Here is a 117,267-nt window from a genome sequence, read left to right on the forward strand (position 1 = left end):
CAGAGTACCATTGACCTCGGCTGACTCCAATAACACAGTTAGAAGAGAAGTGGTCTACTCCAGCATGTTCTTAACCGTGAATACAGAGGTGAAGACTTTCAGAAAAAAAGGACATCAAAGGGAAAGAATGAAAAGGCAAGGGGTCCCACCCAACCTCACTGGATGAGCTGGGCTTAACATCTTTTTCCCACAGACTGACCAGACCAGCCACTTTGACCCGGAGTGTGAATTTTCCCCAAGGCTGGCAGAGAAGCCTGTGAGAGGAGTTAGGGTGGTATCTGGGATCCAGGTGCATGTTGAAATTAGAGATGGACCTTTCATTCCCTTGTCTCTTGAGTGGTGCCTGCCTGAGATCCTTGAGTTGGACTTGTATGAATAAAGCCCCTCTCAGACTTGCAAACTCCCCTGGAGGCTTTTGACATCACTTGCAAAATACTCACTTTCCTATGAGCTGCCTCCTGTTGCCCTCTGACCTAATGGAAAGATCTAGTTCCTGAGAGAGTTCTGAAATAGCCATTCATTTACAAGAAAGTTAAAACACACATCTGTGGACCTAGGAAATCATTTTGAAGTAATCATTAATTCTGGAAATTTATTTTTTTAAGGTTTTATTTATTTATTCATGAGACACACAGAGAGAGGAAGAGACACAGGCAGAGGGAGAAGCAGGTTCCCCACAGGGAGCCTGATGTGGGACTCAATCCGAGGACTCCAGGATCACGCCCTGAGCCAAAGGCAGGCGCTCAACCACTAAACCATCAAGGCGCACCTAATTCTGGAAATTTAAAATGTGAATGGGTAATTTTTTAATGCTTCTTGATTTCTAATTTACTAAATGGCTATTTAATATCAACTCTCAAAAGAAATGGAGTAAAGTGTATATAGCAAGAAAAAAGGGCCCTAAATATTTTAATTTATTATCTATACATTCATCAAGAAAAGGATAGGGAAGGACGCCTGGGTGGCTCAGCAGCTGAGCATCTGCCTTCGGCTCAGAGCATGATCCCCAGGTCCAGGGATTGAGTCCCACATCGGGCTCCCTGCATGGAGCCTGCTTCTCCCTCTGCTTGTGTCTCTGCCTCTCTGTGTGTGTGTCTCTCATGAATAAATAAATAAATCTTTTTTAAAAGAGAAAGAAAGAAAACGATAGGGATTTTCTTTGAGATCAGAAGAAATGTAATTTCTGTGTGGCAGAGAATGGTGGCTCTGACAATACTGTGTCGCTCTTGAGATACATCAATCCTCTTACCTATGACCCACCACCAGTCTTGCCCTAAATGTCCCTATTTCTGAGCATGAAATCTTTCCAATTATTTTTTTAAGATTTTATTTATTTATTCATGAGAGACACACAGAGAGAGGCAGAGACACAGGCAGAGGGAGAAGCAGGTTCCATGCAGGGAGCCCATTGTGGGACTCGATCCCAGGACCCCAGGATAATGATCTGAGGCAAAGGCAGATGCTCAAAAATTTAGTCACCTAGGTGTCCCATTCAATTAATTAATTTAAATTATGGAAACTTTCTGGTATACAAAATGACATAAAGAATAATAGAGCACATTTCCAAATAAAGATGATCAACTGAACACTTGATTTACCTGGACTCCTTCCTTCCTGAAACCCAATAACACAATTTTTCAAAGCCCTAAATCCACAAAGAAAAAGAGAATGTAAAGGGAGAAAAGAGCAGCAAAATTTGAAAGCCATAAAACACCTAGATCAATGGTAAATGACTTAGCAAACCTGAGAAAACTAAAGCCTAACCTGGCAATAGAGAAAGTCCAGGAAAAAAAGTTACTCTTAAATCCTAGAATCTCCAGATGACCCAGCCCTGAGGACTCCAGATACCCCTGCAAGTGGAGCTGATGGATGGGGAAGACAGAAAAAATATGAAGGATGTTTGGAAATGTAGGAAGCTGGAAGCAACCATATCCTCTCTCTTCCACTCAGCTATGCCTCATGACCCCTCTTCTGCTCCAGCCCCACAATGAAGGTTTACTCTCCAGAAAGTGTAACAGAGCAACTCTAAATGGGGCAGAGGGTGAGGGGATTAGGCAGTGCTGAGGGAAGGAGTTCTGGAAGGAAAGAAGGAGAATAAGTGAAGTATGGAGTGTCAAATTATAGTCCTTCTTTCTCTGCTAGCTTCTAGAACCCTGAGAGAGGATTTAATCCCTCTAGACAGAAGGTTCACTGCCTAATAAAACTGTCCAGTCAGCTCACCCCACCATGAAGACCATGGTATACAAGTCCTGCTAGATTCTAGAACTTTTCCTTGAACTCCCCAGCTTTCAGTGTGAATGAGCTACAAAGGATCACAGAGTATTTGAGAAAATTCTCTACTATTCTAAAATGAAAGAGAGAGACTAAGGGAAGAAAAACAAAGACCCAAATCATCAAAACAATGCAACTTGAGGAATTTGAAACTATTCCAAAGAAAACAAAATACAACAAAAATCTATCATTAATATTCTCAGAGAGCTAAGAAATAATATAGCATCTATGAAATAATAGTAGGATGCCATTAAGAAGAAACAATCAGATACAAAAGGGAGTCTGGAAGATTCAAAATAAAATACCACAAAATAAAATCTCAAAAAAAGACTTGAAAGATAATCTTGAAAATAAAAACCTAGAAAAAAATTTTAAAAGAGAGAGAGGGAAACAGAAATGAAAATAAGATGCTAAATAACAATTTTTAATAACACTAAATCAGCAAAGAAGTTCTCATCCAAAGAATAGAAGTTCCAGATTTAGAAAGCAATTTGGAGAGCAGAGGAGTTGTCAAGTCAGTCAAGAAAATCTCCTAGGGGCACTGGGCTGCCTCAGTCAGTGTAATATAGGACTTTTTATCTCAGGGTTGTGAGTTCAGCCTCACATTGGGTGTAGAGATAACTTAAAAATAAAATTTAAAAGAAAGAAAGAAAGAAAGAAAGAAAGAAAGAAAGAAAGAAAGAAAAGAAAGAGAGAGAGAAAGAAAGAGAGAAAGAAAGAAAAAAGGAAAGGAAAGGAAAAGAAGAAAAGAAAAGAAGAAAGGAAAAGAAAAGAAAAAAAGAAAGGAAAAGAAAAGAAAAGAAAAGAAAAAAGAAAAAAGAAAAGAAAAGAAAAGAAGAAAGGAAAAGAAAAGAAAAGAAAAGAAAAGAAAAGAAAAGAAAAGAAAAGAAAAAAGAAAAGGAAAGGAAAGGAAAAGAAGAAAAGAAAAGAAGAAAGGAAAAGAAAAGAAAAAAAGAAAAGAAAAGAAAAGAAAAGAAAAGAAAAGAAGAAAGGAAAAGAAAAGAAAAGAAAAAAGAAAAAAAAAGAAAAGAAAAAAGAAAGGAAAAGAAGAAAAGAAGAAAGGAAAAGAAAAGAAAAAAGAAAAGAAAAGAAAAGAAGGAAAAGAAAAGAAAAGAAAAGAAAAAAGAAAAAAAGAAAGAAAGAAAGAAAGAAAGAAAGAAAGAAAAGAAAGAGAGAAAGAAAGAAAAGGAAAGGAAAGGAAAAGAAGAAAAGAAAAGAAGAAAGGAAAAGAAAAGAAAAGAAAAGAAAAGAAGAAAGGAAAAGAAAAGAAAAGAAAAAAGAAAAAAAAAGAAAAGAAAAGAATAAAAGAAAAAAATTCTCCCAGGACTATAGACATGGATCCACTGGACTAAGGATGAAAATAAAACTACAGCAAAGAACATCATCATGAAACCACTAAACATGGGGTGAAAACAATATGAAGATTGCCAGAGAAAGGGAATCAGATTAGCTTAAACTTCCCACTAGCTGACTGGAAGCCTGATGTCATTAGAGCTCTAATGCAAAGCCATCAAATTTCTTACAGAAGATTATTTCCCACCTAAACATTGAGACCCAGCAAATGAATAGTCAAGGACAAGGGTACCAATAAAGAATCTCCAGACTTGCAAAATCTCAGAAATTTGTCTCCTTTATATCCTTTCACAGAAATATTTTTTATGGATGAAAGCAAGAGATGGGATGGTTATGGAGCCATGAATCAGAGGGAGAGCCCCCCCAAGAATCTGATGGAGAGAGATCCAGAGATGACAACTCTGTCATAGAAAGAAATCAAGCCTCATTGGCACAGAATAGAAGGTTCCTGAATAACTTCCAAAACTCCATAATTGACAGAGTATCTGATGTGTTCGAGGTATTGAGGGAATTTATACTTCTGGGAGAATATAATGGTAGATATATGCCAAACAGAGAGGGCTACCCCACGACTCAGCAATTGCACCACTAGGTATTTACCCCAAAGATACAGATGCAATGAAACCCCGGACACCTGCACCCGCAATGTTCACAGCAGCAATGTCAACGATAACCAAGCTGTGGAAGGAGCCTCTCAATGTCCCTCGACAGAGGAATGGATAAAGAAGATGTGGTCTATATAGACAATGGAATATGACTTAGCCATCAGATATGACGAATACCCACCATCTGCTTTGACATGGAGGGAACTGTAGGGTATTATGCTGAGTGAAGTAAGTCAGTCAGAGAAGAACAAATCATCAGATGGTTTCCCTCATATGGGGAATGTAAGAAATAGTGAAAGAGATCATAGGGGAAGGAGGGAAAACTGAAAGGGGAAGAAATCAAAGAGAAAGACAAACCATGAGAGACTCTTCAATCTGGGAAACAAACTGAGGGTCGCTGAAGGTGAAGTGGGTGGGGGGAATGGAGTAACTGGGTGATGGGTGTTAAGGAGGGCACATGGTATGATGAGCATTGGGAGTTTTACTATATGTAGGGAAATTGAATTTAAATTTAAAAATATAAAAACCCTAAGCAAACAACATCCATAAGTCAAAAATTAAAAATTTTGGCTTTTACACTTAGGTCTGTGATCTATTTTTTTATTGAAGTTCGATTATTCAAATTATAGTATAACACCCACTGCTCATCCCATCAAGTGTCCTCCTCAGTGCCTATCACCCAGTTACCCCAACCCTGTGCCACCTCCCCTTCCTCAACCCTTTGTTTGTTTCCCAGAGTCAGGAGTCTCTTATGGTGTGTCTCCCTCTATAAATTTTGCCATTCATTTCCCCTCCTTTCCCCTATAATCCCTTTCACTATTTCTAATATTCCCTTATGAGTGAAACATAATAATTGTCCTTCTCCGATTAACTTACTTCACTCAGCATAATACCCTCCAGTTCCATCCACGTTGAAGCAAATGGTGGGTATTTGTCATTTCTAATAGCTGAGTAATATTCCATTGTATACATAGACCACATCTTCTTTATCCATTCATCTTTTGATGGACACCAAGGCTCCTTCCACAGTTTGGCTATTGTGGACATTGCTGCTATGAATATCGGGGTGCAGGTGTCCGGCATTTCACTGTATCTGTATCTTTGGGGTAATCCCCAGCAGCGCAATTGCTGGGTCATAGGGTAGCTGTATTTTATAACTCTTTGAGGAACCTCCACACAGATTTTCAGAGTAGCTGCACCAGTTCGCATTCCCACCAACAATGCAAGATGGTTCTCCTTTCTCCACATCCTTTCCAACAATTGTTATTTCCCGTCTTGTTAATTTTCACCATTTCCACTGGTGTGAGGTGGTATCTCATTGTGGTTTTGATTTGTATTTCCCTGGTAGCCAGTGATGCGGAGCATTTTTCATGCGCTTGTTGGCCATGTGTATGTCTTCTTTGGTGAAATTTCTGTTCATGTCTTCTGACCATTCCAAGATTGGATTGTTTATTACTTTGCTGTTGAGTCTGATAAACTCTTTATAGATCTTGGATACTAGCCCTTTATCTGATATGTCATTTTTAAATATCTTCTCCCATTCTGTAGGTTATCTTTTAGTTTTGTTGACTATTTCTTTTGCTGTGCAGAAGATTTGATCTTGATGAAGTCCCAATAGTTCATTTTTGCTTTTGTTTCCCTTGCCTTCATAGAGGTATCTTGTAAGAAGTTGCTGTGGCCAAGTTGAAAAAGGTTGTTGCCTGTATTCTCCTCTAGGATTTTGATGGATTCTCACATTTAGATCTTCATCTACTCTGAGTTCATCTTTGTGTCTGGTGTAAGAGAATACTCTAGTTTCATTCTTCTGCATGTGGCTGGCCAATATTCCCAGCACCATTTATTGAAGAGACTGTCCTTATTCCAGTGGACAGTCTTTCCTGCTTTGTTGAATATTAGTTGACCATAGAGTTGAGGGCCCATTTCTGGGTTCTCTCTTCTGTTCCATTGATCTATGGGTCTGTTCTTGTGCCAGTACCACACTGTCTTGATGATCACAGCTCTGTAGTACAAGTTGAAATCCAGCATTGTGATGCCCCCAGCTCTGGTTTTCGTTTTCAATATTCCCCTGGCTATTTGGGGTCTTTTCTGATTCCACACAAATCTTAAGATTATTGTTCCAACTCTCTGAAGAAAGTCCATGGTATTTTAATAGGGATTGCATTGAACGTGTACATTGTCCTGGGTAGCATTGACATTTCACAGTATTGACTCCTTCAATCCATGAGCATGGAATATTTTTCCATCTTTTTGTGTCTTCCTCAATTTCTTTCAGAAGCATTCTGTAGTTTTTAGGGTACAGATCCTTTGCCTCTTTGGTTAGGTGTATTCCTAGGTATCTTATGCTTTTGGGTGCAATTGTAAACGGGACTGATTCTTAATTTCTCTTTCTTCAGTCTCATTGTCAGTGTATAGAAATGCCACTGATTTCTGGGCACTGATCCTGCCCACTGTCGAATTACTGTATGAGTTCTAGCAATCTTGGGGTGGAGTCTTTTGGGTTTTTTACCACGTCATCTGTGAAGAGGCAGAGTTTGACTTCTTCTTTGACAATTTGAAAGCCTTTTATTTCTTTTTGTCATCTGATTGCTGAGGCTAGGACTTCTAGTACTATGTTGAATAGCAGTGGTGAGAGCGGACATCCCTGTCATGTTCCTGATCTTAGGGGAAAGGCTCCCAGTGTTTCCCCATTGAGAATGATATTTGCTATGGGCTTTTCATAGATGGTTTTTAAGATGCTGAAGAATGTTTCCTCTATCCCTACACTCTGAAGAGTTTTGATCAGGAATGGATGCTGTATTTTGTCAAATGCTTTCTCTCCATCTATTGAGAGGATCATATGGTTCTTATTTTTTCTCTTGTTGATGTGATCTATCACACTGATTGTTTTATGAGTGTTGAACCAACCTTGCATCCTGGGGATAAATCTTACCTGGACAAGGTGAATAATCTTCTTAATGTACTGTTGTATCCTATTGGCTAGTACTTGGTGAGAAGTTTTTCATCTGTGTTTATCAGGGATATTGGTTTATAATCCTCCTTTTTGGTGGGGTCTTTGTCTGGTTTTGGGATCAAGGTGACGTTGACTTCATAAACCGAGTTTGGAAGTATTCCATCCCTTTCTATCCTTTGGAACAGCTTTAGTAGAATAGATATTATTTCTTCTTTAAACGTTTGATAGAATTCCCCTGGGAAGCCATCTGGCCCTGGACTTTTGTGTCTTGGGAGGTATTTGATGACTGCTTCAATTTCCTCACTGGTTATTGGCTTGTTCAGATTTTCTATTTCTTTCTGCTCCAGTTTTGGTATTTGTGGGTTTCCAGAAATGCATCCATTTCTACTAGATTGCCTAGTTTGTTGGCAATATAGCTGCTCATAATACGTTTTTAAAGTTGTTTGTATTTCCTGGTTATTGGCTGTGACCTCTCCTCTTTCATTTGTGATTTTATTAATTTGAGACTTTTTTCTTTTTAATATGGTTGACTAAGGGTTTATCTATCTTATTAATTCTTTCAAAGAAACAACTCCTGGTTTTATTTATCTGTTCTACAGTTCTTGTGGTCTCTATTTCATTGTATTCTACTTGAATCTTTATTATATATCTTCTTCTGTTTGGTGTAGGCTTTACTTGTTCTTTCTCCAATTCCTTTAGGTGAATGGTAAGCTTGTGTGTTTAAGTTTTTTCCTTTTTTTTTTTTGAGGGAGGCTTGTATTGTGATGTATTTCCCTCTTAGGACCACTTTTTGCTCTATCCCAAATATTTTGAATGGTTGTGTCTTCATTTTCATTAGTTTCCATGAATCTTTTTAAATCCTCTCTAATTTCCTGGTTGACCCATTCATCTTTTAGCAGGATGCTCTTTAACCTCCACGTGTTTGAGTTCCTTCCAATTTCTTCCTGTCCTTGAGTTCTAGTTTCAAAGCATTGTGGTCTGAAAATATGCAGGGGACAATTCCAGTCTTTTGGTAGTTATTGAGACCTGATTTGTGACCCAGTACGTGGTCTATTCTGGAGAAAGTTCTATGTGCACCTCAGAAGAATGTGTATTCAGTTGTGTTCAGATGGAAAGTTCTGTATATACCTGTGAAATCCATCTGGTCCAGTGTATCATTTAAGGCTCTTGTTTCTTTGGTGATGTTGTGCTTAGATGAGCTGTCATTTGCAAAAAGTGTCGTATTGAAGTCTCCTACTATTACTGTATTATTATCTAAGTATATCTTTACTTTGGTTATTAATTGATTGATATACTTAGCAGCTCCCACATTAGGGACATAAATATTCATGATTGTTAGGTCTTCTTGTTGGATAAACCCTTTAAGTATGATATAGTATCCTACTTCATCTCTTACTACAGTCTTTGGGATAAACTTTAATATGAGGATTGCTACCCCAGCTTTCTTTTGAGGACCATTTGAATGGTAAATGGTTCTCCACCCCATCATTTTCAGGCTAGAGGTGTAATTAGGTCTCAAATGAGTCTCTTGTAGGCAGCAAATAGATGGGTCTTGCTTTTTATCCAGTCGGGTACCCTGTCTTTTGAAGGGATCCTTTAGCCCATTCATGTTCAGAGTAACTATTGAAAGATATGAATTTAGTGTCATTGTATTACCTATACAGTACCTGTTTTTGTGAATTGTTTCTCTGTGCTCCTTCTTTTACAGGGTCCCCTTAATATTTCTTGCAGAGCAGGTTTGGTGGTCACATATTCTTTCAGTTTCTGTCTATCTTGGAATCTCTTTATCTCTCCTTCTATTCTGAATGAGAGCCTTGCTGTATAAAGTATTCTTGGCTGCATGTTCTTCTCATTTAGTGCCATGGATATATCCTGCCAGCTCTTTCTGGCCTGCCAGGTCTCTGTAGAGAGGTCTACTGTTAATCTGATATTTCTCCCCATATAAGTTAAGAATATCTTGTCTCGAGTTACTTTAAGGATTTTCTCTTTATCTTTGGAATTCGCAAGTTTCACTATTAAATGTCGAGGTGTTGGACAGTTTTTATTGATTTTAGGGGGGCATCCTGTCTATCTCTTGGATCTGAATGCCTGTTTCCCTCCCCAAATTAGGGAAGTTCTCAGCTATGATCTGTTCAAATACACTTTCCTATTCTGGAAACCCAATTATATGTTAATTCTTCCTTCTCAGGCAATCATTTATTTCCCTAAGCCTTTCCTCATAGGGTCTTACTTGTTTTTCACTTTTTTCCTCAGCTTCTTTCTTTACCATCAACTTGTCTTCTACGTCACTCACTCTCTCTTCCACCTCAAGCAGTTTGGACATCCAGTTTGGATTTCATCTCAGTTCATCTATTTTTAATTTCAACTGATTAGATCTCAATTCTGCAGTAACAAAGTCCTTTATGCTTTTTTTTTCCCAGAGCCACTAGTAGCTTTATAATTGTACTTCTGATTTGACTTTCTGACATCGAATTGTAATCCATATTCTGTAACTCTGTGGCAGATAGTACTGTTTCCAGTTTTTTCTTTTGTGGTGAATTCTTCCTTCTAGTCATTTTGTCTAGTGCAGAGAGTGGCTGCATAAGTGTGCTGAGTCAAAAATATCATGCACAACCTAAGTAAAATACACCCTAGATGATTCCAAAGAGGTCAGAGACCAGAAAATGAAAAAGTTCAGAACAAAATAAAAGAACCACTAAAGTGAAAAACAAATTTTAAATCAAAGTAGTAAAAATAAAAGGCCAAAAACCACAAAGAAGAAAAAAAAATTAAAAGGAAAAAGAAAAAAAAAGTAAAGAAAAGAGGAAAAAGAGGGGGAAAAGGGGTGGCTGGGGGATGGTGGTGTTGATGAAATTTTAGTGAAAGGAGAATGTATTCTACCTGAGGGGTCCTAGAGGGTGATCCTCCTGGTCCTGAGTGTATTATGCTCTGTATGTTAGAAGATGCTCAATCCCAAATTTATATAAATCAGCAATACTTGTAGAGAGCCCCACCATTGACCACCAACACATAAACAAGATAAAAAAAAAAAAGGGGGCAGAATGGGAAGGAAGAGAGAATATAATCTCACAGAATGAACCAGTACTGTGTTCCACTTGGTTCTGGGTGCATGCTGGTCATGATTTAGAAGGTATTAACTTTTTTTTTTTTTTTTTTTTTATGATAGTTACAGAGAGAGAGAGAGAGGGAGGCAGAGACACAGGCAGAGGGAGAAGCAGGCTCCATGCACCGGGAGCCCGATGTGGGACTCGATCCTGGGTCTCCAGGATCACGCCCTGGGCCAAAGGCAGGCGCCAAACCGCTGCGCCACCCAGGGATCCCAGAAGATATTAACTCAAAAAAAAAAAAAAAAAGAAGAAGAAGAAGAAGAAGAAGAAGAAGAAGGTATTAACTTCCACCATTGTAAAACAAAACGAGGCAGAAAAAACAAAGAGCACAAAACAAAAACCCATATCTTGTATATCTCCCAAAATTAAATTGAATACGTTGAAGGGAATGCAGAAGTGAAAAAAATATCTAAGATGTAATTCTACAAATATGAAAGTCAAAAAGGGAAAAACTTAAAAATGAAGAGCAGGTAAAATATTGTAGTTAAGGTGGGAAAAGAGAAAAAATATTGGGCATTTTTAGTCTGATAAAAAATGAGTCATAATGGAAAAAGGAAAAAAAGAAAAAAGGACCCTCTAATTCTGTATACTATTTCCCCTCAATTTTCCCTCGGTCCTGGAGCTTTCCAGCGCTGCTCTGTCAAGAACTTGCTCTTCCCCTGTCCTTCCAGCTGGTCTTCTGGGGGAGGGGCTGTTGTGCTGATTCTCAGGTGTGTGCACCTGGGGGAGCTGCCTCCATGGGGCAGTGGGAGCTGTTTACCCCATGAGGCCTCTGTCCCCTGGGGCCCCACCCCTCCCAGGCATGGGGTGACACCAGGAGGAACAATAACACTGGTGGGGGCCAGCTCTCCAACTCTGGAGTCAGCTCTGGAGTCAGCTCCCGGCAGTAACTACCACAGTCTCCCAGTCCGCAGGGGCCTGGATGCTTCCTGGGGGTGCTGATCTGCACAGCTTGGGGGCGCCCGCGGCAGGAGAGTCCTCACTGTCCAGTGCCCTCCCCGCCTCCGCCTGTGGGTGGGGGGAGGAACGCAGGATCCCCAGCTGTGTCCACTTGACGCCCTGGGATCGGGGCCTGTGCTGCTGGACCTGCGCTGCCGGGGCCGCCCTCCCGTGGGGATCTGGGGCTCAGCCATCTCCATTCGGAGCCCCCGCCCAACCCCTGGCATCTCCCCGATGCTCCGGGGGCTGTGGGCTCCAGCCCATCACCCGGATCCGCGGGGTCTGCGGTGCGCTTTCACCTGGGCGCCCCTCCTCTAAGTGACCCCAGGGATCTGGAGGCTTCCCTGCCCGTCCTGCGGTTCTGCCCGATTTCCGTGCTGAGCGCTTTTCCCTCTGGGAAGAATCCGGTGCGGAGTTTTAAAGTCCCCGCTTCTCCGGGTCTGGGCTTACTGATCATTTTTATGTTTGTTTCATTTTAAAATTTCCTTTACCATTTTAAAAATAGTTACATTATATTTTTATCTTCATAATTTTTAAATCTGAAATCCCGAGTGTTCAGTTATGTAGTTTACTGTTTCTTTTGAGTCTCATCCATAAAGCCTTATCTCTTTGTGTGCTTTATAATTTTGTAATGTATAATCATATCTATTAACTAAGTACTACATGAGAATCAGAGAAGTTATGGTTTGAAAATGTGTATCTCTAGAGAGGATTTAATAATTGATTTTGCCCAATACCTCATGGCTACCAACCTAGGACTACTTTTTGTCAATTTTCTTTAATCTGGGATTCTTGCTGCCTGCGGAAAGTGTAAATCCAAACCTGAAGCCACGTGAGGGTCTGACTGTGGCTATAAATTCTTAGAGAACAATTTTTTTCCACTGCACTCAGCCCAGTAAAAATGGTACTTATTGTTTTCCTTTCTCTGTGGTCAGATTTTTCTAGTTCCCCTTTTAGTAAGTGTGTAACACTTTCAGGATTCCAGTTGTATTCTAAGATTCTTATTCCAAATCCTTATCTTTCTGAATGTAAGCCTTAATTATTAAGAACTACTGTGGTTAGATTATGCTTCAGATCCAGGAGGATGGAGACTGATTGTCAAATCCTTTGGGAGTAACTATTAATTTAGTGTTGTTTAGCACTAAGGTTTTTAGCTTCTTCTACTATTTTTTCTTATTTCTTGAGTGCACACCTATATATCGGGTGATGTTTCCAGGATGGCCTTCAATGATCTTTCTGATATTCACGTTCTTGTGTCATTCCTTCCCACATGGAATTGTGGTTGTTAACACCATGTGTCCATTGGGGTAATGTGGAAATGACAATGTATGTCTTCCAAGGATAGGTCCTAAAAATGTTGCAGCTGCTATCTTTGCGTCTCTCAGGGATGGCTTGCTCTAGGGTAAACCTGCATCATGTCGTAAGGACATTCAAGCAGCCAATGGAGAGGCCCACATGGGGATGAACTAAGGCTTCCCACCAACAATGAGCATGAAGTTGCCAACTATGTGAGGGAGCCACTTGAAAGTAGATGCCAGCTACTGTTCCTGAATCTTGAATTACAAAAGCTGTAAGAAACAATGAATGCTTACTGTTATTTTTAGCCATTAGGTAATTTGTTACAGAGATATAGAAATCTAATACAAGTTGCATTATTGTATCATATCCAGAATTTTAAGATGTTTCTAAAGGGAGTGTTCATAATTTTTTAGTCCATTATATTTCTAGGAACAGAAGTATTAGTTATAAATGCACACAGGTAGCCTCCTGCTTTAAGATTTTTTCACTTGCTAGTCTCTTCCCTAGTCACCTTATCTAAAACTTCAGACCCTCTCTTATACTTCCTGTCCTCCTTCTCTTTTTTCTTTTTTCTTTTCTCCTTTTTCCCCTCCTTAACACTTAGCATCATTGAACATACTAATGACTTTATTTTTTTTTAATTGCCTATATTCCAATGGGAACATATACTCTATTAAGAACAAGGATTTTGTTCTGATTCATTTACTGTGTCCCATGATTCAAGAATAGTGCTTGGCAAATAAATAGTAAGTGTTCAATAAATATTTATAGAATTATTAAAGGAGTAGATGAAATTTTAGCTTGAACTTCAGTCACATTATCTTGATAAAACCCTCATCTATTATAGTCTGCTACCTCCCCAAAGCATTCATAATCCCCAATAGTATCAGCCATGACATCTCAGTCCTCCAGATCAGGAGGTGGAGTGTGCCATGGTCTCCCTTTCACTCATTTCTATTCTTCTTAATGTCTATAGCACTCACCTGGCTCTTTCTCATTGAAATCACTGAAAATTTTTGGCTAGTGAAATCCCTGAGTTTTCTACTTAGAGTTTGCTTTAACCCAAGTTTGTAATCTCTTATCTACTTCTTAAATCTTATTTAAATAGCAAAAACCTCCATACTGAAGCTAACACTTTTCAGATCTCTAAAATGGGAAAAGGGGTGTTAATTTCACTATATCTATTTATCCACCTTCAGCATTTCCTCCAACCTCACTTTTTAACATAGACATTGTGAACCCCATTCCTCATAATATTAAACTTTAAATACCGGATTCCTATACAAAGTAGCATTGGAAAACTCTAGAAAGAACACTGAATGCAAAGTCTTTTAAGAATTTTATTCTTCCTTGCATACTTAGCCAAAATGGTCTTTTTATGTTAGTTTAAATTCCACAAAAAGATTATGTTTATTTGGTTATTCTTCACTAAAAAAGGAAAAGTTGTGTTTGTTATTGTAAGTATTAAAGTGGAAAAGAATGCTAGAGTTTCTAAGTAAGAAGAATGTGACCCAATTAGATTTATTCCTTGCTTCTCTCTTACAGATATTTGTTATGCCAGCACACTGATGAAAGCATGCCCAGTTATTGTATAAAAAGAATACAAAAGGAACACTTGGTTGTTTAACTTAAACAATATTGTCCTAAGAAATATTACTGGGAAATATTTACTTGAGTATAAAGAAGAAGGTTATTTCTGTCCTTAGAATATATGGATGTTTAAATATGCCATAAAACTGTCATTTAGCTAACTAGACTCAGATCTCCACATGGCAGATGAACCAAACTAATTATACTAGAAAATGGTGTTAGCTTTATATTAATTCAGCTATCAGGGCAGTGGAGTGATACAACAGAGAATCAAAAATCACTTGGAATACTTTGGTAATCTGTCTACCAAAATGAAATAAATTTTTAGTTTTCAAAGGTTTTTTCATGATAAGATAAAAACTTTAAAAAGAAAATATGGATCAATTTCCCATCATATGTTCCATGATGAGGATACTATTACTGTTACTGTCAATTTAGATGGAACAGTTAATACATATTTGCAATTCATAATTTCATACAAAACATCTTGAATTCTCCTTTCTTTGAGATAGTCATGTATTGTTTTACTGAGACCAACTTTCCCCTTCTGAACAGTTTAGATCAAATCAAATCAAATCAGTTTAGAACAAATCACTAGAGAGAAATGTCTCAAGGTACGCACAGGGGCAAATGGAAGCAAGTATGTAAACATGCATGGAAAGAGGGAGAGTAGACTAACACACCTTTCATTTGTCATTCTACTTGCAACCCTGAGACAATGCTGTCGGGCTTGTGTCTTTTCAGGACATGGAACATCTTTCACTGAGTTCATATAGAACTGAAATGTATGTAATTTTCCTGGAAAAAAGTTCCCCTGTGCACCTGTGCTGCACATGGCTTTCTAGCAGGTACTCAGGCTATCGTATTCCAGGAAATCTGAGCTAAATTAATTTTATATGAGCTAATGCAAGAATTTGTATACAGATAATATATATATGTAATATATATATGTAATAAAATGAACTATAAAATATATTAAAAATACACATAATATATAAGTAAATATAGCAAAGTTGTTAAAGGGATGGAGTATTGCAATTGAAGAGGAGAAAGATTGTAAGACAACACCACAGGTATAGTAGGATGGCAAGTGCTTAACCTCAAGACATCCTAGCTTTTAAATTTTTGGACCCCTGCTTACACTAAGTTAAGTCTGAGAGAAGATCAAGATGTTTGCTCTTAGGGTAGATTCTGAAATACAAGAGAAAGAAGTTTATTTTCTCATCCATGGGATAGTAATACTTCACCTCCACTCATATTTGCATCCAACAGGAGTCAGTTAACTCTTGGCTCTGTCTCCCCTTCTAAATTGAAAGTCTGGGAACATGAGAGTTTGAGACCCTTCATTGACCAGCTCACTCAGCTGCTTTCTCTAAACTGAAAATGATAAAATATGTATCAATATGTATCAACTGACTACATACTAGTCACTCAATAATTTTTTTAAGATGAGGGGGAGGAATAAAGGGTGAAGGGTATAAATATAAACATGAAACTCCCTCTGTAACTGAACAACTTCATTCTGTTTTAAAGTTTTAAAGATCCAAGGTCAGACTAGTAAAACATGTATATCCACAATGTATTCTGTTGTGCATAAGATTTAATACCATGCTCTGTATTAGAAAGTCAATAGGTTAACTGAGTAAAATATTTCTATGTGTTTCTTTTCTCTGTATCTTCTGGATATAAATTCACTACCATCTTTTTCTCCACTGTTAACTTGTTTCCTAATTATGAACCTCCCAACTGCTTCTCTTGTTAGCCTTTCAAATCATTTGTAAATGGGGAAATGTTTTGAATTCAAGTATAATGTAAAAGAATTGTGATCGCTGCCCACTCTGGAAATATGGCTTCATTTAGAGTGTTTATAGTTATTAAACTGTAAGAAAAGACAGAACGTAAAGACTGCTAACTCTGGGAAACGAACTAGGGGTGGTAGAAGGGGAGGAGGGCGGGGGGTGGGAGTGAATGGGTGACGGGCACTGGGGGTTATTCTGTATGTTGGTAAACTGAACACCAATAAAAAATAAATTCAAAAAATAAATAAATAAATAAATAAATAAAAATTAAATAAATAAATAAATAAATGAATGAATGAATAAATAGATGTGCACCGAAAAAAAAATAAATAAATAAACTGTAAGAAAAATATAATTGATAGGAGGTAATGTGAACAGAGAATAAATTTTACTTGTTTATAAATCACTTTAAGTTCGCTAAACACAACCTATGGGTGAATTTTCTCAAATGTAAACAATGTTGATTTTCAAATGTCAAAGCTTCTCATTCAATCATGTTCTTTCTTCCAATGGAGCCAACTGATGTAGTAATCAACTGTGAAATATTATTTTCAACAAAATCTGAGACTACAAACAATGTCTTATTATTTTTATTCCCTTTAAAAATTAACCACTAAAAGTTTAGAAAACAAATTTGATATTTTCTAATATTTTATCCTTTGTGCTGTTATTCTAGATATTTGATATTTCTGTTATTTATGGTTTATAATATGCTTTTCAATACTTAGGCTATTGCCTGGAATAGTTCATTGAATTGATTTTTTTTTTCTGTGAAATCTCTTCTTTATTTGAAACCCAAAAAATGTATTAATTATGTGTCAGGCTTATTCCATTCATCTTGCATAAGCTTGATTCTTTAAACATAGATAGACTGAAGGACTATAATACCACAAAAATATCAAAACTATAAACCAGTTAAAACAAATTTTCTGATCTTTCAATGCTAAGATTATAAATGAATCTCTGTAAGTATGGCCAAATGTATCCACAGTCATGTACCTCTACAGAAGCCAAAAAGCATACCTTGAAGGGATTCAAATCTAAGGGTGCCAACATGAAATACAAGCTTGATTGAACTGAGATCATCAGGCAGGTCTTTGGATGGAAAGGAGAGTTACTTTGCTCACTGAAGCTTTTCACTGAACCAAGATTCTGTTTAATCCCTGGGAGAACTCTGTTGAAGCTGAGAAGAGAAAGTGACCCTTTCTCTGCTGGATTTATCGCAAACTCTGCTCAATTCATATTCCATAAAGGAAAGTCCTGTTTTAAGGTCTTGGAGCCCAGTTCATTCAAGTCAAAGTGTTTGATTTTCTTTAAGCTATTATTCTTTAAGTTATTATCACTATTATTATTTTTATTTGAGAGGTGATGGATTCATGAACCCCGTGAAGATTCAAACACAATCAAGCACCAACAAGGAGGGCATCGTAAAACAGCACACATCTGGACTTCAACATTCACAAAATGTGTAGCAGAGAGGGGTCCCTGGCTGGCTTAGTTGGTAGGGTATGCAACGCTTGATCTTGGGATCATGAATTCGAGCCCCATGTTGGGCATTGAGTGTACTTAAAAAAATGTGTAGTGGGAGGAATGCTCAGAGAGAATCACCTCCCTTTCTGGGGCAAGAGAAGACTAGCAGCTGCATATTCTGAGGCACTGGGACCACAAAGAAACCCCAGGAATACATGCAGGGGGAACAATCTCAATTCATCCAGGCTTGTTATCAAGTCAATTTTCTAAATGTATGAATAGAGATAAGAGAACCTAATCTTTAATTAGTCACTTATTTCTTGGGGTCAGGACTACCTTTTGGTGAAGTGAATAAAAGGCTACACTTGGATTTGGAAGTAGTGTGCATTAGAAGATGCCTGTTAACTAATATGTATTTCCTTGCCCAAGTATATAGTGTTATCTTGGTTTTCATGCTATTATTTTTATTTTCTGAAAATGTGGAAGATAAAATATAGAAAAATCAAAATGAAGGTTTTCTCTCTTTTTTATATAAAAAAGATAATTGACGGGTTTTTGTTTGTCTTTTGTTCTATTTTAGGGAGACTTTAAAAGCAAGGCCAATTTGGAATTTGTAAAACATTACTGGCATTCTCTTTTAAATAAATACTATTGTTGGATGGGTGATTCAATAGAGAATCAGGAAAGACTTTCTTTTTGAGGGTTATATGATTCTTCCTAACATTTTTGGTAAACTAAAATTTTAAAAAGATAACATTAACATTATTGTCTTATTTGTGTGTTTGTTTTTGCTTTTCTATACCTGGAAGGGTGGGAGGCACCTGGGTGGCTCAGCTGGCTAAGCATCTGCCTTCGGCTCAGATAGGTAGGTGATCCTGGGATAGAGCCCCCATGTGGGGCTCCCTGCTTAGTGGGGAATATGCTTCTCCCTCACCCTGCTCATACTTTCCCTCTCTCCCAAAGAAATAAATAAAATCTTCTATACCTGAAAGAGAGAGATGACATATTTCATGAGAGGAATATGACATAGATAATGGTGATTTTTGGCAAGGAAAGAATTGGTAAATGCTAATGATCCTCTCCATTTCCTTCTGCCTCTTTCAGTGGCAGGTGAGCTGAGAACAAGAGTGAGAGTATTAGAGGGAGAAGGGGCATGGGGTCTAGTAGCTGCACCACATAGCTGTAGAGCTATGGCAGGATGCTTCCTCCAGAAATGCCTCCTCCCCCAAAAGCTCAAGTGGTGATAGAAAGCACACAGCAGAGAAGTATAAAAAAAGGAAGGCCAAGGTCTCCTAAGGATCATGGGCTTCAGATAGCAAAGCTGAGGTGCAGAACCAGGCAAACCAGGGCCAGGGGGCAGAGGTTTCCAGAGTGCCAGTAATGCAGGAATCATAGAGGAGGTGAAGGAACAGTGATGGGAGATGATGGCATAAGGCAGTGCAGTCCTGTGGAATTTCATAAGGAGTTTCTTAAAATGTAGATTGACAGGTCCCACAGGGATTTCTAGTGAGGTAGGTTTTTCATAGGCTCAGAAATCTGTATTTTAACCAGCTTATTCCAATCCAGGGCTTATCAACTACACTTCGTGAAGCCCTGGTGCAAGGGATCAGAGGTACAGTGTCTTGTCTTTTTGGCAACAAGGCATAGGCTGGAATTTTTTCAGCTTTCAGAATGGGAATAAGTTTCCGTCCTAGTTCTACTGTATGGTCAATCTCTGTATCTTTTGAGAATTGTACAGGTCCACATATTCCAGAAGTTATGCAGGTGACACCTTGGACATTTAATAGTGGCTTTAACCATTCTTTACTACTTGAGGTAAAAACCCCTGACTCAGGGCAGCAGGGCAAGGCAGGAAGAGTAGGAGTCACAGAAGGTATATTCCTTCTTCCAGAACATAGAACTGTGGAATTTAAATTGTTGTGGGCAAAAGAAACATACAATTTTGTATCCTATTTTTTACTTACATCATATCTTTAGCATCATTTCATACTTCTATAAAATCTTCATGTTCTGCAAAACATAAAATCAAGCAGGCTTTCAATAATTCAAACAACTGCTCTGCTATGTAGGGTATAATATATCACTTCAAAGTTTTTCCTATTACATGGCAATTAACATCTCGGATGATAGAGTGTCTTTTCTTGTTTCCTAGGCTAAATTCCTACAAGTCCCAGGATACAGGTTGGGATCCTGCTCAAATGGCACATGCCTTTTTGTTCAGCTTTGATACATACTGCTAAATTGTGAGAATTGTTTAATGCAGCATAACCCTTGTTTTCAAGGAGACGCTTCCATTTGTAGTCAAAAAGAAGTGCCATAAAATCCTATTGGTTCCTAAGTCTCAAAATCCAGTTTCACAGCATCTGTGACATTACAATAGATTTCTCAAGATATTCAAGTATCTGGGATAATATGGAGGAAGCTAATATCATTCAATCTGGACCCACATTTATATTAATTCGTCTGAAATTAGAAATGCTTCTTATGCCCTATGAAAGAGGAAAAACCAAATAAGATTTGTCAGATCAGCTACAGGCATCTATCGCACTAGATAATTGCAGCTCTACTAACACTTTATGATAAATGTGTATTTGTGAAAACAAATACCCTGCCCCAATTCATGTCCAGATTCTACACTAAGCCAGCTCATTGCACAGACACAGCTCATTGTCAGTAACACTGCCAAAGATGCCTAGCACAACAATGAAGTCTTCCATGTGATATTTCTGTGGCTTCTGGGGTTTTCTCATGCTTTGTATAGATACTAATTTCTAGAGTCCTACTTTTCAGTCTAGAAAACATGAAAAAAGAGGCAACAGAGCTGAGAAAATTGAATATACACATTGATTTGTCCTCATGCCAAAGTGAGTCTTAAGGTAAAACGAAGGTTCATTCAAGCTCATTCAAGATTAGTTAAGACTAGAATAGCCATTGAAGAAAAGAGGAATTGTTCTGGAGGGAGATTGTAAGAGTAAAACAAAACAAAACAAAAAAAAAAGTTTTGAAAGGTGAAGATAAAGATGTTGGCCACAGGAAAGGCCAGAGCTTCCTGGTAGGATGCAATCTCAATGAAATGGATTTTTGTGAGAAACAGTAGTAATTACGAGGATGGGCAACATCTTTTATCATTGTGAAGGCGTGGGAGCAGAATGGCACAGTAGTTGAGAACAGTTGGCCTAGGTTCAAAACTTCTCCATATGTTAGTTAGCTGTGTGACTGGATAAGCTACCTCCCTAAACCTCAGTTTTCTCTGTCAATAATGATGGTGTTAATACCCACCTCCCAGGGTTGCTGTGAAGATAAAAAGGTAATGCATAAATGGTTCTTAGCACAAGAACCATTGTGGGGTCCCCTTTAGGCACTCTATGAATTTAGCCATTAAAGATGCTGTGGGTCCTAATGACAATTATTAATAACTGCCCATAAATAGCACAGGACCATGAACTATAACCGAGTAGAAGTTAAATGTAAAAGCATATTATGAGCACAAGGTAATTTCTGTATTTTCTCCCAAACTCCAATCCGTCAGTAAAATTTAATGTCACACAAATGTATCTATGTAACCAGGGCCTTGGAAAGTGAGGTGAGACCATGTTCAAGGTTTGAAGAAAAGAAAACCAGAGAAAAGCTGGAGCAGTCAGTAGCAGTAAAGAGGAGCCAATACAAACCAATATGCAGTCGATTTCAGAACAAGATCTGGAGGTAACAACCACCCACATATTAGTATCCTCCTCAGGAATGGCTGAAACAACTGAAGAAAATGTCAGATCCCAAAGCTACTTAAGATGGGGACTGAAGTTATCTTATTTGATTATTCATGTAAAAGGTGACCCCAATATCCTGGAAAACTTAGAAAGATTTGAGTTACATACATATAAATGTGGAATATCTATCTACATTTTAAAAATTCTGGAAGGATATAAATGGTTAAACAATATTTCCTGGGAAGGGAGATAACTGGAAGCCTTTGGTTTTCTACTTTCCATATTTTTACATTGTTTAAAAATAAACATGGACTATCTTTATAAACATGAAGATCAGTAAAGATCTTTTCATGACCATTATTTTTATGTACCCAGTGATAACTTACCTGATGGTGTTGTTTAGAAGGTCTGAGCTTTATTATTCCCACTCTCTCTGCTGACTAGCCAACAGGACCACCAAGGCATCCTTCAGCCCTGCCATATGTCTGGGAGACTCTTGTGGGAAACAGAACACTAGCATCTCCTCATCAGTCACTAGAGGCTGTTGATTGCAGAAGTAGGGCTATATTGCTGGTCATTTCTTGCTCTGAAAGCAACCAGGTGACTCTCAGTGGATGTGGCTCTTCCTGGAGAATTCTTAATGCGAAGGCAATTCAAAATAGGTCATCTGATGTTCCTCTAAGTCCCACCCACCGTAGTTTCTCATAGTTACTTCTAATCTTACATTTGATAGACGGATAGACAAATAGCTTCAGTTTATCAAGTAACAAAATCTCAGTCCTTTCCCTCTTGGGTTTGTCTAGAATTTTCTAGGAAAGAGAAAGAGTGTGTTGCATGCAGTTGGAGTCGGCTCATTGGTTGCTTCGCACCAGCTGATGTTCTGCGTTCAGGAAAGCATCTGCCCCTGGACTCCAGCACCTTAAACATATGCCCACAGGCATGCTAAGAGATTCAGCAATTATGACTTCAGTGTGATCTCCTGGGTGCCCACTTTTTCCCCTCTCCCATCACTGCCAGAACTCTTCCTTCCTGCCACTAGGTCCTTGGACTCTAAATGATGCTACCTCAGCTAAGGTATGTCCATGGATGTGCTGATCAGGACCTGGCCTGTGTAACCCTGGGAACCTGTTCATGCTCTCATGTCTGCTATCTCTTGTCCGAGACTCTCTCTGTCTGCAGTATGACTCCTGATCCCAGTACTAATTGCCCTCTCTGCCAGACAGGAAGCATTGTTCTCTCCCTGTGTCCAGCTCTTTCAAAAAAAGTCCTCATAGCAAAGAAGTAGCTTCTTAGCAATCTGCTCTATTCCCTTTCCTTTATAGTACAGCTTTATGTGGTAAAATAGACCACTTGAGCAATGGTTTATGAATCTAACTGCTAGACAATTTTATTGCTACTAAGGACCCTCATATCCCTCCTGTCTTCCTTTGCTTCCACACTCACCATTACTCTCACCCTACTCAATCTGTCTACTGGCCTATCTCCATTCAACTAAACCCAAAGTGTGAACCAATTCAATGCCTTTTGTGGGGATGTATGCTAACAAGGGCGAATTGTTTCTAATTGCCTTCTAATATTCTGTGACAGAAAAGCTTTGAAGCCTGTTTGGCCATGTACACAGATACCCTTCAGAGAGATGTTAGCTGTGGTCAGAAGTGGATTTATAGATTTACCATGTTGTTAGCAAAGCTTAATATTTAGAGTCTCTCAATTGCACCTGCTCTAAAGCTTGCAGTATTCTCTGGGTAACAAAGAAAGAAGTGGCCCTAGCCATGTGCAGGAGGCAGAAAGTGCTGCCCAGCTTGGTGGTCACCCTCTACATGCTGGAAGTGGTACTAAGACTGTAGTGGGACTTGTAGGCTGCCAGGAATACTTCCATGTCATCCTGGGCCTCGACTTATAACCCCAGTCCCTATTTTGGACTCCAAGGAGAAGGGCCAAGGAGATATTTCCCTGTCTGCAGGGCACTATGACTTTTCTGTCTGCCATCTCAGATACTTCCCCATGGGAAGAAGGGCAGCAAAGACCTAATCAAAGTGGACTGTCTTCTGTGCCAGGGGTCATCAGCATCCATGTTCAGTGAAAAAACATACTGGAATTTTGCCATGATTTTCCTGATCACTGCCTGAGCAAGAAATCCAGATGTGGTATCACCAGTAATGAATGATGAGCCAAGCAAACTTTCTCCTCTATGTTTCCACCAATCACAATAGAGGAAAGATTGAATTATATTTTTAGTTTCTAGAGGAAATATTACAATTTTTCCTATGAAGAGATAAAGTGTACGCTGCCCCAAAACAGGAAGAAAATTGTTATAGAGGTGTTGGGCAGGTCATAGTCAACATTACTACTGTTGTTATTAGAAAAATTTATTTTTCTAAATGTTGTGTTTGTAGTATTTTTCAGATTTTTTTTAAAAAATAAGGTTTAGTGATTCATTTTCTTATTCTACTCACTTTTATAATTTTTATATTCATAATTTTGTGGGTTTCTTAAAAAAGGTCCGCCCACCTGGTATGTCCAACACTAGCTGTTGTCTGGTTCCCATTCAGGCTGTTACTTAGCAAAAGCTGACCCTGCAGGGACAGATGCAGAAGGTACAAAAGTTTAATGTTGATGAACTTCAAAATAATTAAATCAATTTACCACAGTGTAAGGACTTATATATGGTCTCTCAAATCTTTTTTTTTTAATTTTTTTATTATTATTCATTTATGATGGTCACACAGAGAGAGAAAGAGGCAGAGACACAGGCAGAGGGAGAAGCAGGCTCCATGCACCGGGAGCCTGATGTGGGATTTGATCCTGGGTCTCCAGAATCGTGCCCTCAACCAAAGGCAGGCGCTAAACTGCTGCGCCACCCAGGGATCCCTCTCAAATCTCTTCTATTGATCTGTATGCCTATTCTTGTGCCAAACCACATCATCTTGACTACTGTGCCTTTACAGTATGTTCTGAAATCAAGTAATATAAATCTACCAATATTATTTTCCTTTTTCAAAATTGTTTGGCAATTCTATAACTTTTGTATTTCCATGTAACTTTAGGATTGGCTTGCCAATTTCTATAAAAATCCCTATTGGGATTTTAATAGAGATTACACTGAATTTAGAGATCAATTTAAAGATAATTGCCATCTTGCAAGATTAAGATTTCTATCAATAAACAAAGTACACCACTATTTATTAGATATCTATTTTTCTCAGCAATATTTTCTAGTTTTCAATGTATGAGTCTTGTTCTTCTTTGTTAAATTGTTAAACCTATTCCTCAGTATTTTACTTTTTTTATTTTACTCTTTTTGATGCTAATGTAAATAAAATCATATCTTAATTTCATTTGTAGAATTTTCACTGTTACTAAATAGAAATACAATTATTGATTTTTTATATTATCTTGCATCCTCCAACTTTGCATAACTCATTTATTAGTTCTAGGAGCTTTTTTGTAGATAATATCTGATTTTTTATATAAATGGTCATGTTATCTGTAAGCAATGACAGTTTTACTTCTTCAATTCCCATCTAGATGCTTTTTTTCTTTTTTCATTATTGCAATGACTATAAACACTAGTACAATGTGATATAGAAGTGATAAGAATGGGCATCTTTGTCTTATTCTCATTCAGAGGCAAAGCATTTAGTCTTTCATCACTGTGGATGGTGTTAGCTTTGTTCTTTTAAAGATGTTTTTATCAGGTTGAAGAAGTTTTATCATGAGGCGTATTGGATTTTGTTAAGCGAATTTTCTGAATCTATTAGGTTGATCATGGGTTTTTTTGCTTTGTTCTATTTATATGGTATGTTACATTAATTGCTTTTAGATGTTAAACCAACCTTGCACTCCATTTTTGATGTTTATCTTGTTAAATGTAATCTTTCCTCATCTCCTAATAAGGAGTACTCTTTCTGAGCTAATCAATGGAACAATTGGAGTTTCTCCAAAACGAAGAAGCATATGTTATGGCATTTATAGGCACACCGCAGGGTCCAGATAGGTAAATACTGTGTCGCTATAGTGATAAGTGGCAGTGATTCTTCCCAGGATGACTTAACAGTAAATATTTTATTTATTTATTTATTTATTTATTTATTTATTTATTTATTTATTTGAGAGAGAGAGAGAGAGAGCACCTGTACAGTTGGGAAAAGGGCAGAGGGAGAGAGAGAGCAAGAGAATCTCAAGCAGACTCTATGCTGAGCAGGGAGCCTAATGTGGGGCTCAATCTCACAACCCTGAGATCATAACCTGAGCAGAAATCAAGAGTTGGACACTTAACCAACTGATCTACCCAGGTGCTCCACAAACAGCTCCTCTAGAAGTATTTATCAATGATCTTAGAGTCCCCTACCCTGAAGATTTAATAGAAATACAGATGAAGTCTCTAGTGAAGTACAGAGTTTAGTCTAAACTTTCTGTAGTATGTTTGCCTGTGTATGTCTCTGTTTGTATCTCCCCAATAATTAGTTGTGTATGTTTCAATAAAAAAAAAATAATAGTCTTCTAAGTAGTAGTGTCATTTTGTAAAAGATTAAACACTATTAAATTTACATAATTTGGAAACACTCAAGCAGAGAAACAAAAATTAAATGATAGTATTTAAAGAAAAGTTAGGTATAAATAAGTATTAGGTAAGTATTGAAAGATTTTTTCATTTCTTTCAATAAGGGTAATATTTACCTTTGCCTTAAGATCTTGATATAACAAATATTTTCCAGTTAATGATTTGTCCAACAAAAAGAGTCAATTTCTCTTTGCTCTGTTCCATAGAGCTCAAGGAAGTTTTTATATTAAAAACAATGAAGAAGAATACAAATGCCCTATTGGAACCATTAAGTGGGAGCTGTTGGCCTTTTATTTATTTATTTTTTTTTTTTAAATCATTTTTTTTTAATTTTTATTATTCATGATAGTCACACACACACAGAGAGAGAGAGAGAGAGAGGCAGAGACATAGGCAGAGGGAGAAGTAGGCTCCATGCACCGGGAGCCTGACGTGGGATTCGATCCCGGGTTTCCAGGATCGCGCCCTGGGCCAGAGGCAGGCGCTAAACCGCTGCGCCACCCAGGGATCCCGCTGTTGGCCTTTTAATTTGTTCTTAATACAATGATTAAATTCCTCTCAGAGGACATTCCTCCTCTCCATCTGTATTTTAGAAATACAGAAAAATTAATAGATTTATAATGTAATCAATGTTGAATTAAGACCCATCAAGCTAATTAAGTGCTTAGGATACCAGCAAAGCAGACAAACCATAAATAACTAAGAAAAGTTTAACTGTGGTAAATTTATACAGCACTTCAAAGTAAGAAAATCTACAAGATAGTAATCTTAATTTCAATATTTTCGTGAGTTTATGACCTTATGAAAAAATTAATTCTTTTCAATTACATGTGGGGTTATCATAATCTCTTCTGTATTTGGAGCTTCTAAAATGCTCTATCCGGTTCTGGATACAAAAACTCTCAACTCTCTTAAGGCATCAAAGTTGAAAGCTAGTACACTTACAACTATTTATATTGCAAAACCTTTGCCCTTCTGGGAGAACATGCAGTTTCCCAAACACTAACCTCTCTTTACAAGGTTATGCTTATTAGCTGGGATTTGTAGCTCAATGGCAACACTGTTCATCCTTGGTTCAATTCAGATTGTAATTTCTTTTTAAACTACCTGACCCTTATAATCATATGGTGAGTAGGTCTGATCATTCATCTTCCCGAAGCCAAGTTTTTGGTCTGAACACAGAGTCACTTGTGTTTCTGAAGCCTCTCAGCATTATGATGATTGGGGTAAAAACTGAGAAAAGTTTGAAAGAAACCTTTCATACAATGTTTTCATTGTCTTGTTCTTTTTCTGGAACTAAAAATCCTGATTGAAAAAACCAAAGTCTTTCTCATTTATATTTTCTCTCTCCTTGTCTGTCTTTGATACAATATGCATTATTTCCTCAATTTACTAATGATTCCTTTAGCTGTAACTAATGCTCCTAAACTATTCATTGAGTTATATATTTCAATAATAATATTTCACAGTTCTTTAAGGTCTGTTTGGCTTTTTTTATTATCTGCCTTATCTTTTTACATACTGCTTATATCTCTTAAATTCAGTTATTTTTTTAAGAATTTCATAGCACTACATTCCTGCTAATTCTAATATCTGAATTCCTTGAATATAAAATCAGTTTCCCAGTCAAAATGGCTTATTTCTCCATGTGCTTGATTAATTAATCTGAAGCATTAATTAGGAAGGCCTTCTTTCGGAGAGGATTTTCATTCACTTCTTAGAGAAACCATCAGAGTTTATTGACCTGGGACTACTTTCATGCATTAAAGATTCCTGGTTGGGGATCCCTGGGTGGCGCAGCGGTTTAGCGCCTGCCTTTGGCCCAGGGTGCGATCCTGGAGTCCCGGGATCGAATCCCACGTCGGGCTCCCAGTGCATGGAGCTTGCTTCTCCCTCTGCCTGTGTCTCTGCTTCTCTCTCTCTCTCTCACTGTGTGCCTATCATAAATAAATAAATAAAAAAAAAAAAAAAAAAAAGATTCCTGGTTGAATGCAGGAGTCTTACGTTCAGCTTCTTTATTTACCTGTAATCCTTAACTTATCTCAGAATCACAGCCTTTTTCTCTTTCCCAACTACTTTCGGTTTGATTTGTAAGATGATTATCTTGCTTTTTAATGAGCCAAAAAACGAACCAGATATTACGTGTTTTACTTTATCCAATAACTTACTTATTTTAGTGGAAGGATAATTGAGCATATCTAGCCAACCATACTGCCAAAAGCAGAAATCATCTACTCCTTTCTTAGTCGATTTTGGCAATTGGCACTTTTCATATAACTGTTTATATGTTATCTGTTTTGTAATGTGTTTGTATAAAGTTGTTTAAAGTGCCTTCTTATTTTTTAAATCTCTCCTGTGTTTTTATTGATCTCCATCTTCATTCCTAATAATTTTGTCTCTTCTGTTTTTCCTTAATCAATTTCACCAAAGATATATATATATACACACACATATACACAAATATATATATACACACACACATTTTTTTTAAAGACCAATTTCTGACTTAGTTTAAGTGGACGCTCTCTACTGTATCAGTTTTATACTCCAGAGGTCAGCAAATTTTTTTCTGTAAAGGGCCAGAAATTTTAAAACTGAAAAATACAGTAATCAGAATAAAACACTTAACTGATGGGATCAATAATAGGATAGAAGAGACAGAGGAATAGGATGGAAGAAACAGAGGAAAGAATCAATAAACTTAAAAATAAAACAATAGAAATTAATCGATCTGAATAGCTGAAAGAAAATTATTTAATATTTGTGTCTTCAGAGTCCTAGAAGAAAGAACAAAAGCAAGATGGAAAAGAACTTGAAGAAATAATGGCTGAAAACTTCCTGTATTTGGCAAAAGATATAAATATATCGATTTAAGAAGTTGACCAAAACTTAAATAAGTTATTAATCTCCAAAAATCTACACCAAGACCCATCAGAGTCAAAGTTCTAAGACTAAAGGAAGGAAGGGAGGAAGGGAGGGAGGGAGAAGGGAGGAAGGAAGAAAGAAAGGAGGAGAGAGAGGGGAAAAAATAGAGAAATGACACCTTACTTATAATGGAAAAACAATTTAAAAAAACTGAGTTTCCCATCAGAACCACAGAGTTCAGAAGGAACTTTTGGGAAAAAAAATCTCAAAAGTTCACCAGTTTGTTAGTGTTGAAATGAAAAAGTAGAATCCTGTATTTAGTGAAAACATCCCTCCAAAATGAAGGAAAAATCAAGAGAATTTCAGGTGAAGGAAAACTAAGAGACTTTAATGACAATAGACATATAATAAGAACAATAAAAGGCCAACAAAATTTCCCTAAACAGAAAGGAAATGCTACATAAAGGAATTTTAGAAGATCAAGAAGGAGGAATGTACGTAGTAAGTAAAAATCTGGGTAAGAACAATGTACTTTTCTCCTCTTGAGTTTTCAAAATTATATTAGATGGTTGAAGCAGAAATTACAACAAATATGGTTCTAAATATATGTAGAGGTACTATTTAAGATGATGACTAATATAGAAGAGTAAAGAGACATGAAGGGAAGTAAGATTTCTACATTTGACTACAACTGGTAAAAGGATGACACCATACATGTTGTGAGCTATGTATTTATAATGTAATACTTACAGCAAACATTGTTTATGGTTTATAAATGGTTTATAAAAAGATGTGCTAAAAACATCATTGAAAAATTAAAATGGAATTCTAAAATCTATTCAACTTATTCCCAGGAAAGCAAGGGAACAAATTAATGAAGATGGCAGAAACCAATAAAATTGAAAACATTAAAACAATATAGCATATTAATGATGCAAAAAGCAGGTTTTTTTCAAAAAAAGTCAATAAAATTGACAAACTTCTAGCAAGATTTACAAAGAATAAAAGAGATAAGACATGAGTTAACAAAATCTGGAATGAAATAGTGGATATTACTGCAGACACTAGAGACATCAAAAGTATAACAAAGGAATATGACAAATAACTTTACAAACATAAACTTGACAAATTGAGATGAAATAGTCCAATTCTTTGAAAAAACACAAACTACCACAACTCAATATGAAATAGGTAACTTAAATAGCCGCACAAATATTATGGAGATTTAATTTATAACTAAAAACCCCCTCTCCAAAATTCCAATGTCTAGATGCTTTCATTGGACAATTCTACCAAGTGTAAAAATAATTAGTATCAATTCTAAACAATCTCTTAGAAAATAGAAGAGGAAGGAACATTTCCCAATTCATTTTGAAGCTATTACCTGATAGTAAAACCAGACAAAACACTACGAAGAAAAGAAAGCAACGATAAGTGCCTCTTATGAATACAATTGCAAACATCCTTAACAAAACATTAGCCGATATAATTCAGTAACATATAAAGAAAATTATACACCATGACCAAGTGGGGTTTATTTCAAGGATGCAAGGCTGGTTCAATATTTAAAACTCAACCAATGTATCTACCATATTAACAGGCTAAAGAAAAAAAATCACATGATCATATCATTGGTGTAGAAAAAACACTGGACAAAATTGAACACCAATTCATGAGAAGAAAAACTCTCAGAAGAATAGGAATAAAGGGGAAGTTCTCCAACTTGATGAAGAGCATCTACAAGAGACCTACAGCTAACAATATATTTAATGATGAAACACTAAATCCTTTCCTGAGATTGGGAATAGGGCAAGTATATCTTTCTCCACTCTTGTTCTGAAAGTTCTAGGCACTGTATTAAGTGGGAAAAAAAATAAAAGGAAATAAAAGGCATACAGATCAGAAAGAAAGAAAATATTGCTATTTTCAAATGTCATGATCATCTATGTAAAATATCCCAAGAAATCTACACAAAGCTCCTAGAACTAATAAGTGAATTAAGCATGGTATTGGCATACCAGAAAAACATACAAAAAAAAATTGTATATATACTTGCAATAAACACATGAATATGGGAATTAAAAACAGTATCATTTACAATCTCTCAAAAAAATGAAATGCTTAGGTGTAAATCTAATAAAAGCATATGTAAAACTTAATATGCTGAAAACTACACAATACTGACTAAAGAAATCAAAGAAGACCTAAATAAATGAAGAGACATCTTGTGATAATGGATTAGAAGACTTAACATAGTAAAATGTCAAATTTCCCCAAATTGGTATGTAGGTTTAACATAACTCTTATAACAAAATCTCAGTAAGATATTTCTGTACATATGGGTAAGAGTATTCTAAAACTTATATGGAAAGATAATGGACTAAAAAGTACCTAAACTGATTTTGAAAAAGGAGAATAAAGTAGAAACAAGCAGTCTATATGATTTCAAGCCTTAGTAAATAGAAAAATCAATATTGTCTAGTATTGGTGGAATTACAGACACATAGATCAATGGAATATAACAGACAACCCAGATATGGACCCACACAAATACACCCAACTGATTTTTGTCCAGCTTGTTTTTGACAGAGGAGCAAAAACCATTCAATAGAGAAAAGAGCCTTTACAACAAAAATGATACTGGAACAACTGAACATCCATAGGAAAGAAAAAAAGAAAGAACCTAGATATAGGTCTCACATTTTATGCAAAATTAACTCTAAATGGATCATTGACTTAAAAGTAAAATGTAAGACCACAGAACTTTTAGAAAAGAATGCAAGATAAAAGTGAAAATCTTTGTATCTAAGGATAGGCAAAGAGTCTGTGATACCAAAAAAAGGAAAAATTGACAAACTGGACTTCATCATCAAAATTAAAAACTTTTGCTCTGTGAAAGACCCCACTATGAGGAAGACAAGCTACAGAGTGGAAGGAAATACCCGGAAATCAGTTTAGATGTTGGACAAAGGACTAGTATCTAGAATACATTAAAAAAAAAAAAAAGGCACTGAGAACTCAACAATAAAAAAATAAACAACTCAATTAGAAAAAGAGGGAACGACATTAAGAAATACATCACTGAGGAAATACAGGTGCCAAATAAGCACTTGGAAAGGTGTTCAACATCATTAACCACTGAAGTATAAAAGAAAACCTATCACAACAGCTAAAACTAAAATTTGTGATATCACCAAATGCCGATAGGGAAGTGAAGAAACTGGATCATTCAAACTTTGCTGGTGGAAATGCAAACTGGTATAGCCACTCTGGAAAATGATTTGGCAATTTCTAAAAAACTAAACATTCAATTACCCTATGACTCTGCAATTTCACCACTGGGCATTTATTCCAAAGAAGTGAAGACTACGAAAACACAAAAACCTGTACACAAAGGAATATAGCTTTATTCATAATAGCCCAAACTGATCAGACATCCGTCAGCTGGTAAATGTTTAATTGTGATACAGCCAACACTGTGGAACACTACTCAGCCCTAAAAAAGGAAAGAACTACCAGGTACACTTGATACATGCAACAGGTGGTATGACTCTCCAGAGAATTATGCTGAATGCAAATAGCTAATCCCAAAAGAGTACATTCTGTATGATTCTGATGATATAAAATTATTGAAATAATAATTATAAAAATGGAGAACAGATTATGGTTGGAAGGAGGCTGGAGCAAAGGAACTGGAGAGGTTTTTGTGCTTGAATGCGTATATGGAAAGTTCTGCATATTGACTTTGTCAATGTCCTTATCCTAATGGTGATATTGTTGTTGTTTTGCGAGATGTTACCATTGGGATAAATTGGGTGAAAAGTACATGAAAGGGTGTTCTGTATTGGTTTTTACAATTGAATGTGAATGTCCTATTATCTCAAAATGAAAGTTTAATTTAAAATTTTAGCATTAAACACATTTCACATTTTATAAAATGGGCTTTTTATTTGAAGTGCCTGTGCCTTTCCAAAGGTAAGTATTGGTCATTTACCTCCATTTCAGGTTTGAGAAGTTTCATGTAACATAGACAACTTCTAAATTACTAAGAAAAATGAGTGTAGATAAGAAAAGACACAAGGGAAGTCTGAATTCAGAACAAATAATATCCTTTTGCATCCAAAATAGAACTAATTTAAATGATATATGATGGTTATCTTACCAAGTTGGGGTATAAACCCCACCCCAAAGTAATAATTAAATGTTAAAATATGGTAACCGTTAGGAAGATTAAAACATGAAGCCTGGCATTAGATATAGGTTAGATATGGTCACGTACACTGAAAACACCTTTAAATGAACTTAAAATGACTATAGTACTTGGGTTTAGAAGAATGAAATAAAATACAATATTCTCCACTAAATTATATATATATTTTTTAATTTCTAGAATCATTACTGACATTAGAATCTGCTTTGATCTGAAAGCTTTTTATGGTTAGGTCTTTAGTATACAGGTTACTAAAAGCTTATATCTCTGTCTTGGGTCTGTCTAGTTTTTAGAGCTATAAACTGGTTGTCTTTATCTGGTCTGACTTCAGTATTTCAGATCTGTCCTTAAATAGTGGTATGAAACTTTCAGAAGGCACTAGAAACTGAAATTAGTGTCGGGAAATCTTCATCGAGGCTAATAACTGCATTTCTAAGTTTTCCACCAAGGCTAATAGGTTTTGGAGTTAGCAACTACTGTCTAACAGTACTTACAGTAAACACTTAAAAATCTGTACTTTGGGTTTGCCAAAGTGGGAATTAGTGTCCTTTCAAGTTTATTTAAAGACACAGTGCAGTTCTAGCAGACTCCCTCTAAAACAGGTAGGGGTGTTATGCATGTAACGACTACACAGGAAATCTGGTTTTGGATTCCACCACTTACGTTTTAAGCAGAAATGCCATCACTACACAAAACCTACAGGAATCCCACTCTGAGTAATTAAGTGACCAACCTCTTAAAAACCTGCCAGGAGCAACAGTGTCTATAAAAATCTATTTAGTGTGTGTGCCAGTTATTTAGTTCTATTTCTGCACTTAAAATTACGATTATTTGGAGAAAAATAAATTATCACATAATTTTCACGCTAACCAAATAGTTGCCAAAACAAAGGATTAAGATGGACATTCTGACACCTCCGTGTGTCCATTACGAGCACATGAGTTAACAAGAGCTGCTGTCACGCATTGTCAGAGAAGTGGTACAGTGTAGCCCTTTCAGGTTCCTGCTGGTGAAATTTCCTTGCTTGAGACATCAAGCTCTTCAAATCTTAGGGTGGATTGAAGAGGCCTGGGATCCACAGGGCACTGCTTCATTTTCTTAAGTCAATCATGAAAATACACAAACTGACTCCCCCGCCCCTACCCTGGGGAAAGCAGGAAGCCTGATGATGTTCTTTACCACTAATGAGAAATTTTCATCATATTTAAATGAACCAAAAACACCATTTAATTCATAACTTGCCCGAACTCTATCTCCCTCTGAAATTTACTTTGATTGCAGTAATCTGGTCATGTGTAAACAGTAGTCAATTCTGACTTTAGAAACACAAATGCTGAGTATGTTACCCTTGTAAACTGTTCTTTACTATGAAGGTGGACGAGGACTTTTTTCTTTATACAGGTTTTATCTTTTATTGTTTTTTTTTTTCTACATGAAGAAACAAAAATTACACCAATTAGAAACACTATTCTGCACTTTCCTTGCTAAATCAGACTAATTTAGTGGGACAAAAAGTCTTCAAAAATCATTTTTCATAATAAATTCATTGAAAAACATTGATATTCAAAACACTGTTTTTCTGTACAAAATGTCACCATTTCCTAAAAAAAAAAAAAAAAAAAAAAAAAAGCAGTGAGGATGGTGAAGGACCCAGCGGCAACCTCTTCAAGGTTCAGTGTCAGACAACGCTGCCCACGCTGCTGCTGGGTGCACTGGGTACTCGGAGCCTGACTCCAGATGCTGCCTTCATGCTTTGCTGGCCTGGATCAAGCTCCATTTGTGCTCACATGTATATTTTTCTAGAACTGATTCCATGCCTACTAGAAAACAAGCTGAATTATGTTGCAATGGCACCTGTTATTCTTTTACCATCAATTGTTGTGCAAAACCAAAATATTTCCATATTTAACGACCAGTACAAGTGTCAAACACATCCTGCCACACTACCACTCAATCTCAGCACAGAGATTTCAACGTGCGCTATTCTAGAATGTCTTTGGAGCACACTAAAACGAACAGGTGTCACGTGATGAGGAAACTTCTTCAGTCTGAGACTCAGTTGGACCCAAACAGATTCAAATATACTGACTGCCATAAAAACAGCCTCAACTTTATTTTCTATAGTGTAAGCTTCACCTTTCTAAGCGATTCTAAAATTAACTAAAGGAAAACTTTGAGAACTTGAAAACTTCGGCTATTGTGCTGTTTTTCATTTTATTTTTTCAAATCAAGGCTATTCTTTTTGCTCCAAATATTTTGGGGTAAAACTTTCCCTAAATATCAATGCAAGCTACTAAATTTCTTGTTTTTAATCAGTGATCTGTGTCCCAAGTAAAATAACTGATAAAATATTACACTTTAAATGAAGATCCTAAAATCATGCAAAAAAAAAATTAAGTGCTTTTGCTATTACAGGGAACTCAACATGAAGTGAATAGAATAAATGCATTTACCTATATGAGAATAAACATTTTATCAAGTACAACTCTGGCAAAAATATTGAACTGACTTGTAGGAGCCATTGGGAGTTATGTGCAGCCATAAGATACTGGTTTATCGCATGAAACAACACACTTCTTTGTGCTCTTACAGAGAAAGACCATGTTCAAGCAGGCCTGATGGGCTTGCACTGACCTCAGAATTCCACTCCCTGTCTGGCCCATTCTGTTTCACTAAAGCAAACTGATCTGGTAAACACAGTCTCCAAGTTCCCAATCACTCCCAAGAAAATTTTCTACAGTCTCTTGTGGAAAAAAAAAAACAAAAAACAAAAAACCAGAGTTTTGCTGACACGCAGCTTCTACTAGTAGCAGCACTTAAGACTGCCAAAATAAAACACCAAATAAACCAGTACTCCAGAAAGACAGAGAGCTGCTGTGTGATCATGTCAAGTGTTGGTCCCACAGAAGCAGAATCCTCATGAAACAGAAATATCCAGACACTTTTAAAGTCATCTTTATTTTGGTTGCGAAGATACAGTTTACTTAATATTTTATTTGTTCCCATTTGAAGTCTCAATAGCTTTGCCATGTAAAACACTGACTTCACTATCAAACTGCTATATAAGAACATTATAAAATACAAACTATAAACTAAGATAATCCCCTTTACAGTATTCAGATTAGTGCATTAAAACAACATTGATTTTAAAAAAGCAAGTGAGTTAATTGGCAAACATCCAAATTGTTTTCTAATGAAGGATGGTACAAAATGGTAGGCAAGGTAAACATTAAATTTTTAAGTGTTGGTGCTCAAAAACAGTGATTCTGGGAAAGTTTCTCACCCAAAGTAATTCTGATCCAAGGATACACATGTAGCCATCATTTTAAAGGACTTAAGGGAAGGAAATTAATTTTCCACAGTGATAGCTGTGGAAGTACACAGCAAAATAACAAGTTGGGATTTTTAGATTTCTAACAATAGGTACTGATTTTTCATACTCTTCCTTCAAATTACATTAAACATTTCTAGTGACTACACATATCTCAGCAAACATCAGACTTTAGCAGGGTCTATGTAAAAACAACCTACCCTTAGTATTTTAAGAGGCAATCTACAGCAAATGCTTAACAGATACACATCAGGAGTATGAGATACTCTAGGAAATTATTCATTGATTTCATTTAGAGTAAACAAGAGTTTTAAGAGAAAACCAATAATAAAAGTTAAATCGGTAATGTGTGCTGCTATGCACCAGAAAAACAAAACAAAAAACACCACAAACAGGTCTGTTAATTATTTTAAGTTATTAAGAATATTTCCTCTGTTGGCCCAAATTGAAATTAAATTTGAGATTTTTTTATTGAAGTAACACAAATCTGGGTGCATGCCACTCTGTGACAGAGACAGATGCACATGGAACGCACACACACCTTTACATTTACTCATTCCAAGAGCTAAGTCAACAGGGTAAATAAATTATAAATGAAAGGCATATACAATGTGAACAAAACCTCACAGTTGCTAGATCGAAAAGCATGGAAGTAATGCCAGAGGTCATATGAGGAAAACTTTCAGTGTTAGAAAATATCAGATTGAATCTAAAGGAAACTCCCCTCTCCAATGAAAGTAACAAAGTTTTGGGAGCCATCCTTTACGAAGTACTTTTAAAATAATAATAATAATAATAATAAAAACCATGATTACAGGAATCCTCCTACATAATTTAGAGAATGTAGTGCAATAGTGTGCTCCTTTATAATTTAGCTTTTCACTTTCCATATGATGAGACCAAGAATTACAACTCCGATGACAATGATAAAAATGATGATGCACAGGGTTTTTCTGGATTTGCGCTGCAGATGCAAAAACAAAAAACATGTTTACTGATGTAACAGAGCATCTCTCTAGCAACTGAAAATCACTTGGTTTACTTCTGGAGTAAAATCAATAGTAATTAACCATCCTCAAATTTTGGGCTGTATTTTTTTGCTTTTCAAAAATCTCTTCAAATACAAGTGGCACTATTCTTTCAAAGAATAGTCTTCTTGAATTAATGATATAATTCAGGGGCCAGTTATTCAACTTTTGTCGGTAATTTTTCTGGGTGTGGTTAGGCTTAAAAAAGACACAAAGAAATGCAAGTTACTGACTTAGGTGACAGACTGAGCAAACCTATGTGTAATAACTAAGAACAGCTTAAAAGCTTATAGATTTTTAAACTTTCATCAAAGAGTTGCTCTGCAAAATGAGTTCTCTGAAAATATCAGCAAGTACAAATGCTTGGCAATTTTTCCTGAAGTAAATTATTAGTTTCCAAAATTCCCATTTTTTAATATTAATGGAAATTGCATTTAAAATCTCAGCATACAAATAAAAAAACAAAAAGCTAAAAAATTATAAAGTAGCAATTTAAAATAGAGAGTTAAGAGTTTTGTTCTATTCTTCATTCCTGGTCCAGCTGCAGATTTCTGTATTTCTTTAACAGCCTGCATATCTCACAGCAACATGCAAAAATCCTTTTTATTAAAGATTTTATTTATTATATTGACAAAGAGAGAGAGAGAGAGAGAGTGCACAAAAGAGAGCACAGGGAATGGGACAGAGGGAGAAGCAAACTCCCCATGAGCAAGGAACCCGATTGCTCAATCCCAAGACCCTGGGACCATGATCTGAGCCCAAGGCAGAGGCTCAACCGATTGAGTCAGCCAGGTGCCCCCGAAATCCTTTTTCTTACAAAGTTGAAAAGTTTGTAAATTTTCTTTGTCAACTAGTAGTACCATAAAATTTATGGAAAGATAGGTTTCCAACTCTGAAATTCTCCTGAAAAACTATGATGCCTTTCAGTATACCATAAATTCAGTAATTTTTTTTTCAATTGAATACTCTTCCTTATACGAAGCACAACTTCTCTAGAGTTTCAGTCATCTTGCCTACAGATTTTCCCCAGCTCCACCTGAGCATCACAGACACATGTGTGATATACCTGTAAGAACCATCACAGGCTTCCCCCTATGGGGTATCTGTGGCCCAGGGACCCTCCCTAGTGTGGTGTGGTGAGGTCCCAGGGTACTGCAACGAGAAAAGTACTAAGCAGCTTCCCTTCCACTCATGGTTCACCCAAACTATTTAGAAGTGCCATATTTTGCAGAGGCAAGAGTCTAATGTCAAGGCTTCCAAGAAGAACTACAGGGAAGCTGCTTTTTTCCTAGCACTTGTGCTGCATGGTTCTTTCCTCATCCTTTCAGGGCCTGTGGGATTCAGTATGGGGCAGCTCCAGATATGGAGGTTTGGCTTGGGAAGATGTATTTCTTTCCCCCAGGGTGGCTGTAGAGTTTTGCCCTTCCCTAAGGAAGGGGAAAAGTAAAACTTAGGAGATATATCTATATCCTTCCAAATACCAAAAGCAAAACAAAATTAACATGTAAACCTAGTTACTAATAAATCCTGTTAAACACTGTATTTGAGCAGTCAGGACTATTAGCATTTACGGATTTTTGTGTGTGTGTTTTTGACATTCATGAATGATACCTACAGTCTATGATATTAATTCTACTGAGCTGCATACCTGAATCACATGCACATAGAAGGTCAAGGTGAGTTAGAGCTACGCCATCACTGAATACAGTTGGCTGTAACTCAACAATCTCTATAAAGCTTCACTATTCCCTATGTAGCACTACGTACGCAGTGATTTGTCTAGTGTAAAATGGCACTGAAATGAAAGGGGACTTCTGAGGTTAGTGAGCAAAGTGAAAAGCAATTGGAAAACATCTAAGACTGTGACAATATCTTAGATATTTTATAAGGTGGCAACGTGGTCTAAGAAAAATAATTATGAACGACAACATGAAGTGGAGTTTTAAAAAGGAAATCAAATGCTACGGTGGTATTTAGGGCTTCCCAAAGGGCCTGGCCTCATTTTATATTGTATGATATATTCATAGTTCACAGTCCTAATATTTGTGTAGTAGTGTCATGTCTTTTATATTGGTCACATATATGGACTCCTTAATTAATTAATTAATATAAGGTCACATATATTAATCTGATCCATCTAAGAAATCAGTTCATTCCTGGTGAAGGATCTGCTGAATGCTGATTATACCTAGTGATCAAGGACACTCCAAGAGAATATAATTTCCATAGGACTTGAAGAGAACTCTCTAGAGCAAAGATCGTTGCCTTTTCTGTGCAGAGTGTCACAGACAAAAAAGAAAGAAAAGGTGGAAAGAAACAGTGAGAGAAACAGAAGAAGGGTATCAAGGAGATTTCTGGGTTGGAAGGTTGGAAGGTCACAATGGCATCAGAGACCGCCAGCTGTCAGAAACGCCTGGAGGTGTCCATCTATGGCTCCTCTCAGGACTCTATAAACACTGAACTTCCCATCCCTGGGGGCCAGAATTCTGGTTTGACCCTGAGAATAAACAGGCCAACATCAGTTTCAAACTAACTGGCAGATTTCTGATCTGTCTTCCATGGGGCTTTTACAATTTAACATCTCCTGATCAGTCTCTCTCTCTCTCTCTCTCTCTCATACACACACACACACACACACACACACACACACACAGAGTGGAAAGCCTAAATTACGAGAGAATTTACTGCAGTTAATATTACCTGATACTCTGCTGCCCTTGACAGCTGCTGGTTTGCTTGCTGAACATGCACGTCTGCACTTTCCACATTGGCTTCTATGCTGTCTTTAAAACAAAACACACACGCGCGTGCGCGCGCGCGCACACACACACACACAGCTGTTAGATGCTCCAGTAAGAGAGGTGCATAAATCACAAGATTTCATTCAACATAACACCAAACATGTTCACTATTCAAATGTTACCATCAGTTTACCATAGGGGGAAATTTGAATGTTTTTTTTTAAATGGCACTTGGTCTTCCTTATGCTATTTGTCAAATGATCCAGACAACACACAAATATTTGGAAAGAAACTGGATCATCCTCGTTATAACACAATTCCAGTTCTACCTGGTAACTCCTGAAAAGTACTATTTTGTTTGTGGGCTCTGATGGCCAAAGCAACTCTAAACATCTAACAAGTGTTCCTGAGGAAACAGAGTACTGAAAACCATCATTTGCTCTGCGGTCATCACCAACCTACTTCTGTGCTAAAACCTAGTCCTCCCTGAGGGCTCATGCAGCCTCCTGAAGTGGCGCCAGCTTTCCTCTGGCCTAGACATAGAACCAGCAGCACCCTGCAGCCTGAGACCTCTGTGTCTCGCTTCTCCCTGCCAACTCTCACTTATTCTCTGTCGCAGACATTTACAGAACTCCGGTCTTGCCTTTATTCTTGGAGTATTTCTGCTCTGGATTCACTGATGGACCCTTCGATGCTTCTATTACCCAAAACTGGCAATTTCACAAGCCAACTGCTGACCTAATACCTTGCCTTTTCAAAGCCTCGACCATACTTTTTCAACGACTTTGCCTGTTTCCCTCTCCCAGCCACCCATCTCCAAGACCATATACCAGCCCTTGTCATTACACTATTGCAACCTCTCTATAAACTCATTCAAACCTCACTCCCTGAGTATCACCTGCTACCTACATAGCACACTCCTTCCAACACCCGACTTCACTGACCCTACTACTGTTTCACCATCTCTCAACACACTTCGTGCCCTTACGTTCCTCCTTACCCAGCTTAGGTCCCCTGGGCCACCAGTGAACCACACTTTCTTGCATTCACCCTCGGCTCCCTTGCCACCTACTTTAGCCAGACTTACGTGACGAAACTCCAACCTGCACCTTTGTAGCTGAATATGGGTACAAAAAAAAAAAAGACTGATGCTGATTTATTTCCCTTGTAATTTGTGACTGCCTAGCAAGCTAACTTCATTTCAACTTGTACCTCACACTTAACACATCTAAAAATTGTTGATTTCTATCCCTCTAAACCTGCTCTGGTTATAGACTGCTCCATCTCAGAAAATGGCAGCATCATCCTTTCTCTGGCCTTGCCAAAAACCTGAAGAACTGTCCTTGAATTAATTCTATCTCACACTCACATCCAGCTGGTCAGTAAATCTTTTTGCTTCTACATTTTATTCATTCATTTATTTATTTATATTTTTTATGGTTCTACATTTTAAAGCTATCCACAATTCTGCTTCTCGCTGCTTCGCTGCCTTCCATCCTGATTTGAAGCAACACACTGCTCACTCCGATTCCTGCCATCATCTTCTAAGTGCTCTCTTTGCTTCTGGTCTTGTCCCTTTATGGTCTGTTCTCAAAATGAGTAGCCAAAGGGAGTCCTTTAAACCTTGTGTCCGATAATAACATTCCTCTGCTCAAATCCTCCTGTGGCTTTCCATTTCCAACCATCAGTAGTAACACAAGTCCTCATGATGGCTCAGGGGCCCTCCACAATGCCAAAGTTTATGACCTCTGACCTCATCTCCATCTCCCTCATTTCACTCACCAAGAACACCAGACATACTTCTGCCTGAAAGGCCTTTGCACTTGCCCTTTGCTCTGCCTGGAAATTTTTCTTTCACTTGTTTCCTTAATGCCATGAAGTCTTCACTAAAATGTCACCTGTCGGTAAGGTCTTGCTTGACCACCCTAGGAAAGCAGAAACATTCCCCACTTTTAGCAGCCCCATCTCACTGCTTGCCTTATTTTCCCGATAACACTTCTCAGCATTTACTTACTTTTCTTTCCTTTTAAAAAATCGTCTCTCTCTTCCAATTAGATTGTAAGATTTATGAAGGCAGAGCCTTTAATTTCATTTACTTTCAGCTAAATCCCCAATGCCTAGACTTGTGCCTGGATATAGTAGGCACTCAATAAATACTTACTGGATGAACAAATTAATTGATTTTTGAAATTTTACCCTGTGATCTATTGTGGCTACAGAGAAGCTGTAAGAATGGGCAAATAACAGTTATAGTAAAGTACAGGTCCAAGTGTCTCAATGAACCAAATTCAGAACATTTATTAAATGTATCTTTAGACACATCCATTGAGATCTTCATATTTCGAAATGATAAAAATGGTCAGGACACTGATCAGCGCCAATGGTTATATCCTAACTGAAGAGCTATCACATTCAAAACTTAGGGGGAGTCTTAGTTGCTGACTTTTTAAAAAAAGAATTTATAAAAGAATGCTTAGCATCTAAGTAACACTACTAAATTAATCGACCAAAAAGATATTCGAATAAATGATTAGGCAAATGGATACCTATTCCCTTTAGTCTAAGAGACAAAATAGCATGCACAATCATAAACAGCACAGGTTTTCCAGGAAGTGCTTGTTGTGCTGAGAATCAGCAGGGGTTAAGATGGAAACCAGGGATCCAGCAAACAGGCGGCAGTGAGGATATGTGCTGCCTTCCACAGTCTTAGCACAGGAGGCTCTGATTAGATCTGGGGCTTCAGGAATAAATGAAGCCAGTTGATTCAATCAGTAGGAGCCAAAAATGAGATCTGTTTTAGATAATGACAAGGGTGATGCTTTGTCTGTTGTAGACACTGTGCTTTTCATTCCAGGGGACCCCCAAGAGACAGGCTACTCTTGCTTAAGAGGTTACCACAGGTAAACTGCGTAAGTAGCCTGTTCCCATCTCAGCAGGGCTTACCTATCACATCTCCTTGCTCATGAATCATCATTCCCAAATCTTTAAATATTTCATTAATATCCATAATATCAGCCTGAGAGAAAAAGGCACATGTTATTATAATCAGAATTCAGCTCCCAATCTACAAAAGAAGAAAATTAAAAAACAAAAACAAAAACAAAACAAAACCCAAACCACCACTTAGACATAAGAGAAAATGACTCTAGGCTTAATACATCAATTTTGGAAATATCAAGAAACTATTAGACAAAAGGAAGCTTAAATAAGATGACCTTGAAAAACTGTAACCAGTTCTTTAAAAGTAAGTTTGTGACATTAAAAATACCAAGTGAGGCAGCATGGAAACCAGGAATCTTTGTAACAGAGAAGGACCCTGGGTCACTGAGTTTATGTTTACGTAGTCTGATAATTTTTTTTATTACTAGCAGTATTTCCTCATAAGAGTATAAAATACCATTGATATTACACATCAACTTGACAATATAAAAGTATAAAACATTAGGTCTAAGTCTAAACTCTCATGTTAATAAATTTGATTATGCAGTGGAATAGCAATGAACAAGTTATAAATTCACTTTTCTTTAATATATCATAACTATTACTTTGCCTGATTAAAGAGTAAAGTTTAAATATTCTATATTGGGGGGCAATTTACATATTCATCCTGTGCCTTAGTTTCCCAATCTATAAAATGGTGATGATGATGACAAGGTTAACTAACTACTTCATGGTTTTTATGAGAGCTGAACAAGATAGTGCAAAGAATTTATCAAATGTGGCTTGAAAACCCTCAAAAACTGTAGCCAACCTTCTAGGGAATAGGTAGGTTCCACAAGAACTAAGGCTTTCTCCATGCTAAGGACCTGAGGTGATCTCATAGGATAAAAAACAAAAGTTGGAGACGAGGGAGGTATGCTTTCATTTTAGCGCATATTCTAATGAGATTTGTTTAAAAAAAAGAAGAGAACTATTCTCATTTATGAGAAATGCCACCACAATGATATATTTAGTTTTCTTTGTCAGCCCCTCCCCTAGCACCGTCTAAGCATCTTGAGGACAGACACACTGAAGATGCCTGAGGACAGCGCAGCCACCCAGCTGCCACGGCAAACTTACTTCAAGTTGCCTAATGGAAGATTCTCTCTCATGAATAAGGCGGAGGTCATCTTCTGTAATTTCTTCCTCCTGCACCTGTACCTGAGGTTGAGCTTGGCTAACAGAACAAAACATCGGAAAAAAAAAAGAATGGTATTAAAATAATGGAAGTAATGGGATTTCTTTTCTTATTTAAGAAGCACAAAATAGTGTGTCTTTTCTTCAACGTCAGAGAACTGCTTCAATTTCTCATTTGTATTCTTAAGTTTTAAGATTATAACAGAAATATTAATCTGAATATTTATTCATGTTTCATTTCATTGGTATTATTTTTTTAGAGTTATTAATTATTGGACTCTACATTTGGCAACCGGGTATTTCTTCTTGGTTGACCTAAATGTCACATGAGGAAATAAAAAAAATCTCCATCAAATAACAATTAAGTCAATAAAATTTACTTGTATAAACATTTACAAATTACTGCCGAATTGGAATATTTTATATATATATGCTTTATAAATGATTACTTTGAAAAATTTTTTCAAATTTATTGCTTTGTATTTATAACTTAGGATAGTCATGACATAATAAACTGAAAGCTTTCATTCTGTTCCAGGAACCATAAGGTAGAAAACACATTTGAAAAGTATCTTCTGATCTGTATGGTTTATATTTCTTACCTTTCCCAGGAAACGAGATTCCTTTCCTTTGAGCTGTCTTCAGGAAAACCACCCTGGATAATTCAGTAATAGAATGCATTGAGAAGTGGCAAAGAAAAAACACCATCACAACACTCACATTTTCTCTTATGATAATCTAAATGGGTTTATGTACACATGTGCATGTCTATGTGCAGAAAGAGAAATGTTTTTGTTCTAACTTTTTAGGTCAAGTGCTTCAAATAACAATAAAATTATTTCCCTAAGCTGACAAGGAAGGAATTCATTAAATATTCTCAAGGGCCAAATAATCAATATTATATGATTAAAATGTAATATAGTCCAGGAAACTCTACATTAAGGAATAAGGAAACAACCGGCAATGGTTTTTGAGGAAATTTAAAATGAGATAAACTCAAAATTCCACTAAAAGTTATCCCTTTGTTTATTTTCTTCAGGCTTATATTCATTTTCAGTATTCATGCAATTGATTCACTCTGTTCCTTTCCATCATCTTCATATAACCCAGGAGTAAAGCATTTCCTACATTGGCCCAGATGCAAGGTGACAGCCCCTAGTACAAACCAAAGTGGGAATATCATTCAGGATCTGAGCCCTAGTCTTTTCTGACAAAATGTTCCCATATTTTTATATAGTAATCTGTAATCTTTGGCTCCCTGACATGGACAAAATAACTACAGCAATATATAACTGTCATCCTTCTTAAAACTGAGCAGAAAAACCTGAAAATAAATATTCAAATATTGACTTCCAAGACAGTCAGTCACAGATCCTTACGACTTAAGAAAACGCTGATGCAGGCCTTCAAGGGAACAGCACATGCACTTTATTACGCCCTGTTCAATACTCACAGATACTCTAGAGCTGGCTCTCACTCGAGCAACAAACTCTTTCTCTTTTTCAGCGGCTTGCCTCTGGACCTTTTGGAAGTTTGTCAGTGACGTTGTGAATTCAGCTACTAAGCGATCCTTCTGTATTTTCCTTTGACGCTAGAGGAAACGGAGAAACCTACTAGAATCAAGGTATAAGGTTCTATAGAATTCACCAAGGTTGTTTCGCCACGAGTTGGCTCTTTATTCTGAAGTTTCCACTCACTCTCCAATTTCCTACTGTTTACATCTAAGCAACATTTTGACAATATATTAAAGTACTATGTATATGTACTATCTTGAGGCAAAAGGTCCATAATGTTGGATTTCTCACCCAAAATTTTCATCCTAAAAACTGGGTCATGATTTTGAGGTTATTTTGAAGTAGTAGTTCTTTTGTTTTCTTTTTAGGAAAATAAAACCTTGTACTCTTACCTAACTATAACTTCCACTAAATGATAAGCAAGGAAATAAACATGCGCCCCTAGGAAACCTCACATCATGAATGTGTGCGTGTCACATGGAGTCAGTCCTGGAAGGCCAGGAAACAATTACTCAGGGGGCATTTTCTGAGCACTTGCTTAATTATGGGTCAGGGCAACTGCATGGAAATAATTTTTGCTTTATTGAACCACAGGATACTACCAGGGCAATTAAATATAGTTTTGTGTTCTGTGAACTAATCTCAAATACAATTTTCCCCCTTCATTTCCTTTCTAGCATAAAAGTTCAAAGACCCTATAATGCATGTAATTTCTTTCACATTCAATACATCAACAACATGTCTTAAGGCTTGATACCTGTTCACTGGGGGTGGTGGGCAGAGATCCAAACTCTTTAATGTACTTATCTGTTTCTTTGGCAAGTTGATTAGTATACTGCTGCTTCTGTTGCCTAAAGTAAAAAAAACACACATTATAGAACCAAAGAACAAAGAGATTTCTTTAAGTTACAACTCTGCCAGTTGAATCAATCCTTATAAATAGTTTGATAAAAATCACTATTTTATAGAGTGGCTCTAAATTTTATCTATGAAAACAAAAATTTCAGGGCACCTATCTGGCTGAGTCAGTAGAGCACATGACTCTAAATCTGAGGGTTGTGAGTTCAAGCCCCACATTGGGTGTGGAGCAAGTTTAAAAAAAAAAAAATCCAGATTCTATTTTTTGATAAATACTGGTCAAATATTACATGGAAAGTTCTTTACTCACACAGGGCAACCAAGCTTTGAGAAATAAATCTCAGCAGCCATTTAGAAGGGAAGATGACTCGAATCAAAGCCAGACTATGGGATGTCTGATGTTTTAGATATGGAGGTGTTGGGTGGTGAGAGCCTTTTGTCTGCATCCCACTGTTGGGAGATCATTTTAATAAATGAAGAGGATTTGTCGCCAGACTTTGTCTTGTTCTCAGGAGTACATCTAGCCTCTCTTCTTTCTCTATCTGGACATTTATATCCTTATAGATTTTTTTAAAAAAAGGTGGGGGGAGAGGTAATCAATATACATTTACTATTGTTTTTATATTTACTATTTTTAAGTTTGCTTTGGAAAGAATAGCATTTCTCTGTAAACAGAAAGAACACAATAAGAAGTAAATCCTATCAGTATCTGTATCTATCTTTTTTAGCTAGCTTATAAAGTAAAAAGTCAGATTTTTAACTCAAGAACTTGACTCTAAAAAAAAAGCTTAATCTAATGTTATGCTTTACAAATTACAACATCAGTACTTTTCAGTATATTATCTCTCCTTTTAAACACTTATTTAGTTATACTTGGAATCCTTTAAAATAATGAGATACTGTATAGGAGTATTTTTAGATATAGATACCTGTATTTGACTGATAAGGAAGAATTACAACCTACTTCTATCTATTTTCCAAATCTTCTACCTTTATTATTCCTTTAAAATCTTTAGAAATTGTAATTTAGCTAAATTTCTGAAAAGAAGGCTTACTGATGTCTATCTATTCACAATCTCCACTACTAACCTTAGCAAAATATATCTATTAAGAATTACATGTTTCTATTCCATTTTAGTTTTTTTTTTTTTTAATTTATTAATTTATTTGAGAGAGACAGAGACTCTGTTCTGAGTGGGCAGCCTGATGCAAGGCTTGATCTCACAACCCTGAGATCATGACTGGAGTGGAAATCAAGAGTCAGACGCTCAACCAACTGAGCCACGCAGGTGCCCCTACATTCCATCTTAGTTTAACAAATGGTGGTTTGTTATTTAGACTTGGGGTATTTTTCCCACCCCAACATCTCTCCATGGCAGAAAAAGTCCATGTAAATTACACATCACTATAAATTCTTCAAACTGTACTTCATAAAAAACACGAATTCCCATCACCTATCTTTTAATTTAGTCCTTTTTGCGATTTTTCCTTCTATAGCTAACGTTTTTTGGAATATCATTTATGACATACATATTACTTGAAACATTGCTGTAACAGCACTTAATTAAGACTCAACTTCACAATGATGTTAGGCAAATCATTACGCTCCTGTGAGACATATTTTCCTTATGAGCAAAATGAAAACAGTTATTTGATCTATGTATTTTACCCCAGATGAGAAAGATTCAGATGAGAAAATGTATAAAAACACTTTAAATATGCAACACCACAAAGTATTATTGTTCTTCTAACAGCATATTAACTTACTGAAACATGTACCACATAACTTCACTAGACCTTTTTTTTTTTTCTTAACAGAGGCTAATGCTTTCTGAAATTCAAGGATTTAGGCATAAGTTTTTGGAGGGATAACAATTCATACTGAATATGTACTGAATTTAAACCAAATAAAAATCTAGTCACTGGAGAGGAGGGGCAAGATGGCAGAAGAGTAGGGTCCCCAAATCACCTGTCCCCACCAAATTACCTAGATAACCTTCAAATCATCCTGAAAATCTATGAATTCGGCCTGAGATTTAAAGAGAGAACAGCTGGAATGCTACAGTGAGAAGAGTTTGCGCTTCTATCAGGTAGGAAGACAGGGAAAAAGAAATAAAGAAACAAAAGGCCTCCAAGGGGTAGGGGCCCCGCGATGAGCCGGGCTGAGGCCGGGGCGAGTGTCCCCAGGACAGGAGAGCCCCGTCCCGGAGGAGCAGGAGCTGCACCGACCTTCCCGGGCGGAAAGGGGCTCGCAGGGAGTTGAGCAGGACCCCAGGAGGGCGGGGATGCCCTCGGGCTCCCGGGGACAGTAACAGACACCTGCGCCCCGGGAGAGTGCGCCGAGCTCCCTAAGGGCTGCAGCGCACGGCGGGACCCGGAGCAGCTCGGAGGGGCTCGGGCAGAGGAAGAGGCTCCGCGGAGGGGGCTGCGCGGCCGGAGCACAGGGCGCCGGGACACAGCCCAGGATCCGGCCTCCCCCCGGGACAGGCAGAGGCCGGGAGGGCCCAGGACAGCAAGGACGCTCCTGCCCCAGCTGAGCAGATCAGCGGCCCCGCCCGGGAGCCTCCAGGCCCTGCAGACCGAGAGCTCCGGAGTTACTGCGGGGGCTGACTCCAGGGCTCCAGAGCTGGCCCCGCCACTGGGGTTGTTCCTCCTGGGGCCTCACGGGGTAACAACCCCCACTGAGCCCTGCACCAGGCAGGGGGAGAGCAGCTCCCCCAAGTGCTAACACCTGAAAATCAGCACAACAGGCCCCTCCCCCAGAAGACCAGGAGACGGACCAGTTCCAGGGGGAGTCAAGGGACTTAAAGTATCAGAATCAGAAGATACTTCCTCGGTTTTGTTGTTGTTGTTGTTGTTGTTGTTGTTTTTGCTTTTTGATTTGTTTGCTTCCCCCACCCCTTTTTTCCCATTCTTTCTTTCTCTTTTTCTTCTTTTTTTTCTTCCTTTTTTCTTTTTTCTTTTTCTCTTTTCTTTCCTTCTTTCTCTCCTCTCTTTATCTCCTTTTCCCAATACAACTTGATTTTGGCCACTCTACACTGAGCAAAATGACTAGAAGGAAAACTTCACCTCAAAAGAAAGAATCAGAAACAGTCCTCTCTCCCACAGAGTTACAAAATCTGGATTACAATTCAATGTCAGAAAGCCAATTCAGAAGCACTATTATACAGCTACTGGTGGCTCTAGAAAAAACCATGAAGGACTCAAGAGACTTCATGACTGCAGAATTTAGATCCAATCAGGCAGAAATTAAAAATCAATTGAATGAGATACAATCCAAACTAGAAGTCCTAACGACAAGGGTTAACGAGGTGGAAGAACGAATGAGTGACATAGAAGACAAGTTGATGGCAAAGAGGGAAACTGAGGAAAAAAGACACAAACAATTAAAAGACCATGAAGATAGATTAAAGGAAATAAATGACAGCCTGAGGAAGAAAAACCTATGTTTAACTGGGGTTCCTGAAGGCACCGAAAGGGCCAGAGGGCCAGAATATGTATTTGAACAAATCCTAGCTGAAAACTTTCCTAATCTGGGAAGGGAAACAGGCATTCAGATCCAGGAAATAGAGAGATCCCCCCCTAAAATCAATAAAAACTGTTCAACACCTCGACATTTAATAGTGAAGCTTGCAAATTCCAAAGATAAAGAGAAGATCCTTAAAGCAGCAAGAGACAAGAAATCCTTGACTTTTATGGGGAAGAGTATTAGGGCAACAGCAGACCTATCCACAGAGACCTGGCAGGCCAGATATTCAGGGTCTGGCAGGATATATTCAGGGTCCTAAATGAGAAGAACATGCAACCAAGAAACTTTATCCAGCAAGGCTCTCATTCAAAATGGAAGGAGAGATAAAGAGCTTCCAAGACAGGCAGGAACTGAAAGAATATGTGACCTCCAAACCAGCTCTGCAAGAAATTTTAAGGGGGACTCTTAAAATTCCCCTTTAAGAAGAAGTTCAGTGGAACAATCTACAAAAACAAGGACTGAATAGATACCATGATGACACTAAACTCGTATCTTTCAATAGTAACTCTGAACGTGAATGGGCTTAATGACCCCATGAGGGGTTCCAGACTGGATAAAAAAGCAGGACCCATCTATTTGCTGTCTACAACAGACTCATTTTAGACAGAAGGACACCTACAGCCTGAAAATAAAAGGTTGGAGAACCATTTACCATTTGAATGGTCCTCAAAAGAAAGCAGGGGTAGCCATCCTTATATCAGATAAACTAAAATTTACCCCGAAGACTGTAGTGAGAGATGAAGAGGGACACTATATCATACTTAAAGGATCTATCCAACAAGTGGACTTAACAATTCTCAATATATATGCCCCGAATGTGGGAGCTGCCAAATATATCAATTAATAACCAAAGTGAAGAAATACTTAGATAATAATACACTTATACTTGGTGACTTCAATCTAGTGCTTTCTACCCTCGATAGGTCTTCTAAGCACAGAATCTCCAAAGAAACGAGAACTTTAAATGATACACTGGACCAGGTGGATTTCACAGATCTCTACAGAACTTTACATCCAAACTCAACTGAATACACATTCTTCTCAAATGCACACGGAACTTTCTCCAGAATAGACCACATACTGGGTCACAAATCGGGTCTGAATCGATACCAAAAGATTGGGATCGTCCCCTGCATATTCTCAGACCATAATGCCTTGATATTAGAACTACATCACAACAAGAAGTTTGGAAGGACCTCAAACACGTGGAGGTTAAGGACCATCCTGCTAAAAGATGAAAGGGTCAACCAGGAAATTAAGAAAGAAGTAAAAAGATTCATGGAAACTAATGAGAATGAAGATACAACCGTTCAAAATCTTTGGGATGCAGCAAAAGCAGTCCTAAGGGGGAAATACATCGCAATACAAGCATCCATTCAAAAACTGGAAAGAACTCAAATACAAAAGCTAACCTTACACATAAAGGAGCTAGAGAAAAAACAGCAAATAGACCCTACACCCAGCAGAAGAAGAGAGTTAATAAGGATTCGAGCAGAACTCAACAAAATCGAGACCAGAAGAACTGTGGAACAGATCAGCAAAACCAGGAGTTGGTTCTTTGAAAGAATTAATAAGATAGATAAACCATTAGCCAGACTTATTTAAAGGAAGAGAGAGAAGACTCAAATTAATAAAATCATGAAGGAGAAAGGAGAGATAACTACCAACACCAAGGAAATACAAACGATTTTAAAAACATATTATGAACAGCTATACGCCAATAAATTAGGCAATCTAGAAGAAATGGACGCATTTCTGGAAAGCCACAAACTACCAAAACTGGAACAGGAAGAAATAGAAAACCTGAACAGGCCAATAACCAGGGAGGAAATTGAAGCAGTCATCACAAACCTCCCAAGACACAAAGACCCCACCAAAAAGGAGAATTACAGACCAATATCCCTGATGAACATGGATGCATAAATTCTCAACAAGGTACTAGCCAATAAGATCCAACAGTACATTAAGAAAATTATTCACCATGACCAAGTAGGATTTATCCCCGGGACACAAGGCTGGTTCAACACTCGTAAAACAATCAATGTGATTCATCATATCAGCAAGAGAAAAACCAAGAACCATATGATCCTCTCATTAGATGCAGAGAAAGCATTTGACAAAATACAGCATCCATTCCTGATCAAAACTCTTCAGAGTGTAGGGACAGAGGGAACATTCCTCAACATCTTAAAAGTCATCTACGAAAAGCCCACAGCAAATATCATTCTCAATGGAGAAGCACTGGGAGCCTTTCCCCTAAGATCAGGAACAAGACAGGGATGTCCACTCTCACCACTGCTATTCAACATAGTACTGGAAGTCCTAGCCTCAGCAATCAGACAACAAAAAGAAATAAAAAGCATTCAAATTAGAAAAGAAGTCAAACTCTCCCCCTTCGCTGATGACATGATACTCTACATAGAAAACCCAAAAGCCTCCACCCCAAGATTGCTAGAACTCATACAGCAATTTGGCAGCGTGGCAGGATACAAAATTAATGCCCAGAAATCAGTGGCATTTCTATACACTAACAATGAGACTGAAGAAAGAGAAATTAAAGAGTCAATCCCATTTACAATTGCACCCAAAAGCATAAGATACCTAGGAATAAACCTAACCAAAGAGGTAAAGGATCTATACCCTAAAAACTATAGAACACTTCTGGGAGACATTGAGGAAGACACAAAGAGATGGAAAAATATTCCATGCTCATGGATTGGCAGAATTAATATTGTGAAAATGTCAATGTTACCCACGACAATTTACACGTTTAATGCAATCCCTATCAAAATGCCATGGACCTTCTTCAGAGACTTAGAACAAATTATTTTAAGAATTGTGTGGAATCAGAAAAGACCCTGAATAACCAGGGGAATTTTAAAAAGAAAACCATATCTGGGGGCATCACAATGCCAGATTTCAGGTTGTACTACAAAGCTGTGGTCATCAAGACAGTGTGGTACTGGCACAAAAACAGATACATAGATCAATGGAACAGAATAGAGAACCCAGAAGTGGACCCTGAACTTTATGGTCAACTAATATTCGACAAAGGAGGAAAGACTATCCATTGGAAGAAAGACAGTCTCTTCAATAAATGGTGCTGGGAAAATTGGACATCCACATGCAGAAGAATGAAACTAGACCACTCTCTTTCACCATACACAAAGATAAACTCAAAATGGATGAAAGATCTAAATGTGAGACAAGATTCCATCAAAATCCTAGAGGAGAACACAGGCAACACCCTTTTTGAACTCAGCCACAGTAACTTCTTGCAAGATACATCCACGAAGGCAAAAGAAACAAAAGCAAAAATGAACTATTGGGACTTCATCAAGATAAGAAGCTTTTGCACAGCAAAGGATACAGTCAACAAAACTAAGACAACCTACAGAATGGGAGAAGATATTTGCAAATGACGTATCAGATAAAGGGCTAGTTTCCAAGTTCTATAAAGAACTTATTAAACTCAACAAACAATCCAATCACGAAATGGGCAAAAGACATGAACAGAAATCTCAGAGGAAGACATAGACACGGCCAACATGCACAGGAGAAAATGCTCTGCATCACTTGCCATCAGGGAAATACAAATCAAAACCACAATGAGATACCACCTCACACCAGTGAGAATGGGGGAAATTAACAAGGCAGGAAACCACAAATGTTGGAGAGGATGTGGAGAAAGGGAACCCTCTTACACTGTTGGTGGGAATGTGAAATGGTGCAGCCACTCTGGAATACTGTGTGGAGGTTCCTCAAAGAGTTAAAAATAGACCTGCCCTATGACCCAGCAATTGCACTGTTGGGGATTTACCCCAAAGATACAGATGCAATGAAACGCCAGGACACCTGCACCCCGATGTTTATAGCAGCAATGTCCACAATAGCCAAACTGTGGAAGGAGCCTCGGTGTCCATCGAAAGATGAATGGGAAAAAAAAAAAAAAAAAAAGAAAGATGAATGGATAAAGAAGATGTGGTTTATGTATACAATGGAATATTACTCAGCCATTAGAAATGACAAATACCCTCCATTTGCTTTGACGTGGATGGAACTGGAGGGTATTATGCTGAGTGAAATAAGTCAATCGCAGATGGACAAACATTATAAGGGAGTAGAGGGGAAGAGAGAAGAAATGGGTAGGAAATATCAGAAAGGGAGACAGAACATGGAAGACTCCTAACTCTGGGAAACGAACTAGGGGTGGTGGAAGGGGAGGGGGGGTGGTGGGGGTGAATGGGTGACGGGCACTGAGGGGGGCACTTGACGGGTGAGCACTGGGTGTTATTCTGTATGTTGGCAAATTGAACACCAATAAAAAAAAATTTATTATAAAAAAACATTGTACACCTCAAACTTAAAAAAATCTAGTCACTGAAGAAACGGTTAGGTATGAGAAGTAAATCACATAAACAGAGAAGCTTAGAATATCATTTTTCAAAAGCCATCAAAACAACCTATTCAAAAAAGTATAAGACAACTAACTTTTTTTTGCTAGAGTAAGCCAGCTCTTTAAAATAAAGAAAAACATCTGCCTACCTTGAAAAGGGAAAAACCAATACAAAAACTTGTACAAATAAAGGAACTGAAAAATCTTACTACTTTTCCATTGTTTCTCCAGTAAACATAACACTACATCAAAGGAATATAACAGTGGGGTTTTTGGTTTTTTTTTTTTTAATTATTAAATACTTACAGCTGTTGCCTCAGTTCAGGTGAATCTTGAGGTGTTCCAAGTTGATTCAGACTCCTCTGTATTTCCACAGCTATTTTGATGGAAAGATAAATGTATAATTGTTACAAATGTTAGAGCAACAGAAATTAAGTTAGAAATCAGTACAGGCAGGGATGCCTGCCTGGGTGGCTCAGTGGTTGAGCGTCTGCCTTCAGCTCAGGGCATGATCCTGGAGTCCCGAGGTTGAGTCCTGCACTGGGCTCCCTGCATGGAGCCTGCTCTCCCTCTGCCTAAGTCTCTGCCTCTCTCATTCTCTCTCATGAATAAATAAATAAAATCTCAAAAAAAAAAAATGAAATTAATACAGGCAATTGGGCAATTAAAAAAAAAACCCAAAGAGATGAAAAGAGAACATTAACTGAGAAAAAAATGAAAAATAAGTGGTTTATTGAAATCTAATTAGCTACAATAATGAATTAATTTTCAAGAGGAAACTGTGTGGGACGATAACATGTGAAACTGCACTTATGATCCGAAAATACTATTTTCTGCTCTAGCTCCTCAAAACATTTACAACAATGGCACATGGACTTTCACTTAACTCTACTGGCATAAAAACTATGAGGAAAATAATTGTAATAGTTACATAATTCAGTGGGATACAAAGTGAATGAATGATTGCTAATAAATGAGGGAGGAATAATAGAGATGAAACAAATATTTTATAATTTTCCATGTAATAAGGGATCTAGGCAAGTGTCAAAGAATGTAGAAACCATAGGATAATCACAGATTCTGAAATTATTACCATATGGGTGACATTAATTGTAAAAGAACTAACTTCATTTTAGATAAATTAGTTGCTTAAAACAAATGATCAGGTGGCTCAGTTGGTTAGCATCTGATTCTTGATTTTTGCTCAGGTCATGATTTCAGGGTCTTGATATCCAACCCTAGGTTGGGCTCCCCACTCATTGCGGAATCTGCTTCTCTCCTTCTGCCCCGCCCCCACATTCATGTGTATGTGTGCTTTCTCTAATAAAATTTTAAAAAATTACAAATGATCAAATTTTTTTGTTTTTAATTTTAGAGAGATGGGGAGAGAAAAATAGTGGAGGGTGGGAGGGCAGAGGGAGAGAGAGAATCTTAAGTAGGTTCCATACCCAGCATGGAGCTCCACCCAGGGCTCAATCTCATAAGAGATCATTACCTGCCAAAATCAAGAGTCAGGCACTGACTGAGCCACTCAGGGGCCCCAGAACAAATAATCAAATTTAGCAGCACCAGTGAGAGAAAGTGGCATGATAAGCTTTCTGACATGATGCAGTGAAAGTCATAATATGATCTAAGTATTTTTTTTTTTTGCCAAAATGTTTAACCTGAATCTAATCATGGGGGGAAAAAAGAGCCCAGACCAATCTAGACTGCAGGATAATCTACAAAACTGGTCTGAGTTTTAAAAGATGTCAATGTCACAAAAAGAGGAAAGAAAAAAAAAAAAAAAAAAGACAAGGCCGGGGAGCTTTCTAAATTAAAGAACTAGGGCAGCCTGGGTGGCTCAGTGGTTTAGCGCCACCTTCGGCCCAGGGCATGATCCTGGAGACCCAGGATCAAGTCCCACGTCAGGCTCCCTGCATGGAGCCTGCTTCTCCCTCTGCCTGTGTCTCTGCCCCACCACCCCCAAACCCCGTCTCTCATGAATGAATAAATAAAATCTTAAAAAATAAAAAATAAATAAAAGAACTAAAGTGCCCAAATTACTAAAACACCCAAAAGGCAAAGTAGGATTTCTGAATGGATTCTAATCAGAAGGAAAAAAATGCTATAAAAATATGGGCAACTGAAAAAACTTGATTTGATTTTGAAATTCAAATTCAGAAAGAGATATTAAACAAAAGTGGAAAAATAACTGGTGAACTCAGGTAAAGGATATATGAAAAGTTCACTGCACTATATTTTTCTGTAGGTTTAAGATATTAAAAATTAAAAGAGTTAAAATTCAGGCTAAGCACACAGTCCAAAGTCTACAAACACTGCAGTTTTATAAAAAGATTATTATTCACAAATGGGAAGGTCCTATAGCTTTATGCACGTGTGCAAACAAATGTCAAATACAAGATGAAAATCCATCTCCAAAGTAAAGAATTTGCACATTTCCAAGAACTACAGAAAAATGATCCAGCCCACCATTCTTTTTATTTTAAATGAGTGGTTTATTTATATAGCTTAAATGTTTTTAAACAGTCACTACTTATTTATGGGATCAAGGGAATAACTATATCCCAAATTCAGGATAACCTTTGTTCATTGAGGATGATGTAATGACACTGCTTTCAAGTCGAAGCTGAAAAATATAAATTCTGGAAAAGAATCATATAGCATACAGCAACTATTAACCATTCACCTAGTTTCAAAAGAATTTTTTTTTTTGCCTTTTTTTTTTTTTTTTTTGCGGGGGGTAGTAGATTTTTCTTTTGTAGAGCAGAGAAATTTTGTTTGCTTTGTTTAACTTATGACTGCTTGCTATTAGTTTTATACTTCCTTTGAATCTCAATAGGTTTTCTTGGATTGCCTTATAGGAGTTTAAAGTTTTTATTTTCAAAAATAAGTATGTCAATAAGATAAACTGTAGCATGACCATTTATCTCATCTCTCGAGGGTTCTTGTCATTTAAAAAAGTCGTATTATGTGAGAAAAAAATGGAAATTTGATAAATGATAGCAGGAAAACTGATTACCATTAGAAAACTACCTTGTGTTAGCAAAATAAATCTGCAATTATTAAGCTGAAACCATTAAACTGCTACATGAAATGATAACATAAATTTATCATATGACTTTTTTATGATCTTGGAGTGAGGAATAAAATATCATTTAAGCATGATATTAAACTAAAAACCATGGAGGAAAATATGTCAAACTTGACAACATAAATAATTTTTAATGTGCTATGCAAATGTGTATTTGTATTACAGATATACATTTAAATAACGTGTATGTGTGAAAGCATCTGCAGCATATGAAGAGCAAAGGGGTTAATGTCCCTAATACAGGGGGAAAAAAACACCTCCTATGAATTGATAACAGAAAAATAGTCCAGTGCAAAAAGGATAAAAGACGTCATCATGAAACTTACAACAAGCAAATACACATAGGAAATAATTAAATGTCATGGATAATCAACTTTTCATATATCAGAATGGTACAAGTTAAGAGAAATAAGCAAGTAAAGATACAATCAAAAGCCTTAAAAACAAAATGCAGAGACATATATAAGAAGGAGCAATATCCATAATATATGAAGAACTAGAAATAACTAAGGAAAGTGAGACAAGCCAGTAAAAAAAATGGGCCAAAAACAGGGACTTAAATATTACTCACTGAATAAATGAATAGCAGTCTTGTTAAAAAGGAAACAATGGTATACCAGATAACAAAATGACTTGAGTTATCCACTAGCTGAATTAGGTGTTTTATTATCTTGTTGGTGTATTTCTTTCTATGTTATGTGAATCAGCCTGTCCCTTGCCCCAAGTCCTACAGTACTTTTTCAAAATTATAAACTAGCTGTGGTGTAGGAATAAAAGCCATTTATATAGGCTCACCAACATTAACTTCCCCTTACTCAGACTATCAGGATTATTGATAATGCCATGTACCAATCTGCAGCAATAGCAACCAAAAGTAAATATGTGATACGGTACTATTCTTGGGGTTATTAGCCAGCCACCCAGTGACATGATAATTATGCTTCTTCCATCTTGAATGAAGCAGAATTTAAATTCACTAAAATAGTGATTATGGATTTTGTTATGCTTCCTCTACTCCCTTCCTCTGTGCTTCTACCAGCTTCCTAATCTGTGCATTAGTCACAATCGTGGTTCTCCACACATCAGAGTTTCTGATTCAGATATCCACTATACAGAGAAAAGAAAAAGGACAGATCTTCCAAAGATAATGGAGTTCACTGGTTTGCCAGTACTCCATCATCTAGCAGCTGTTGGACTCCTAGAATGTTTACTGGCCTATTTTAGACTCAGTTATGGTATCACTTGGGCGACAGTATCCCAGGAAGGTAAAGCTCTGTCTTATGGAGGATCTTTATGTTCTCAAAGAACCACCACTCCAGGATGCTGTTTTACTCAGAACCAGGAAGAAAACTTAGATTTGGGAACTCTGTGGTCAAAATGAAGAAAGAGACATTTCACATTTACATCTCAATCACCCATTTGTAAATTTTCTTCCACACTTGGGAGTTTAATTTAGAGACAATATCCAAGCAAGGGATACAACTATGTTTCTACCTAAGCAGAAGCTGAGATTCCATGTAGCCATTTGGAGCCAGGATAGTATAGTAACCACTGACTTAACTGCTAAGGGGATGTAAGTGTGCCCACACCAAAGTGAGAAAGAGGAGTGGAAACACCTCCTGGGAGATTAACTGGGAAGAACCTGCTAATGCTATCATCTTTAATCATCAAGCACAAGAGCAGAAGCAACAAGGACAGGGTGACTCCAAACAGAATGGCTACCAAAGGAGACAAGATAATTAACGTGAACTGCAGCTTTGTTTCTAGCTGTAGAGCAACAGCTGTAGCACCTGTCAATGTTTTCTTCCTTTTCCGCAATGTACTCTTTAGATGTTGTAACTATTTGTCTTTGCCCTTGCCCATATCCTCAACTGTTTTATAAAGGGTGTGCTGTGGTGCTTAACACCTGCTCTCTGGTCCACAGGCTAAAGAGTACGTGATTCGTGATTCGATACTGCTGGAACAGAGTAATGGACTGGAAGTCACCCTTGAGACTTGGTACTGGATGCAGAAATTCTGAATAGATCTTGGTTTTCCCCTTTTGTGGAGATGGGAGAAGAATTCTTGTGGTAGAGAGAGCAGCACAATGTCAGGCAGGGGAATTTTTTTAAGGTAATTTACAGGAAGGAAGGAAGGAAGGAAGGAAGGAAGGAAGGAAGGAAGGAAGGAAGGAAGGAAGGAAGGAGGGAGGGAGGGAGGGAGGGAGGGAGGGAGGGAGGAAGGAAGGAGAAAAGAAAAAAGAAAAGAAAAGATGTTTGCTGTAGGAAACAAAAGGGATGAACTATAGTGAGTATTTTTTTTAAGGACTTTATTCATTCATGAGAGATCCAGAGAGAAAGAGGCAAAGACACAGGCAGAGGGAGAAGCAGGCTCCATGCAGAGAGCCTGATGTGAGACCCGATCCCGAGTCTCCAGGATCATGCTCTGGGCTGAAGGCAAGCGATAAACTGCTAAGCCACCCAGGCTGCCCTATGATGGGTATTTATTTTTGGCCACCTAATACCTAGAATTTTTACTTACATCCAGATCTTCTCCGTTATATCATGACCACTGAGAAGGATCGTCACAGATCTGTCTTAGGGGGAAAAAACCTGGTGGTTAAAGCAGCAAAGCTGTTCTAAGAGGCTCTGCATTTTGCTTACCTCCACTTTGTGTAATACAGGTGATTAACAGTAAGAGACCTACTAGCAATCACAGAGAAAAGGAGACTCTTCAACAAGCCTAAATGGAGGTGGTATTTGTAGTGATTTCAAACTACAGGGCACTTCAGCTTGGCAATTCAAATCTCTAATACCATATTAGCATATAAATTAAAATAATTAAATTATTTACTGTCTCCCTGACTTGAAAGTAAACTCCTTATAAATGTAAAAATTAGTCATATTCATTTTTGTACCTCTAGAACTCACCACGTGGTTGACAATGAATATTTGAAAAGCTGAACCAAAAAAGGGCATTAGAAAGATCAAATCTTATGTAAGAAAGGATATGTATTTCTAAAAGGATATGTATTTCTAAAATAAAAGGCACAGAAGGGAGTAAGATAGGTAAGTGTGCTCAATTATTCATCATTCATACAAACATCTGCTGAGCACCCACTATGCATCTGGCACAGTGCGAGAGGTTTTGTACATTAACACTGATTCAACTGTGTTCCTTTCATTTCTATAGCTCTAAACTTGAGGCTCATTTAAAAGTTACCTGACAAAGGGCCTATGGAAACATAAATCTGAAATTACTGAATCAAGTTTAGGAGAAATATTATATGGCATTAGTTTGATCCCATTTTATAAACAAAAACATTGAGAACCAGACAGAGTAACTGACTTGACCAAGAAGTCAGTTACTTAATAGAAGAGCTAGGATTAAAAATGTAGGTTTCTGAGTTTACAAAACACTATTTTTCAGTACACTACAAGGGCTAAAAGTAACAGATTTTTTAAAAGATTATTTCATAATATAGGGGTATGTTTGCCAAAGCAAATAAGAGACAAGTAAGCATATGCTATACTTGGAATAAAGAATTGAGCTGTAGGTTTCGTGGCCCACCTGTTGATCTCAAGGATCCTTCAGCCTGGCTGAAACTGATCAGGAAATAAATGCCTGTTCTTTCTTCAGGTCTGATGAACTGGCAAGATTCCAGAGATATCATTTTACGTGACTAGTGTTACCCTTTCATATCCGGGTCAGGAAATTATGGCCTGTCTTGTACAGCCTTCCAGCTAAAAATGGCTGTTACATTTTTAAAGAATTAAGGGGGGAATACAACAATAACAAAGAAGCAGTAGAAGCAAGGGACCAGATGTGGCCACAAAGCCTATTCACTATTTGGCCCTGGCCAACCCCTGTCCTAAATTAGGGAAAATTGCTAAAACTTTATATTTGCAAACTCTGACTCAGTATATTTGAATGTATTAAAAGTACTGTTACTAAGCCTATGTGGTACAATATTTAAGAGCTTGCAAATTGTTTTTTACCAACCAGGCATGTACACGGAGTTGAATTTCTGCAATTTTCAGGAAGAATACATAATAAGTATGTCACAGGTGCTGGTTATTTCAACTGCTGCTCTTTTCACATTATTTTAGAAACAGAATTACAGTTACTGTGTCATCTACTGGATGAACAATACTGTAGAGTAAGCACTGTATTGCTACCACTCCATTATTTTACTAATCTCTAGTTTTTCACTATCTCCTAGTTCTTATTCTTCTGGCAAATAAGAACAGTAGGATAGCGGCCTGTAGGATCTTTTGCCATACCCAAGTTGACCATATTAAAAAAATGCTTAAGAAAGATGAGCTTATAGAGAGAGAGATAAAATAAAGTCTCTAGAAAGATGACAAGCAGGCTGGTGATGTGAAAAAACTGATTACATTCTTAGTTTCTCCCAAGTCAGGCTCTTTATGGCCTCACTTCATTATCAATAGTCTCGGGTATTGTAAACGTATAGGATAGTCATATTCAATTCTAATCGGCATATGCCCAACTTTGAAGGAAAGAAAAATCTCATCAAACATGAAAATTAAGGAACAAATTCTTTACATAAACATAAACGTGTCTTGAAGAAAAATTCACCTACTACAGGGAGGTAGGATTAAATCAAAATGTACTTCTACAAGAATATAAAGACCAAATTATTTTTGCATTATCTGCAATTTTGAACTATTTCTTCCATTGCACCTCTAGAGAGGTGACTCTAAAGAATACATCACACTTTTCATAACAAAGAGAACACTATTTCCTACACCTCCAAAAGAAGGGTGCATTATTTCCTTAAAAACAAAGCAGTCCCCTTTCCGGCCGTTCCCTTTCAGTACCACAGACCTACTCTAGTCCACGAGGGTCTGCTGCCATCTAGTGGATTACTTAAGAGAAAAAAAAAATGCTTCATTGCAAAGAGTATTTTTTTTTTTGCCATGAAATGGTTGGTTGGTAGGTAGGGACCCCGGAACTGTTCCAAGCGGTCAGAGCGCGGCTGTCTGTGCAGTGAGGGTGGCTGGCATGCAAGGGTACCTGAGCCAGCCCTGACAGGCACACAGAGCCCTCAAAGAATTATCTTCCAAAACCAGAACACAACACAACTATGTTCTCTTTTAGCACCAACCATCTCTGTTGCTCAACCCCCAAAACAACTCAGAATTGTGGCCTGACCTGGAAACCTGGCTTCACTTCTTCCCCACAGCCAACCTGGGCAGTTTACCCACCCTCCCCAGGCTGTCCCTGCCTCAAGAGTTACACCGCAGAAAATCACCTCTTTCTCAGTTATCATTAATTTCAGCTGGGAACAACTTGCACTGGATATTGTAAGAAAGAGCTCAATAAATGGAAGCTCATGGTGTGAAGCGGTTTACGTCTTTCTCCTCAAAGTCAGAAATGAACAATAAAAAAAATTTTTTTTAAGAGTGAGTGAGCAGAGGGGAGGAGGGGGAAAGGGAGAGATTCTTTTTTTGTTTTTCTTAGTATTTTTTTATTCATGAGAGACAGAGACAGAGGGGCAGAGACACAGGCAGAGGGAGACGCAGGCTCCCCGCGGGGACCCTGATGCGGACCCGACCCCCAGACTGGGATCACGCCCCAAGCTGGAGGCAGACGCTCCACCGCTGAGCACCCCCCAGGTGCCCCAGGAGAGTGGATCTTAAGCAGGCTCCCCACTCATCATGGAGCCCAACACAGGGCTAGATCTCATGACCTAAGATGATTACCTGGGATGAAATCGAGAGTCGGGCACATAACCAACCCCATGTGCCACCTAGGCGCCCCAAAGAATATTCTTATTAACATATCTTAGCTAACTAATGTTAACTAATGCTTTGGGAGGAAATTTTATAATCTTTGATATAGTCACTGCAGAGATGATGATAAATATCAAACGAACTGATACAGAATAGCTATATCCTTTAATTAGAATGGAAGAATTAGCTATTGCCTGACAGTGACAACTATCTGGCAGTTACGTACAAATGATATAATTGAAACTGAACTAGAAAACAATGAAATGTTAAAAGAAACAAATTCTGTTTTAGCCTCCACTCTTTTCTTATCTATCAACCAATTCCTTTATTTGCTTTAAAGGTTGGTTTGGATTACTACAGCAGATGATATATATGAAAACATTTTGAAATGGCATAGGCTTAAGAATGAAAGATGCTATTACTGGTAGGTTTACTAGGATTCAAGTTAGAACCATGTGGTCACTTTCATTACACAGTACAAGGTGCACAGTAGATCTTTAAAAAAAAAAAAAAAGTATTGAGTTGAAGAAAAGTATCAACACAAAAAGGTTCTGAGAAAAAAAATGGAGTGAAATGGAGTGTATTTCACAGACCAAAAAAAAAAAAAAAAAAAAACGAGAAAAGTGTAGTATAATTCTAAAAAGCACAACTGGGAAATCCCCAGAGAATCTGAAAGACAACTACTTGGGCTTTTTTCCAATATGCTTTCTATCTCATGCTCTGTCTTGTGACCTGGATAGGCAGCTTATCTTCTTTGTGGATAAAGAACTGAAGCAAACTGTGGAGAAGAGAGGGAGTAAGAGGAAGATGAAGGATCTTCTAAAGGATGAGTCTTGAGCTGAGACTCCACTATGGAGTCTGTGCCTCCAGAGGCCAAGCCCACTGGTTTGCTGCACTCTCCTCTGGAATTACCCTAGCACACCTGGAAGCACAGCCTCTTCCACAAAGTAATCTCAAATTCAGAACACACTGAACACATTTAATTTTAAATTTCTCATTGGTTTTCTCCCCAAATATTTCGAAGGTAGAAAGGCATACAGATTAACAAAGTGAAAATGTAGGGTATTTTAAAGCTATTGTAGATTAATAAAGAGGTAAATCTGAGGGCATGGTTCTTAAAGTACAAAATCAAGCCATTTGAAAACTGTATGTAAACAATACTCTGGATTTCTAAGATGGCTGGAACATTATAAACTCTCTTAGCGAAGATATACAGCGTGAACATTTTATCACATGGACTTAACTAGTTTACCTACTCTGAAGAAATCTAGAATCAGAAGTCACAAAGGCCCAGAGGTGGATGCAGCCCCTAAAGAAGGTGATTTGTTTGAGCAGGAAGCCCAGGCAAGGACTTGCCAGTGGCCAAGCTCCCAGGCTTCCTGGTCCTCCTTGATGAGCTGCTTTCCTGCCATCCACTGAACGGCCCAGCCCGTTCATTCTCCTTCTGCTCCAAAAGCACCTCCAGTTTGTATGGCAATGATCTGCAAACTACTACCTCACTCTTAATTCATGATCAGTTCCATGTGCCAAGACACTGCTACTCAGATGTCATTAAAATGGATTGAGAATGGATTTCTGCTCCCTACAGGGACACAGGGTAAGTCTGTTTCTGAATCTTCCTTCTTCTCCTGTCTTGAAGCCACAGAGAACAGAGGGGGGAAGAAACAAAACTCATAAAAGTTTTGTTTGCAGAGAAATGAGGACAATAAAAACTTCTAAAATATATATACATGTGGCCAAAAGCAACAGGAAAGAACAGCTCCTGAGTGTGAAGCCATATGGGTCAGGTAGGGAGTAGGGGGCTGCAGAGCAGTGTAAGAGCGGGACAGCTCCAAGACGTCAGCAGCCAGTACTCCCTTCCAGAAGAGGATAAGCACACCCTGCGTGGGACCAGGAGAGGGCTGAGAAGGGACTGGACACCCTCCAGGGGGAGGAGGTGGAAGGAGGCTGGGCCATGCCCCAAGCCGCTGGCACTGACCTGGGAAAGTACCATCTTTCCCTGGGAGCAGGCAGCCGCCTTACAAAAACGGTAGCTGTGCATCTTGGGGTCAACACAGTGACGGCGGGGGGGGGGGGGGTATCTGGACATGGGGGAGGGCCCTCCGCACAAGACGAGGTTTCGAGAGACAGAGGGGGAGAGGAACAGTGCCCCGGGAGCCAGACATAGAGCCCCTGAGCAGAGACTGTGCACTCCTCCCCCACAGGGCTCCCCGGCCAGGAAAGCCGCTTATTCCATTCAATGACCGAAAAGAACCGACAGAGCAACCACAAAAAGGACCATAACAATTGTGGAAAAGAACAACAAAATTCCCTTTGAAGAAAACACAGCAGGAAAAAACGTGGCCACAAAATGGATAGGGTGAAGAAAAAAAAAAAAAAAAAAACACAAAGTGGATAGGGTGAAAACTGCAGCCCAAAATAGTACCACAATTTTTTTAACTCAATGAGGCAATTAATTGTACTTTTAAAGTGAGAGCACAAAAGAACTCTTACACCAGCCAGCTAGATAAAAGGGACTTGGGAAGTAGGAACCTGGGGAAGTCAGGAAAGAAAGCGAAAGGCAAATTCAGAAGGGAAGACTAAGTGACAAGGAGCACAAAAAAGAACAGACACAGAAGCCTGGACCCCGTCACCACTACCCACTGCAGCTGCGAGCACATTGCGTGCTTCGGCCACACCACCTCGCCTGCTAAGGATTTCAGCTCCAGGCTCAGGGTCACTCTCTATTCCTGCCTCAATTCTCTGTGATTTCAATACACATGTTGATGATCCTTCCACCAACCTGGCCTCAATTCTTTGCACACTCCTCCCCAAAGATCTCGTTCCCCATCCCACCTTAGTCACATACTCAAGATCATATCAAATATTTGTTCGTTGCCAGTAACCGTAACTCTCCCACCACCTTACTGTCACACATCCTATTTACCACCCACCACCTCCTGTATGTCTTGCTCACTCTCACTGGTACCCTGGCTCCAACAAGGAACCCCAGACTCAACAGGACCTTCCACCCTTTGGTCCCACCACTCGGCCACTGTACCTCACACAGACTCCCTGTACCCTCATGTCTTCAGTCACCTCCTCCCCAACTTAAACTCTATGGTCAGTCATCCTCTTTACTCTCCAGTACATATATATTATATATATATCCTCCTCCATCCCCTCTCTTCATTTATCTTAACCACCTGACAAATCTGGAACTATAGCTGGAGCCCACGAGCCTCCTCTGTCACAACAATGTGTTGCATGGAATTTAACCAAATCTCTGTGTGTTTAAAAGTTGGAGAACTTACCACTATACTGCCTCCACAAATTAATCCTTCTGAGTTCTATGTAGATCAAATAAATGTGAGGCTAGCTGCATGATAAAATTCTCATATCTATGTTTCCACACTCTACTTATGTAAATGCTCAAAACCCTTGTTCTACTTGGAATAAAAGCCCGAGTCCTTACAGTAGCCCACAAAGATTAACCCAACCCCAACCCAGCTCCTACTCTCCCTTCTCTGTGCTCTGTGCACACCGGCCTCCTCACTACATCCCTAAAACCCTAGTTCTGCTCCCACCTCAGGGCCCTTGCACTTGTTAGTCCCCATCTAGAACATACTTTCCCCAGATACAAAATATCTAGCTAAGATAACTAATGAAGGTGGCTAAACTAAACAACAGATTTTCCATGTAGATGAAACAGCCTTATACTGGAAAAAGATGCCATCTAGGAATTTCAAAGACAGAAGTCCATGCCTGGCTTCAAAGTTCCAAAGGACAGGCTGGTTCTCTTGTTATAGGCTAATGCAGTTGAGGCCAGTGCTCATTTACCATTCCAAAAATCCTAGAGCCTTTAAAAATGATGCTAAATCTACTCTTCTTTTGATTTATAGGTGAACAACGAAGACTGCATGACAGCACATCTGTTTATAATATGGTTAATTGAATATTTTAAGCCCACTATTGAGACCTACTGTTCAGAAGAAAGATTCCTTCAAAACATCACTGTTCATTGGGGCACCTAGGTGGGGCAGTCGGTTAGGCGATGGACTGTTGATTTCGGCTCAGGTCATGATCTCACAGTTGTTGAGATCAAGCCCCATATCCGGCTCTGAGCTCAGCGCAGTCTGCTTATCCATCTCCCTCTACTCCCCTCCCCCCATAATTGCACAGGCTCTCTCTCTCAAATGAATAAAATCTTTAAAAAAATATTCTTGTTGGGGATCCCTGGGTGGCACAGCGGTTTGGCGCCTGCCTTTGGCTCAGGGCGCGATCCTGGAGACCCGGGATCGAATCCCACGTCGGGCTCCCGGTGCATGGAGCCTGCTTCTCCCTCTGCCTGTGTCTCTGCCTCTCTCTCTCTGTGTGACTATCGTAAATAAATTTTTAAAAATTAAAAAAAAATATTCTTGTTCATGACAATGCACCCGGTGACCCAAGAGCTCTGATAGGGATGTGCACTGAGATTAATGCTCTTTTCATGCCTGTTAACACAACACCCCTTCTGTAGCCCATGGATCAAGGAGTCATTTCAACTTTGAAGTCTTATTTAAGAAACACACTTCATAAAGCTAGAGCTCTCACAGTGATTCCTCTGATGGATCTGAGAACAGCAAATTTAAAACCTCTGAAAACGATTCACCACTCTAGATGCTATTAAGAACATTCATGATTCATGGGAAGAGATCAAAACATCCACATTCACAGGGGTTTAGAAGAAGTCAATTCCAACCCTTATGGATGACTTGGAGAGGTTCAAGAGTCCTGGGAGGAAGAAACTGCAGATGTGGCACACATACCACAAGAACTAGACTGAAATGTGAAGCCTGAAGATGATATGACTCAATTGCTACAATTTTGTGATAAAACTTCAGTGGCTGAGGAGCTGCTTCTCGTGGGTCACCAAAGAAAGTGATTTCTTGAAATGGAATCTACTCCTGATAAAGCTGCTGTGAAGACTGTTGAAACGACAACAGAGGACTTAGAATATTACACTTAGTTGGGCAGGGTTTGAGAGGACTGATTCCAATTTTTAAAGAAATTCTATTGTAGGTAAAATGCTGTGAAACAGCATCACATGCTACAGAGAAATTTTTTATGAAGGGAAGAACCAATTGATGCAATTTCACTGTTGTCTTATTTTAAGAAATTGCCACAGCCCCCAACCTTCAGCAGTCACCACCTTGCTCTGTTAGCAGTCATCAACATCCAGGCAAGACACCCCAGGAGCAAAGAGATTATGACTCCCTGAAAGCTCAGATGTCAGCATGGTTTAGCAATAAAGCATTTTTTAGTTAAACCATGTACATTGTTTCTTTAGACATAAAGCTATTGTACATTTAATAGGCTATAGTATAATATAAATATAACTTTAGATGCTCTGGGAAACCAAAAATTTAACTTAATTTATTGGTTTGAAACCAAATCCACAATACTTCCAAGGTATGCCCATTGTTAAAAGATACTAATTCTACACCTTCTAAAGTTTTGTGAATAAAGTAGGATGTACTGGCAATACTACACAACTAAAATCACTGGATGTATCTGGGCCATCCTGTCAGCTCTCCTCTCAAGCCCCAACAGCAAGACAGTGCTCTGGGTATTCACAAATAAGAGGGCCTCAGTTGGCTTTTTAGCTAGTCCTTTTCACAGTCCTCAATAAGAAAGTAATAGTCCACAGGCTAGGAGGGAATCTTGTTGATGTTTGTGGGCATTCTCTTGGACTTTAAATGGGATAATGACCAAGCTATTACAGAGAAGTAGATGGCCATACCCAATACCAGTGACACACTACCACAACAATGGTTTCTTCAAATAATGGTCAAAGATAATGACATTCCAACAAGAAAAAAGACTGGGAAAAATAAATGTACCAAGACTTACAGAATACTATTTTGTATGACTTTAGGCTCTTCCAAATAAATTCACAGGCAAATTCTTTAAGAACTGCTTTAAAAAAAAAAAAAAAAACAGTCTGGAATGAGTATAAAAGGCAGTGACTCTTTAACGGAAAATACTGCTCACTAATTGGTGAAAAACAACAAAAAAAGAGAGAGAGGTGGACAATAATTGTCAAAACCATTATAGGAAACCAAAACTAAAAAACCTAGCCTAATATCTGCTGTCTGGCTCCCACATCAACACTGAGCCAACTAAAATGTACAGATAAGCAGCACCACGGGGCAGTTGAGAAGCCGTTACACAACCAACCACAAACTTTACTGTAGTAAAAAAGAAGCTACTTTGTGATATACAATTACTGAGCATATTGCATATGTTTATAGTGAAAAAATCTAATAATAATTATAATGTTTTTACATACGGGTATGGAAACATGCATGAAAAATTTTTATCATATAATCAGCATCACACTTTACCTACACAGAACACACAGGAGGATTCATGTGTGGAGGCAGCATAAATGGTAAGTTCCCCAACTTTTAAACACCTAATGTGAGGATAAAATGCCCCTGAATAGAGGATTGGTTAAATGATGCGTGACACATTCATATAATGGAAAATTATTCAGCCAACACAGAAGAAAGAAAAAGTAAGCAGGAAAAAAATGTATAGTATGATATCATTTTCATAAAAAAATGAAAGAATATAATAATGTGTAAATACTTTGTAGCATTAGATTCACATTCCATCATAAACAGCACTCATATTAGGTTGTGCAGGAAAAGCCACCAGAAAGAAGAAAAAGTTGTCATACTCTGTTAAAATTCTCTTGGATAAGGCATTAATTCCCATACCTATCTCTGTGCTTTGTCAACAACCTAGGCATGAAGAAAACCACAACAATGAAATCAAGGCTACTAAAGTTTTTCTCTTCAAGGGGAAAAAATCCAACCAAGTATTTTCAGATGTGTGATATCAAAAGTAGATACATCAAATCGTGTTTTAGGAGGCAAGGGGAGAAGAGAATAAGTTTTCAACTCCTTTTCCTCCATGAACTGCCTTCCCAACTACCGATATCCACCAACAGACTGCACCTCAGGAAAAAAAAAAATCTTCAATTCCAGAGTAAATATACAGTTCTAGTAAATTTATTAACTTCTCAGGACTGCAGTTCTTTTTTTAAAGAAGTTTGTTCTGGCACCAAAAAAGAGAAGTCGATGATACTGTTTCCCTTTTGTTTAGTCATGTATTGACTAAAACAAGTGTTCTCTTCACCAGATTCTAATGAACTGTATTTATTCCCCCTTTTTTTTCTGTATTCATTCTCAAAAGTAACAAAAGGACTCACAAATTTATATAGACCTTATATTTCATCTCAAAGTCCTAAGAACCTTATGAGGGCAAGAGGTAAGCACTGATCTTTTTAAATAAATAAGGAAAGTACCCATATAGAATGAGAGCTAATTACAACACAAAGAAACCAATATTTCTGCAACTCTAAACAAGTCTGTGTCGAACTAATCTAAGGAGATAAATGATAAAAATGAAACAATGAAGATTCAACATTTTCCATAAACATTTTCCAGTCACCTTCTCTTAAGCTTTACAGTATGTTCAAGTTCACACATTTTATGCCTCCCCAGAAGGTTCTGCTTTCCCAAATCTCCTGGAATGAACACACATGCACATAAGACATGCTTATACATATTTTAGCAGAAAACTTCTGCACTCATAAATTTGGCAGAGTATATTTATCATTGCTAATGGATCGAATTTGTTCATTTTCCACAAGCTAACTTTTAGCCACTCTTTCTCTTTCAGATTATTGTTTTTAAAAAATACTCAAATGCCAGCATTCTCCTTAGCTTTGGTGGTAAGACTTACTATGTGTACATACGGGAAAATTTTATTTCAATGACTATGTTTCACAGTCAGCTGTTGATATTTCTACTCATCAATTTCCTTCAATTCATACCTTAATGCAGACACAATTCACACCAGAATCCTTCATGACTGCAATTCTCCCTTCTTCTAATACTTAGAAATAATACCTAAGTCTTAGTGGAACTTTAGCTGGTCTTGTGAATTTCAAGTATGGAATTTTAAAAGTATGTGTTATGGATCCAGATATGTCAATTGGTCTCACAATAACACAGAGAATAATGCTGTGTATGTTAGAAGAGCTTTCAACATTCTTTAAAACTCTGGTTACAACTATAGCCTGTTAAAGTCAAGAGACCACAACCTAGCCCATAGGAAATATATGTAAGAAAATCACGTCCTAAGAAGTACAAGAGCTTACTTAAGGTCACACTGCTATCAGGATCCAATTTCAGGAAATGTGCAGGCACTCACATAGACCTGGCTTAATTAGAAACCTTTCCTGTTGTCTCATTGATTTTCCTAAATCAGTGATATTCTAAAAAATCTGATTCTGATCAGGGAATTGCAATACAAATCACAGTGAGATAGAACTATGGCTAAAAGGGGTAAAATTTAAGGCTGTAAATGCCAAAAATTGGCAAGGATTTGAAGCAAAAGGAACTCTGATATACTGGCTGGTGGGAGTACAACCCGGTACAATTACTTTAGGTAACCACTACAGGTAAACATACACACACCCTACATGTTAGCAACCTCTGAAGTACATACATGAGACGAACACGTAAAAATGTTCAGCATTGTTTATAATAGCAAAAAACAAACAAAAGACCCAGAGACACTCCAAATGTCCATAAACAGTAGAAAAAATAAATAGATTGTGGTCTGTTTGAATATAACATACTGCTTAATAATGAAAACAAACGACCTACAGCTATATGCAACAACATGGAATTACACAAAACATAATGCAGAAAGAAGTCTAACATAAAACATGATGCTTGACTCTATTAAAGTTAGGAAAATGGAGTATTAATCAGTGATGTTAGATATTTACTTTCAAAGAATGTGGAGTGGGTAAAATATAAGAAGAAATTCGGGGGGCTGGTAATTTTCTTTCTCTTCATATGTGTGGTGTTGTAACAGATAATTCATTGAGCTATACACTAATAACCAGTGTACTACTCTCTGTATATAATATAGTTCTACTTTTTAAAGATTAAAAAAATCTTTAATTATGTGATGGATTTCAACAGATTTATTGTTTCTTTCAAAAACATGAGTTACTTCTGTGTGATCTGTGTCCTGAATACATTTTTCTATATTTTTCTTTTTGTTTGTACAAGGATGAATGGCCTCAGGGAAAATATCCTACTCTAGTTCTATAATAGGCTCAACCATTTCAACCCATAAAAGCTTGCTTATCCTTGTACTATACCTCACAGGTAGAAGGTTGTTTCAAAAATATAGACAGATGATAAAGGGTAAATGGGTGCTTAACTCATTTCCAGGTACTACTAATAAAAATGTTACTTGTAAATATCTCAATTCAAAGCTTGAGCATTAAGTCTACCCCTTCTCTGATGCATGATGATCTTCTAGACCTGGCGTAACAAATGGTTTTATTTACATGCCAACTCCAGTCTACTGGGAGTGGTTGCCTGGAGCGCTGGGTTGAGAAAGACTGGATATTGTGGTGAGGCCATCGACAGAATATTGTCTATGCCACAGGCAACGAATGGAGTAGTTGGGTCACAAATACCTTGCTGATTCTGTGACAGACGTCAATATAACACTTTTTCTCACAGGATAAAAATATCTTCTTAATCAAGATCACATAGGGATCTAAAAACTTTCCTCATTGCTTCCACCACCACCACCACCTCACTGTCTGATGTATGATCTGTCAATAAATTCCATATTTAAGAAAATTTTCAAATAAATAGTTCCATTAAGACAAAAAAATATATTTTTTTCTTAATTATTTTAAATGTTCCACAGAGAAATCCCTAATAAAGTTCTAGTCTGTTAAACATATCAGTCATTCTTAAAAAGTTATGGTAAGTTAACCTATTTCTCCCTAATATAGTTTATATTTAAGTATTTATAACATTTAAGTATTTTATTTAATATGTTATATTATTGTAATATGGTTTAAATAATTCACTGGTAAAGCAAATTGATAAGATTACAGATTATTTTTAACAAAAAGTATCCTAAGACCCAAAAAGAGCTTAAAACATTTTGTTTCATTTCTTCTGCTCTTTGCAAAACAGAACTGCCAGAATATAATACTATTACAAAAGATTATATTCTGTTATATTCTGTTATATTGTTATTCTTTTATAATCTAGTTACAAAAGATTCTCATCATAATAAATGTTATTCTTGGGTCCCTCTAAGAATCAAAAATCCTTTTGATTGTTATTTTCTTTTTTGGTATAAACTAAACCATACAAATGACTGTTTTACAAGTTTTCACTGATCTTACTCAAAACCAGTATCAAATACCCCTTTCCCACTGCAGTACTTAAAGAGGCAGCAGCTCCAGCTGGGCAGATGCACGTATCCTAACGACAGGGGCATTATCCTTCTCAGAGTATTTTCTCTTTGGGTCTCTTCTGTACAACTAGCTCACATGCACCGACCCAAATTCAAAGGATGCAGATGTAGTGCACAGAGAAACACCTGAACGTGGTGCAAGTACCATGTCATTCGATCACAGTCAGTATTATTAGCATTACCACGTGAGAAAAAAATGAACTGAAATTTCACACTTCTGCCTTTTTACTTCCACATTTCTTCACATCCGTACTGGTGATGCTCACGGGAGGTAAGTTAGATCTTTAACAGCAACTACCTCTACCTAATCTAAATTTCCCTTTATTCAGTTGCTCAATCTCAGAATTAGAAAAAAATAGTGATAATTGGTTTCACTAAATTCATGACCCCAAATTTCCAATGAGTACTCAACCTGCCAAACATCCGTTCATTACTTCTGAGGCACGTCAAACTTCTCCACTGTCAAAACTACAACTAATCACTTTCTCTTCTTTCAGTACACTGCCTACAGCCTCCCCCATTCCTCTGTCCAATGCCCTTGCTTCCGATCTCATTTAAAGCCAGCCCCCTCTGACAAGAATGCCCCCATCTTTGTCTACCACGTTTACTGTCCACACCACACTCCACCTGGGCTCTGTCCAGGGACGAAAGGCAAACCGTTCCCCTCTCCCTCTCACCTTCAGAGACCTTTCTTTTGCAATTATACTCTCACTGGACTCTGTCTTTTGTAGTGGAAAAATGCAATCTTTTCTTTGACCCTCTTTCTACTTCAATAGTGGAACCTGTCAGTTGCCTGCCACATACTGATTTTTCCCTTCTTAAATGGAGCAATCCCCAATTTAGTGAGCATAGTGCAAGCCAGCCTCCTTAGTAGCTAAGTATAGCCATGTAACTAAATGTAAACTCTGGTCAATAATACAAGCAGGAGTGAGTGGGATTCCAGGAAGTCTCTTTCGTTGTAAAAGGGTCAGTCCTTTTCCCCATCTACACTCAGGACATGAATATTCTTTTCAAAGTCACCGGTTTGCATGATCCAGTTCTCTGCTTTTTAGTCTCTTGGCGGCATCAGACACAAATGATGTCTCACTCAGTCTTGAGACACCTTGTTTTTAATTCTGGAAATCCAACATATCCTGATTTTCTTCTTACCTTACTGGTCACTCTGACTCTTTATGCTTTCTCCCTGTCTTCCTAACTTCTACATTTTTTTTTTTTTTAACTTCTACATTTTTTAATGCTCCAGCTCTCTGCTCTTATACCTTTGATTATTTTAGACCTATGGTTTCAAATACTATTTACTCTCTGATGACACTCTGAACTCCAAATTTGTTTACTTATTTATTTATTTAAAAGACTTTATTTATTCATGAGAGATAGAGAGAGAGGCAGAGACACAGGCAGAGAGAGAAACAGGCTCCATGCAGGAGCCCAATGCGGGACTCAATGCCAGGACCCCAGGATCATGCTCTGGGCCGAAGGCAGACGTTCAACCACTGAGCCACCCAGGTGAACCACCAAATTGGTATATTTAAACTAGATGTTTGACATCTCTGCTTAGATGCTTAAAAGACATCTCAAACTTTACTTGGCCAAAACAAAATTCTCTCTGCTTCTGAACTATAGTCTTTCCCACTTAACTATATACTTACCACCATCCACTTGGTTGCTCAATGCAAAAAACCATGGAGTCACCCTGGACTCCCCTCTTTCTCTCTCAATCCACCCACATTCATCAGCAAGCCTAGCTGGCTTTGCCTCCAAAGAACATCCGTCATGTACAGACATCACCTGTCCCCACTGCCACTATGCTGGTACAAGCCAATATCTCTCTTATCAGACCCCTACAATGGCCAACATGTCCCCATCTCAAATTCCCCAAAGTCTACTTTCTAAGCAGTAGCAGCCAAAGCAATCTTTTCAAAGCACCAATCTGATTGTGTATCTTACTTCTTAGAATGAAATCTAAACTCCCTTGATGGCCTCCAAGGCTTGGGGTGACCTGCTTGGCTTCCTCTCTGATTTCATCTCCATCCACTCTTGCCTCTAAGTGCTGTGTTTCAGCCACACTGGGATTCTCTTTCTTTGCTATTTTCTGAACACCGCACACTCTGGATTGCTTCAGGGTTATAATACTAGCTATTGGCCGCTTCTAAATGCTCTTGTCCTCCATCTTCCACTGCCAGCCCCTTCTCATCCTCACACAGGGGACCATCTCCACTAAGGCAGCTTCCCCCTCAGGAACCTGCTCTCACAGCTCTCTCTCATTTTCATCATAGGACACGTGTGATTAATTTTTTTCCTTTTTAAAAATTTTTATTTAAATTCAATTAATTAACATATAGTGTATTATTAGTTTCAGAAGTAGAGTTCAGTGATTCATCAATTGCATATCACACCCAGTGCTCTTTACATCATGTGCCTTCCTCAATGCCCATCACCCGTTACCCCATCCTCTAGCTCCATTTCCTTTTTTTTTTTTTTTTTAAATCATCTGTTTCTTCTTACATTATAAACTACAGGAGAACAGGGCTGTGGGGATCTTGCTTACTGCTGGATTCCTAAGGTCTGGTACCATGACTAGTAAGTAGCAGGTGCTCAATAAATTATTTGCTAAATGAATAGAGAGAGAATATCATAATTACAAGTCATTCAGACTGCACCATTACTCCACTGTTTAAACCTCTTACTAAACAGACCTGAAAAATAGTATCTGACCACCATATGCTGGTCACTTAGTAACAAGGACTACACTTCTCTGGGGCATGCCAATTCCATCCTTGAAGAACTAGGATTATTCAAAAGCCTAACTCCTTCTGGAGCTGAAGTCCAGCTACTGTTTGCTTCTATTCATTTGTGGAAGCCTTCATGACCATGCAGAACACTTTTCTTGTATTTTATACAGGACAGTGCTTCAAATATCTGAAGGTGGGGACTATGGCTTCTCACAGGTAAATGGTCCTAGTCTTCTTAACCCCTTTTCACAAGGCAGAGTTGTGGGTCTTATCATTACCCTACCCGACAATCCAAAGCTGCGCTGAATCACACAGTACAGTCACATACATAGTTATCAGTTATGCCATGAATATGCTACTTTGGCCCAAGGTATCACTTCTCATCTAGTTGGATCATATGATCTCTTTCTCAGGGGACATGACTTGAGTTAACTCTTACCTTCTTCCAGTTCAAGCTCACACATCATCTCGAATCTGTGTATCTTTCATACCACTGGATGCTTAAAGCCTCTCTAATCTCAGAGGCTCATTCCTCCTCCTCTTCCCAGAATTCCTAACACATTTACCTTTCCCAACACAAAAGATCTGCCCTGTCCTCTGGAGGAAGGCTTCCTGGCCTCCTCTCTTACCTAAGGATTTTAGGTCCTGATTTTTCCACAAATGTAAAATAAAATTATAACCTCTCTGAATTTTCACACATTAGCCTGAGGCAGACCAGCACTATTTCTTTCTTTTCTTTTCTTTTCACCAGCACTATTTCTTTCTTTTTTTTTTTTTCACCAGCACTATTTCTAACAAAGAAAAAAAATTTTTTTCCTTTGGCTTTTTTATTATATCACTGTGCACAGCAGCACTTTTTTAAGAACCCTCTATAATCCACTTTTACTCCTTTTGCCTCCAAAACATGCTGACATCTCACTGAAATTGTTTGGGTAGAACAGTAACTTCTGGGAAGTTAATGATTAGATAAGAAAACATGGTTTGGCCATCTGAAAGCATTCTTTATTTTCAGTGTGTTAACACATTCTGGGAAAGAGAACAGTAGACTTAACAAACTAAGCTAAAGAATAATGCTGTATTAACATAAAATAGAGTTCAGGTAATGCCCAAAGGGCCAAAACATTGATCACCACAAAGTGACTATAATAATACACGTATGTAATTAGCTATGAATCAGAAACAAAATGTAAAACAAAAAATCTATAGGCTCCAATCTACTAGAGTGATCTTCTAAATAATATATATATATGTATCTCCCAAGGAGTAATAAGTTCCAATAAAATACTACATGGGACTGGTCTACCAGGATTGTTTTTGATAGGTGTAGCACAGGTGGTTTGTGGAACTCTGAGAATTCTCTTCTAGATCTGTCTCAACAGATTAAAATGTTGCTTTGTTAGTTATGCCCTGCTTCTTAATAAAGAACCATGTATTTTCCCTTTACAAAACTTTATTTTTTAATAAATGTAAACTTCCAGTGTTCCCCAGTTCCAATCCTAATGGGATTTGGTCAACAGGTCTCTTTAATCTCATGCAGAATCAGATGGTTTTAAAGCAAATATAAGTATCTATCCTTTTAAATCTTTATTTCATTAATAAAATAGTGTATTATGTGCCTGGCACTCTACAGAAAAATGCAATAAGTGTTATCTCTTCTAACATAATTATCTTTTATATTCATTCCAAGAGTTCTGGTCTTTTTTTAATTTTTTTTTTTTTTTAATTTTAAGAGTTCTAGCCTTCTAAAATCTGCTTTTAGAGGATTTCTCCTCCTTCTCTTGGTCATTGGACCTACTACGAACCCCTAAGTTCAGTTAAGAATTGAAAACTGGGGGCATCTGGGAGGCTCAGTGGTTGAGCGTCTGCCTTTGGCTCAGGGTGTGATCCTGGAGTCCTATGATTAAGTCCCACATCAGGCTCCCCACAGGGAGCCTACTTCTCCCTCTGCCTATGTCTCTGCCTCTCTCTCTCTTTCTGTGTCTCTCATGAATAAAAAATTAAAAAAAAAAAAAAAAAGAATTGAAAGCAGTGAAGTCAACTTAAATTTCAACTTACAACATTGTGTGATCTTCTGGATGTTAGAAGAGATACGCTGGGCCAGTAGAGCAGGGTCACCACCAACTCCCACAGTGTAAGACATAGTTGATTTGCTTAGTCACTAATTTCATCAGATGTTGGCAGGTTGGGCAGTTTTCTATGCAGTCACCTAAAAAACTGAGGCATAATGAGAATAAGTAACTTGCTTAATCTAAGAGCTAAAATTGGGATCCCTGGGTGGCGCAGTGGTTTGGCGCCTGCCTTTGGCCCAGGGCGCGATCCTGGAGACCCGGGATCGAGTCCCACGTTGGGCTCCCGGTGCATGGAGCCTGCTTCTCCCTCTGCCTCTCTCTCTCTCTGTGTGTGACTATCATAAATAAATAAAAAATTTAAAAAAAAATAAGAGCTAAAATTTGAAACATAGTATCTTACAGCCTATATTTTTAAAAAACTAAAACATATTGCTTTTGACTCCTTTTTTTCATATTTCATCAAAAGGGCCAACCATTGTTGTCGCCTAGATAGGACTATTAGAATAAGAAAGAAAAGGACTAAACTACTCAGCTGTGTTGTTACCTTGATCTCATGTAGTTACCCCAGCTCTGTTCCTCATCCTAAGAGCAGAGTCTGCAGAAATGTGGTAAATTAGTTTTTTTTTATGAAAAAAAGGAGTCAAATGACTGACTTTACTGCAAAAACATATACACAGATACACTATAGTTACAGCTAACTATAAAATGACTTAAAAGTTTATAATCTTTGCATATAGACCAGAATAAACCAAGTTATTCTGATAGCTGCTGTCCACACCAGTCTCCAGCACCTAGCCCAGATATAACAAGCTTTAAGCACTCTTGACGAATATTTTTGAAAGCTCATTCAGAATTCCTAGTTTTATTGCTCAGAATAACATAACTCATTATCCATACCTGCTCTATCAAGTATTCAAAAATCACATGTGAGGCCAATGATTTGTATAGTTCATGTAAAACATTTCCATCACAGCATAAAGTTCTACTGAATAGTGCTTATGTAAACATCTTAACAATTACATTTCTATGAAAATATATAAGCACTGTAAAGGGAAAGAAAGAAAGAGAGGATCAAAGGGCAATACTCGGGGATCCCTGGGTGGCGCAGCGGTTTGGCGCCTGCCTTTGGCCCAGGGTGTGATCCTGGAGACCCGGGATCCCACGTCGGGCTCTCGGTGCATGGAGCCTGCTTCTCCCTCTGCCTGTGTCTCTGCCTCTCTCTCTCTCTCTCTCTGTGACTATCATAAATAAAAAAAACAAAAACAAAAAACAAAAAAAAAAAAAGGGCAATACTCATAACAAGGATATTCTCAAGACTTTCTGTAGAGCACAAATAAAAGAACAAAGAAAACTGTGAAAAGTTGTGTCAAGCACTACTCCCAGGTACTACTACTGTACACACTGCAGAATCCTAAGACTCTCATTAAACATAAATCTCATGCTCTATAAATCAAGCATGGATAGAGCAATAGAAATAGTTTCACCTTCTTAATAGTGTGTACTGGCATAAAACAATGGACTTAACTCTACCCCTTACCCCAAAATATAAGTACCCAGAAGAGCAAGGTTTTGTCTGTGTGCTACATTAGTCTAAGTACTGGGTTATGTAATAGGTGTTTAACAAATATCTGAAGACTGAATGAATAAATGTGTCTATTTCCTAAGAACACAAACCTAGTCTGAGAATAAACATTACCAATCCTCAGACACTACATTCCAGTGTCTTCTTTCAGATCCTAAATGTACTGGGCTTATTATTGCCTTAGGGCCTTTGCTGAGTGCCATTTCCTATCCCTGGAAGGCTCTTCCCATGATCTTCACATGACTGGCACCTTTATACAAGCAAAGTCTCATCACATGCTAGGTAAGTCTTTGGTGACTTCGGATCTGCAATGAGAAGTCACCACCCCGGCACTCTCTGTTGATCTAACTTCCTTTATCATCATGCTACTCACCACTCTAAAATGATCTAGGTAGTAAATTGCCTTCTATTCCTACTTTGGTGATATAAACACAAGACAACCTTGTCAACCTTGCAAAGTCCACAGTATAAGGCGCATAGTGGATGTTCCATGGATGGGGAGACGATCATTCCATGATAGACATGAGTGTTCTCTATCTAAACCAAATTAACTGAATTCTTTAGCTCAGCATCCCCATCTGTTAAATTTTTATACTATTTGGTTTTACTCACAATACCAAGGGTTACTTTTCACCCTTCCATACACTAAACTTTAAAATTAAATGGAATCGCAGCAAACTTTACTCAGACTTACTGCAGATGTTTTATATATTTATTTTTCCATCCTTAGATCTTGGCTAAAGTTTGATATCCTAACTAAAATGAGGATATAACTCTACCACTGGGAGCAGCAGAAGTAAAACATCTGAAGGAAAATGATGCAGACATTCGGAGGTACTGTGGTATCATTTTAACATCTATGGAAAGTCTGAAACTAGACCATAATTCTTAATTAGTCACCGTCTGAGACAAACTTCCCAAAGCGGCCTTCAATGCAAGGCGGTCCACATCCCAAGACACGGCTGAACACTGCTACAAGCCCCTGCCCTGCCCGGGTGAGGCTAAGGCTCCTGAAAAAATGTCCACCTGCAACATTACTCAACAACAGAGCCCTTCAGAATCATTTTCTTCCAGATTCTGTGAAAGTTTTAAATTATATATAGTCATAGCCAAAAGACACTGGTCTAAATCAAACAAAAAAATCAATGTATCTATAGGAAAGCCAAGCAAATACACGAAACCGGAGAGGGAAAAAATATAGCATTTGACCAGAAAGGTATTTTTCTTTGTGTCTGAATTTTTAAAAAGCAACAGCCTAAAACACAATAAGGGGGGGGTGGGGTGGGGGGAGGAGAGGCGGATCTTGAAATACTTTACACATTCTTAAAGGTTTTGGGTAAATCATTAATGACATACACTGAGATCAAAGAAAAGGTAGCGTGTCTTGAAGCCAGACAGAAAACCAACCGCAAGGAGCCTCCGAAGAGACAGATGTTACACGGTTCCTTTACTCTCCAGCCATCCAGTTTCAGTTCCTCTGTGTTAGGGAAGAGACCTTTAAAATGTGTTTTCTAACTCCATGCGTCGTAAAGAGGAAGCGACCGCTCGGTGACCCGCTCCGGGCAGCAGCAGCAGGACTCCCGAGCTCCGCCCCAGCCGGCCCCGCCCCGGGGCGCGCAACCCGCGGGGGCACCGGAGCCAGCGCTCGCGGGATCGGCGGGCGCGGGGCCGGCGGGATGGGCCGGGGCGGGCGGGATGCGCCGGGGGGGGGCGGGATGGGCCGGGGCGCGGACCGCGGCGGCGCTCCCGGTTTGGGCAGCGCCCGCCCCCCCGGGCTCCCGACCACAGCCGCAAAGCGTAAGGCGGCGGCCAACTGGCAACGCGCACAGACGAGGAGGCGCGGCCGCCGCGGGGACTTAGTGCCTCAAGAACGCGGGATCCGACCCCCCGCCCCCCAGGCTGCTCTTACCCCGGCTCCTCCGCGCCGCCTCCTCCTCCTCGGGCCAGCCGCACCCACCGGCACCCGACCCCCAGCTACGGTTCTCAGCTGATGGGCGGTGGCACTGGGACGCCCAGTGCGCATGCCCGCGACCCGGCTCTGGGGAGGAGGAGGGGCTCGTCCCCCTCTCGTTGGCCAATGGGCTTGAGTGACAACCATCCTGCCCCGCCCCCTCCGAGTCTGGGCTAAGGAATGGGGGCGGGGGACCAAAAAAAATTTGCAAAGGAGGTGTTTTTCGAGGCCTAGCCTTACAGACGGCAAAAAACAAGAGGAGGGAATGGAGAGCAGCTGCGCTGATCGGGTGATGGCGGTCCCCCCAGGCTCACGCCTTCAGCCTGCCCCATCAGGGCCTGCCCAGCCTGTCCTTACTCTGCAGTGGAACGTATCCACAGCTCCATTAAAAAATGCTAACGCAAATAAGCAATGCTAGCAGGAACAAAGACAGCATAAGTGAAGAGTCACCTTCGTGTGCCCATTTAGTAGACTAGTTTTCATAGCACATGCACCTCGTTCCAAGCATCCTTGAAGGGTAGAGTGTTGTTTCAGCAGGGTTTGAAAAAAGCAGAGAATGTTCTACTGGTAACTATTAAAACATAATGTAATTGTTAGATAAATGCATCAGTTGCATTGGGTGAAAGAAATACTCAGCAAATTAATTAGAAGATAGAATGGGTTGGCCTTTGCCTGTATTAAGGCAACACTATTATTCTGAAAGGATCATCAGGACATGAAATGTCCAGATGCACTTAGGTGAAAAAAATCAAAACGAAAAGTCTTGAGTTGGTACCATCTGAGCCAACTCTAGGTTGTTTAGTAGTGTACATACATATGTGCCTAAGAGAGTGAGGTCAGACAGGAATAAGAAACACAAGGGTCTCTCAGTCTGTTTTTAATTGTTCTGTTTTTAACAGAAAAAAGGGGAACCAGAAATATTTCCTATTTCACATCTTTCCTGAAGTAAACTGCAGTACAAGTGTTTTAATAGACAGCCACCTTTATTCTGCTTCTAAAAAGGGGGCAATAGAGTGGGTCTGCTGGCCAAGCAAAAGAAATTCATCCCTTCTAAAGGAAACATGAGGACAGCCTGGGTGGCTCAGCAGTTTAGCACCACCCAGGGTGTGATCCTGGAGACCTGGGATTGAGTCCTCATCAGGCTCCCTGCATGGAGCCTGCTTCTCCCTCCGCCTGTGTCTCTGCCCCTTTCTCTCTGTGTCTCTCCTGAATAAATAAATAAAATCTTAAAAAAAATAAAGGCAGCATGATTCAGTTAGCACTGATTGCAGACTTTCGGAAATTCAGATTTTTATGTGAAATCCCTTTTTTCAATATTCTTAAACTTTTAGAAAGCATTATTTGATCAGATAAAGTATTTCAGCTTCTATAAGGCAATAGTTTCAGCTATAAAGTATAAAAAAAAACAAACGAAAAAAGCTGGAGGAGGACTTACAGAAAATCTAGTTCTACTTCCTCATTTGGGAAATAGATTAAAGGAACTGAAAGCCAAAGAAACTTCGTCAAAAGGACACGAATAATTATAAGCAGCACCGGTCCAGATGACTTAATTCAGATCCTTTAGTTCTTCCTACTATCTCATCAACTCAGCAAATGTTCATTGAGAACCTGCCATAAGCCAGGTACTATTTCAAGAGCTGCAGATATCAAGATGGGGTGTATAGTATTTTCCCTCAAGGAACTCAAGGCGTGAGATCCTTCCCAGGACACTATAAGAAGTGCTGTGATAAAGATTTATACACAGATTGGCATGAGCCTAGGGGTGAAGATGCCTTAGTGTCTGGTCAGGGACCATTCCAAAGGGGAAGTGCTACCAGAATCTTGAAAGATGTGTAAGAGTTCACTGGGAAGATAACATGGGAAAAGACATTTTAGGCAAAAGGAAGAGCACATAAAAATTCACAGGCAAGTGCAAACTCTTAGGGATTTCTATATAAATTTATTTAGATTGGAGGAACATAAGACTGGAAAGGTAAGTGGAGTTTATATAATGAAAAACCTTTTCTGTATCATGTTAATAAATGAATATTTAAGAGGAGTTAAACTATTAAAGGATTTTAAACTAAAGTGTGATGTGTTCATAATACTATGCCATGAAGAAAACTCTGTAGGAATGGGGAATATTCAAAGGAATTACACTGAGACTGGAGAGAGAGAGAGAGAGAGAGACTATAACCATTTAGAAGGCTATTTTAAATAGTAGCACACACCCAATTTAGAATCTTCCCAATATCAGAGATATTGAAGGACTGTCCTAAGGCAAATGCACCAGGAGAGAAAAGGGAAAGCCTGCTCTGAGAAGTACTTAGGAAGACTTAGAAATTAATTGGATACGAAGAATGGAAGAGATAACTACTATTTTCAGGATGTGCACTAAACATGATGTAACTATATCACTAATATAGTAACTTCTGTTTGAGGATGAAGGTGGTGGGATGGGGTGGTGGCGGGGGGTGGGGTGGGAGAGAATGCTACAGTAACTTTATCTTTGAAAGTATTGTAGTTAAGATTCTGGGAAAGTGATATCCAGTTTGAAATATCCTCCAGGTACTCTGAAAATGTGAGCTGGAATTTAAGGGAGAGCTCTGGCTGCTGGACTTATGGGAAGAGATGAGGTCATTAACTCTAAGGATGGAATGTTATAGACTCCTGTGTTTCAGGGGAGCTGAGAAAGAAAAATCCTGAAAAAGTAATCAGAGAGCTGGGAAGTAAACTAGGAAAAGGTAGAGGAGAGAGTGAAGGAAAACATTTCAAAAAGAGGAAATGCTCTGTGATAGCACATGTCATAGAAAGTTCAAGTAAATTAAGAACCAAAAGCTGTGCATTGAATTTGAGAACTAGGAAGTGGTTGGTGAACAGGAAAAGGAATTTCAATCATTCAAGAAATTATCATGAAAAGACCTTACATCTGCATAAGGCCTATTGCATTTTCCAAACATCCTTTCCTTTTTCTTTTGAGAGAACCCAGGGCTGTGGGAGGGAAAGTACAGTGCAACAGAGTCTGAGCCTAGGTGCCTCTTCAGGTTACCTGCTAATTACTGACTGAACTAGGACCAAAGCTCAGCTCTCTGTCAACTCCTCCTGGGCAATTTTCAATTTTTTTCATGTTTTAAAATACACTGTGAAGGGATTCCTTTCAGGTCTTTTGAAAATTAGTAAGATGTCACCCTTTGCATTCAAATGGAAAAAATACAGACTGTAGGGAACCCTGCAAAATTTAGAGACAGAGAGGGCAAATGAATTCCAAAAGCGTTCCTGAAATGTGTAGTATCCCATCTGAGCATCTGCCTGCTATTTAGGGAAATTCAGTCAGGTGCCTTGAACCCCGTGGGGCTCAAAAATTCTGCTCATTTGATCAATTATCATTTCACTTCTCAAACAAATCCTTTACACCTGCAGGAGTTACTTATATGTGAAGCCTTGTAATTTGGATTTTTTCCAGAGCTAATAATTTTGGGGATCTGAGCCTTCTTAGAAAGATTTTTAAAGTACGATTCAAAGTCCTCAAGTGGGAACTGTATCAGTTCCAGTCCCATTTGCTGTGTCCTTATTAATGTAAATAACATCTCTGCCATGTTAGGATGGGAGACTCTCCCACTGCTCCAGCTCCAGTGTTTGGGAGAGCAATTCTAGTGAATGGGAGGGAATCATTGCCCATTCATCCAATAGTTCATGAGCTAAAAATAATTTTTTTTTTTTAAATTTTTTTTTTTAATTTTTTTTATTATTTATTTATGATAGGCACACAGTGAGAGAGAGAGGCAGAGACACAGGCAGAGGGAGAAGCAGGCTCCATGCACCGGGAGCCCGACGTGGGATTCGATCCTGGGTCTCCAGGATCGCGCCCTGGGCCAAAGGCAGGCGCTAAACCGCTGCGCCACCCAGGGATCCCTAAAAATAATTTTTAAAAGACCACCATGTGATCTTGTGGGAGGACCAGAGAGGTAAGAGACACACACAAAAAATATATAGCAAGACAAGGAATTTATTAATAAACAAGAAGTACAAGTTGAGTTATAAAAGTATATTTTTTATTTGTAATACAGTGGACAGACCACAGTTCTAAGAAATCTGTGCTAGTTTAAAATGCAGCTTAAATGAATATCTAATAAATTAGAGTTTGCTTTATTGTGCCTTATTTGAAGCATCTCCATCATCCTCTGCTGTTCTCTTGTTTTCTAAAACTGCACAAATGCCTAGTGATATGCCAAGCACAGAACAGATTCTGCTCTGACTTTTCAACACATGTAATAAATAGGCAGCCCATAGAAATCTTACCTGAACAAGTATAGTTTGACGATTGGTATGTTCAATGCTAATTTTGCCTTCTACATATTGTTGATATGTCCCTCTGTCTGTGTCTTAATCCACTGTGTCAGCCTCCCCAACAGTATCTCTATATCTAGTTCTACTCAAAGCCACCTCTGAGTACTGGAAGCATGGATCTGAAAACATCACTCCTCTATCTCCATGCCATCTTCATGATTGCAGCATAACCCCAAATACACTTCTTAGAAATAAATGTGCTGGGGCACCTGGGTGGCTCAGTCCCTTAAGCATGGGCCTTCAGCTCAGGTCATGATCTCAGGGTCCTGGGAATTGAGCCTCACGTTGGGGATGGGTCCTGCTCAGCAGGGGGGTCTGCACCCCCCACCCCCCACCGTGCTCTCTCTCTTTCTCAAATAAAAAAATAAAATCTTAAAAAAAAAAAGAAATGAAAGTGCTTGGACTGGGCAGCAGTGGGAAGTTGTGTAGGTTGTAGGACAGAATCAGAGAAGGCCGTGGGAAACCATAGTATGATACGTCTTGAAGATTCACAGCACATGTTTGTAAACAGAAGGCTCAAAGATGTGGTTCAACAAAGTGACAAGTATAACTTTCTTTAACTCAGTTTTTTCTGAATGTATTTGATGGCAGAAATTTATATTTAATGGCTGTGAAGACTTCAAAAGACATGTGATGGAAAACATTTCTCTCAAAATCAAGTCCAAACCCCTTCTCATGGTATATAAATAGAGGGATTGATCATATGTCCAGTTTGCCTAGGACAGTCCCAATTCATGCTTATTTTCCCAGTTTCTTGTATACTGAGGACCCCTTTTATTCTCAAAATTGTCCCAGTTCAGATGATACATTACATGGTCACCTTATATATAAGGACCTGCATGATCTGAACCCATGCCTTTCCCTGCATTGAAATTTATGCTTCAGAATACGCCACCTTAGAGAACTTCTCCATCTTTTTCTTTTTTTTAATTTTTTTTTTTTAAATTTATTTATGATAGGCACGCAGTGAGAGAGAGAGAGAGAGAGAGAGAGAGGCAGAGACACAGGCAGAGGGAGAAGCAGGCTCCATGCACCGGGAGCCCGACGTGGGACTCGATCCCGGGTCTCCAGGATCGCGCCCTGGGCCAAAGGCAGGCGCCAAACCGCTGCGCCACCCAGGGATCCCTTCTCCATCTTTTTCTGCTCCCACCTCCCTCACACCAGTTCTCTAACCACACATCAGGGGTTTTCTTATTTTTGTGCTTTGCTCAGGCAGTTCCCTTTAACTAGAATATGTTCTCTCTTCCTCCTCATTTTTTTTAATGTAAACTCTTTATTTTAGGACAACTGCAGACTTACAGAAGAGTTGCAAAGATAGTCCAGAATTCCCATATATACTCTACCCAGATTGTCCTAACTTGAACATCTTGTATAACGACAGTGCATTTGTCAAAACTAAGAATGTAATGTTGGTACAGTAGTAGCAACCAAAGTATTGATTTGATTTAGACTTCACTAGTTTTTCATTAATGTCCATTGTCTGTTCCAGGATGCAATCCAGCATGCCACATTTTATTTACAGCATATGTCTCCATGGTCTCCTCCAATTTGTGACAATTTTCTGTCTTTCCTTTTTTTGTCATGACCTTGACACTTTTTAAAAATACTGCTCATTGGGGTGCCAGGGTGGCACAGTCGGTTAAGTGTTCACCTCTTGGTTTCAGCTCAGGTCCTGATCTTAGGGTCATGGGATCAGCCCTGAGTCAGGCTCTGTACTCACTGCTTAGTCTATTGAAGATTCTCCCTCTCCCTCTGCCCCTAAAACCCCCCTCCCTACCGTGCTCTTTTTCTCACTATATATATCTTTAAAATATACATATTAAAAATACTGGTCAGGCTTTTTGTAGAATGTGCCTCAGTTTAGGTTTGACTAATCAAGATCAGATTGGGCTACAGATTTTTGGAAGGAATACCACAGAGGTGGAGGTTTCTCATCATATCATTTCCTGGGGTACATGATATCAGCGTGATCTATTACCGGTGATGTTGATCACTTGGTTCAGGTGATGTCTGTGAGTTTTCTTCAAATTGAAGTTACTATTTCCATACTGTATTCATTAGAAAAGAATCACCAAGTCCAGTTCACAATCAAAAAGAGGAGAATTAAGTTTCACCTCCAGAGGGGAGGAATATTAAAAATTTTGGACATATGTTGAATCTACCACAAAAATCAATAAACATTTGGAGAGAGATGCTTTGTGGCTATGCACTGACTTTTCCTTAAAGTTTGGCCCACTGATTTTAGCTTTCATCAATATATTTTGCCTACAACATTTATTATTCTTGTGTTCTGAAGGTGATTTTATATTTGTCACTTCTTCCAAGTTCATTTATTGTTTCAAGAATGTATTTATACCAGTACTGATTTATGGATATTTATCATATTCTTTAAGTTATAATTAAGTTACTTTTTCACCATTAGGAATATTTTTAGGTTAGCACCTGAGTCCATTTTTTTCCCCTTGCACTTCTTTACTTAATACAACAGGGTGCTCCAGGCTCAGTCATTTTACTATGGAGCCCTGTTGTTTTCATGGCAAAATTATATTTAGAAACCAAGATCTGAGTGCTAGCCTTCTCATTATAACTGGGGCATCATTACTTCCATGCCCTCTCAGTGGACAGAGCTAGCAAATCTATGTATACTCATGTATACACTTGTATCTATAATGTTATATGGGTCTATCTATCTATCTATCTATCTATCTATCTATCTATCATCTACCTATCATCTATCTATCTATCTATCTATCTATCTATCTATCTATCTATCTATCATCTACCTATCTATCCACATGGGTTCATATAGGTATTTCCAACTCTAATCTGACATCACAGGGTTATTTCTACCATTCCCTGTTTCCTTATTGCTAGCATATTTCTCTAACAGTGAGGAACCTGGCTCCTACTATCTATAATTCAAGGACTTACTTGACAGTGTAGTTTCAGAATTCTTCTTTTTTTATTTTTTAGAGAGGCAAGATAGGGAGGGGCACAGGGAGAAGGAGAGAGAGAATCTTAAGCAGGCTCCATGCCCAGCACAGAGCCCAATTCAGGGCTCAATCTCACAACTCTGAGATTGTGACCTGAGCCAAGATTAAGTGTCAGATGTGTAACTGACTGAGCCACCCAAGCACCCCATAGTTTTAGAATTCTTAATCCACATTTCTGTGAGAGAAAAACTTAAGTACAGTGTTTATAGGAAATTTTTTTGTCCTTAGCATTACAGTATTAAGTCAAAACCATGTTTTCCAAAATTACCAAGATCAGTTCTTTTTTCTCCTACTCCCTCCACTGAAGTTATATTTGTGTTGCGGTGAGATTCATGTGTCACACATCTGCATTCCACTTGGGATTCATCAAACTGGCTGATTTTTTTAAGTTTTAAATTTGAGTCACGTTTACTCTCTGTGGTATACAGTTCCATGGGTTTTTGACAAATGTATGGATGGAGTCATATATCTATCACCCCAGTACCATGCAGAACAGTTTTGTCTCCTTAAAAATTCCCTTTTGCTGTAACTTTAGTCAACTTTTCCCCAACCTTTGTCAACTACTTATGTTTTCTGTCCCTATAGTTGAATGTTTTCCAAAATATAAATTGAATCATACAATATGTAGTCTTTTGAGTCTGACTCTTTTTCATTTAGCAGAATTCTTTTATTTTTTTTAATTATTAAAAATTTTTTCTTTTTTAGAAAAACAGACTGCCATCTGCAGTGCTTCATTTGGATGTGTCTGGAGTTTTGGAAACTTGACTATCCTACTTTCTCCTACAAATAGACCCTGAGAGCTTATATGGAAATTCTAGTAAGGGAGCACAGCTACTTAGATACCCTTGTCCAAGACCAATACTCCTCTGTTCAGGAAGGTCAGATTCTTCAACCCAGCTCACTGCTTCAAGAGGGATGCACATGGAGCCCTAGGAGAGGAAGGGGACATGTGCCAAGCCAGCCAGATCAGCAGAACCAGCCCTGGGGATCAGTGGAGTGGCAGATGTCTCACAACCTACCAGCCTTCTTTTAAATACATCCACATTGTTATATAAATCAATAGTTTGTTCTTTTCCAGCATTTGGATGCAATGCTGTTTATTTATTTATTTACTGGTTGTTTCCAACTTTTGGTAATTATTAATAAAGCTTCTACAAAAATTCACATATAGGTGTTGATAAAAAAATACAAGTTATCAGTTCATGTGGGTAAATATCTAGAAATAGGATTGTTGGGTTATATATGTTGAATTTTATAAGAAACTGCCAAGTTGCTGTCCAAAGTGACTGTATCATTTTGCATTCCCACCAGCAACAAATAAGGATTTTTGTAGTTCTAAATCCTTGTCACCATTTGATATGTTAGATTTTCTTTTTAAATTTCTAATTTAATTTTAATTCACATTCTATTAAGTATGTAGTAGCATTTTGTTGTGGTTTAATTTCATTTCCACAATAATATTGAACACCTTTTATATGTATAATTGAAATCTATATTTATTTTTTAGTGAGGTATCTGTTGAGATCTTCTACCCATTTTTTGTTGTTGTTGAGTTGTCTTCCTGTTGTTGAGTTGTCTTCCTATTGTTGAGTTTTAAAAGTTCTTCATGTATTTTGGTGCTTTGTCAAATATGTCATTTACAAGCATTACCTCCCATCTTGCAGCTTGTCTTTTTATTTTCCTTACAATACCTTTCATGGAGCAAAAATTTTTAATTTTGATAGTTCAATTTGCCAAATATTTCTTTTATGGATCAATAGTGTTCAATATTTCATCATCAAACCTAGAGTTATACAGATTTTTTCTCTTATATTTTCTTTTTGAAGTTTTATACTTTTACATTTCACATTTTTTTATAAATTTATTTTTTATTGGTGTTCAATTTGTCAAAATATAGAATAACACCCAGTGCTTATCCCATCAAGTGCCCACCTCAGTGCCCACCACCCAGTCACCCCCACACCCCGCCCACCTCCCCTTCCACCACCCCTAGTTCGTTTCCCAGAGTTAAGAGTCTTTCATGTTCTGTCTCCCTTTCTGATATTTCCCACTTATTTTTTCTCCTTTCCCCTTTATTCCCTTTCACTATTTTTTATATTCCCCAAATGAATGAGACCATATAATGTTTGTCCTTCTCCGATTGACTTCTTTCACTCAGCATAATACCCTCCAGTTCCATCCACGTCGAAGCAAATGGTGGGTATTTGTTGTTTCCAATGGCTGAGTAATATTCCATTGTATACATAAACCATATTACATTTCACATTTAGATCTATAATCCATTTTGAATTAAATTTGTATAATGTATGAGAGTTATACCAAAGTTCTTTATTATCTATTTATTTTCTAATGATGCTAATTATTCTAGCACCATTTGTACAAAAAATTATTCTTTCTCCATTGAATTGTCTTTGCATTTTTGTTAAAAATCAGTTGCCTACATTTGTGCGTATCTATTTCTGTTGTCTCTATTCTGTTTCATTAGCTATATGTCTACCTATTTGCCAGCATCATGCTGTTTTGGCTACTGAAGCCCTAGAGTAAGTTTTGAAATGTGAGTCTCTGATTTACTATTTTTTCCTAGAGTTGTTTTGGCTATTTCAATTCCTTGGACTTCCTACACAAATTTAAGCAGCAGCTAATCAATATCTACAAAATCTTACTGGACTTTTGGTGGGACTGCACTGAATTTATAGAATGCATTGAAGAAAATTGATGATATTGAGACTTTCAATTCTTGAATGCAGTGTATCTCTTCATTTATTTATATTTTCTTTTATTTTTTGTCAATGTTTTGTAATTTTCAGTGTACACATCCTATTTATATTTCATGAGTCATATGTAATTTCATTTGTCTTGATGCTACCATAAACATATATTTTCTTTAATTTCAAATTCCATATTATCTTAACTGATATGTAGAAGTTATTCACATTTAAAGTTATTATTGATATGTTTGAGTTAAAATCTACCAGCTTTCTAATTGTTGTCTATTTGTTTCATTTGTTGTTTATTTTCCTTTTTCTTTCTTCTCTGGATTTAAGGATTTTTAAATAATTCTATTTTATCTTCTCTGTTGACTTATTATATGCATTTTTTAAAAGAAATAATTTATACCTCTTTTAAAAACTAATCTGAATTTACCTTCAAGTAATGTGTTTCTGAAGACATAAGTGTATTCCCAGGTCCTCCTTCTCATTTCTTATGTTGTCCTTCATTTCATTGAGTCATGTGTAATTTCTTCATTTTTCTTCAATTTCATATGCTATAAAAACATAATATATTTTTCTATTTTTTATATAAAGTCATCCATCTTTTGGAACAGCTTAATATGAAAGGAAAATTATTTTATTTTTATAAATTCTATTTCAGAATCTCTTCATTTCTTTGTGTAGATCCAAGTTTATTACTTATGTCATATTCTTTTCACTTGAATGCTTTTTTCATCTTGGAGTGAAAAAGGCAAAGAAAGCAGAAAACTTAGAGAATGATTTATATTTATGACACATATAGGTGGGAGGGGGAGTTTTTTCTCTACTCTCTTAAGTTCAGTATCTCAGGCTTATGAATTAAACCAATAAAAGACAGCTTAGCAGGGCAAAAAGGTTGATTATCCATACATATAGGAGCCAACAAAGGAAGTAGCTGGCTTGTCAAGGGATTGGAGTGAAGGCTTATATACCTAACTAAGTAGGGGAAGAGTAGGGAGGAGAAAAGTCTTCTCTAGAGAAGTGCAAGGGAAGAGGGAGGAGGGATATTTACTTTTGCTTTCCTTCCTCCTCTTGCTTCTCATGGATCAAAGCTCACCACACCGATCATTAAGTCCCCCTCCACTTTCAGGTTATGTTACTCAGGTTCTAGAAAGTCAGATCCAAAACTTAGAACTATACTTTGTTTCAAGGAGGAAGTGGAAAACAAGCCATGGCCTCCATGGATTGGACTGGTTTGGAGCTGTAGCTCACTCAGGGCATATGATGAAGGTGTTGCAGGAACCACATGCGTGGTAGGCATGTGCAGAGACCTGGCAGTGTGGAACTACCTCCAGTAGCTGGATCTCCTGGAGACAAATGGCTACAGTCACCTGGGACTGAGCACATCTGGAGAGGTTTAGAAACTATATAAGAAGGCACCAAAATAGCCCCAATAATCACATTTGAAAAGCCAACAAAATTACACAAAGGAAAAAAACAAGCTGTTTTGTTGTCATTGCTTCAACCTGTTAAACAAAAAAACAAATCTGAATTTAGTAAGGAGACACTTAACTTAAAAGTTATTGCAATGGAGGAAAGAGACTCTTGTGATGGGGAGAAACTTCTGACCATAGGATCTACAAATACCTTAGGTGTTAAGCTATACGATTTTTTCTTTTATAGACAGGAGTAAGCAAGATTAGAAAAAATTGAGTGTGGATATTTGGTATAGACAGGAATGGCAAGAACAGAAAATGTTTTACCCTTAGGCCAGTTTTCTCTCTTAACAGAGAGGCTGGTAAGGAGGGGCTGGCTGTGTGCTGGCTCAGGTTGAGGGTGAACCAAAGTTCAGGCACCTGGGGAAGGAGAGAGTCTTAAGCAAAGTTTGGTTAACAAGTATTTTGTCTCAATTGATCTGTAGAGTCAGTAGTTCAGCTAATCATTTATGAGGCAAAGAATGGGAATTTGACCTTTTCTTCTGGCCTTGTCATAGGTAAATGGCTAGGGGTGGGGGTGGGGAGAAGGGGGCGTATGAACCTTATCTGTGTCATATGCCGAAAGGTGGTTATTGCAATAAATCATTTCGAGGAACACCAAAAGTGTGGGGACCTTAGCCATCACTGTTTTTCAAGATCACAGAACTCAGGTAAAGTCCAGCAATGTTAGACCTAACAGACTGGCAACATGTCAAAAACAGTGAAGAACTTCCTGCAGCAGTTAGTCAGCTCATGTACAGTTTAGGAGATAACCAGCTAAGCATTGGCTTCGGATATTCCCAGTTATAAGCTCCAATGGCTCTCGTCCTCAAAACTCCCTAAGTCCTTCCCCTTCCAACTTCCTTTTTCCTTCTTGAAGTCATGCCTCACTTTTTTTTTTTTTTCATGCCTCACTTTTCACAAGACACTAAATTGAGGAAGATAGAGATAAAAGGGCACTGAAAAGTCCTTGTCTTCGGATAGCGTCCAGAAAGAGTAGAAATCAAAGACACAGGTTTATTCTAATCCTGGTTCTGCTACTTCCTCCAACCCTGTACCACAGTTTTCACATGTCCAGTAGAAATGATAATATCACCTTCTAGAGTTGTGATGATGAAATGAGTTAACAATGCAAAGCTGCTTTTGTGAGAGTGCCTAGCCCAGGCTCAGTGCTCAGTGAGTGTTCCTGCTATGACAGGAGTTGTGGGCGAGACAAAGCACTGTGCATGGATGGTGCCCTTGCTTTAGGAAGGACCTCAAGAGGAGGTGGCTGCAGTGCTGAGCTGTGAAGGAGTGAGAATTCCCATCCTTTCCTCTGTCTTCTCATCCTTACCCCACTTCTCTATCTCTGTGTATCCCATTGCCTTTCATGTCACACTGTCTCCTATTTTCCATTTGAACATTTCTTGGGTTTAATTGAAGTTCTGTGATCAATGACAAAGCTAAACAAAAATGCATTACAGCTTTCTGTTTGGTGGATTATTGTCAAGTTATTCAGGAAGTTTGGTGAACATTAGGACCTTAGCTGTTTTAGTTGGAAGAATACTAAGTGGTTCTTTGTAAGACATCTGGATCCTATATATACATGGGACCATAAACCATTAGGGGGATGTACCCATTGGAGTCAATGAACAGCATCTTGGGGTCCTTGATTTTACCTATCGCAAACATGGCAACCACTGTAAGCTGTAAAGCCCACTATCAAAAGTGAAAAGCACCCGAAACAGCCATACAGTTACAAATCCACATGCATGTAACCTGTCTTTTTCTGACGCAAGTGACCAATGGAAACTTGGAGAGTTTGGAGATGTGTGCAGGGTCACAGAAACGGGAACCTGAAGTGCCATTGTCCTTACTAACTCAATTCAGAGTCTCTACCTGGAGAACCTTCTAAAGTGAATGCCTCAAGCTGACTCTCCCCAGGGCCCTCCCCTCCGTCCAGGCCTGGTCTCACGGGATTCTCCTCTTACCTCTTTCCAGAGTTCTTATCTCACAGCCCTGTGATTGTTTACCTTGGCCTCTCCCAAACTAAACTATGAACTTATTCAGGCTAGGGATGGTGGCTTTCATCTGCATTCTTAGCACCTTGCATGGATAACTGGACCTAGAAGGTGTTCAGCAAGTATAGTGGAATGAACGGACCTGAATTTTCTGACCTAAGCTTAGGGTTCTGTCCTTGATAACTTGCTAACTCCCCTGGAGCAGTGTTACTCATAAAGGAGCCTGTAGGAGAATGACAGAATCAAAGTGATGCTTGGTTCAAAAAGCGTATTTCAGGTTTTACTTCTGGGGAGAGAGGTTTGGTCAGCCCAGGAGTGTTCAGAGTGACCACTAGGGAGCAGCAGAGTATGGGCAAAAAACGAGAGGGTCATAAAACAGAAGAGACGTTATCTTTGAAATAGTTCAGGAAGAGGACATGCCAAGAGTTAATGAGATAATATGCCTCGTTCCCCTTCATAGTTTTACATGTTATTTGGGGGAATCTTATTTTCATGCATATTGTATTTAATATATTATATTATATTATATTATATTATATTATACTATATTATTAAGTATAGGATTTCTGGATTAGAAAAAGTTTTCTCAAAATCAAGAAACTAGTGTTTAGAAACAGCCTTTTCTTCAAATCAAACAAACTATCCCAACTGAAGATATGTTCGATACTGGTAAGTCAAGAAATGGAAATTTCTTAAATTGTGAAAAAAAAAAAAACAAAAACAAAAAAACAAAAAAAAAAACCTCTACACTGTCATTTGAACTATGTGACAGGAAATATTGTATCAATAAGATTTTGATGAAGAAAGAATCTAATAATGGAAATTTCAGAGCCATTATAATACCTGATTAGTTCGATGCTCTATAAAGCAAATGCAGAATCTTGGAAAATTTTATTCAGGCCATAACGAGGAATTGTAAAGTCATTCACTGACTTGCAATTTTATTGTGTTATAGTGACACTTAGTAGATGCCTGACACACAGACGATTCGTAATAAATAAATGATCTTTCCCTTAGCACTGTTAGTTCCCACGGTGATTGATTACGACATATATGGTCCCCAATAACACTTTCTAGTCTTTTGTTTCTACACAGATCGATCCTTTTGTCCACTGGACAGTTCCCAGTTTATTGTCCATAGGTGCCTCAACTTCAACAGATCCCTCTCACTCTGGAATTCTCATTCTTCCTCACTTATAACATTGAATCCATTTTTATATGGTTTTATGCAGAAATTTAGCTCATTAGAAAAGTTTAGGGTGGATCCCCACATCTCCATGAAGGTAGGAGTACCAGGTCCAGAGAGGAACCAAAAGAAGACGCCACCCCAGGAACTTTCATTCTCAGCTGACCTCTGCCACTTCAAACATGGGATGGCACTACCAGTGCTCTTCTCAAGTCACTGCAGCTGCTGTGAAGACTCTGCCACCCGAGTTCTGAATGGATACATGCATCACCTTTGAGGCATTGGTGTAGGGAGAGGGTCTTAACATGGGTCCTAATTTCCCCTTTCCTAGTATATTCACAATAGAAAAAATATTTGAATACAAAGTATTCAAATTAATACATGTCCCCTACAATCAACATTCTCTTTCTCTCATACTTACATGTCAAAATGCATCTTTTTCTCTTCACATAATATTCCTTACAAAGCCCAACACACATTCACCTGTTACCCAAGTGACAACTCAGTCCTCCCAGTTATTGCTTCCAGCTCTAAGGTCACGGTTTCTGGATGGCCTACAATCCTCTCTCAGTATTCAATAACTTACAGACTAAATCATAAAGGTAAATACCACCAATATACCCTATATAAAGTAGTGAAATAGAGGGAGATAAAACAAATGGAAAAAGTAATTATACAATACATTTTAAAATTAAGAAGCTGAGAAAATTAGGTTAAGTGAAACAATCCCCTTTTCTACAATTGGTCATGAGGTGATAGTTGCCATTTGTCTTTTCTTTCCCACCACCCATTCCATCCTCCTCTGCCTTGAGCCAAGACTTTAGTTGTTAGGTTTCTCTACTCAGTGGGGATGCTTCATTTCTGAGAAAATTGAGCCTTTATAAATCCTACTTTTATTAGAATAAGTTATTCCTTTAATATTTGCCACTGGTCAAGGGTTCCAGCCATCTCCTTTACTGTGCTCACGGCCCAGCACAGCCCAGGGTGATTGCTGCCCCAGCAAATATCCTACCCTCTTTCTACGCCTGGTCACATTAGGAGCCCAATATGACCAGATAACAACCTCAGTTCAAATTCAATGAAATGATTGCTCAATTCGTTGAAATTAATATGGAAACATTCTTCTTTTGATTGATACATATCTAAACCCTCAGCCAGAGTTATTATCATGGGAAGAAACAGTTTTCAAGTGGATAGTCATGGGAAGTACCCGTTATATCAGGTGCTTAGTAATAAGATAGATACATAGGCTCAAGTTGACCTAGGCTCTTAGGTAAAACCTAAGAAATTGTTATGATTTTTTAAATTCTATTTCATGTGCATAACTGACTTTGTTTTTGTAATTTTGTATTCTTTTTCTAAAGGAAGATTTTGTCCATAACTGTTCCATCTAGCTCTCTACATATTTGGGCAGGGGGCGGGGGGGGGGGATTGGCTGAAACTATATAGAAACACGAAACTCAAAATAGCGATTTTTACCAGCATGTTACTGAGGGAGCACAAAAATAGATTCACTGTGTATTAAATAGATTCTAGGTATTTGCCTTTCTGTGTCTGGTGAGGTTCTGCTTCCTGGTTCTGTCTTTTCCCTGTGTCCTCACCTGGTAAAAGTCAAGTTTGTTAAAGATTTTATTTAGTTATTTATTCATGAGAGATACAGAGAGAGAGAGAGAGAGGCAGAGACACAGGCAGAGGGAGAAACAGGCTCCCCACAAGGAGCCCAATGTGGGACTTGATCCCAGATCACGGCCTGAGCCAAAGGCAGACGCTCAACTGCTGAGCCACTCAGGTGTCCCATGTTTGTTTATTTGTTTTTAAAGATTTTATTTACCACTGAGAGAGAGAAAAGCACAAGCAGGGGAGGGACAGAAAGAGAAGCAAACTCCCTGCTGAGCAGGGAGCCTGACTCAGGGCCAATCCCAGGTCCCCAAGGTCATGACCCAAGCTGAAAGCAGACGCTTAAGCTTAACCGCTTAACCGACTGAGCGACTCAGGCACCCTGCTCTTTAAATCCTTGAACCTCATTTCTGCCTTCTTCGTGTTACTTTTTCCCAGTAGTGTCTCAGTTTTACAGATATTACAATGACATTTGGTTGAATTCTGCAATTGCTAATGAATTTCACTATATGGTCATTGAATGCATCCATGATGCCTGTGTTCCTTACATGAGATTCTGGTTCTGTAGGCATAGGATTATATTCTGGGCACCCCCCAAACCATTTCAGTGTTAATTTTGGGTGGAGGCACAATTACTATTTCTCTTTCTCTGGCTTTCTATGTTCCTCCATGATTCACAGCTCAGCCTCTCAGGGCAAACTATTCTTCCCTTTCCAACAACTGTATCCCCTCAGGAAGACTGTAATTTTATGTTCTTTATCATTCCCAGAGAAATCATGAAGTTACCAGAAAGGTAAATGCAGATATGAAGTGTTCTGCTTTGGGGGTGTCAGTGGTAGCATTATATTAACATGACAAGCATCTCAAGGCTTTCTGCATTATGGTGGCAGGAAAGATTGATTAATTCAGACAGGAAATCTGATCTGCTGCTGGTTAAGAGGTTTTCTGTGGGCCAGGTGGTGGGGTTTGACAGTGGCTTGCATATGATGAGGATTAAAAATGAAGACACTAAAGGTCTACATTTTCAAAATTGCTTTTTGCAAAAGAAAGTTTTTATTTGGAAATCATTTTCTACCCACTGAAAAGCTGTGCAAAGTCGTATGAACCACACTTAGGTACTCTTTACCTGGGTTCACCTATTTTGCTCTATTTGCTTTGACGTATGTTCCCTCTCTCCAACTTTATCAATGTGTGTGTATATATATATATTTTTCTGAACCATCTAAAAGTAAGTTGTAAACATCATGGCTCTTTAGCCCTTCACATTTCAGTAACTGAATACTGATGCAATACTTTTACCATCTGCAATTCACACTTCAATTTCGTCGGTTTGCCCAGTAATACATTCCATTCTAAGATCACATATTTTTTTGGTTGTCTTGCCCTTCTGTCTCCATTATCCTGGAAATGTTCTTCAGTCTTCTATTACATAAATATTTTTGAAGAATATAACCTTCCACCTTTTAAAAATAGACTGTCTTTCAACTTGGGTTTGTCTGAAATTTCTTCATGATTAGATTCTGCTTATGTATTCCTGGATAGAATAATATATACATTTTATTGCGTGCTTCTCAGGGCATCCCTCCAGAGACATACACGGCCATGTCCTCCTCAGGATGATGTTAGTTTTATACCCAGTCAAGGTTTTATTTGATTTCTCCGTTGGAGAACTGCTATTTCTTTTTCTTTTGCAGCTAATGAGCAATATCTAGATGACATTTTACGCCATATAAATACCTGACTCTCATCAAAATTCCCCTCTCTTGCTATAAGATTTAGCATCAATTGATGATCCCCGCTTTAATCAATATTAATGTGATGCTTCCAAAAATTATGATGTTCCAGCAAATACTTTCTCCAAATATAATATCAGTTATAGATTGGTATTCTAGTGTAAAGAAGATCCCTCCTCTAGCTAGTTAGCTAGCTAGCTAGCGTCTATCATAATTATGGACTCATGGATTCGCCTCCCTCCCCCCACCATATAACCTTTTACTCTCTCTTATTGTTTTTGACACACAATTTCCCACATTTGGCTAATGAGAGTCTATTCAAGTTAGCAACAGTGTCCTTGTAAAATGTCAATGTCAACATTTAACAAAAATCTCTTAGTTTCTGATATAAAAATATATTTCGGTTTCTTCCTGTACCTTTCTGGCCCCATTGCTTGGATGAAACATTTCTTTGAGAAGCACTAGTTCATTTTACTGGTGAAAAGTATTAAACATCAAAATGTGGGTCTTAGGTGTGCTCATTACTTCTCAAGTGCCTTTGTTTCTAAGGTTTTAAGACCTTCTGTTAACACTGAAGTCTGTTATTCTAAAGCCTGAGTATGAAGACTGGAGGAAGGGCTCAGGATTTTTTGTGCAATAGCAGCATTACTTGGGCACCACTGAAGTGAGGCATTCTAAAGGTTGAGGACACAGTGTCCTGTACAAAGACACTCAGACTTTCAGGCAGGGCACCATCTATGGTGGCAGTGGTGAGATTCCTTAAGTTAGATTGAGAATAAAATAGGAGATGGGGTAGACTTTCTCAGGAGAGCTGAAGCAGAAGAAGAAAATACAGGGCTTATGAGGGGAATCCCAGGAGTAAACATGAGACATAGATTTATGCCATAAAACCACTGAGGGCCTGTGTGAAGCATGAAGCTGGGAAATAAAATTAAAAATGATTTGATTTAAAATTCACAGAATAGCAAAGCGTGAAAATACCATGGGTATATTCACAACCACCACATACACTCACCCACACACAAACATTTAAAATGTACAGACTAGTGAAATCTACTACCTGGGGAGTATCCACACCTATGTATATACATGCAGGTTTTCTAGGATTCTGCACTTGCAACAGAGGTCAGACCTAGGGTATGGAATAAATGGCAATACAAGTACCCAGTCTCTAGGTCAAAGATTAAGATGAAGATTAGATGTAATATTATACTTTTTATGTTTAAATAAAGTAAGAATTAATTGCTCACTATTGTTTGGTGAGATCTGCAAACTGTTTTTAAAATTGTGTGCCTTAGGATAAAAAGAAAAATCCTCAAATGCCTAGAGAAACAAACTTATTCTCTATTTGAAATTTGGGTGATTTAGCATGAATCTATTCCTTTCAGAGACATGATGAATCTAGAAATACCCCTCCAGTGTGTACCCAAGAGGTACCTACTCTTCTGTGCTGGGTTTAAAACGATACTATGTTTTTGAGAATGGGGACATGAGGGCTTAGGGGAGTTATTTCTTATTTTAATCAATCTTATCGATTTTAGATATCTGAAACTGTCCATTAGCCTGGAAAATACTTACAAATTATATTAGTATCACTTTGTAAGAATAGTCCTCCAAGTCATCTCAAGCTCTCCAAACCATGAGTAAAGAAAAAAGGGGGAAAAAAAGCCCAAAATTCTGAAAATATAAGCAATAGAAGAACTGTATTACCCAAATAAGTTTAGTAAGCTACTATGAGTAAATCTTTGCTCAGTCTTCACAATGTTATACTATAGGCATTTTGAGGTCATAATTTGAAGGGGATGTAATTCATTTTTCCTTCTTGAAAAAAATGAAGTATAGTTTGTCATTACTGCTGAATAGTCACTCAGGGGAGATAACTTCAAAAATATAACCCAACCTTTGGTTGCCCAATTACTTCTCAACGTAGGTAATAACAGGCAATATTTCCAAAGGTAAAATAACACAAAAAAGGGATTCTCTAATGTTGAGCCAATTACATTATAATAAATATCAATGTAATATAATCTAATATTAATCTACATATATATCATTGGACTAAATGTATTGCCAGTCCTTTATTTTGTACAAAATATGACTATAATTTTAATAGCTTTGTGCAACAAGTTCCGATTCTAAATATATTAAAAAGTTGGAGAAAGGGCGGGGCAAGACGGTGGAGGAGTAGGGTCCTCAACCCACCCGGCCCCATCAACTTACCTAGAAAACTTTCAAAACATCCTGAAAACCTATGAATGAGACCTGAGATTTAAAGAGAGGACAGCCGGAAGCCACGGAGAGAAGGGTTTTCGCTTCTAACAAGGTAGGAAGGCAGAAAAAATAATATAAAAAAGAATCCAGTGGGGGAGGGGCCCGCAAGGAGCCGCGCTAAGGGGGCGGCGGGAGCCTCCAGCACAGGAAAGCCCAACTCCGAGAAGCAAAACTTAAAAAATCCCCACCGGATTCTTCCCGGACAGAAAGGCGCTCAGCAGGGAACCCGGGCAGAACCGCGGGAGGGGCAGTGGGGCCTCCAGTCTCCCGGGGTCACTAATAGATGAGGGGCCCCGGGGCAGACGCGCCACACCGCGGGGCCGAGCGCGGTAAGGGGCTGGAGCGCCCCGCGGGGCCTCGGGGAGAAGCCGGGGGTCGGGCGGGCTCCACGCAGAGGGGGCTGCACCTGCTGCCTTCGGGAGCCCCGCCCGGGAGCGCGATTCCAGCAGCACAGGCCCCGGATCCCAGGGTGCCGGGGGACACAGCCCAGGATCCCGAGTTCCCCCGGGACAGGCGGAGGCGGGGAGGGCACAGGACAGCGAGGATGCTCCTGCCACCGGGGCTCCCAAGCTGTGCAGATCAGGGCCCCCCAACGCCCGGGAGCATCCAGGCCAGTGTGGACTGGGAGACTGCGGTAGTTACTGGGGGACCTGACTCCAGAGCTGGAGAGCTGGCCCCCGGCAGTGTTGTTGTTCCTCCTGGTGTCACCCGAGCCTGGGAGGGGAGGGGCCTCCAGGGACCGGAGGCATCAAGGGGTAAACAGCTCCCACCGAGTCCGGCACCTGGCAGGGGGCGGGGCAGCTCCCCCAGGTGCACACACCTGAGAGTCAGCACAGCAGCCCCTGCTTCAGAAGACCAGCTGGAAGGACAGGGGAACAGCAAGTTCTGGACCAAGCAGCACTGGAAAGCTCCAGGGATTCACAGTATATAGAACCAGAGGGTACCAATCCTATTTTTTTTTCTTCCTTTTTCCATTATGACCTTTTTTTAAAAAAAGATATTTTATTTATTTATTCATGACAGACACAGAGAGAGAGGCAGAGAGACCGGTAGAGGGAGAAGCAGGCTTCATGCAGGGAGCCCGATTTGGGACTGGATCCCGGGTCTCCAAGATCACACCCTGGGCTGAAGGTGGCGCTAAACCACTATGCCACTGGGCCTGTGCCCATTATGACTCGTTTTTATATCAGACTGCAAATTTCCAATTTTTTTCCTCTCTTCCCACCTTAACTACAGTATTTTACCACCTCTTCATTTTTAAGATTCTTCATTTTTGACTTTCATATTTCTACAATTAGAGGTCCTAGATATATTTTCCACTTCTAGATTCTCTTCAACATACTCAGCTTAATTTGAGGAGATATACAAGATATGTGGTTTTTTGTTTTGTTTTGTTTCAGTTTGGGTTTTTTTTTTTTTTGTCTTTTTTGTTTTCTCTGCCTCATTTTGTTCTACAATGGTGGAAGTTAATACCTTCTAAAACATGACCAGCATGCACCCAGAACCAAGTGGTATACTGTGCCGGTTCATTATGTGAGATTCCTCATTCCCATTCTGCTTCCCTCTTTTATCTCAAATGTTTTGGTGGTCAATGGTGGGGCCTTCTACAAGTATTTCTGGTTTATAAAATTTGGAACTAATCATCGTCTAACATACAGAACTTAATATAGAGTCAAGAGAACCACCCTCTAGAACCCCTCAGGTACACTACATTCTCCCTCCACTACAACTTCATCAACACCACCATCTCCCAGTTCCCCCTGCCCTTTTTGTTCTCCTTTTTTTCTCTTTCGGATTATTGGCCTTTTGTGTTTTACTACTTTGTTTTAAAATTTGTTTTTCACTTTAGTGGTTCTTTTGTTTTATTTCATTCTGATCTTTGTTTCCAATTTCAAGTCTCTGACCTCGGCAGAATCATCTAGGGTGAATTTTACTTAGCTCATGGTTGACATTCTTGACTCAGCCCACTCATACAGCCACTCTGCACTCAGCAAAATACAAGAAGGAAGAACACACCACAAAAGAAAGAATCAGAAACAGTACTCTCTGACACAGAGTTACAGAATTTGGATTACAATTTGATGTCAGAAAGCCAATTCAGAAGCACAATTATAGGGCTACTGGTGGTTCTGGAAAAAAATATGAAGGAATCAAGAGACTTTATGACTGCAGAATTTAGATCTAATCAGGCGGAAATTAAAAATCAATTAAATGAGATACAATCCAAACTGCAGGTCCTAATGATGAGGATTAATGAGGTAGAAGAAAGAGTGAATGACAGAAGACAAGTTGATGGCAAGGAAGGAAGCTGAGGAAAAAAAGAGAAAAACAGTTAAAAGACCATGAAGAAAGGTTAAGGGAAATAAATGATAGCCTCAGAAGGAAAAAAATCTACATATAATTGGGGTTCCAGAGAGCACCAAGAGGGACAGAGGGCCAGAAAGCATCTTTGAACGAATCATAGCTGAGAACTTCCCTAATTTGGGGAGGGAAACAGACATTCAGATCCAGGAGATAGAGAGGTTCCCCTGCCAAAAAAAAAATGAATAAAAACCATACAACACCTCAACATTTAATGGTGAAACTTGCAAATTCCAAAGAGAAAGAGAAAATCTTTAAAGCAGCAAGATACAAGAGATCCCAAACTTATATGGGGAGAAGTATTAGATTAACAGCAGACCTCTCCACAGAGCCCTGGCAGGCCAGAAAGGGCTGGCAGGATATATTCAGGTACTCAATGAGGAGAACATCCAGCCAAGAATATATCAAGCAAGGCTCTCATTTAGAATAGAAGGAGAGATAAAGATCTTCTAAGATAGGCAGAAACTGAAAGAATATGTGACCTCCAAACCAGCTCTGCAAGAAATATTAAGGGGGTGGGGGGAAGCCCTGGTGGCTCAGTGGTTTAGCGCCACCTTCAGCCCAGGGCCTGATCCTGGAGACCCGGGACTGAGTCCCACATCAGGCTCCCTATATGGAGCCTGCTTCTCCCTCTGCCTGTGTCTCTGCCTCTCTCTCTTTCTCTGTGTCTCTTATGAATAAAAAATAAAATCTTTTTTACAAAAGAGAAATATTAAGGGGAACCCTGTAAAAGAAAAAGGAAGCCCAAAGAAATAATACAGAAAAAACAGGTATGAATAGGTATTACAATGACTCTAAATTCATATCTTTCAATAGTAACTCAGAATGTGAATGGACTAAATGATCCCATCAACAGACGCAGGGTTCCAGACTAGATAAAAAAGCAAGACCCATCTATTTGCTGTCTACAAGAGACTCATTTTAGACCTAAGGACACCTACAGCATGAAAATGAAAGGGTGGAGAACCATTTACATCGCTATGCAAGCATCCCTCAAAAAATTGGGAAAAAACCTTAAACATGCAAGCTAACCTCACACCTAAAGGAACTGGAGAAAGAACAGCAAATAAAACCTACACCAGCAGAAGAGAGTTAATAAAGATTTGAGCAGAACTCAATGAAATGGAGACCAGAAGAACTGTAGAACATATCAACAAAACCAGGAGTTGAAAGAATTCATAAGAGAGAGAAACCATTAGCCGGCCTTATTAAAAACAAAAGAGAAAAGACTCAAATTAATAAAATCATGAATGAAAGAGAAATCATAACCAATACCAAGGAAATACAATTTTTTTAAATTTTATTTATTTACGATAGTCACACGCAGAGAGTCAGAGAGAGAGAGGCAGAGACACAGGCAGAGGGTGAAGCAGGCTCCATGCACTGGGAGCCTGACGTGGGATTCGATCCCGGGTCTGCAGGATTGCGCCCTGGGCCAAAGGCAGGCGCCAAACCGCTGTGCCACCCAGGGATCCCCCAAGGAAATACAATTTTAAAAACGTATTATGAGCAGCTATATGCCAATAAATTAGGCAATATAAAAGAAATGGAGGCATTTCTGGAAACCCACAAACTACCAAAACTGGAACAGGAAGAAATAGAAAACCTGAAAAGGCCAAAAACCAGGGAGGAAATTGAAGCAATCATCACATACCTCCCAAGACACAAAAGTCCAGGGCCAGATGTCTTCCCAAGGGAATTCTATCAAACATTTAAAGAAGAAATAATATCTATTCTACTAAAGCTGTTTCAAAAGATAGAAAGGGATGGAATACTTCCAAACTCATTCTATGAGGCCAGTATCACCTTAATTCCAAACCAGACAAAGACTCCATGAAAAAGGAGAATTATAGACCAATATACCTGATGAACACAGACACAAAAATTCTCAATAGATACTAGCCAATAGGATCCAACAGTACATTAAGATGATTATTCACCATGACCAAGTGGGATTTATCCCCGGGATGCAAGGCTGGTTCAACACTTGTAAAACAATCAACGTGATAGATCATATCAACAAGAGAAAAAACGAGAACCATATGATCCTCTCAATAGATGCAGAGAAAGCATCGTTTCCTGCCTTTTGACTAAGATCAAGTGTAGATGCAGAGAAAGCACATGACAAAATACAGCATCCATTTCTGATGAAAACTCTTCAGAGTGTAGGGATAGAGGGAACATTCCTCAGCATCTTAAAAGCCATCTATGAAAATCCCACAGCAAACATCATTCTCAATGGGGAAACACTGGGAGCCTTTCCCCTAAGATCAGGAACACGACGGGGATGTCCACTCTCGACACTGCTATTCAACATGCACTAGAAGTCCTAGCCTCAGCAATCAGACAACAAAACGAAATAAAAGGCATTCAAATTGGCAAAGAGGAAGTCAAACTCTCCCTCTTCCCAGATGACATGATACTGTACATAGAAAACCCAAAAGCCTCCACCCCAAGATTGCTAGAACTCATAGAGCAATTTGGCAGTGTGGCAGGATACAAAAATCAATGCCCAGAAATCAGTGGCATTTCTATACACTAACAATGAGACTGAAGAAAGAAATTAAGGAGTCAATCCCATTTACAATTGCACCCAAAAGCATAAGATACCTAGGAATAAGCCTAACCAAAAAGGTAAAGAATCTATACCCTAAAAACTAAGAACACTTCTGAAAGAAATTGAGGAAGATACAAAGAGATGGAAAAAATATTCCATGCTCATGGATTGGAAGAATCAATATTGTGAAAATGGCAATGCTACCCAGGGCAATGTACACGTTCAATTCAATCCCTATCAAAACACCATGGACTTTCTTCAGAGAGTTGCAACAATAATCTTAAGGTTTAAGTGGAATCAGAAAAGACCCCAAATAGCCACGGGAATATTGAAAAAGAAAACCAGAGCCAGGGGCATCACAATGCCAGATTTCAGGTTGTACTACAAAGCTGTGATCATCAAGACAGTGTGGCACTGGCACAAAAACAGACACATAGATCAATGCAACAGAATAGAGAACCCAGAAATGGGTCCTCAACTCTATGGACAACAAATATTCAACAAAGCAGGAAAGACTATCCACTGGAAAAAAGACAGTCTCATCAATAAATGGTGTTGGGAAAATTGGACAGCCACGTGCAGAAGAATGAAACTAGACCACTCTCTTTCACCATACACAAAGATAAACTCAAAATGGATGAAAGATCTAAATGTGAGACAAGAATCCATCAAAATCCTAGAGGAGAACACAGGCAACACCCTTTTTGAACTTGGGCACAGCAACTTCTTGCAAGATACATCTATGAAGGCAAGAGAAACAAAAGCAAAAATGAACTATTGGGATTTCATCAAGATAAAAAGCTTCTGCACAGCAAAAGAAACAGTCAACAAAACTACAAGACACCCTACAGAATGGGAGAAGATACTTGCAAATGACGTATCAGATAAAGGGCTAGTTTCCAAGATCTATAAAGAACCTATTAAACTCCACAGCAAAGAAACAAACAATCCAATCATGAAATGAGCAAAAGATATGAACAGAAATTTCACCAAAGAAGACACACAGACGGCCAACTAGCATATGAGAAAATGCTCTGCATCACTTGCCATCAGGGAAATACAAATCAAAACCACAATGAGATACTGCCTCACACTAGTGAGAATGGGGAAAATTAACAAGACAGGAAACAACAAATGTTGGAGAGGATGTGGAGAAAGGGGAACCCTCTTGCACTGTTGGTTGGAATGTGAACCGGTGCAGCCACTCTGAGAAACTGTCTGGAGGTCCTCAAAGAATTTAAAATAGAGCTACCCTATGACCCATCAATTGCATTGCTGGGGATTTACCCCAAAGATACAGGTGCAGTGAAAAGCCGAGACACCTGCACCCCAATGTTTGTAGCAGCAATGTCCACAATAGCCAAATGTGGAAGGAGCCTCAGTGTCCATCAATGTGGTCTATATATATAATGGAATATTACTCAGCCATTAGAAACGATGAATACCCTCCATTTGCTTGGTCGTGGATAGAACTGGAGGGTATTATGCTGAGTGAAGTAAGTCAGTCGGAAAAGGACAAAGGTTATGTGGTTTCATACAGGGAATATAAGAAATAGTGAAAGGGATTATAGGGGAAAGGAGAGAAAATGAGTGGGAAATATCAGAGAGGGTGACAGAACATGAGAGACTCCTAACTCTGGGAAATGAACAAGGGGTAGTGGAAGGGGAGGTGGGTGGGGGGATGGGGTGATTGGGTGATGGGCATGGAGTGGGGACACTTGACAGGATGAGCACTGGGTGTTATACTATGTGTTGGCAAATCGAACTTCAATGAATAATATACCAAAAAAAGAAGGAAGGAAGGAAGGAAGGAAGGAAGGAAGGAAGGAAGGAAGGAAGGAAGGAAGGAAGGAAGGAAGGAAGGAAAAGGAAGAAAGAGAAAGAAAGAAAGAATTTCCTGCATTAAAATCAGAAAGGATAAATTTCTAACTTTTGAAATTCTTTTAACTTCTTTTGATGATTAGAATGGAAAAAAGGATAGATTATAAGGCAATACTTAAAAGTAGTTGCTCAAATAGGCAGTTTTATTTTTTTTATAATTCTCAGAATTGGAAAACTTTATTTTTACCACAAGGAAGGACAGAAATTGGGACACATCAAACTGCAGAAACCATGATCAGCAATCTTTCCCACCCTGCTACTGTGCCGCTTTGTTATGAGAGTGTGAATGGATCTTGTGTGAGAACTTCCTACTTGCTTGGATCCAGGTTGATTCTGTACTCAGTGTTTCGTTTTGTATCTTTGCTAGCTGTGTTTGGAAACCCCCGGGTGGTGATTTCCATCCTGCATGTCAAACAGCTGCACTCTCCAACCAGTGTTATCCCCTCTCTGGCTTGTGCTGACTCTCTGGTGCGGGTGACGGTCATGTCCTTCATCAAGGTCAGGTCTGTGGACAGCTGCCAGTACTTTGGGCCAAGTTTCTGTACCTTCCACATGTGCTGCAAAGTGGCATTTTGCTACTCCTCTCTCTTCCACTTGTACTTCATCTCCATTGACAGGTACCTTCCTGTTACTGTCCCTCTGGACTATCCCACCAAGTTCACGGTGACTGTGTCAGGGATATGCGTCAGCATCTCCTGGATCCTGCTCCTCATATACAGCGGTGCCATGTTCTACACAGGTATCTATGATGACGGGCTGGAGGAGTTAGTAAGTGCCCTCAGCTGTGTAGGAGGGTGTCAGACAGTTGTAAATCAAGACTGGGTGTTGATAGATTTTCTATTCTTTTTTTTTTTTTTTTTTTAATTGGTGTTCAATTTACTAACATACAGAATAACACCCAGTGCCCGTCACCCATTCACTCAGATTTTCTATTCTTTATACCTACCCTTGTTAATGATAATCCTCTATAGCAATATTTTTCTCGTGGCTAGACAACAGGCTAACAAGACTGAATATACTGGAGGGAAAACAGAATCATCATCAGATAGTTAGAAATCCAGAGTGGCCAAGAGGGAGAGAAAAGCTGCTAAAACCCTGGGTATCACGGTGGTAGCATTTATGATTTCACAGTTACCATATAGTATTGACTTATTAATTGATGCCTAAATGAGCTTCATAACCCCTGCCTATTTTTATGAGATTTCCTTTTGGGGTGCTTACTATAACTCACCCATGAACGCTTTGATTTTACCCATGGTTCAGGAAAGCCATAAAAGTCACTGTGAGTGGCTGGGTTTTCAAGGACAGTTCAGCCACCGTGAATTTGTTCTCTGAACAAATGTAAACAAATGGGCTGAAGAAGTTAAAGAAATCTTTACAATTTCTGAATGAAATGAATTTTTGAAAATCAAACAAGACTATTCATGAGGAGAAAACACAATACCCTTCAAGTTTAATTAGGTAGATCAATGTTTTTCCAGTCATGTTAAATTGTGCACTTCCTTGTCACTTCTCCAAAGGCATGCACTTTCCTAATAAATGTTAAAATTTTATTTGAATTACTTCAGAACTCAGCCTATCCCATTTCTAAAAACACTTCCCTCCCTCATTTCTTTTAATTCACTGACTCTTCCCTTTGTTCTGGGATGTCACCTGAAAACATCTTTCGTCTTTGATACCCTTTCCTCTTGTCTTACAAAGCTTTTTACTCTCTCGCAACCTGTCAGATATTTCACCTGTGAATTGCCTTCGCAAGGTTCCTGCTTTCTGTTGCTTTTCTTAATTTCCCAAGGGAGGCTTTTGGGGGCAATTATTTGTATTGTGCCTAATGTCTGAGGAGAGAGATCTGAAATAATTATCTATAAATTGTGTGTAGAGTAACACAGACACCTTGTCTGATTCACACTCAAGACCTCTTGGGGGTTGAGGGTCATCTGCAAACATAAACACCATCCTGACCAGGCTGTTATCATTGCCAGACAAACTTCCATCCTAATTATGTCCTCCCCCAATGTGGGAAGCAGAAGCCATTGCACTTCCCTAAGTGATGATAGGATGATTATTTGTCTGTTCTTCTTACTACTAGTAGTACTACTACTATTCAAAACTGTGTTAATGGTCGGTACGGATAGCACTCATTGCTATGCTATTCTGTTCAAATACATTGAATATTGATTTTTCATTCAGGAAGAGTCTCCTTTGAATGAAGCCTCTAGTTCTTTCTTTTTCTGTGACAAAACTTAACTTCAACAGAAAATTTGCTACTTTTAGGAGACAAGTGGAATATACATCAATAAAAATATTCATGTATTCATCTTTCTTTTTTTACTTATAAAGCATGAACCACATGCTCACATTGTACCAAATCAGTGCTATATTATATAGAAATAGGTAATAGGCACATACTTTATCTTTAAGAATCTGTAACTCTGGCAAGAAGCAATGTTGTTTAACTGCGGAAAATTTTAAAAGGACAAACACCAGCTCAGCTAGATTAAGGTTAACATCAGCACTGACAAGTCATGTTGATATCAGAATGCCCTTGTATGATATGATAAAAATGACATGTATTTCTACAGTCTTTTTACCCAAAACTTATAGCCCCAGTGAAATAGTGAGAAAAACATCAAACAAACTAGTCATTGAGGACTATCCTACAAAATATCTGACCAGTGCTTCTCAAAACCATCAAGGTCATCAAAAATAAGGGGAGTAAAAGAAATTGTCAGGGTCTAGAGGACCCTAAGGAGACATAACAACTAAATGTAATGTAGCATCCTAACTGGGAAGCTGAGACAGAGAAAGGAGATAAGAGGAAATGAGGAAATCTGAATAATGTGTGGAGTTTTTAATGATACATTAATAATAATATTGTTATAATATCTTTATAATAATAATGTTGGTTCATTAATTTTAAGAAATGTATGACAATAGGAGAAATGGGCTGCAGGGTATAGGAATTTCTGTACTATCTTTGCAAATTTTCTGTAAATTTAAAACTATTCTAAAATAAAAAGTTTATTTTTAAAGATATAGGTACACAATTATGTGATGACAACAGGCATTGATCCTTATACTGACTCATTCATTGATCCATTTCACAAATATCTCTGAAGACTTGGCATTCTGAGTTCTGGGTTCAGAGTTTCAGGAATACAAAACAAAAAACTTAGAATATCTTGTAGAAAAAACCTGATATATTGACAATTATGGCTTGGGATTCACAGAGGTTTAAATGATAAGAGGTGTGTTTGAGGAGCACAAAAGGGAGGAGATTGGCACCCCCATGGAAGATCATGTAGGCATACTAGAAGTAGCATTTATGCCGGGCTTTAAGAGATTAAGATTTTTTTGCAGGAGGGAAAGGAGGGAAAGGTATTTTTAGGCCGAAGGAATAGCTGACCAAAGAGACTGAGAAAGTACACAGAGTATTCAGAAAATATGGAGATAAAACAGCTAAACAATTACCAAGGGAATTGTCACCTCTTCCACCTTCCTAAGGTTGACATTCAAGCCTCTCCCTACAGCTTCCCAAGCATTCTCCATTTCAATGTAAAGACTTACCTCCATCCCTCTGCTCAGGTCTTGACTCCTCTAATTCTCATTATCTTCTGAGCCAACATTTACTAAATGGGGTTTTATCAGTCATCTTATAAAGTACTCTAGGGAAAAGAAGTTTCTGCATCAGCAATGTTTTGGAATTGCTACATATTATATCCTGCTCTTGGAGAATAACACGAGACATGGCATAGTAAAGACTCTTGAGACATCCTGTTTCAACAAAAACCTGTCTAGCAACACTTAAATATGCATTTTTAAAAAATTATTTATGTGGAGTTCCACCTTGTGATACAGCTGAGTGTTCTTCTAAGACAGATAATGCTATCTATGTTCAGTGGAGTGGGAATAGGTGTGGATTTTATTCTAGGAAGAGGAAAGTAAGTTTTTTAGAGTGGTGACTGATTTATACTTTGCAAATTATATTTATTCTTGTATCTAAGGCACAGTGTTCCTTGATGTCTCAAAATTGTATATGTTAGGATGAATCTTAATTTATAATTTTTTTCATTTAACTATGTGATAATACTTGAGTTAATTAAAAAAGAAAGAATAATTACTCCCAAAGAAAAATTAAGCATTAAAAATACATTGAAAGGGATCCCTGGGTGGCGCAGCGGTTTGGCGCCTGCCTTTGGCCCAGGGCGCGATCCTGGAGACCGGGGATCGAATCCCACGTCGGGCTCCCGGTGCATGGAGCCTGCTTCTCCCTCTGCCTGTGTCTCTGCGTCTCTCTCTCTCTCTCTCTGTGACTATCATAAATAAATAAAAATTTAAAAAAAAAATTAAAAAAAATACATTGAAAAATGTTTACAATAAATATTTTTTTAATTAAGAAAAACAGTAAAGCCAATTTATCTCTCTAGCCAGAAAGAAAGAATGAAATGAAATAAATTTGCTTCAGCAAACTTCAATGACAAAATAAAACATTACTTTTTTGGATTGATTGGTTTATGTTTGTATCTATAGTACATTTATTTGTACTTCAGAGACCTCAAATTAATTTACAAGTAAGTTTTCCAAATAAGCAATTATCAATTTGAAAAATATTCAGTGAGAAATGTGGGAGTTTCTAGAGACCTGTAGGAAAAGATTTAGGAAGAAGACAGAACCAAAATGTACATAGAAGATGTCAGTACCTTTACTGGTAATAGCCTATAAGAAATACTTGGTTCAAAGTGGAACAAGAATGTGGCATAGGTACTTGTTTTTCCAAAGAAAATCATATACTAGTGTCCCGGGAAAGACAGTAGGTCTAATTTATGTGATTTTTTTTTTAAAGGAAGAAATATTATAATGGAATGATGTGGATCATTACCACTTTACAAAATATTCCACTATTTCCAAGTTTCAATTATTAAAGAAAAGGAATAAAGCAACCACAAAAAATTATTAAAGAAAAGGAAGAAAATATTCCTTCAAGAATATAGTACATTTAGTCAGTAATCATTGAAATGGATGAAGCCGGCTTAAAATCCTGTTTAGTGGTGGGGTTCCAAGGAGACAGGCATTCTAAAGGGAACATTTTGAAAAAAGAAATAGTCTAAACACTTGACTATGATTATGAAAAGTGATGTGAAATTAAGATTCAAACAACATTTCCCAACGTTAAATTGTACAATATTTGAGCTTCAGGATACCTTAGAGAACAAACATTGTGAAATCCTGATTTTCTAGCTGGAGCTCTGTTAGATGGGGAGGAATTCAAAGACTGCCAAAATAGCGTCACCCAACACTGCCAGTTGGCAGAACAAGGAGGAGAATTCAGAAATCCCGACCTCATGCTCTTTTCTCTCCACCTCTGTATCTCCTCCGTCTCAAGGAAGTTATAAACAAGGAACTGAATATTTTCACAGAATTTTAACTTATCCAACAAATATCTGGTTGATTTAATTTTCTCCTTGTCCTAAATTCTACTATAGAAACATTCAATAAAAAGAGTGCTATATTTCTTTCTGACTTAATAAATTGTTTTTTTTCTCCACCACTTAACCCATGGTGCCTAAAAAGCATGCCCACAAACTCATGACACAACACAGCCCACTGCCACAGCACGACTCATCCTTCCTGCAAAGACCTACCCCTTTCCTGCATTCAGTTGAAGAAGTCATTCTTGGTACAAATCAATAGTGGGTGTCCGAGGTGAGAAGATCTCCTGACTCAGGCAGAGTTTCAGTGCCTTTCTGAACCACCGGTAGGAAAAGACATAGATGATAGGGTTGCAGGCTGAGTTGAAATAAGCAAACCAGATAAAGATGTCAAAAACCAGTGGTGGTGTGATGAAGTTAAGGAGGCTGTCAACCAGAGTGTCAATGGTGAAGGGAAGCCAGCACAAGAGGTATATGCCCACAGCGATGCCCAGGGTCTTGGCAGCTTTTCTTTCACGTTTGGCAGCCCCAGCCAGGTTTTTGCTCAAGGTGCTGATCTGCTGAGCCTGCTTAGTAGCAACCACAAAAATCTTCACATACAAGCTGATCATGATGAGGCAGGGGAAAAAGAACATAGGAAAATTTAACCAGCCCCAAAACTTATTGAATAGCAGCTGGCAACTGCCCACACAAGGCATCTCTTCCAGCCACTGACTGAGCCCATTTTCTACCACATCTGTGTAGAGGAAGAAGGCAGTGTAAGCCGCTGGAATCCCCCACCCTGCCAGGATGTACCTGACAGCCACCCTGACTGTGAACTTGGAAGGATAGATCAGGGGCTCACAGATGGCACAGTGGCGGTCAATGGAAATGAAACAGAGATGAAAGATGGAGGTGAGACAGAAGAGGGTGTCCAGGTAGGTATGCAGGCGGCAGAGGAAGTCTCCAAAGAACCAGCAGCTCTCCACTGAGCGAATGGTACTGAGGGGCAGCACCAGCAGACCCAGAAACATGTCAGCCAGGGCCAGGGAAAGCAGCAAGAAGTTGGTGGGAGTGTGAAGCACTTTGAAGTAGGACACAGCAAACACCACAAACAAATTTCCCAGGACTGTAATCAGCATGCCTACTGCACAGGCCATGTAGATGGCCAACTGGATGTCCAGAGGATGGACTGTCCTGGGGCAAGACCCATTCACCTGGTAGCAGAAAGTGGTGGGGCGTTCTTCAGAACCTTGGCTGAGGACAGTGTCCATTTATGGTTTCTACTCTTCGTCTCTCTCTCTGGGAACTGACCACCTGTCTCACTGGGGGCGGGGTGGGGGGAGATAAAGAGGAGAAACTGAAGGACAGTTTGGAACCAAGTACAATTTCCTTGGCTACTGAATCAAATGTGCTTTGAAAATCAGTGCAGCATGGGACTTATGGTCTCATAAGAGTCACTTCTCTACTACCTCTGGTTTGTCTGATTGGGCATTTCTGAAATTAGCATAGACTGTATCTTTAAGGAAAAAGAAGAGCACAGGCTAAACGTTCCCTCAAAAACAAAGCAGGCGATGTTACAGCAGGTACTACACAATTTATTGAGAGCACGTCTCTTCTATTTTGTTAAGTTCACCTATGGTCAAACGTATGAATCTGAACCAAGGGAAGAATTAGCTCTTTGCAACAAATCATTACTTGGAGAAGGAGTAACTTCTGATTCCTCCTTTCAAAAATTAAATAAATTTTTTAAAAAATTAAATAAATTGACAGTGAATAAATAGATTAAGCATTTTAATTACATGTCAACTCTTCTAAAGAAAATAATTCAAAATATAAATAATTAAAAGAGTAGAGAATGACCCAATTTCAGTTTTGCATGTTACACAATTTTTAAGGAGAACACACATTGTTTATACATTTTGAAAGAACTATCTGATATGATATGAAAAAGTATTCTATATATCTTAACAGTCACCTGTGACATTTTAAACAGGTTCTAATGAATTGAATTCAACATTTCTAAGCTACTTACAGAGGTAAGAATTAGAGTCACTTCATCAGAAGAAGCCGTTCCTATAGCCAGTGAGCATAGATATGTAAAATTCTCTCCAATCAGCAAAGATGACAGATGTGCAATCAGTTAATGATCTTACACTCCAAATAGAAACTAGTCCTCAGTGTGGTATCCGTATGAGGGCTGGAGGAGCACCTAGGGACCTAGTTTGCACTATTCACAAATCTCAGTAGTTTGAGGCTCCTACTCAGGACAGGATCATTTATCCTGCCAATTAATTAAAGATGAAAATTGAAGACACTGGTTTTATATATCCTTTTGTTTAATTTTATTTTCAATGAGTTCCATATATTCCTTCTGTTTTGGGATTATTCATGTACATTTCTTTCAAGAAAATAGTTGAGAATAATTAATTATAAGCTCTTTGGTTTGTGCCCCCCACACTGAATTCATCATGGTGTTTTTTGTTTTGTTTTGTTTTTAAGTTCTATGCTTTGTGTTGGTTAAAGAAATCCCAGTAGATGAGGATCCCTGGGTGGCTCAGTGGTTTGGCACCTGCCTTCGGCTCAGAGCATGATCCTAGAGTCCCAGGATGGAGTCCCACATCAGGCTCCCTGCATGGAGCCTGCTTCTTCCTCTGCCTGAGTCTCTGCCTCTCTCTCTCCCTCTCTCTCTCTGTCTCTCATGAATAAATAAAATCTTGAAAAAAAAAAAAAAAAGAAATCCCAGTAGATGAAACAGTGTCCTGAACACAGCAGAGTTAGATTCTGGTTCTGTTACTGCCTGGGTCATCACTTATCCTCTTCATGCCTCTGTCTCCCCATTGGTGAGAGTACCTACAATTAGACTTATATGTCCATGTTTTACATGGATATTATCAAGGAAAATAACATATTCAATCATATTCTGCTCTCTCTAATTTTTGGTACCAAACCTCTAGAGGATTGAACACCTCTTTATGGCCTTGAAGAGATCATTGTATAATGTAAGTCAAACTGATGTTGCAAAAATAACATAATTC

General features: G+C 38.5%; 2 protein-coding genes and 1 pseudogene across 6 annotated transcripts; 1 reads left to right on the forward strand and 2 right to left on the reverse strand.

Annotated features, from left to right (window-relative positions):
* Positions 1 to 19,323: 19,323 nt before the first annotated feature.
* STX7 (syntaxin 7) lies at positions 19,324 to 81,826 on the reverse strand. Of its 5 annotated transcripts, XM_072823811.1 has the most exons (13): positions 81,693 to 81,826; positions 81,140 to 81,260; positions 78,188 to 78,346; positions 54,546 to 54,615; positions 46,214 to 46,307; positions 45,396 to 45,533; positions 44,545 to 44,597; positions 43,886 to 43,982; positions 42,770 to 42,842; positions 39,786 to 39,868; positions 23,599 to 23,663; positions 21,474 to 21,723; positions 19,324 to 19,393 (listed from the first exon to the last, which is right to left on the reverse strand). In XM_072823811.1, exons 3-12 carry the CDS (start codon positions 78,270 to 78,272, stop codon positions 21,615 to 21,617), a joined length of 867 nt encoding a protein of 288 aa, XP_072679912.1. In that variant the 5' UTR covers positions 78,273 to 78,346; positions 81,140 to 81,260; positions 81,693 to 81,826; the 3' UTR covers positions 19,324 to 19,393; positions 21,474 to 21,614. The 5 variants fall into 5 exon arrangements, with proteins under 5 accessions (XP_072679912.1, XP_072679918.1, XP_072679909.1 ...); XM_072823817.1 differs by lacking the exon at positions 81,140 to 81,260 and having other exon boundaries at positions 21,474 to 21,673; XM_072823808.1 differs by lacking the exon at positions 81,140 to 81,260.
* Positions 81,827 to 109,055: 27,229 nt separating this feature from the next.
* On the forward strand, positions 109,056 to 110,169 carry LOC140613911 (trace amine-associated receptor 6-like; annotated as a pseudogene).
* A 4,320-nt stretch (positions 110,170 to 114,489) lies between these two features.
* TAAR5 (trace amine associated receptor 5) lies at positions 114,490 to 115,503 on the reverse strand. The gene has a single exon (XM_072792577.1). The coding sequence runs from the start codon at positions 115,501 to 115,503 to the stop codon at positions 114,490 to 114,492; it is 1,014 nt and encodes a 337-aa protein (XP_072648678.1).
* Positions 115,504 to 117,267: the final 1,764 nt, after the last annotated feature.

This window comes from Canis lupus, chromosome 1 (assembly GCF_048164855.1).
Source record: "Canis lupus baileyi chromosome 1, mCanLup2.hap1, whole genome shotgun sequence".
Classification (NCBI taxonomy): Eukaryota; Metazoa; Chordata; class Mammalia; order Carnivora; family Canidae; genus Canis; species Canis lupus.

Bases quoted from the DNA above. Each gene is read 5' to 3' on its own strand.
- STX7 (XM_072823808.1), bottom strand. From the start codon at position 78,272: ATGTCTTACACTGTGGGAGTTGGTGGTGACCCTGCTCTACTGGCCCAG. The intron at 44,598-45,395 runs GTGAGTATTGAA...TGAATTATCCAG, and splicing joins GAGCCAGCTCTAGAGTATCT to GGTGGTTTTCCTGAAGACAG. The intron at 23,664-39,785 runs GTAATATTAACT...CTGTCCCTGCAG, and splicing joins CAAGGGCAGCAGAGTATCAG to GGTCAGCTTTTGCTAAGTAA.
- TAAR5 (XM_072792577.1), bottom strand. From the start codon at position 115,503: ATGGACACTGTCCTCAGCCAAGGTTCTGAAGAACGCCCCACCACTTTC.